Source organism: Adiantum capillus-veneris, chromosome 2, assembly GCF_014529385.1.
Source record: "Adiantum capillus-veneris isolate H3 chromosome 2, ASM1452938v2, whole genome shotgun sequence".
Classification (NCBI taxonomy): domain Eukaryota; kingdom Viridiplantae; phylum Streptophyta; class Polypodiopsida; order Polypodiales; family Pteridaceae; genus Adiantum; species Adiantum capillus-veneris.
Window position 1 is genome coordinate 115,131,193 of NC_140932.1, and position 144,179 is coordinate 115,275,371.

General features: G+C 42.7%; 1 protein-coding gene and 2 pseudogenes across 1 annotated transcript; all 3 read left to right on the forward strand.

Moving 5' to 3' along the window:
• The first annotated feature begins 22,050 nt into the window (after positions 1 to 22,050).
• Positions 22,051 to 88,980, forward strand: LOC147463428 (SUMO-conjugating enzyme SCE1). The gene is made up of 5 exons (XM_086488803.1): positions 22,051 to 22,208; positions 22,282 to 22,365; positions 88,292 to 88,444; positions 88,526 to 88,639; positions 88,729 to 88,980. Exons 1-5 carry the CDS (start codon positions 22,140 to 22,142, stop codon positions 88,789 to 88,791), a joined length of 483 nt encoding a protein of 160 aa, XP_086344929.1. The 5' UTR covers positions 22,051 to 22,139; the 3' UTR covers positions 88,792 to 88,980.
• Positions 88,981 to 112,873: 23,893 nt separating this feature from the next.
• Positions 112,874 to 114,366, forward strand: LOC147463429 (uncharacterized; annotated as a pseudogene).
• A 12,972-nt stretch (positions 114,367 to 127,338) lies between these two features.
• Positions 127,339 to 127,973, forward strand: LOC147463430 (uncharacterized; annotated as a pseudogene).
• Positions 127,974 to 144,179: the final 16,206 nt, after the last annotated feature.

Sequence of the window (144,179 nt, forward strand, 5' to 3'; positions counted from 1 at the left end):
TAAGCCAAAGGCCATAACACGGAATGCAAACACTCCAAATTTGGTTATAAAGGCTGTTTTAGCTTGGTCCTCTAGCGCAATTATGATTTGATTGTAGCCAAAGTACCCATCTAAAAAGCTATAAGCTTCCTTCCCTGCAACTCTTTCAAGCACATGTTCCGAATATGGCAAGGGGTAATGGTCCCTCCTAGTGGCGGCATTGACCTTCTTGAGATCTAGGCACACTCTGAGTTTCCCATTCTTTTTTGGCACAATCACTATTGGAGACACCCATTCTGAGTGCTCAATAGGGTATATGAATCCGCATTCTACAAGCTTTTCAATCTCTTCTTGAACGATCTTTGCATATTTAGGATTCATTGGGTAGGGTCATTGCTGAACTGGTTTAGCCATGCTATTCATGGGGATTGTGTGCTGCACCACGGAAGCTGGAACACCTTTCATATCATGATATGTCCAAGCAAATATATCCCTGAATTCCTTGAGAAGTTCTTTAAGTACACACTCCTCAGCCGCTGTCAGATCTTGGGCAATGAAGACAGGTTTAGACTCTTCTCCTGGGTCTGCTAACTCTATTTCCTTAACTATCGCTGGACCATCATAGACTCCATTGCTCCCATCGATAGGTTTTCTTTGGGCCTTTGTATACACAACCTTACGTTCCTCTGTGGTATAGGATTTGAAATGTTCAGGTGCAGGGTGTAAGTCTGTGGGGTCCTGTTGTTCTGTGGACTGTGATTTAACTTCTGATTCCTTTTGTTGTTGAGCTAACTCTCGATTTTGTCGTCTCCTTACGGTACGGCTCAACCTTGGCTTCTCTGTAGCCTCTAGTTGTGCGATGTCAATGGGTTGTGGACTACACCACATAACGCTTTGAAGGTATTCAACCCAGTTATCTACCAACTTTCGATGAGCATCACATGCCCCTATATAATTAAGCCATTCTGCGGTAGATTTCTTTTCATTTATTCTAGCACGCACATTTGCTCGATATTGTCGCCTCTTATATCTCTTACTCTTCTTGTTTAATTCTCGATTACGGTCAATTTCTAGTGAAGACTCACTAGACGAATCACTACTTGTGTCTTCTGCTCCCTTGGATAGACTATCATCTAGGTTACCACTGGGCCCTGAATGGTTTGTCCCCACACTTGCACTAAGATTTAACTCAGATTCTTCGTCCTCAGAGTCAATTTCAACTGATGATTCTGACCCCAAATCGTGTGGGCTATAGTCTTGTGAGGTGCTACTGGTTTCAATGCCAGTCAAACTTTCATCTTGTAGATCGTCAGAAGCTATATGCATTGCTTCTAGCATGTTCAAGGGTACAAGTGGTGGTATTTCATCCCCCTCAGGTGTTACCCAGGTCGTCCCCCTATTTTCCCAAGTGTCTATGGTTGCTACTAGGTGGACCCAATCCACATTGTCCGACTCAGTCATCCCAGGTAGTACATCCATATAAGGAGAATCTTCCCCAACGTCAGTGTCTGCTTTACACGTGTAACAATACTGCAATGGGGCCGAGTGAACTGTGGTGTCAGATCTATGATCAATTATAAACCTGTTTCCTAGAGGATGGGCTCGACCCGTCACAAGATCCACTCGAATGACAGAATCTTGGAACTGCAAGTAGACATGGTTTTTAGACCAGTCATGCACCATTTTTGCTTCTGTTGAAAGGTCAACCTTTCAACAACGCTTCCACAAAGATTCCATAAAGATTCCTCAAAGATTCTCTAAAGATTTCAAATAAAGATGTTGATGAAGTGATGAAGACGAAGATGGATGCTGTAATGTGAAGATACAAGCTCATGGACATCATTGAATATCCCGTTATTATTATTTTGAGCCATTACGGCCACTTTTGTAATATTTACGGGAACTTCATATTTTAAGTCAGCAATTGTATTGAGGCCACAGATGCTTGTTGGATGAGCAAAGCCAACTCATGGTGTTGTAATTAAGCTCTATAGAAGCCTAGGGACAAATAAGGTCATTTTGGTCGGACATTAGGTTTTCTAAGGCTTAGTATATAAGCCAAAACCTAAAGCTTTGAAAAGAGACTTCTAATAAATCTGATCTTTTGTGTCATTGGGAGACTGCGAGAGAGTGAGAGAGTGTGTGTGTGTGCTACATGAGCTACGGTGGTCGGAATCGCAAACGGATAGCAGTAGTGTGTTGCCCACGAGGAGAGCTACGTGTTGATGCTTACATCATGCGCGTTCGTCTATGTTTTGGCAGATTCACCCGCGAGCTACTTTTGGAGTTTCGGTGAGTAACTGTTGTCCGTTTTTGCATTTCAGCATATCCACGCGATCAGAGCGAGTAGAGCTACACATTAGGCACTTTAGTTTTTGGAAACGTCGACCTGCAAAAACCGGCCAGACAACCTACGCGTTTTCTGCACGGAGGGTATTGCGTAGGTTTTTTTGGTCACGGACCTTAGGGAGAGTGGACTATTGGTGTTGATAGGATATCCCTCAAGTTTCGTAACGTTTCGAGAACGCCTAATGGGCTTTTGGCTTGCGGTAGCATCATAGGAGACTCTCACATTCACAGAACCGATGGCATGTAGAGTTGAAGTAGTCATTAGTCGGTCGAGTAGAGGTTGACACCCTTTGCTTGCTTCCACGCGCCTGCGGGTCGAGCTTCATACTCAGTTGACATTATATGTTAGGTGAGTTCTCGCTATACTGACGTCCGTCGCGGCGTACCCGTCTAACATTGGCGCCATTGCCGGGGACAAGAGCCCTAAGTAGGTGACCGAGACTAGTCCTTGAGGATAGATGTCCCTCTGGCTTGCCAGATTACTATTTACATTTAGATAGGATCAGAGGGTGGTGGACTCTCTAGGTCTTAGGAGGAGTCTAGGGAGCGTGTGTCTGGCCTGGATCTTCCGTCTTAGGTAGTATTAGGTAGTAGTAGGTTGTGGTGTAGAGAGTAGGAGTTGGAGTGGTAGATGTGGTGGTAGGTTGACTTGAGAGTCCGTGTGAGGCTAGGAAGCAACCAAGACATCAAAATCACCATCTCACATTGATGAGTAGGAGTAGAGTAAGTAGGATATCTTGATTGTTGATCTAGAGTACTTTATGCATGTCTTATTTGCTATTAGGCTCATCAGAGAAGTGGAAAATGCTAAGTAGGAAAGACTGTAAGTTGTGTTTGGAAGCTGATTTTAAGTCCAAAAGTTTCTGTGATTATTGCTGAGAGCTCTACAGAACATAGGGAATACTAATGCCAGAAAAAAATTGCATTTTAAGACAGTAGACATCCTACGCGTAGGATGTCTCTAGGGCACTTTTGGCAGGGAATTTGGGAAAACTGAGGTTACCAATGGGTTCAGAGGGTAGTTTTACCCTAGTAACATATTGACTTGAGTGTTTTCCCTATTTTTGTTGACCAAAAGCCAAAAGGCGGAGTCAAAAAACGTAAAATTTCAGCAAAGGCTTAATTGAGTGATTTTTGCACGTTTTTGCAATTGTGAAGCATACTTGCACTTGCTGAGAGCATAAGGAAGCATCAGGGACACTTCAGTCTGAAAAAAATAAGCAGTAGACATCCTACGCGTAGGATGTCTACAGGGTGATCTGGGCACTTTTTTGAAAATCTGAGGTTACCAGTGTGTTTAGAAGGTAGGTTTTACCCTATTTTCACCTTGAAATTGGAAATTTGACCATATCTTTATAGGATAAGGCCAGATAGACTGAAATTGCCAGACATCCTACCCAATTTGTGCCAAAGCATTATTTTGAGACCAAAACCATAATATGGCTGCATGAACATGTCTTGAATGATATATTGAGTGACTGAAAGGGGCTTCACCTCATTTGGGTGACAAAATTGGGTTTTAAGCAGACTTTAGTATTTTTGACTGAAAAAGAAAGAACAGCTAAAATTTGGGACTTTTGAAATCCAAACCAAAATCTAAGCATACCACTGGGTTACTGACATCAAGGGGAAGTTGTGGGACAAGTCTGGGGTCAAACAGGCCAAAAAGACATCCTACGCGTAGGATGTCTTCAGTGTGATTTTGGACTCTAAACAAAATTCTGAGCATACCACAGTGATCAGCACCTTAAGAAGAGTCTGTGGTTCAAATTTGGGTTCATTCTGAGCAAAAAGACATCCTACGCGTAGGATGTCTACTGCATAATTCTGAAACCAAAATTCTACTATGACCATACCATGCTGTCATATAGCCTTAGATAAGCCTCCTAGGCAAATTTGGTCCAATTTGGAGTTGATTTGACTTGGGAATTCATCAGAACAGACATCAGCCTTTTGGAACAGATTCTTGATCATTTGACCAACCTATAGGTGTCAGAATCAAAAAGTAAAAATAGCTGTGAGTTTAGCACATCAAGGGGAAGCTACAATGCAAGTTTGAGCTGAAACATAGCAAAAAGACATCCTACGCGTAGAATGTCTCCAAGGTCATAAAGTGGTCAATATTCAACTGTAGCCATATAGGGAGGTTCTAAGTGTCTCAAGGATTCCAGAACTTTTTTCAAAAGTGAATTTGGACCTTGTTTGGCCTATTTACCAAGCAAAGACAGGAATTGTCAGACATCCTACTCTTGGAGTGCACTAGAAGCTTATGGAGCCCAAATCTTGACCTATTGTCATCCAAATTCAAATCTAAGCATACCATTGGGTTGTTGAGCCCTAGGAGAATCTTGGGATCAAATTTTGTTAAAATTTGAGCACTTAGACATCCTACGCATAGTATGTCTCTAGCTTGATTTAGGACTCCAAACCAACTTATGAGCACACCACTGTGATCAGCACATCAAGGAGAAGCTGGGGTGAAAATTTCAAGTCATTCTGAGCAAAAAGACATCCTACGCGTAGGATGTCTCAAGGCCATTTTTAGGTCCAAATGAAATTCTGAGCATACCATTGTGTTGTTGGACTTAAGGGGAGTCTCTGTACCAAATTTTGTTAAATTCTGAGCATATAGACATCCTACGCGTAGGATGTCTCTAGGCTAGTTTTAGGTTCCAGCTGTAATTTTGACCATACAGGAGTGTTCACAGTGTCACAGAGATCCCAAATCTTCTTTTCATTTTGACCATTCTAAACTGCAATTCACTGTTTTGGCCATAACTTTCACAAACGGTATCAGATCGGAAAAGTTTTTATATCAAAACGTAGCTTGAGAGCGACACTGCAGATCTTAGATCAAACCTTGAACTAAATGTATGCCTCGTTGGTCTGCTGAAAAAAAAACATCGTTTAAGGCCTCAAAATGCATCCGGAAGTCAGGGGTGTCTAAAACAGACAGTTCGAAAGAATTGTGAGAAAACGGTCACGGTTTTTGAAGACTACTAAGTTACCAGATTGAAATTATCTTTTTTGGGAAAAACCATTGGTCACCCGCTGTGCTCAAGGAACAAGTGTGGCCGTCAAAGGTACATCAAGGATTTTTGCATTCATTGTGAAAAAGTTTGCCAGCTAAATAGAATTTTGCAGATTGTGTGCTAAAGTGAACACGGGTTAGCTCGACTCAAGAATCGCTACAAAGGGAGCAGTCGTTGCAGTATAGTGGTAAGTTGCATAACTTATCACAGTGCTTTCACTAGATCGAGGCCTACTAAAAATCTCTAGGAAAAGCAAGCAGCCAGACAAGTCAGTATCAGCCTTGGCAAGCAAGGGATCTAAGAAGTTCAAGCAAAGCCCAATTCAGAAAACTCAGAGATTAAGGCATCCACAAAAGCTGAAGGACCTCAAGCGAAAAAGACCGACACAAGGGTGCTAATAATTTTTATTAGCATTGAGGCAAGCAATTAGAGCTATCACTGAACAGGTACAACAAGGGAGTCAAGACGAAAGCAATGGCATCTCAAAGGAATCAGACCAGTCAGGAAGAAGCTTCAAGTACATACACAAATATTACAAGAGAGAAAATTCGGATCTATCTGATTGGATACTACAAAGGACTGCCATGCTATGAGGATGTCAATCGGAATTTGTACATCAAGACAAAGAAAGATACAGAGGAAACTCGGACATCTCAATATGTGGAAGTTGAAACAGCGAAGAATGTACTACACCCACATCCAAATTTCATGGAAGACTGTCTGGGATCAATTTACATGAGGCACGGAAAATACATCGACAATGAGATAGAAATGTTGTACAAGGATCAACTTATAGAACTCTACGCATATCCTCCAAGTATTTTTCTGTACAAAGCACAAGATGGAAAACAGAAATTTGGTACCCTCTATGGAGATGAAGACGGTCGATACTACAGGGCTGTCACAAGTCATGAAGTTCCTATAGAAAACAATCATTACTTTATAGCAGAAGCGTTTGGCTCAAGAGGAGAAGACTACATGTCTAAAGGTGGTAATGTATACCATCTCGTCATGGGTTTACCTCTAACTACGCACTTGGAAGAGTTAACAACTACAGTTGTCACTGCACAAATGAGTGACACACCACATGACACACAACAAGGCACAACACAAGACACCACATGGAAATGTTAAGTATGGAGCCCGATTTACCCTTGTAATTTTCAGTGGTAAAAGCGCAAATTTGTAAGGCCCCCATTATGAGGAGAAGCCATCGTGCGTGAAGGAAAATCACTCACCGGAAACCAAAATTTTCACGAACAAGAATCAGGGGCAACTTTAAAGGCCTCGGGGGCGGAGGCCCCCGAGACTTTTTTTTTCGCCGGAATATTATGGCCGGACGGCGGCCGGAAAGTGGTCGGAAAACAACCGGTCGGTTGGCCGGTGGTCGGAAGTCAATGGCCGGTGGCCGGTGGTCGGAAGTCAATGGCCGGTGGCCGGTGGCCGAATTCAATGGCCGGTGGCAGAATTCAAAAGCGGACTTGTCTTCTCAAGGGCGGCCACACATGGGCGGATTGGAGGGTCCGATTTGGACTTATTCCCACAAGGGCGGCTACACATGGCTGTCTCTCATAAGAGAGGGCAGCCCTTTTGGCCTATAAAAGGAGGTCATTTCTACACACATTTCATAGTGTGAAGTTGATGCAACAAGGTGAGTGTGAGGTGGTGAGAGTGAAGCAAGGCGGGAGCTCCATTAAGGGTATAATCCCTTTGTAAATTACTTCTTGTTTTGAAGTACTAAAGCCATTGAGTGGCTGCTTTCCCGTGGACGTAGCCCACATTGGGTGAACCACGTATATCGTGTGTACTCTCTCTCTCTCTCTCTACTCTATAATCTCGTGTATGTAAATCTGTCTCTCTCCATTAAGTAATCTACTCAATTATCTATTTAGCTACGTCTTATTTCCTAACAGGAAAGACACGACACAAGTCTCGTGCACCGCACTAGCACAAGACAAAGCTCAAACACACCAAATTGCACAAACAGGGAATACGCCGGAAGTATCACATATGAAGATACCACAACTTCAAAAAGAACTAGCTCTGTCTCAAGAGCTACTTAACAAAGCACAAGAAGTCATATCATCAAGCATTGAACAGATGCTAACATCAGATATGGAACACTCTCGGATGGGGGGAGTTCAAACTCAACAAAGAGACCCTATATCTTCAAGAGTGGGATTAAGAAGTCCAGTTTTACAAGAAGCAGTGTCCTTTTCAGGAGTCCAAGTGGAATTTCAAGAAGCATTGGAAGATGCCGAGCCGGAGGAGAGACCACTGGAAATTCACAATGCCCAATGTAGAAGGTCAGGTCAAGATGTCATTGTGGTCGACAAATACGATAGGCACTATGAAATAGCCGATGTGAAAAATATGGATGAGTTTAGCAATTGTGGGAAACCTGTAAGTCACATACTTGGACCCCGTCCAAAAGCACCATCAAGGGAAACGGAAAACAAAGATTCGGTTCAATCTTCACCCTCGGTGCAGAACTCGCCAAAATCAACTCCAAAACATAGCCCTAAGGCTATGCACAAGCCCCACGTCAAAGACCATATACTGATGGAATAATTAGCATCACAACTACTAGAAAGCATGGATAGTGATTTGATCTTGTATGCAAGCAATAATGGAAGCTATTTTCAGCTTCTCAAGGACAAGACGATGAAGGATAAAGAGACAAAGCCAGTGGATACACCTAAGTCAGTCGTAATCTACAGGTTCATGCATGCAAAGAACAGGTCATATCTATATCTAGATACCACAGGAAACCGTTATCAGCAGTATTATGGAGAGCTACCTCGTCCAAAGGGTGCACATGTTGAGATAACAACATATTGTGACCAATGTGCCATTGGTCATTGAGTGAAGGACTACCCAGTAAAGCTCTACATGGAAAAGAAGAAGCAACAAGCCAAAAGCAAAGTTCAGACAGTGACAACAAGGGAACGGAAGAAAGAATCCCCAACAAGATCTCCGGAAAAGAAGCAGAGCTTGTCGTAGAGCACAAAAGATAGGCTCAAGACACAGTTACTTGAAGTCAAGGGTGTCAATGACATTATCATAGAGAATCAGGCTTTCAAAAAAGATCAATTGAATCAGCTGATTCAAGATCGTTTAAGAAACCTCAGTGAGGACAAGTCAGAGCATCCACAAGGTGATGAAGATGAAGCTCGTAGTTCAAGGTTCGAGAGCAAAAGAAGCCAAGATTCTGACGATAGTGAGCCAACGCAAGAAGAGGTGGCAGAGGTAACAAAAAATCTTAGTGCCAAATCACAAGTGGAAGACATGCAAATAGAGTCAATGGATGAAGCTGAAAGTCTACCAAATAAATTTTCTATTGTGGACTCTTCATTGGTGATTGAACAAATCAAAGAGTATGAGAAGCTAAAAGAAGATGTAACTGAAGACATACAATGCACAGAAGAACAAAAAATGATTGAGTCCAAGATTGACTACCAAGGACAAGCAATACAGGATATGAATGAATATTTTCGAGAAGAGACTCTACAAAAACCCATGGAACAATGGAAACCAAAGGCCACGACGACCATTGCATCAGAAGAAGAGAGTAAACCTCAACATCCTACTACACAAGCTTCAAAACATTTCCAAGAAGAAAAGTCACCATTGAATGACCTTCAAGTGCTAGAAGAAGTAAATAGTGACAGAGAGCTTCTAAAATCAAGAATCAAGGCGTCACAGTCAGAAACTAGCAATGAACACCAACAAGCATCTATAGCAGAAGATAGTAAGCACTTGGGACATGCTACAACCAGTCAAATGACAAAGAAGTTCAACATACAAGAGGATGACAAAGCCTTCAAGGCACAAAAGTCTAAGAAAAGTACCGAAAGCAACGAGGACATCAGTTACTTGGCAGCCAACAAGAAGATTGGGCTATGGTTACTTCTAGGTAAGCCATAACTGTATGAAATTCAGGTACAGGTTCCTATATCACATGGAATAGCCGTCACAAGTTTAGGGATTGCGAAAGCTACCCTTAAACTACGGTCAAAGGTAATCAAAGACAAATTCCTAGTGGTGGATTCCTCCAAAATGAATACACATTTGATTTTGTCCAAGCACTGGGCAAAAACATTGGCAAAAGAACCTGGATTTTCGACAATGGTCATCACGACTAGCTCTCAAGAAATCCAGCCTACTACTGCTCCAAGATTATCGGCTTCCGACAAAGACAAAGCCAAAATGAGCCCACAAATGTCCTACCAACAGAAGCAGCCCCTTAAATCAGAGTCTTCAATCCAGCCCCGAAAAGTTCAAGACAGAGCTTCGACATCAACCGACCACATACTTCCACATGAAAGACAGACTCCAAAGAAAATCTTTCAACCAAAATACCCTACACTGCGAGATCATCGTCGACAAAAATCTTCAAAGGTCTACATCAAAGCTGAAGAAATCAAGGTCAAGGACCCAATATGGGTAAATGAGCCTAGCCGATTGACAAAAGATAAACACATGGGATGGATAGCCTCCCACTACAGCTTAGCAGAGCAAGGCTATTATGAGGGTCAAAAGAAACTTTGGTTACCAAAACCACAGACCTCGGCTTATGTGGTGGATAAAGGTTTCAAAAAGCGTCCCCAAAAGCAACAAAGATCATATTTATATCGCCAAAGGGATGCAGGAAATTTCAAATCCAACTGGCCTTCATACCAACATAGGACTTCATCGATAAATAATCCCAAAAATGGCACTCTTGTACATCTCAATACGACATCAAAAAGATCATGGGAAGTGCCATCTACAATTCTTCAAGCACAAGGTTACTATCAAGGAAATCGGAGAATCTGGCTACCAAAAATGCCAGGTAAACATTCTTCAAGCAAACGACTTCAGCTTGAAAATAATCGCAATTTCACGGAAGGCAAAATCAAGGACAATGTCACAGTCAAGGCAAAGGATATCTGCAAAGACACGCTAATCACACGATGCAGATACAAATGGGTGCCAAAAGAACAACAAATAATGAAGAAGATTGAAGTCATCTCTAGCTCTCAAGAAATGTCAAGACATGATAGACAAAGTGTTACGGGGAATGGAGCGAGCCAATCTTCTCAACCAAGGGACCAACAACAACAAAGAGAAATTTTGACAACCAAGGTCACCCAGGTATGGCAAAAGAAACCAATATTGCCAGTATGGTCCTTTACAAATCCTCTCTTTGAGGATGGGAGTTTTGAATTTCAACACCTATTCTTCGTCGAAAGCTCCAGACAGTAAGTCAAGTCGCCATAAAAATCATGGCATAAGAGTCAAGAGTCGGGCAGCTGAGCCACGAGCAAGCGTCAGACCCAAGCTTCATGTCTTAATATTTTTTGTGGTCTATGAGTCTGGATATTTAGATTATAGCTCAAGCTGGAAGAGTTAAGCATATTGTAAAATTGAGTCGCTCATGCTGGATAGGTGAGCATAGAGTCGAAGTCTACTATTTTAAATGGTGGAGTGGCGGAGTAGTTGAGAAAACACTCACGCACAGGAGAGTGGACAAAACCTCGTCGACAAAAACCCTTCTTGGGAGTAACGGCAACTCTTGAAGTCAAATATATTTTTGCTTCTCTAGCTACGTTCACTCCTAGAAGCACCCATTCAAACTCCTCTCGCACCGCATATTGTTTCCCATGCATCTATATGTGCAAGCATATATAATGTCCCATCATTGGACATTTGCATTTGACACGATTTGTGTTCCACCCATGCACTTACACAACAAAATGACGATGACGAAGTGGTAACAGGTTTCATAAGCATTTGCTCAACAACAATGACTCTGACTTCAAGCTACTAACACTTATCCACTGTATATCCAGTAATAGTAGCCATACGACCATAAGTACTTTAACTCAACAAAACTCGGTTACTTCAAACATAAGTACATATAGCCTCACATTTAATGGTGACTAAAGGCATTTTTTTTCCCATTGGGTTTTTCCCTCTAGTCCTATCCAGGTATCCAAGACCTTCATTTTGTAATATACGCCACATTTTATTTTTACTATTTTATTTTTCTTATAAAAACACAAAAAAGCAGACCAATGACATCCCTAAACAACTACATGCTCATCATCTATAGGATCCAAGGGGAGCGGCCCAAAAACAATTCAAAAAAGCTTCAAGAGTACAGGTACACATGCAGGATGACACCCAAAGAACAAACAATACAGAGCTGCCAAGATAAAGACTTGCTGCAACAACAAACCTCACTCAACCTATTCACCCTACAACAACCAATCGGAGGTGGAGAGCTTTGGCTTCAACTACACTACATGTACAAGAAAAAGGTAACTCTACAACATACAAAGCATCTGGTAGAAGCAACTGCAATAACAAAAGATTCAACCAACACCAAAACATGAACCACTCGCCAAGGCCACTGTAGACATAGGGTCTTGTCGGGGACGACAAGACTTCGGAGGGGGAGAGTGTTGAAAGGTCAACCTTTCAACAACGCTTCCACAAAGATTCCATAAAGATTCCTCAAAGATTCTCTAAAGATTTCAAATAAAGATGTTGATGAAGTGATGAAGACGAAGATGGATGTTGTAATGTGAAGATACAAGCTCATGGACATCATCGAATATCCCATTATTATTATTTTGAGCCATTACGGCCACTTTTGTAATGTTTACGGGAACTTCATATTTTAAGTCAGCAATTGTATTGAGGCCACAGATGCTTGTTGGATGAGCAAAGCCAGCTCACGGTGTTGTAATTAAGCTCTATAGAAGCCTAGGGACAAATAAGGTCATTTTGGTCGGACATTAGGTTTTCTAAGGCTTAGTATATAAGCCAAAACCTAAAGCTTTGAAAAGAGACTTCTAATAAATCTGATCTTTTGTGTCGTTGGGAGATTGCGAGAGAGTGAGAGAGAGTGTGTGTGTGCTACAGGAGCTACGGTGGTCGGAATCGCAAACGGATAGCAGTAGTGTGTTGCCCACGAGGAGAGCTACGTGTTGATGCTTACATCATGCGCGTTCGTCTATGTTTTGGCAGATTCACCCGTGAGCTACTTTTGGAGTTTCGGTGAGTAACTGTTGTCCATTTTTGCATTTCAGCATCCACACGATCAGAGCGAGTAGAGCTACACATTAGGCACTTTAGTTTTCGGCACAGAGGGTATTGAGTAGGTTTTTTTGGTCACGGACCTTAGGGAGAGTGGCCTATTGGTGTTGATAGGATATCCCTCAAGTTTCGTAACGTTTCGAGAACGTCTAATGGGCTTTTGGCTTGCGGTAGCATCATAGAAGACTCTCACATTCACAGAACCGATGGCATGTAGAGTTGAAGTAGTCATTAGTCGGTCGAGTAGAGGTTGACACCCTTTGCTTGCTTCCACGCGCCTGCGGGTCGAGCTTCGTCCTCAGTTGACATTATATGTTAGGTGAGTTCTCGCTATGCAATCCTTAGCTTGATGACCATACCTTCCACAGGCATTGCAATTCCCATTGAATTTTACTCTAAAAGTAGGGCACTCACTGGTACTATGTGGTCCATAGCATACTGAGCACCATTGTTGCTCCCTTCTTGGATACATATGATTATTTTGCGGAGCACGATTGTCTCTAAGACTCTCTTGAATAGCCTTGGTGAGATCTGTTAAAGTCATCTCAGATATCTTTGGCTCCTTAGCAATAGGCTTTAGGGTCATTGGCTGATGACCTGATGCTTGGGAGATAATAGATTTAGGCTCAACAGACACTTTTTCTCCTTGAATCATTAAATTATCCTCCAATTGGATCGCATTGGTGGTGACTGCTTCCCAAGTGGTGATACCTCTAATGACTAGGCCATTGTAGATATCCTCATGTCGTAATCCCCTAATGAATCTATCAAGCAATTGATTATTATTGAAGCGCTCATTTGGATTACAACGAGAATTCAAATGCTTTAAGCGACTAATAAAGTCTCTCACCGACTCTCCTTCCTCTCGTTCGGCTTTTTGGAGCTGAGAGGCTACACCCCAAAGCACTCCCTCTCGTATAAATTCTTTTAAGAACAGTCTCCTAAGAGTAGGGTAAATTGTTTTTTCTTCCACCCTTAGGGTTCCATACCAATCCCCAGCCTTTCCACTTAAGGTTAGGCTTAAAGCATTGCTCTTATGTAGGTCATTGTGTTCTCCTAGAGAATCGCATATTTGTTCAAACAATACTGCTTTCTTGAATGGTGACATATTTGAGGAAGTTTATGTAACGCAGCCTCGCGATTTTGTCAAGAAAGGACAAGAGGACAAAGTGTGCAGATGTAAGAAGGCTGTGTATGGGTTGAAGCAATCTCCTCGTGCTTGGTATGAGAAAGCTGACGCTCATTTGGTCAAACAAGGCTTTCATAACAGTCCAACAGAAAGCACATTGTATGTAAAGCGTAAGGGTGACGTACTTCTCATTGTGGTTCTTTATGTAGATGATTTGCTGATCATTGGACCAAATGAGAGACATATTGCTGAGTTTTAAGGCTGATTTGAATGCTACTTTCAAAATGAAAGATTTGGGGCTATTGCATTATTACTTGGGTATACAATTTAAGCCGTGTGATGGTGGTATTGCCTTGTGTCAGAAAAGTTACATAGAGACATTGCTATGTAAGTTTGGACTTGAGGGTTGCAAACCTATTGCCACTCCCATGGAAACAGGTTTGAAATTGAGTCTTCATGATGCTGGTGATCCTGCAGATGTCACTCTTTACCAAATTGATGTTGGATGCCTCATTTATGTATGCAACACGAGGCCGGATATTCAGTTTGCAATCTCACAAGTCAACAGATTTATCCATAGCCCAGGGTCTAAGCATTGGCAGGCTGTTAAGAGGATTTTCGGCTACCTTAGTGGCACGTTACATCTTGACTTGTTTTATCCCAAGGGGGGATCATTGCCGCCAGACTTACATGCTTTTTCGGACTTAGACTAGGTTGGATGTTTTGACACAAGAGTGTCCACAAGTGGTTTTTGTTTCATGCTTGGCAGTTCATGTATATCATGGTTGAGCAAGAAGCAACCTACTGTGGCCACTTCTATTTGTGAGGCTGAGTACAGGGCAGTCTTCATAGCTATAGTTGAGTGTGTATGGCTCAGACGCCTTATGGCTGATTTGGGTGTTGGACATGACATTGCAAACACTATCTACACTAATAGTCAGAGCGCATTGGCAGTTGCAAGGAACCCAGTTTTTCATGCTCGCACAAAGCACATTGAGGTGCATTACCACTATGTCCGGGAGAGGCTCTCAGCAGGAGAGATCAACTTGGCTTATGTGCCAACACAGGACAACCTTGCAGATCTTCTCACAAGGCATTGTCTCGTGAGAAGCTTGAAGCTTTCCGCAAAGCTTTGGGCTTACTCCCCTTTGTGGACTGATCATGTCCTCAAGGCATAGCACTTCTCTTTACTCATGTGCCAGCTCTCGTTCACCGCATCACTCCAAGGGGGATTTGTTACCATATACATGTGGTAGTGATGTGTGTGAACACACTAGGACCGCCCATGCATTTTTTCCCTCTTTATGAGGTTTTTTCCCCCGTGCATTGTATATACGCCCATCACTCTAGGGCTATCTATCTTTCCATTGCACACTAAGGAATACTCTCTCTCTTGTGTGCCTTGAGCTTCCTTCGTCTTCTCCAAGCTGTTTGCATTTCTCTGCAACCCTGATTCCAACATTCCCATCTTCTCAAGATATTGTTCTACATCTCTCCACATCTGAGGTCTGACTTTTAGCAGCTCCGCTATCGTTAGCATACATCTCACAGGTGTTGACATAAAATCCTGCAATCCTTGAGAATCTATGGCCGACGTATAAGCTCTTCTCTGCAATGGTAGAAACATAACATTAGATCTTTCCTCGTAAGGTCCCAAATACGATGGAAATTCCTTAAATGTTTCTTCTCTATTATCCTTTGATCATTATGTTCCTTGGTCACCATACATGGATTATATCTCGAAGTCCATCATACTCTTGTCAAGGTCAACTTTTGCAATAGGTACTGATTCCAAAGTATGACTGCCATCTCTAGCCTCTCTAACTACTCCCAAAGTTCTTCAAGCCAATTACCATCAACTTATGGCACGGTAGGAGGTACATGGTAAACAAAATAATATGTTGTATTCTCTACCACTTGTTCTACCGCTCTTCCCACATATGTAGGCGCATTCTCTATTCTTTGAGGATCTTGTGTCCTTGGTTCACTCATTTCCTCACATCTCTCATTTAAGTTCTCTTTGGAAACTTTGTCATCAACCAAAATCTTAGCTTTTCTTATAGATTCTTGCTCAACAGTGTCGCTTAAACTCACTCTTTTGTTGTCCTTCGCTTCATTAGAGTCAACAAGTGGTTTGTGAATTAGCTCAACATTAGGATAATTCATCCATCTATGCTCTATCGTCTAGCGTTTGTCTAATCTCGCTTGATAAGCCTTTAAAATCGCTTCTAATGGCTTGAACTTTTTGTCCACTTTGGCTCTAGCCCACTTCGCTTTTGTACTATTTTGGGTATTTCTTCTAGTATCACACTAGATAAACATCCTTTTGGTTGTTGTAGTTAGTTACTCTTGAGCTTGCAACATCTCAGTTGTAATATCTTTTTTTAATAATATTGCACTCTAACTCTACCTCTTGTCAGATTTTCTAAGACTTTGTCAAAACAATAGATGTTGGTTAATTTCAGTCATTGTCACTACCATCATATCCATTCTATCTATTCATATGATGTCATGCTCTCTAGGAGTCCTTCGATCATTCTTGCTTCTCACTCTGTTGGACGGGATCCATGATGAGTTATGCTAATACTTTGTCAGAACAACTAATGTTGGTTAGTTCCAGCTTTGTGTCGGGTGTTTCTCATAGGAGAGGTGCACACTTGGCAAGGAACATAGAGCGCTACCAGAAAACATTTTTGTGGGCCGAAGTTGAGCTTTGTGCTTTTTAGTTTAAAACACGATGTAGGCAATCAACAAGACTTATTTGTGTAGTGCAATACCAGTTTATGTACCGATCACAAAAAGCACGAGTTAATCGTTATCATTGATCTGTTACCATATATATGTGGTAGTGATGTGTGTAAACACACTAGGACTGCCGGAGCATTTTTTCCCTCTTTAGGAGGTTTTTTCCCCGAGCATTGTATATGCGCCCATCACTCTATGGCTATCTATCTTTCCATTGCACACTAAGTAATACACTCTCTATTGTGTGCCTTGAACTTCCTTCATCTTCTCCAAGCTGTGTGCGTTTCTCTGCAACCCTAATTCCAACAATTGGTATCAGAGCAGGTTGCGTCCTCCCGGGCTTAGTTGCCAGCTGCTCCAGTACACGCCTGCTCACTTTCTCCGATTTCAGTAAGCTTTGGCGAGTGTTTGCAGGTCAACAAATACTTCAGGAGTTCTCATAGAGCTCGATCTGCTTAGATTTTCGATTCGGGCTCATTTCGGCCTCCGTTTCCACTACAAGTAGTACTGCACAAGCTATTTCGTCATTTTGTGCAGAATTTCTATCAGTGCCGTTTTTTGCATAACAGGTGTCTTACAGTCTTCTATAGTTTGTGCTATATAGCACGTGTTGTTCCCTGCTCCGTTTCTCCTATTTTCGGGCAGTTTTCACATCAGGTGCAACATTTACCATGGTTGACAACAACAACACAAATGGGTTCAAGATGTTTGCTGTTGAGGACGGGTTGGATGGGGACAATTACCCTATGTGGGCTTATATGATGCAACACGTTCTTGTGTCAAAGGGCGTCTGGAATATTGTGCAGGGCATTGATGTACGTCCTGGTTTTGAGGATGTAGGCGATGTTGAGGATGTTGCAGGTCTTGCTGCAAGGATTGCAGCAGTTAGAGTTGTTTTGCCTACGACAGAACAAGCTTGTTGGGATGTTAAGGATGCGCAGGCTCATGCATTGATTGCGTTGTCTGTGAAGCGCACCATTGTTCCTCACATCCATTCAGCAAAATCTGCAAAACAGGCTTGGGATATTCTAGCAGGTCTTTATGCAAGCCGCAATGAGGCTAAAATTGCTTTGCTGCGTAAAGAGCTGGAGTCGAAGATTATGCATGAGGAAGATGATATGGACACTTTCCTTGCTAGTGTCAAGGATATCAATGAGCAACTTATTTCTGTAGGTGAAGTTATTTCAGACAGTTCCCTTGTGCAGACTATTCTTGATGCCTTACTAGATTCCTACCAGACTTTTTCTAGCACTTGGAGACTGATGACCCAAGGAAATCTTGAAGTTGTCAAGTTTGATGCATTATGCACATTGCTGTTGCAAGAGTCACTTTCTAGAAAAAATAGGACTAGACAGCGTGCAGTTGAACAGGCTTTTATTGCTTCTCAAAGAAAGGGTGGTAACATCAATGCAGCCACTTCTTATGGTTCTTCTGCGAGTGGCAATGAGTCTTCTGTGAAAGGAGACTGTGTTGCTGATGTTGATGCAGAATGGGATTTTAGCGCAGAGTGCACTTACAATCCTGCTGTCCATGATGCATGCTTGTCAGTTTGCTGCAGATTCACATGTGTGGTATTTTGACAGTGGTGCTACAAAGCATATTACCTCACATCGTGAATTATTTACCTCTCTCGAGTTTGTCCCTCATGGGAATTTAGTCACTTGTGCCAACAACGCCTCTGATCCAGTTCAAGGAGTTGGAAAGATTGTGCTCACTGCTGCTAATGGCACCTCCTTCACACTTGTTGATGCACTTTATGTACCTGGGATCAAGAAGAATCTCTTGTCTGTATCCACACTTGCTAGACTTGGACTTGTAGTCAAATTGTGGATGACAGATGTACAGTTCATGATCTCAGTTTTGGTGATGAAATTGTTGCATCTGGGCTTTTGTGCCGTGGGCTATATAAGCTCACTTTGTATGACAAGTGTAGACAAAATTTTGCAAATGTTGTTGCAGATTCAAGGGCTATTTCAGATCAAAAACTTTGGCATGCACGTTTTGGTCATCTGAATTTTGCCAGTTTGCTGCGTTTGCAGAAATCTGATATGGTTGCTTCTTTGCCGCCTCTTGAAGCACCTGTCAAACATGTTTGTGAAGGCTGTATTTTGGGTAAGATGCAACGTTCTAAATTTCCAAAGGATGGTTCAGTTCGGGCCACATGCAGGTTGCATCTTGTGCATAATGATGTTTGTGGGCCCATGCAAACTCCGTCCTTGGGCAATTACCTATACTTCGACAAACACAACGCAGAAAATTGGATGATAAGGCTGTCAAATGTATTTTTGTTGGTTATAGTGCTGAAAGCAAAGGTTACAGGTTGTATCATCCGCAAACAAAACGTATTTTGGTTTCACGGGATGTAGTGTTTGTGGAAGATTCTGTTCAGCCCTTGGTGTCATGTACTAGAGACAGTAATGTAAGCTCACAGGACATTTATGACACTTTGTTGCCTCTTTTCAGTGGTGAAAATACGAATGTAATTTCCAATGAGGCAAATGTACACCCTATGGGGGTTTCTGAAAATGTTACAGATTAGCCTATTACTGATGCTGATGTACATGATGTACTTGATGAGGAAAGGGCTGAAAATGAGTAGGCTAGAGGTATGCCAAAATGGCTGGTGCACACTTTGCGTGACAGCAAATTGGATGCACCTTTTGTCTAGTCGTACTCGTTCAGGCTCTCGCCATGCATCTTATGCATCAGATTGTTATGCTTTGGCTGTGTCTAGCTTACATGATGTTGAGGAGCCTCTGTCTTTTGATGAAGCATAGAATTCAAAAAATTGGATGGCTGCCATGCAATCAGAATATGATGCACTTATAGAAAATGACACATGGACTTTATGTGATTTGCCTCCTGGCAAAAAGGCCATTGGTACGAAGTGGGTTTACAAGTTGAAATGCAAGCCGGATGGTGAGATCGATCGCCATAAGGCTCGACTTGTTGCAAAGGGTTATGCACAACAAAAAGGCATTGATTATGAAGAGACTTTTGCTCCTACTTGTCGTATGACTATTGTGCGTTTTCTATGTGCATTGGCAGCTCATTTTGGTTGGGATGTACATCAATCAGACATTGTTACTGCTTTCTTGAATGGTGACATATTTGAGGAAGTTTATGTAACGCAGCCTCGCGGTTTTGTCATAAAAGGACAAGAGGACAAAGTGTGCAAATGTAAGAAGGCTTTGTATGGGTTGAAGCAATCTCCTCGTGCTTGGTATGAGAAAGCTGACACTCATTTGGTTAAACGAGGCTTTTGAAACAGTCCAACAGAAAGCAAATTGTATGTAAAGCGTGAGGGTGATGTACTTCTCATTGTGGTTCTTTATGTTGATGATTTGCTGATCACTAGACCAAAATGAGAGACATATTGCTGAATTTAAGGCTGATTTGAATGCTACTTTCAAGATGAAAGATTTGGGGCTGTTGCATCATTACTTGGGTATACAGTTTAAGCAATGTGATGGTGGTATTGCCTTGTGTCAGAAAAGTTACATAGAAACATTGCTATGTAAGTTTGGACTTGAGGATTGCAAACCTATTGCCACTCCCATGGAAACACGTTTGAAGTTGAGTCCACATGATGCTGGCGATCCTGTTGATGTCACTCTTTACCAAACTGCTGTTGGCTGCCTCATGTATGTATGCAACACGAGGCCAGATATTCAGTTTGCAGTCTCACACGTCAGCAGATTTATGCATAGCCCAGGGTCTAAGCATTGGCAGGCTGTCAAGAGGATTTTCCGCTACCTTAGTGGCACTTTACATCTTGGCTTGTTTTATCCCAAGGGGGGATCATTGCCGCCAGACTTACATGCTTTTTTGGACTCAGATTGGGCTGGTTGTTTTGACACGCGAGTGTCCACAAGTGGTTTTTGTTTCATGCTTGGCAGTTCATGTATATCATGGTTGAGCAAGAAGCAACCTACTGTGGCCACTTCGAGTTGTGAGGCTGAGTACAGGGTAGTCTTCACAGCTACGGTTGAGTGTGTATGGCTCAGACGCCTTATGGCTGATTTGGGTGTTGGACAGGACACTGCCAACACTATCTACATTGACAAACAGAGCGCATTGGCAGTTGCGAGGAACCCAGTTTTTCATGCTCGCACGAAGCACATTGAGGTGCATTACCACCATGTCAGGGAGAGGCTCAACAGGAGAGATCAGCTTGGCTTATGTGCCAACACAGGACAACCTTGCAGATCTTTTCACAAAGGCATTGTCTCGTGAGAAGCTTGAAGCTTTGCGCAAAGATTTGGGCTTACTCCCCTTTGTGGACTGATCATGTCCTTAGGGCATGGCACTTCCCTTTACTCATGTGCCAGCTCTCGTTCACCGCATCACTCCAGGGGGGATTTGTTACCATATACATGTGGTAGTGATGGGTGTGAACACACTAGGACCGCCGGGGCATTTTTTCCCTCTTTAGGAGGTTTTTCCCCCGAGCATTGTATATACGCCCATCACTCTAGGGCTATCTATCTTTCCATTGCACACTAAGTAATACACTCTCTATTGTGTGCCTTGAGCTTCCTTCGTCTTCTCCAAGCTGTGTGCGTTTCTTTGCAACCCTAATTCCAACACGATCAATCAACAATCTCAATAATAAGTTTTTGGGAATATTACCAAAATACTCCTTTGATTTGTGGAAATTTCCAAAATACCCCTCAAATTCAAAAATCCTCAATATACTCCAATAATTTGTCAAAACTTCCCAAAATCCCCCATATTTTGTCAAAACTTCCCAAAATGCCCTTCAAATTTTGCAAAATTTCCAAAATACCCCCAATTGTAAGATTAAACTTCTCCAAAGACAATTTTTTTTGGAGCTCTTCATAAGAAGATTGATTGTCTATCATTGTAAGACACTAGGACTAAAATTTGAGCTGGTTATGTGAGCTTTAGGGATGAATTGCTTCATTATTTTTAGACATAATTGCCCTTTTTTGTTAATTAATTCATGAAAAATTTCATGTTAAGCAATTAAAAAACGTATCTCCATTGTCAAAAGGAACAAAATTTGAAAAGTCTAGAGCAATCCACCCAAGACAGACACAGGGGTATTTTGGGAATTTTTGAAATTTGAGGGGTATTTTGGGAATTTAAAAAATTTCAAGATTGCCGAGATTTCAACCACTATCAGGGAAACATGTTTAAGAGGTTTTTGAAAAAAGGGAAAATTACCAAAATACCCCTCTATGCCGAGATTTCAACCACTATCAGGGAAACATGTTTAAGAGGTTTTTGAAAAAAGGGAAAATTACCAAAATACCCCTCTAATTTGAGGAAATTCCCAAAATACCCCTCAAATTTCAAAAATTCCCAAAATACCCCTGGTTGTGGACTAAATTTCTTGAAAAATAATTTTTTCTGTAGGTCTTCACAAGAAGAGTGATTATCTATCGTACAAGATGCTAAAACTACAATTTGAGTTGGTTACGTAGGCTTTGGAGATGAATTGCTTCATTATTTTTAGACATAATTGCCTTTTTTTGCGATGGTAACTAGTTACAAATTACATGCTGAGCACTCAAAAATGGATCTCAATTGTCAAAAATGAATGAAGATTAGAAAATCTTGAACATTCCAACCAAACTAGATACAAGGGTATTTTGGGAATTTTTGAAATTTGAGGGGTATTTTGGGAATTTCCTCAAATTAGAGGGGTATTTTGGTAATTTTCCCTTTTTTCAAAAACCTCTTAAACACGTTTCCCTGATAGTGGTGGAAATCTCGGCAAAACAATTACAACTTCTAGCCTAATGCTCATATAGTCAGTGAAGTGAAGAGACATTTGACTAAACGCGCGCAGGATGTCTGGAGGAATCGCCCGTGGTCGCCTCGCAGAAGAGCGCAAGTCGTGGCGGAAAAATCATCCCCATGTAAGTGTACCTTCCTAGCAGAGCTTGGCCTTTCTGTTTTGCTTTCAGCTGAGCCAGTATTATATCGTGCTAGGGTTTTGTTGCAAGACCAGACTCCCAGGCAGACGGTTCCATGAATTTGATGCTTTGGCAGTGCAACATTCCTGGCAAAGCGGGTGTAAGTTCTCTCTCTCTCTCTCTCTCTCTCTCTCTCTCTCTCTCTCACACACACACACACACACACACACACACACACACACACACACACACACACACACTTTTTTTCTTTTGTAAACACACACTTTTTTTTTCTTGTAAATCAAACACACACACACACACACACACACAACTTTTTTTCTTTTGTAAACACACTTTTTTTTTTCTTGTAAATCAACCACACACACACACATTTTTTTTTTGGTAAATCAATTTGATTTATCTATCTGTGGGAAACCTCAAAGAGAGGAAAACCCACCAAAAAAGAAGTACAAGAAAAGGAACACAAGAGTGTTCGGCTGTACAAAGTGGCTAAAAGCATTCATAAGAAAGCTCATGTATCTTTGCCGTGATATCACCAACTTCCAAGGCAGACCTCAAAGACTCCCTAAGGGAAAGCTTGAAGAAAGGCAGGGGATCTGTATGAATGCGATGGAACTTATTGCCATTACGCTGTCGCCACAGGCTCGAGTACGCCCAAAACCTGACCCACATGAAGAAGACTGCAAAGCATTGCAACGCCGGTGAGAAGATCCCAAAAACCCAAAACTGCTTATGGAAGACCGTCGTGGGAAAACGTAGCCGCATACACACAGATACCCGACGAAGGAAATCTCGAGTAACACAGCAATCCCACAAGAGGTGACAAACATCCTCCTCGGCAGATAGACAACGGACACAGGACGAAGGGCGGATACGACGCATCCGAAGAAAGGTACTCACAGGGAGCACACCAAGTAAACACCGTCAAAGAAACAAACGCTCCTTCAACGACATGGCTTTTCCATAATGCAGATATAAGCCTTTGCCACCAAATATCTGATTTATGCATGTGCCAAATAGCATTGTAATGATCAGCAAGCCACGGATGAGGCAGAAGAAGAGCATATACCTGGCTGGCAGAAATATCTTGAAAAGGCATTTCCCAAAGTTTCCAGTCAGACATGCGATTACCATCAGCCAACGGCGAAACGGGCAAAAAACCAATTCTGGAAATCTCTCCAAAACTGGCGATAATGCATGCCCAATCCAAATCGGCGAGCGGCAAATGGAAACTCGAAAGTGAAACCAGCTGCATCCACCACATCCTCAACCACTCGAATGCCACGACAGGAGAGAAAATATGCCTGGCGGTCGACCAAAGTAAGAGAAAATGCCCGGCTCCAATGAAGGCTCTCCGTGCGAAGTGAATTTCCTTCCCTCCGAGCATTCCACGATAGATGAATCGTAACCTGTTTCCATGCAGAAAGCAAGGAGGAGGAAAGTGGGCAGCCAGGAATATGACCATCCATCTTACTAAATACTGCTTCCCGAATGGATGATTGCCAGTGACCAAATGAGGATGTAACCACATGCTGACTCAAGTGTGTAAACATAAGAGTCCAAGGCTGCGATTGTTGTGTAAGTGTAGGCAAAAGCATAGCCTTCCTAGCAAGGACATGCCTACGCAGGTCCAAAATATTCAAGCCACCAAAGCGCTTTGGTGTACAAAGTTTTGCCATTGACATCAGACGCATACTGTTTTTGTGAGCATGCGTTCGCCACAAATGAGACAAAATGGCCGACATGAGGGAATCAAGACAATGGCTTGGCCAATGCAACAATGGCAAAAAGAACTGAACATATGCCATGAGGATACTTTGAACAATCCGCAGGCGAACATGTAGTGGCCAAGTAGAAAACTTCCAGTAATGCAATTTAACATTCAAGCAATTCATAACCCAATCCACTTTCTGCGTGTGAGTAACGTTCCATCCAATTGGATAACCCAAATGCCTGGTGATTACATTCGGAAGAACAATCTCTCCTGGCCACAATAGAGCATGCCAATCACAAGAATGAAGCGGCAAAAGCTTTGATTTATGAAAATTGACTTTAAGACCAGCCGCACTCGCGAACAATTCTAAAGCTTCCATAATCACTTGAACATCGCTCTGTTGATTGCGGGGCATAAACAACGAGTCATCCGCATAAGCGTGCCCAACAAAGGTATGACCCGATGGTAGCTGCAAACCATGAAGACGCTGCGTAGAGGTCAAGTAATCAAGATACGTCAACAAAGGATGAGAGGCAATTGCATACAGCAAAGCACTAATGGGGCAACCTTGCCTAACCGAGCAACCAAGTGGCCATGATTCAGTCAATTCGCCTTCCAGGATCCCCAAAGACGTACTACCATCATACAAGAAATGAACGACATTTGCCAACTTAGGACCAAATCCTAGACATCTCATTGTGGTAGCAATGAAGTCCCATTGCATAGTGTCAAAGACCTTTTCAATATCAACTTGCATGACAAGCACATCTTGTTGCGTATACTTAGCATACTCCATGCCAATCATAACATTGGCCAAATTGTCCATGATTTGACGACGAGGAATGAAACCATACTGGGTCTGATGAAGTCGTGTAAACAAATGGTCCTTGATGCGGTGGACCAACATTTTAGCCAAAATCTTTTAAACCACCGGCATTAGAGTTATGGGCCGTCAATGAGAGAACTGCTCGCAAAGCGCTTGCTTGGGCAACAATTTAAGTAAACCCTCTTTCCATGAAACTGGGAGATCCTGTTTCTCCCATGCCACATTTAACATGAACAACAGTGGCTGTTTAAGATCATCCCAAAAGGTGAGGAAAAATTCCACAGTAAGTCCGTCCCAACCGAGAGATCTCCACCGGCCCAATGCAAGCAACGCACCATGCAATTCGGAAATAGAGAAAGGATCCTCAAGGCAGTGTGCCTCCTGCGAAGACATGATCGGACAAACATGAGAAAGCATCAAATCACGCGCTCGACAAACTGCCGAAGAAGGCTGCGATGGAGCAGCAAACACCTTACGATAATGTGAAACCATGCAATTCGGAAATAGAGAAAGGATCCTCAAGGCAGTGTGCCTCCTGCGAAGACATGATCGGACAAACATGAGAAAGCATCAAATCACGCGCTCGACAAACTGCCGAAGAAGGCTGCGATGGAGCAGCAAACACCTTACGATAATGTGAAACCATAACCTCAGCAAGTTCCTGCTTCGAAGGAGTCCAAGCACCCGAGGGAAGCATAACCGGCTTAATTGACTGTGAGACCCTTGAATGATGCAGATGCTTAAAAAATTTCTTCGAAGCACAACCTTTATCCATAAAAGCCTGTTAACGTGCACGCGTTTGCCATTTAGCAATTTTCCTCTTATCATTTTGCTGAATACACACTTTAGCTTCACATAACTCCAACATTTCAGAGTCAGACAGGGGTCGGAATCAGCCAACTGCTGTAATCGTTGACTAACCCGTTTTGCATCAACGACATTCCCCCCGAATAAACTGCATATGCTGCATACCATAGTCAGAAATCACACTTTGTACTCTCATGACAAGGCGATACCAGGTAGCGTCCAAATCAATATGCATTTGGGCTAGCAGCGGGGGAATAATATCAACAAACATGTGACGAAAAACTTCATGAGTAAGATAGGCATTATTAACATGCAACAAACGCTTCCTGTGAAGAGGCCGATCACAAAGAGACTGTCCAAAGTACAAAGACAGCAAAACAGGATAATGATCCGATAGCTGTAGAGCATAATCTATCCTCATGTCACATACAAATTCTTCATACTATTGCCCATTAAGCAAATACCAACGATCCAATGGTGCTCTATAAGAAGAATGAGCAACATGCTGAAAGGTAAAACCAGAGGCATCAGGATGCAAACAACGCCATATATCAATCATTTGCGCAGAGGCAACAAGAAGATGCCATTTGTGTTTCTCCGCAAGCAACATATGCGAGTTCCCCGTGGTGCTATCAAGCAAATCAGGGGTATTATTGAAATCTCCACAAAGAAATGCATTCGAGGTCCAGGGGTGAGACGAGATTTCGTGCCATAAAGCAGCTCTTTGCCCAGAGGACGTGTATGCATAAGTACCTCCAAATTCATGTACTCGACCATTCCGCAAACACTGTACAACCATCCATCGGCCATGCGGATCATTGTATAGCAGAACAGGCTGAAGCTCATGGCGAACCAACATCAATAAACCCGAGAAATCTTGCAAGCCAGCGTACGCAATCCAATATCCAGCAAAATAGGAACATTGACCAGCAAACTCGTGCTGATTATGCTCTTGCAATACAACTATGTCTGCCCTACATGTATGTACATAGTGCCAGGTCAGACGCCATTTGTCAATGTTGCATAACCCACACACATTGTATGAGATGCATTTAATAGGACTTTGCATTGGAAACATATGTACAAAAAGCAACGAACATCATAATCAAGTGGAGGTGCCCATAGACACGTCTCCATCCACCACATCCGTACGAGGACCCAACCTCTGAGTCAAAGCAGGAAACGTGTCCACAGTGTTCCCAGGCGATGTGGAAGTCTCACCAAGGAGTACATCTTTATAAGAGTGCATCGCTTTGTCCCATGCATCAATGAACGTGCGATTGTCATTACACGAAAGTTGATTAAACGATGCATTCTTGTTGGCATTAACAAAAGGAACGTAATTACGAGAAGAAATTGGTGTGCGAATCTTCAAAGCTTTTTTTGGCACCACCCATGTATTGACATCAGCAGGTCCAGTATTTTTGCTTTTAGCAACAATCCCATTCCCAGTATCATTGGATTGCTGTACCTTGCCTTTCCCTTTTTCCACAGTCGAAGCCACCTTAGCAATAGAGACCCCAGTCTGTTTGACTTCACTTGTGGGTTTTTCAGTAGGGATAGAGGTGGACGAAGGAATAACAGAGGGAGGGGGTTGCAAGACCGGCTCTGGACATTCGGATTGCATGTGACCAAATTTACCACATCGAAAACATGAATTCGCAAATTTTCCCCATTTAAGTTTAAAGGGGCGCTTGCCCACCCATGGATCTCCCGAGTCTACCATAATACCATCAGGGGTAACCTTGTCAGTGTCCCAGAGAATGCAAAACCTGTTGGTGTTCGCATCCAATTTTGGGGGACAAATAACCTTTCCAAGCTGCGCAGCCAACAACGGTAGGAAATGTCTCCACGTGCGGGGGAAATCAACAATTTCCACCCACACCGGGCATTTGTGACGAATAAGACTCTGGTAGTCTTTAGTGAGTGCCCACGGGAGAACATGAGTCATCTGCGTATTAAAAAAGAGGGGAGACATCTCAAGCAAAAGGTTTCGTGCTTCCATATCTGTGAGCAGAACTTGATAAAATCCACGCGCCCCAAAGTAAACCCCACAGACAGCTTGTCGCTTGAGGAGAAAATCTACTTATTGCCCGACATCTTGGGCAGTAGGCATTTTCCCCAGGAAAAACAGGATAACTGCATTCATAGCGTACTGCACAACTTGGTCCATGAGGTCCTGTACCGGAATGCGCACCTCAAGAGCAGGCGCCTGACCATTCCATGCTTGTTGAGCCTCCTCAAAGTCCTCATACAAGCATGCTTTGATCTCCGAAGCGGCCTCCGACGTGGGTTCCATTGCTTTCTGACGCTTATACACACAGAGAGTCGAACAGAAATTAACAAAGCCTCGTCAAACAAAGCAAATGTCTAGGAAACTCCGCAAATAACCGAGGAACCAACTCTCTGTACAGACTTCGCACAGTACTGCATCCAAAAACCACAACAGAGGTACATCAACTCAGCACTGCCTTATACACTTTGAGCGTGACACCATACCAGACCTCTGATCAACCTGAAAGCATTCCCTGCCACATGAACGCAACCTCAGAAGACCTGCACAGGAGTTGAAAGTGGCTGCGTAGGGCAGAACCACAGCGCTGAAGACTGACTGCTACCAGGAAGATGCGCAAATTCCAAGCCAGTCAAGGCGCTCAGTTAGCACAGGCAGGAGATTTCACGCAGGCAGGGCAGGTCGCGAAAATGTGCAGGTCCAAGTCGCGCAGGCAGAGGAGAAGACCCCAGCGTGCAGGCAGTCCACCTCTGACAGAAAGGGGCGCGCACAGGCTGGAAGACGCCCACAGCGCGGCGCTGATTTCACTCACGCACACACACGCGCGCACAGCCCTGCTGGTGCAGGCACAGTGAATGCAGCAGGTCACAGGAGAAGCTCACGACAGTCTTTTCTCTCACACACACACACACACACACACACACAATCACACTTTTTTTTTAGTGTAGAATTGCATCTGTAAATATATATACAATGATTCACACACCTCAAAACGCATGCCCAACTTGCCCAACAGTTTGTTTGCATGTTTGTGTATGTGTGTGGCTGGTAGTGTCTTGTTAGGGGTTTTTTCACCACCAGTTGTATATGATATTGTCTTTTTTGACGTCTTTTTTTTTGTTTCGAGAAAAAGATCCTTCTATTAGTTAATGAAAACTGCCCATAGGGCTACATCCACCTCTGCAGGAGAGGGCTACAACAAGCATGATGGGGAGACTCTCCCAATGAAAAAACAGCATATATACAATGAGGCTAAATCAAGAGATGGGAGGAGGGAAGATCCACAGGTGGACAGTAGTGCCATCTGAGCACCCCTTGGACAATGGTGTAGAAAGGCCCAGGGCGCCAGAGTCGAAGGAAAGCCTCGCGGCACTCCCGCATGCGGTGGGAGCTGCCCTGTAGTCCCTCAAGCTGTCCTCTGAGAGTATGGATCAGCTCTAGCCAAAAGTCACGAACAGTCTCTGCTTGTGGCACAGGGCAAGCCTCAAAGATGCGAAAACAGCGGGCCCGCCAGATGAACAAGAGAGCTAGGCCGCTGATGAGCTCCCAACACTCCTCTCTCTCACTGCACCACTCCTGTGGAGTAAGATCTGTAGCAGGCTGGAGTGTAGGTGGCCCCCCCCTGCATCACTATCATCCTGCTGGTGGAAGATAGCTCAAACTGAAGTGCCGGGCCCGTGAGGGTGGACCAAGCCGCTGCCCCCCAAGTGTACTGTCGAGCCGTGGAGAGGGCAGGCATCAGCCGAAGAACTCGTAGCCACACCTGCTGGGCCGAGGGACAGTCCCAAAGACAGTGACGTTGACTCTCCACCAACTGGTCACAGGCTGCACATGCGGCCGAGAGACCACTATGCACAAGCCAGGTCCCTACTGCTGTGGCTCTGTGTGCAACCAGCCACTGGAACAAAGTGACGCGCCTCGGCTGTCTGGAATCCCACAGCCTCTCTTTTTTGACGTCTTTTGCGTTTGGACGTGAGGTAATATGATAGGTGTTAAGCCCTTGAGAGAGAGAGAGAGAGAGAGAGAGAGAGAGAGAGAGAGAGAGAGAGAGAGCCCTTGAGTCATGGGCGGCTTGTATACCTACCTGTCTTGTTAGTGAGCAAATTACACAGTGCATGGGAGTAATTCAATGTTTAGAGACACAGAGCTGATGTTGTTTGCCCTTTATCATCTCCATGGATCACACCCCACCATTCCCTCGTGCCATGCAAGTATGGTCAGAACTATTCGGCCTGTGCCCAGTTCACAGGACTATTACTTCTCTATATAGACTATTACTTCTCTCAATATATTGTTGCTTGCGCTTTTGATCTTGGACACCTCCTTTGACTTATAACTCCTAATGTTGATGCTCTTCGGTTGTTTGCTTTGACCCCTCGGCTTGGGGCGAAGTGACCTCAGCGTTAGCAAGATGTATCATTTGTGGTTCTTAGTTGACTTCCATTGTATAAATGTGGTTCACCAGTTCACATTTTTGCAGTTGATATGGATTTGCACATTGTCACATGGAATGTCAATCGTTTGTATCACACCAATGCCAGTGGTCTGAGGCAAATCTGCGATTTGCGCACTCATGTAGAGAGTGATGTGGATGCACTTCTTGTGTAAGTGTTCTGTAGAGCTCCGTACTCTCATCTATCTGTCTTGGACTCGCTCCCACAAAATCTGGAACGAGTCTTGTCTTTGTCTTCCCTTTCTTTACACGCTCATCTGCCGCTTTGGAATTCTTTGGTTTGTCCTCATGCTGCTCCTTTGGTTCTTTGTCAGGGCACTTTGCAAGAATGTGCCCTTGCTCCCCACAACCACAACACTTGCCCTCCGTACAGTATTTTGCACGTTGTTCTACTGATAACTTTGGGCCTGTGGGTTTCTTCTTTTGCTGCTTGCCCTTCCTTTTGTTTCTATTAGAAGAATCTTCTCTTGTTGCGGTGAACATTGGCTTTGCAAGAATGTGCCCTTGCTCCCCACAACCACAACACTTGCCCTCCGTACAGTATTTTGCACGTTGTTCTACTGATAACTTTGGGCCTGTGGGTTTCTTCTTTTGCTGCTTGCCCTTCCTTTTGTTTCTATTAGAAGAATCTTCTCTTGTTGCGGTGAACATTGGCTTGTCCGGAGGATACGTTGAGAGTGCCGGCGTGCATTCCAAATCTTTTCTTGGCTATGCCCTCATAAGCCTTTTATTTAATGGAATTGGACTTCTGTTTTAGGCAATATTGCCGAATCTCTTTGTGTAGGCTGCAATAAAACTGTTCTATCTGCCACTTGAAGGTGATTTTCTTGAAAGAAGAGATTGGTAGAAAAGTATCCCAAAACCTCTGGCAGTAAGTGCCCAAGGTATCTTCTTTAGTCATCCTCTTCATATTCCTTTGTAAGCCATGCTGAAGTGAAGATGTGTTTGAATTTCAACCATTTTGTAGGTGCTTCCCTACGCAACAGTAGGGTAGTGTAAGGTGCAGCGAAAGTGAATGTTGAAGTTTGCTCAAGATGAGTGCTCCGAATTGTGCTCAAGGGTTCCTTTTACTTACAGAAGGGAGAGCCTTCCGTTCTTTTAGTGAGAGAGTGCAAATGATCACAAACAAAGTGGATAAACACTGCGAATGAAGGTGCTGAGACTGAGAGGTAGAGAGAGGAGAATACGACACCAGAATGTTGTCAAACCCTCCTCCAAGGGCCCCACTCTCTATGGTCTGCAATTGATTGCACAATCTTCGTACAATGGTCTAAATGCAATGGACTTGCCGACGATGATGACGACGACGAGACGGGCTGAAATCTGAACGCTTGGGGCTGAAATCTGCAAATCTTGTATCTGCTGAATTTTGACTCTATGTCGGTGACGATGGCGATGACGACGACGCGACGATGCGCTGAAAACGCAGATGCTGTAATCTGCGGATAGCGGATTGAATCTGCAAATGTTGGCTGATCTGACTGTGCAGCGAGGATCTGCTGTGGGAAAGTGAGATCTGCGAGGTTTGGTGTCACGAGGACGTGGCAATTGCTAACCTTAGTTGTTGGTTTCTTCCAATGATTTTTGTTTTATTTTTGAGGCCCTCTTTTTGAAGTTGCAAATGGTCGGACATTGTATGGCCAATGTGAATGGTAGTTTCATCCGCAGACGGGAAGTTGGTCGGCACTGGAATTCGTACAGTAAGAGGATGTCTAGGCTCAGAGCAAGATCATACAGGTCCCCCCCCGTCGCACTTAGCAAGTTGGTGGATACTAGGAAGTGAACTCAATAAAGGCATAAAGTCAAGGTGGGATCACCAACAGAAAGTATCCGACAGTTGGGTCATATTGCACCTTTGGATGCGGTCCCAATGAGGATAGATGGTCAGAAGACCAGCGGGAGCTCGACGGAAGCATCTCCTAAAAATTAGGGAACTGCTATTTTGGGCCGTGAAATGTGTTCGCGTCATTACCTTCGGTATGACCAAGGGAACATTTTAGTACTCTGCTGCAAAGTCAACTGATGCACAAGTTGAGAGATTTTTAAGCAGGAAGCCCAATGCGGGGAAATTGCATGTATGAGTGCCAAGTGGCACTTTGTGGTCAATTTACCAAGTCTGGGAGAACAGAACCCGTAACTGACTTTTGAGAGCAGTTTTGGAGGCTGTTAACTTGGATTTTCAGCCATTTCTCTCCATTTTTGAGCTTCCCATGACTTTGCCTAGGTCCAAGGAGCTCATTTTCAGCATTGGAAGGCATCAGATGCGTGTTTACAGGGCTGGTTTGCTGCGTTTTCAGCGATACGCAGGTTTTGGCAGCCATGGAAATCTTCTCCTTTTTGCATCTATTTGTTCACAGATGCATTACAGGTCAAGGGCAGAAGAGAGGGCACTCGATTTATGCTGGGAGGATGCTTCATTGAGAGCCTGTCACAGGTTAAGAGCTATGGAGTGCTTTCTTTCCCTCTATGTACAGTATGGTGACGGGAGTGATGCCCCGCACGCTACATACTGCCCTCTTTCTCCCCTACGTGCAGTTATGTGATGCCCCACAAGAGGGCTACTCATTTGACTGATGTACAGTTGTGTGGGTTTATGCTTTTGTGCTGAGGCAAGAGCCTCCTTGAGCAGGAACAGGGGTAGCTAACTGCTGCTCCAAAGCAGGCACTGGTGAGGGTCATAACCTCACCGTACAGGTGCAAAATCAGCGCTGTGTATGCGCTGTAATTTGACTGTTTTTCAGCCATACGGACGCCAGGATCATTGGGAATCGTGCCCCACTGGCAAAGGACAGTTAGGGGACTGTTTGGGGCTGAAAACAGGGCAAAAACCAGTAAATACAGCGTGCTGAATTTACTGTTTTTGGACAGGAATCAGAGGGTATACGCCAGTGCAAGCGAGTTCCAGCAGGGGAATTGGTTTCGCGCAAGTTTTGGGGCTGTTATGCTGCCGAAATTTGGCCAAATCAAATGGTATCTAGGTGGATACACGTGAAGGATTCCCAGGACCTTACCTTGTAATTTACCCTCCTAAAGAATAAAGAAATACCGAAAGGGGCGCCAATTTTGGGGCCTACAGGTTGTCGGCGTCTGCTCGGAGCATTCTAGCTTCCGAGCCGTGTGTGTGATGAAGTGTTAATTCTCGTTACAGGTCTCCTTTGCAAAGTGCTCTGTGTGTGTGTTTAAGTAAAGATTTTCGGGTGAAAGCCAACGCCTACCGCCCTACGGGCCGGTTTCATTTGGGGGCTGCGGTACGGAGTTCAAGTGCTGAAAATGCAAAACGTTGATGCTCTATGTTGATCTGTCGCTGGGAATCTGCAAAGCGCTAGCTTGGGCTGCAATCTGCAAGAACACTAGGCATGGTTTGTTGTTTGCAAAAACGCCAGAGCTGATCTGCATCTGCTGAAAACGCTAGGCTGTCTTGATGGCTGAAAAATGCTAGAAGTTCTTGCTGGGTCTTGCCGAGAAGGTGCACTGTCAGACACTAGGTCTCTGCTGCCTCTTCTGCGAGAATGTGCTAGCGCTAGCTTTTCTTATATATTGACTTACCAGAATTGCCCTACCCAGTTTCCCAACAAAGTCACTTAATAATAATAAGTGAAAAATGGCTAAAATAGGGAAAATGGGTTCTATGCACTATAAAATGCTCCTGATGGGTACTGACTGTAATATGATGATCATGCTATGTGCAACCAGAGGAAATGCAACTACTCTAAGTGCTTGGATATGCACTGCCTGCGAACGGACTCACAGAGGTGCCAGAACACTTCCTAAGCTGACCTGAACCCTGAACATGAAGTATCTTGTCCACATGCACATAGGGTTAGATGTGCACGTGACATCCCCTCCTTTTTAAAGTGAGGTACTGGTACCGAACTGTATGGCATCGAGGGAGATCGCCAACAACGTTTGGATGAATCCTGGGAAGGACTCTTCGCCGGCCCACTCTGATGCGTGGGTCATGCGATACTTGTCTTCATAAAGGTCTTCAACGCTTGCTTCTTTGGGCCGCGCCGAAAGGGACACAGTTATCTGAGGCTGCTTCAACGGTCTAACTGCGTGTATGGATATAAGTCCACCTTCTTCAAGAATCTTCGAGGAGGAAAATTCCTGAAACCACTTCCAACACAAAAACATGAACATACCCATTCCATGTAAAGTGACTGGAAAAAGACTATTCTTTCGAAAAAACTGTGCATGCAATGCAGATGAACAAAGTGACGGAGTGCCAAACTGTTCATCAAACACACGCAAACGGTGAGATCGAATCTTGACTTTCTGATCTAAATCTATCAACTGTGGCAAGTAACTATGAAAATGCCGATGCTTGATAGTCAATCTTTCTTGTGCTCTTTCTGAGACTGTGTCATGCAAACTTTTGTTCTTGCCGATAGAAGTCCGCATACATCCGTGCTCATCCATGAGTGAATCATGTTCATCGTACAATATGGCATGCCTATGAAAAGGGTACACATAAAGACGGTGACGAAAATACAAGAAACCGTCACGAATGAAACACTCGAATGTGAACACATAATACTTCTTGAGTGAGTTCCTCAGGTCTCGACTCGATGGCCAAGATCGGTTCTTTGTGATTGATCGAATCTGCAATGAGGTTAGCTTCACTAGAAAAATGTCACGTGACACATCCAACCCTTTGTGTCCGTGGACAAGCTACAGCACGACAAGGGTTCAGTCAGTCCAGTCAGTCTAGATTTAGAAGTGATCTGGCACTTTTGTGAGTTTGTTCACAGACCGTGCATGCCCAGTCACTTAGTGTAGATGCATATCCTCTGGTTGCACACAGCATGATCATAAGCATTCCCATCAGAATCCATCAGAACCCTTCAGGGGAATTTTCCAGTGCATTTAACCTATTTTCCCTATTTTTGACATTTTTCACTTATTATTTTTAAGCGACTTTTGTTGGAAAGTAGGTAGGGCAAATTGAGTAAGTTTGTATATAAGCAAACCTAGGCTAGCACTAATTGGTAGAAGAGGCAGCAGGAGCACCTTGCTCAACATGCAACTTCTCAGCAAGACCAGCCCCCGCGACTACTTTGGCGTTTTCTCCACAGAAGACCTAGCGTTTTTGCATTAGATCAGCCTTGGCGATTTGTGCACAGCAGATCAACCCCGACGTCGTCAAGACACAGCTGATCAGCCTAGCGTTTTGCATTTGCAGAACATCCGGCGACAACAGAACCATTTTCAGCCCTAGCGTTTTTGATTTGCAGATCAGCCCTAGCGTTTTGCAGATTCACTGCGACGGAACACCAAGAAGCATCAGCGTTTTCAGTTTTCAGCCCTTAGACACTGCAGATCAAGCCCCGAACCTCGCAGATCTCACCTTCCCGTAGTAGTTCCTCGCCGCACGGTGAGTTTCCGCAAGGTTTACAGTTTCAGCCCGGAAAACGCAGATTTCAGCATCTGTGTTTTCAGCGCATCGTCATTGCATCGTCGTCATCGCCGTCGTTCCCGATATAGCGTCAGAATTCAGCAGATAAAGATTTGCAGATTTCAGCCCTTAGCATTTTCAGATTTCAGCCCGTCTCGTTGTCGTCGTCCTCATCGTCGTCGACATCGTCGGCAAGTCCAAGCATTGTAGAGATTTGTGCAATCATAAGTAGACCGCTCTCGCCATAGAGAGTGGGGCCTTCGGAGGAGGGTTTTACAACATCTCTGGTGTCATATTCTCTTCTCTCTCTATCTCTCAGTCTCATACACTTGCACGCACAGTGTCCACTCACTTTATTCGTGATCATTGCACTCTCTCATTAAAGACGGAAGGCTCTCCCTTCCATAAGAACAAAAGGAACCTTGAGCACAGTTTGGAGCACTCATCTTGAGCAAAGTTCAAACATTCATTCCGCTGCACCTTACAAAAAAGCATCAACTAAACCATCATCCTTGTGAACAATCACATCTTCATCCTGCAAATCATCATGCTTGTGAATAATCACATCTATATTATGCAAACCATATGTGTCGTGCTTTGGAGAAGACAAGACTGAGAGAGTCTCCTTCTCCTGATTCTTTTCAAGCTTCGTCTGCACATTAGAAATGAGAGATGAAGAATGAACAACTTCCTCCCCACGAATGACAATGGGAGAGTCTACTTTTGGCATTGGAAATGAAAGTATTGGTTGTCCAATCAATGAGAGGGTTATGCTCACGAAAGCATGGAATGCCTAAAAGCATATCACATCTTGAAAGAGGAGATACTAGTAATTTTTTGCGGAAGGACACTTATTGAACCTTGAATAACACATCGAGATACTCTCATGTAATGAGAGTCCATACCGGGAGCGAAGCCCGACACCTCGAAAGGAGATGTCTTGCTAACCTCCAAGCGGGCTCTTTCGACAAGAGAGTGACTTATCACATCATGCATACTGCCTGGATCAAACAATATGACAAAACGTTGACCCTTCACATGACCATAACACTTAATGAGAGACTCATCAATGGGAGGATCATGAGAAACTTGGGACACACGAGCCTTCTCATTCATGGCATTGACAGAGGATGTGGGTTCTGTAGATTCGCTAGATTCAATCGTAGGACATGTTCTTTTTATGTGACCCTTAATGTGACAATGATAACATCGACTTTCCTTAGAATAAATGCTTTGTTCTTCTGAAGTGATGTATTCTCCTAAAATTTCCTTGTGCTGCTTTTTCATATGGAGTGAGCTTAGGTTTAGCAACAATGTTAGCCTTTACCCTTAGATTCATTGTGTGAGTTCTTTTCTGAGGGACTAAATGAAATTGGTTAGAAGAGTTACTATTTTTACTGTTCTTACTGTTCTGAGAAGTCTGAGAGGTACTTTGCGAAGTCTTGTTCTCCTTAGGCTTTCCCTTATTGTGCTTCATCTTGTGTGCGAGAGCAATCACTACCGCCTTGTTGAGATTCACGGGATCGAAGGCTTCGACATCAAACCTGATATAGTCATCCAACCCGAAAATGAAAGCCTCTTTGCGCTTCGCATCCGATTTGCATAGTTGGGTGCCAAGCTGCAAAACATGGTTAGAAAAAGACAATGACTGGAGTACCATTTTGCTTGAGATTGTGCCAATCTTCCTTTAATCGTGCTAGGTACTGAGGTGGCAAGAACCGCACCTTGAGCTTGTCTTGGAAGAAAGGGGCACGCTGTCTACGGCTTCCTCTAGGTGCGTGGCCAATTGCTTCTCTTGCCACGCTTGATACCAATTAATGGCATCACCGGCAAGATACATGGCTGCCGTCAATACTTTGCTATTCCCTGTCTTTTTAGTTATCGCAAAATAAGCATTAAATTGATGCAACCAAGATGAATAACATTAGCATCCATCTTACCGTCATACTTACTAAATGTCAACTTCTCCCTGACGGGGTTGTTGGAATTTGCTTCTCGACTACCTGATGATTCGCCCACGACGCACGTCCTTGAGTGGCTTGGACTTCAAGGTGAGAACAACTCTTGCATGCGTTGGTCTCTCTGCGCCTCACGTTCTAATTTCAAGGCCGCTCGTCTTTCTTTGTCCGCCATGCGCGCTTGCTCACGCTCACGCTCCATGGCTACCCTTATGTCTTCGACCGCCAAGCGTGCTTGCTCGCGCTCGCGATCAAAGATGGCGCGTTGCGTCTCTTGTTGTAGCATCATGTCCATCATCGATTTGACAAAAGCCTCCATAGGATTTGGTGCAAACCTTGGCGTAGATGGGGAAGGGGGAGGGTCGGAAAAACCTCTTGGTGGGGAAAATTCTTCACCACCACCTCCATGCTCATCACCTTCATGCAAAGTATCCATTCCGCTTCGGGTGATGACCGTACATTGATATCTTGGGTTCTGAAGTTCATGAGGATTTTGGGTTCTTGTGGTTCTTGGGTTCTTGAGGGTCGTGAGTTCTTGAGGTTCTAGAGGGTCTTCTTTAGCTTGCAGTGTGTGTTAGAGAAGGCTCTTCTCTTACCCGAGCTCGACTCTTCCGTGCGGGCGCACACCAAGGTTGCTTTTTGCCACCTCACGTCGATTGGCCAGCTGCTAAGTGCACGGTCCGCTCTCAATGAGTGAAAAGAGGCACAAGGGGGGGCTGGACAAGCCCTTCTTTCTTGGGTTTCCTGTTACTCTTCAAAAACATGATTAGGAATCGACACGACCAAGAGGACTTGGGTTACATGCGACCGCAACAAGCACAAAAAATTCTTGTGCTTCTTTCCTTGAGTGATACAGAACACTGCCAAAGCTCTGATACCAATGTAAGGTGCAGTGGAAGTGAATGTTGAACTTTGCTCAAGATGAGTGCTCTGAATTGTGCTCAAGGGTTCCTTTTACTTACGGAAGGGAGAGCCTTCCGTTCCTTTAGTGAGAGAGTGCAAATGATCACAAACAAAGTGGATAAACAGTGTGAATGAAGGTGTTGAGACTGAGAGGTAGAGAGAGAGAGAAGAGAATACGACACTAGAATGTTGTCAAACCCTCCTCCAAGGGCCCCACTCTCTATGGCGAGAGAGGTCTATGCTATTGATTGCACAATCCTCGTACAATGGTCTAAATGCAATGGACTTGCGGACGATGTCGATGACGACGAGACGAGCTGAAATCTGAAAACGCCAGGGGCTGAAATCTTCAAATCTTGTATCTGTTGAATTCTGACTTTATGTTGGTGACGACGGTGATGACGACGACGCGCTGAAAATGCAGATGCTGAAATCTGCGAATAGCGGACTGAATCTGCAAACGCTGGCTAATCTGACTGTGTGGCGAGGATCTACTGCGGGAAGGTGAGATTTGCGAGGTTTGGGGGCTGCGGTATGGAGTCTTAAGTACTGAAAATGCAAACGCTGATGCTCTATGCTGATCTGTCGTCGGGAATCTTCAAAACGCTAGCGTGGGCTTCAATCTGCAAAAAAGCTAGGCATGGTCTGCTGTTTGCAAAAACGCCAGGGCTGATATGCATGTGTTGAAAATGCTAGGCTGTCTTGATGGCTGAAAAACGATAGGAGTTCTGTAACAAACTTGGACACTCCCAAATTCACTTTTCGTAGCATTAATCACTAATGTGTGATCTCGTAATGCTTGAAAGACTTGAAGCAGATGATCTCTGTGTTCTGTCTCATTATTGGAGAAAACAATGATGTCGTCAAAGAAAGTGCCAACAAATAGCCTGTACTCTCGAAAAATCCTATCCATCATCCGGTTAAATGTCGCAGGAGCATTGGTTAAGCCAAAAGGCATCACCAAAAACTCAAATAACCCAAAAGTCGTCCGAAAAGCTGTCTTGTAGACATCTCCTGACGCTATCCTGATCTGATGATATCCACTCTTCAAGTCAATCCTGCTAAAGCACGAGGATCCCTGTAACCTGTCGAGTATATCATCGATCCTAGGAATCGGAAATCTGTTCTTGATGGTGATTTCGTTGAGAGTGCTATAATCGATGCACATTCTCCAAGATCCCTCTTTCTTCAAAACCAACAACACTAGAGAGCAATACGGTGAAGTACTAGGCTGGACAAGACCCTTTTCCAAGAGGTCTTTCACTGAGTTCATAATCTTTTCATTCTGTACTCGGCTCACACGATAAGGTGGCCGATTCGGTGGCGTGCTTCCAGATATCAGATCAATGGTATGATCTTCAGGCCCTCTCAAAAGCAATCGGCATGAGCGTGGAGAAAAAAATCGTGGCGTTCTTTTCTTCAGGTCAAAACATATTCAACTTTTATCCATCGTTCAGTTCTCCCAAAAGAATGAGTAAGAAAACTGAAGTTCTTCAAGTACAATCTCTAAGCCCTTCATTTATCAAAGTCGCTTTCTCGGCCCGGTAGTCAACCACGGCGTAGTTCTTGTGGTACCAAGGGATCCCGAGTAGAACGTCACTCGCGTGCCCTGAACACCCCTGTCTTTGCAAACGAAGTTTGCCAATGCTCGGTGTAATGGCAACATCCCATCCGGGTGCCAGTCGAACTACCTTCGCCTGTGGCGTCAGTCTGTCGGGCGTAGTTCCAAATCGAGCCGCCAATTCCAAGTGAAAAGAAGTTGGCCTTGGCTCCTTCAAAAGAGCTTCCTGATCCTTCACTTTGCCCCGAAAGCGGCAAAGTTTGTGTGCAGGTCCCACGCCATGTGGTACCAGTTCTGCTTTTCTATCTGCCTTTTCTGCCACATTCCTCAGCTGCTCTCGAACTCTCAGACCTGTCGTTGTCTTTATCATTTTGTTCTTTTTGCGCCTTATCAGGGCACTTTGCGGAAATATGTCCATGTTCCCCGCATCCAAAGCACTTCCCCTCTCTGATGAAGCGAGCTCTCTCCTCAGGAGTAAGCTTGGGTCGTGCATCCTTTTTTTTCTCTGGGTTGCTCTTTTTCATTCTACTTTCATTCCGAGAAGTCTGTTCGGCTCGTTGTGTCATGGCCTCATCTGTGGGGTAGGTCAGACTGCCAGAGTGAATGGCAAAGCCCCGCTTCGCATGACTCATCAACTCCTAAATAGAAGCTGACTTCTGTTCCAAGCAGTGATCTCGGATCTTTGTAGGTAGACCCAAGGTAAACCGCTCAATCTGTTCTCTGAACGAGATCTTCTTGAATGAAGAGGCGGGTGGAAAAGAGCTCCAGAATCTTTCACAATAAGAATTCACTATATCTTTCTTGGTCATCCGAAGATGGTTCCAAGCGGCTCGTACATCTCGTTCAAACTCTTGAGTCAACCAAGAAGAAATAAAAAGCCTCTTGAATTTCAGCCATGTAACTGGCACAGTCTTGCTTAATAGAAGCGTGGACCACCAAGTACGAGCATTCCCCTTAAAGTAAGAGGCAGCTCTCCGAATCTTGAAGTGCTCTGAATAGCGTCCTCCCGCGAAAGCGATGTCAAACTGCTGTATAAAAGACAAAGCCTTCGAAGCATCTGAGTATCCTGAAAAGTATCAAACTTGATCGAGTGGCCACCTTCCTTAAACTCTCGGACTTTCTTGCTTTTATCTTCGAGAAAGTCATACTGGTTGGCTTTGTAAAAATTCTTCTTGTTCGCATAAAACTTTCCGTCATTGGAATCTGAGCTGTCTGTAGACGAGTCCTCAGTAGAATTGTCAGTCTCTGGGCAAGATTTAGCCTTCTTTGCCTTTTTCTTGCCCGTTCCGAAGCTTTGTGTCTTGCTTCGCTTTTTGCTTTTTTCTGTCTTCTTCGCTCTAATCCGAGGAGCTAGAAGAACTGTCAGAAGAAGAAGAAGAAGAACTGGGTACTCCTTCAAATCGAACACGCTTCTTCCGTTTCTTTGCCTTGTCAAATGTCAACCGACGACCCAAATATCCCGTGAAGTCAGTGCCTTTCTTCTGCTTTTTGCCGTGCTTTTTGGCTTTCTTTTGCGTGTCAAAAAGCTGAGCAATCCGTGCATCAACCACGTTCTCTAGTTCCTTCTCCGTATATTTCTTGGAGGCAGAAGGTTTCTTGAGAGCGGGTTTCGGGAGTGGTGTTGTGGTTCTCTGCCACTCCATCTGTACCTCTTCCAAAGAGGTCTGGTTCATATATTTTGCCATCTTCGGGTCCTTGGCAAAATTGAGCATCATCTTTGTTGCATCGCTGATCAACTGGCGACGCTCTATCTCTCGCCGCTCCGCCTAAGTAGGCCAAGGCGGGCCATACTCTCTACCTGAATCTTCGTTGTGATCCCAGCTTGCATCTCCAGATGCAGAGGGAGTCGACTGATCATTGCCTAAAGCCATAGGTGCCGCGGAAAAAAATTTCGGAGATCAGATTTCCTGTAGAAGAGAAATCGGCCGTGCTCTGATACCACTGTAACAGACTTGGACACTCCAAGTCAAGAATCAACCGCGACAGCACCAAATAACCACTTCAAAACAATTCACAGATCACAATAGATTTGCACTGGCCCGGCGGAGTTTCGTGCCTAGAGATATTGGCCCCAAAGACTGGCGCCCCTTTCGGTATTTCTTTTTATATTAATCAATCATCAAAGTACAAGAGAGCGGTTAGGGTTTCACTCTCAGACTCTGCGTCCAGATGCTCTGAGAAGTGAGGCCCTCACCACTAATTTAAAGGTTACAAGGGATGCCCAAAAGCAGAGCCCCAAAAGCTTTTAAAATCAAAAGCATCAGTTCTCTCTCTCTCTTAGAGAGTCTTTTCTTTTTTTTTTATAAAAAAAAGCAAAAGCAAAATTCGCGTCGCTCATCATTTTCCATTTAAAATAAAAAAATAAAAAAATCCGCCTCCGCGATTTCCGGAATTTAGGGTTTTTGGCAAAAATTAGGGTTTGCAGGAATTTTAGGGTTTTTGGCAGAAATTAGGGTTTCTGCTGTCCGCCACGTCATCACTTTGTGACACACTTCTATGGGAAAAAGTGATTTAATCCCGTCGATGGAACCATGTAACCGGCCTGTTCAATCGAAAAAGGGCGGTAGACTTTACTTCAAACCTTGATTTAGCTTTCACCCATTATTAGTCGTCTATTATACCTGCGCTATAGTGACACAAGAGAGGGGAATGGGATACAGATGCTAGAATGCACCTGCATGAGAAGACCGACACCAGATTGGCCCCTAACTTAGGCGCCCCTTTCGGTATTTCTTTATTCTTCCAAAGAGGGAATAAACGCTGTGGATCCCTACAAGCTGCCCCGCACAAACTTGGCTGAATTTCAACTGTTCCGGCCCGATTTCGGCAGCATAACTGTACTAGGACCCTTCACAGTCAGTATTCCCACGCATTGACTGACTTTCCTGACGCATACGGGCACTTTGCAAGACCTGGCGAGAATCTGTAGCACGCTGAAGTCTCTGTTTTCAGCCCCGAAAATGCGCCAGATCGCCTGTACAGCGGTCCCCTTGCGTCCCCGAACCTCCTGGGGGTATTAGGGTCCGTTTAGGGCCAAAACCCTAAACCTGCAAAAATATACAGCAGGCTGTTATTTACTGTTTTGGGCTCCGTTTTGCGTGCCGGTTGCATCCGTAGCAAGTCCTCGAGCTCTCGCACCTGTAGGGCTACTTGCCCTTTGAATCGGACGAGATTTCTGGCGTGAAACCTCTCCGAATTCACCTGTACCTGCGGGGGGATTAGCCGCTAGCTAATCCAGTACCTGTGCAAGAGGCTCTTGCCTCGGCAATCGTGCACGAACCCACACAACTGTACATTGGTCAAATAAAGAGCCCACTAGAGGGCCATAACATACTGCCAAAAGGGAGAGAGAGGGCAATGCGTAGCGTGCAGGGCATCACTCCTGGCACCGCACTGTACATAGGAGGGAAAGCAAGCACTCCATAGCTCTTAACCTGTGACAAATTCTGAAAATCAGCCTCCTCTCTCATTTTAGGCGCCCCCTCTCTGGCAGGAGTAGCAGAATGCTCACAGAGTGCCACATGGCACATTTTCCGACTTTGGGCATTCCCGGCTAAAAATATCTCAACTGGTGCATCAGTTGACTTTGCAGCAGAGCAAGAAAATGTTCCCCTTGTCATTCCGGAGGTAATGACGCCAACACATTTTCAGGTCCCAAAATAGCAGTTCCCTAAATTTTAGGAGAGCTGCCATTGTATCTCTCTAGGTCATCCGACCCTCTTTGTACACTGTGGCCACATCCAGAACTGAAATGTAGCCCTGTAGCAAAGGATTCCACTTTGGCTAGTCAATGACCCCACTTTGGCTAACCATAGTCCTTGTCCAACCTTAGTGCTCTCTTGCCCTCAGGCCTGGACTCCCTCTGGACAGTTCCACACTAGCTATTCAAGGCAGGGCAGTTAGATTTCCCGAGGGGTGTTTCCAAAAAGTGAGTAAATAGATAATAAGAAAGAAATCAACAAAAAGGATAGATAGTAGTCACACGCTGGTGACACACAATGTCCATTCACTTGTTTGAGATCATTGCACTCTCTCATTAAGAACGGAAGGCTCTACCTTCCATAAGAACGAAAAGGAACCTTGAGCATAGTTCGGAGAACTCATCTTGAGTAAAGTTCAAACATTCACCTAACAGTATAGTCCCTAAAGCATAGATGTTGTCAAATTGCTGTAGGAACTGCAATGGTTTCTTGCGATCTTTCACCCCGGAAAAAGTGAAAAATTTGACTGTCGTGCCGCCATCTTAGAAATCTTTGGGTTGGTTAGGCGCATATCCGGGGTATGGATAATAAGGGTATCCATATGGGCTCCAACCATTATAGGCTGGTGGCAGTGGCGGTGGTGGAGGTGGGGGCAATGGCGGTTGCACTGGATGAGGGTCAGATGGCTGCACCATATTCTTGAAAACTCCCCCAATCAGAAAAGTTGGTTGAGAAATTTGCCGGTTGGAAGCTCTCGTGCTTTTTGATGCCGGAGGAGGAGGTACCACTTGGGGCATCAGAGGGGGTAACATGTAGTTCAAAAATTGTAGAAAACTTTGCAGCATCATAAGATTCTGCGGATGATGCCGCGAAAGAATGTCGTTGAGTTCCTTGAGCGAAAACTGCAAATATTCTGTTGAATCCATAAATTCCAAGTCTTCGGTTCTTTATGGCTTATGCCCTGTAAGACGCAGCGATGAAGACGGGAGCGTGCCCGATGCGCGATGAAGTAAGGGTGGGAGTGGCTCTGTCTCCTCTTTTGTAGGACCGGTATGCTTTCAGAAAAGCACACGCCTAATGCTCTGAGACCACTGTCACAAGACGGGCACCATGTGCCAATAGAAAAGAACAGACTGAACAGACCTATAGCACTTCAATAAATATAGAACTGAGAGAGAGAGAGACGACATGCGACACGGAATGGCAAAATTCCACCCCAGAGAGTATTGGCCCCAAACCTTGGCGTCCCTTTCAGTATCTCTTTATATTGCATCAACACAGTACAAGCCGTTACTCGAGACTCTGCTTTTTCGCTAGGAAGCATGCCAGAGAATGAGCCCTAACCTCATATTTAAAGGCCCTTGGCCTGAAAAGCAGTTACAGTGAAAAGCCTTCAAAACTCAAAAGATTCTGGTCCAAAAGCAATGCCAAAAAAATTGCTAGCGCGTTTTGCGGAATTTCGTACAATTGCCACGTCAGCAGTCAGTGCAAAACGCAGAGCGTCCATACAGTTGCCACGTCATCATTTTTTGTGTGAGTTTGTGTGTGGGTCCTGCTTTATGTTACTTCCTTTATGTCACTAGGGCCCCATCAGACGGGGTCCCCATAAGTTGGTAGGACTTCTTCTTCTGTTACTTGTTCTTCTTAGGGTTTATGCCCCGCGGCCGGCTTTTGCCTTCAGGGCTTTGATACGTCAACAGTTTGTGACAGTAGTAGTATTCATTTTTACGTGAGGACTTAAGAATTTGTTCCTTTAGAAGTTGTTGTGTGAAGTTTGATTTCTAGGATTAAGTTTTTAAGTTGTCTTGACCTTTTTTGTTTAAAGTTGAGTACTTGTTTTAAGCGAAGTAAGCTGCGTCAACTTCTTTTGCGCATGCCTTTTCTAAAACATTTCAATTAATAATGTTTTGTTTTATCTAGTTTTGTTTTGTAGCAAATTAAGTGATTTAGTTAGTTGGTTTGTTTATTTATTTGTTTTTTTTCTTTTCTTTTCTTGTGTCCCTTGCTTTTATAGTTTTATGAGTGATTTATTTCCTCTTATAATTCTTGAGTTCAGACTATTCTGAACTTATGAAGGTATATACTTGCGGCTTTTGGATTGTGTGCTTTAGCCCACAACGCAACTCGTATTAGCTTGCTATGGGCTATTCCCACTGCTACATTTCTCCTCTCCTTTCTTGAATTTTGGTATAAATACCAAAATTTCTAGTAGTGTCACAAACTGATGACGTGGCATGACCACACGGGTTGGGACCTCACGACGTGGCAGAATCGTACTGATACTACGGAATCCGATAGATTGCGTTGACTTGCTGACGTGGCAGCAGTACGGCCCTCCGCGTTTTGCGTTGACATGCCACGTGGCAGGCTGTACAGATTTCCGTGATTTCCGCTGGCTGCTTTTGGGCAAGTAGCTTTTGAGTTGTAACTTTTCATGTATTACTCTTGAGTTTGAATGGCCAAGGGCCTTTAAAGATGACCCCAAGGCCACTTCTTCCCTCAGTTTGCTAACGAGCATCTGAGCATAGAGGGCCCGTTGGAAATTGTAACTCTACTGATTCATTAATATAAAAATAAATCCTGAAAGGGGCGCTTAGATTTTGGGGCCAATAGCTCTGGGCATGGGACTACGTCGGGCCGTGTCGACTCTATTTTTAATTGTGATGTGTGTGCTTGTCTCAAAGCATACCGGTCCTCCAAAGTTTATTGGAAATTCTATTTAAGAATCTTCGTGTCTCAACCCTGGACTTATTAGCCACTGCCACCCTTACTTCCTCGCGCATCGGGCGCTCGTCCGTCTTCATTGCTCTGTCTTATAGGGCATAAGCCATAAAGAACCCCAGATTACACATCTCACGATTGTGACTATGTTGCAGTATTACATCTATTCCTAGTTGCAGATAGGCAAAGTGCCATGCCAAGGAGAGTCCCTACGCTTGGATGGTCACGACTCTTCGCTCAAGAGAGGTGCCTCTTCACCAAAAGCCACTCCTTTGACGACTGGTCACTCCCTTCGCTCTACGGTGGCGACTCTTCGTCCAATGGTTGCAGCTCTTCGCCGAAAGGATGTGTCTTTATGTCACAAAGTGATGACGTGGCTGCCTGCTATACACACACACCCTCTGTTGGAAACCCTAATTGCTGGAAACCCTAACCTAATTTCTTGAAACCCTAACCTTAAAACCAAAAACCCTAATTCTGTTGAATCCCTAACCCTAAATGGCTGCAGATGGGAAACCCTAACCCTAAATGACTGCAGAGATGACACGTGGCTGTACTGTACGGACAGTTCCGCATTTTGCGGCGCGAATCACGGAAAACTGTACAGGTTGACGTGACAGTTTTTGGTGTGGCAGTTTTTGGCAGATTTAAAAAAAAGCTTTTGGCAGCTTTTGCTGGCTTTATTCTATGCAGATAGAAAGAGAGAGATTGAGAACTCTTTTGCTTTATTTTACGAAAGCATAAGAGAGAGAAAGAAGGAGCCTCTGCTTTTATTTTTATGAGGGCTTTAATCTTCAAAAGCTTTTGGAATTTTAGGCTTTTGATTTTTCAGCTTTTGGGCTCTGCTTTTGGCATCCCTTGTACCTTTAAATTTGTGAGCAGGCCTCTCACAAAGAGCATCTGGACGCAGAGTCTGAGTGTGAGCGCCTGCGCGCACTCTTGTACTTTGAACTCAGATTAATACAAAAAGAAATACCGAAAGGGGCGCCTGTCTTGGGGGCCAATATCTCTAGGCACGGAACTCCGCCAGGCCAATGTGAATCAATTGTGAACTTTGAACTGTTTTGAAGTGGTTATTTGGTGCTGTCGTGGTAGATTCTTGACTTGGAGTGTCCAAGTTTATTACATGGTATCAGAGCACGGCCGATTTCTCTTCTACGGGAAATCCGACCCCAATTTTTTTTTCCCGCGGTACCTATGGTCTCACGCAAGGATCAGTGGACTCCCTCTGCATCCGGTGATGCAGCAAGGGATCACAACGAAGATTCCGGCAAGGAGTATGGCCCGCCTCGACCTACTCAGGCGGAGCGTCGAGAGATGGAGCGTCATCAATTGATTGGCAATGCAATAAAGATGATGCTCAATTTTGCGAAGGACCCAAAATTTGCAAAATAAATGAGCGAGACGTCTTTTCAGGAGGTGCACACGCAGTGGTAGAAAACCACAGAACCACCCTGAAAACCTGCTCTCAAGAAACCTCTTGCTCCCAAGAAGTATACAGAGAAGGAATTAGAAGAGGTGGTTGATGCACGAATTGCTCAGCTTTTTGACGCGCAAAACAAAGCTCAAAAGCTCGGCAAAAAGCAAAAGAAAGGCATTGACTTCCCGGGTTATTTGGGTCGTCAGTCGACATTTGGAAAGGCAAAGAAACAGAAGAAGCGTGTTTGATTTGAAGGAGTACCCAATTCTTCTTCTTCTTCTTCTGACAGTTCTTCTAGCTCATTTGACTCGAGTGAAGAAGACCGAAAAGGTAAAAAGCGAAGCAAGAAGCAACGCTTCGAAAAGGGCAAGAAAAAGGCAAAGAAGTCTAAATCTCGCCTTTTGAGAGACAGTCCTACCGAGGACTCGTCTACAGACAGTTCAGACTCTGACGACAACAACTTTTATGCAAAGAAGAAGAATTTTTATAAAGCCAACCAGTATGACTTTCTGGAAGACAAAAGCAAGAAAGTCTGAGAGTTTAAGGAAGGTGGACAATCAATTAAATTTGACACATTTTCAGGATATAGAGATGCTTCGAAGGCTTTGTCTTTTGTACAACAGTTTGACATCGCTTTCGCGGGAGGATGCTACTCAAAGCACTTTAAGATTCAGAGAGCTGCCTCTTACTTTAAGGGGAATGCTCGAACTTGGTGGTCCACGCTTCTTTTAGACAAGATTGCGCCAGTTAAATGGCTGAAATTTAAGATGATTTTTATTTCTTCTTGGCTGACTTGAGAGTATGAACGTGATATACGAACTGCTTGGAACCATCTTTGGATGACTAAGAAGGATACAGTGGACGCTTATTGCGAGAGATTCTGGAGCTCTTTTCTACCGACCTCTTCATTCAAGAAGATCTCGTCCAGGGAACAGATTGAGCGGTTTACCTTGGGTCTACCTACAGAGATCCGAGATCACTGCTTGGAACAGAAGTCAGCTTCGATTCAGGAGTTGATGAGTCATGCGAAACGGGGTTTTGCCATTCACTCCGGCAGTCTGACCTACCCCACCGATGAGATCATGACAGAAAGAGCTGAACAGACTTCAACAAATGAAAGTAGAAAGAGAAAGAGCAACCCAGAAAAGAAAGATGCACGACCCAAGCTTACTCCTCAGGAGAGAGCTCGCTTCATCAGGGAAGGGCAGTGCTTTGGATGCGGGGAATCTGGACATATCTCCACGAAGTGCCCTAAAAAGACACCGAATGAACAGGATGAAGAAATGCCAGAAAGTTCTAAAGCAGTTGAGAGACGTGCCAGTAAAAGCAGATAAAAAGTAGAACTGGTACCACATCACGTGGGGCTTGAATTGAATCAAATGAATGAAAGTACAAACTTTGCCGCTTTTGGGGGCAAAGTGAAAGATCAAGAAGCTCTTTTGAAGGAGCCACGACCAACTTCTTTTCACTTGGAATTGGCGGCTCGATTTGAAATTATGCCCACAGGCGGAGGTAGTTCGAGTGGCACCCGGACGGGATGTTGCCATTACACCGAGCATTGGCAAACTTTGTTTGCAATGACAGGGGTGTTAAGGGCACGAGGAGTTTTACGTAGTTGCCTTGGAAGGTTGTGACGTTCTACTCGAAATCCCTTGGTACCACAAGAACAACGCCGTGGTTGACTATTGGGCCGAGAAAGAGACTTTGACAAATGAAGGGCTCAGAGATTGTACTTGATGAATTTCGGTTTCTTTACTCACCTTTTGGGAGAGAACTGAACGATGGATGAAGGTCGAATATGTTTTGACCTGAATAAAAGAATGCTAAGATTTTCTCTACACATGCCGATTGCTTTTCAGAGGGCCTGCTAGGCGAGTTATCATCCGCTTGTCCCGAAGATCATTCTATCTGATACTTGGAAGCACACCACCAAACCGGCCACCTTACCGTGTGAGCCGAGCCCAGAACGAAGAGATTATGAACCAAGTGAAAGACCTCTTGGAAAAGGGTCTTGTCCAGTCTAGTACTTCACCGTATTGCTCTCTAGTGTTATTGGTTTTGAAGAAAAACGGATCTTGGAGAATGTGCATGGATTATAGAGCTCTCAACAAAATCACCATCAAGAACAGATTTTCGATTACTAGGATTGATGATATACTCAACAGATTACAGGGATCCTCGTGCTTTAGCAGGATTGATTTGAAGAGTGGATATCATCAGATCCGAATCGCGCCGGGAGACGTCTATAAGACAACATTTTGGACGACTTTTGGGTTATTTGAGTGTTTGGTGATGCCTTTTGGCTTAACCAATGCTCCTGCGACATTTAACCGGATGATGGACAGGATTTTTCGAGAGTACAGGCTATTTGTTGGCACTTTCTTTGACGATATCATTGTTTTCTCCAAGAATGAGGCAGAACATAGAGATCATCTACTTGAGGTCTTTCAGGCATTACGAGATCACAAGTTAGTGATTAATAGAAAGAAAAGTGAAATTTTCCTACCAAAGATACACTTTTTGGGACACATTGTGTCAGTAGGAGGAGTGCAAATGGATCCGGCCAAGATAGAGACTATCAGTGATTGGCTCGATTTGAAGAATGTCCATGAAGTTGGAAGCTTTTTGGGATTGTGTTCGTACTACAGGCGGTTCATTCGAAAGTTTGCAGAAGTTGCTTTCCATTTGCATATCTTGACACAGAAAGGAGTCCCTTTCTCGTGGGGACCCACAGAGGTGACTGCCTTTCAGACATTGAAAGAGAAATTGACTACGGGACCAATTTTGACTTTGTCAGACTTGCAGAAGTCATTTGAAGTATATTGTGATGCTTCTTGTCGTAGTTTGGGTGCGGTCTTAATGCAAGAAGGCCATGTCATTGCTTACGAGAGCCGATTGTTCTTAAGGCCGGAAATGACAGCACAAATTTATGAGAAAGAGCTTTTGGCGGTTATCCATGCTCTTACTCAGTGGTGGCATTACCTACTTCGAGCGGATTTTACTGTCTTTACAGACCATCAGAGTTTGCGCTACTTCTTGTCACAGAAGCAGCTATTGGAAAAGCAGATGCTGTGGGCGAACATCTTGTCACAGTTTCACTTTCAGATCGTCCATGTTCAAGGACAAAAGAATGTGGTGCAAATGCTTTGTCTCGGAAGCCGTTGGTTCTGTCTATTTCCGCGATACATCATAGGAGCTTCGAGTATATGGTCGACCAGTATGCCACGGATACGGATTTTGCAGACGTTTTCACACGGATACGGGATGGGGAGACAGTAGCGGGATATTCCATTCGGGATGGCTACTTGATGAGAAAAACCATGTTGTGCGTTACACAGCCGTTGAGAGAAAAGGTTATGACCGAATGCCACTGTCCACCTTTTATGGGTCACCGCGGCATTGCTACCACCATGAAAGGGGTAGAGAGAGACTTCTTTTGGCCGAGACTCAAAAAGGATGTGGAAGAGTTTGTGAGCAGTTGCTTGGTATGCCAGAAGGTCAAGTTTGACATGCATAAAGCACAGGGATTGTTACAACCTTTGCCCATACCCACCCGCCCATGGGAAAGTATTGCAATGGATTTCATTTTTGATCTCCCAAGAACGCAGAGTGGTCACGATGGTATCTGGACTGTTATTGACAGATTTTGCAAGCAGGCTCATTTCATTCCAGTGAAGAAAACAGTCAAGCCGGATTACTTAGCGAGACTGTATGTGGCCCAGATTTTCAGATTACATGGCATGCCTGAGACAATTGTCTCCGACAGGGACCCCAAATTTAGGAGTTTGTTTTGGAAGGCAATTTGAGAGAACATTGACATGCGGTTGTAGTTCTCGTCATCTTTCCACCTACAGACTGACGGGCAATCTGAGATTGCCAATTCAATGTTTTAGACTTATTGAAGTCTTATATCTCGGATCAGAAGACTCAATGAGAAAAGTATCTACCTTTGGTGGAATTTGCCTAACATGATACACTCTTTGACGAGGAAGGCGCCATTTGAGATTGTTGAAGGTGCTACTAAGGTTCCACCCTTCCTAAGCACGAAAGATAAGATTTTTGAAGCAGATGAGTATATGCGCGACTTAGACACGGCTTTTGCCAAGGTCCGCGAGGCTTTGCAGAAATCTCAACAATGACAGAAAAAGGCAGCGGATCGCCATCGTCGTGATTTAAAATTAAAGGAGGATGATTGGGTGCTCTTACGTTTTGAGAAGGCACGTCTGAGAAAGAAAAAGGGAAAGGAGAGGCTTTTTCCAAAGCTTAGTATGCGATACTACGGACCTTTCCAGATCTTTGAAAAGATCAACGATGTCTCCTTCCGACTGATACTGCCTGACACTTGGGAGGATTCACAATGCATTTCATGTGAGTCTCTTGAAACCTTTTAAAGGTGATGTGCTTGACGATGGGGAGCTCGATGAGCAACCCGAAGTGGAGGAAAACGAGGAGATCCTTGTTCCTGAACAGATTTTGGCACATAAGGACACAAAGAATAAAGGTAAAGTTCGAAGGCGGTTCTTGGTTAAATTCAAGAACTATCTTGCATTTGATGCGAAGTGGATGGAGGATGTCACGTGCACATGGCTCTGTGTGCCACAGGGACATACTTCATCGACTTCCAGAGCCAGTTTCCCCCTTCTTCCTAGATAGGGATGTCTAGAATCCTAGGAGGATTAGTACCAGCAATTTTGTGAGCCTGTTTGCAGGACCTGCATGTCTGGACAAATCCATTAGATTAGGTTTTCCAGTTTGGAACCCTCTTGCATAAATGGTTTGTATACGTGTTTTGACAGATGTTATTACACTACGGTGGGCATTTGGCATGACGAGCATGAGTTCTAGGTTAGAGGAATCCGACGTGCCAAACTGCGCGTCGATCGGATTCCTAGGTGGACAGATGTGCGACAATCTCACCAAGTTTGGACCAATTTTTAATAAATAATTTTATGATTTATTTGTTGGGAAAACTTGTGGACACTTGCCCTACCTAAGGCCTAATAATTACTTAAGGCCTATTCTTTCCCTGTAAAGGTACCCAAGGAGCTAGCGCTATTCTCATTCTCTCAGGGACTGCAATTCAGCCAGCGTTTTTGAAGAGGAGCAACCAGCGTTTTCAGAATTCAGCCCTTGGTGTTTTCAGCCCTGCACAACAGCGAGCGTTCAGAGTTTTCAGTCCATCACCGTCGCGGTGTCGGTGAGATCTAACCTTCACGACTGCGGTCCGATGCTTCGGCTGCCCATCGAGCCTCCTCTCGGCCATTCCCTCGCCGGCATCGAGTGCTCACATTGCTGCCCATCATCGCCGTCATCGAGAGCTGCATTTTCAGCCCTGCTCTACGCGAGGGATCTACTGCGTTTTTCGTCGCAGATCTGCGTTTTTTTCAGTCATCATTCGCCCCTTTATTCCTCTCACATCGAAAGCGCAAATCAGCCCCAAATCTACCCTTGGTGGCCATATGCAATCCCACATCGAGAAGGATCCAAAGGTGCATCAAATCAACCCCGGAGGTGCCTCTTCCCGAGGATAACCGCGGTGACTTGTCCTCGTCAAGTCATTAGAGTTTGCATTGAGGTATTGCATTGTGTATACATTCCATTTACGCAATCTAAAGCAAATACCACATCGGTAACGGTGTGGGGGGCCCTTGAGAGGGTTAGTTGGGACCCCATCGGGTGTCGCTCTCTTCTTCTCTCTCTTTCTCTCTCCCTCTACACATCTCTATTGCATTCTCTCAACCCCTCTCTTCAGGGGAACATAAAAGGAATATTCATTGAAGTACAAAGTATTCACTAACGCAAGGAAAGAAGGAAAGGATTTTGTGGAAGTGTAAAACAAGATCTTCACCATATTAATTCTGCTACACCTGACAGAGGAGGAGGATGAAACCGGCCCGTAGGGCGGTAGGCTTTGGCTTTCACCCGAAATTCTTTACTCTAGACACACACAGAGAGAGAACGTGCAACTGCGACGGGAATTAACACTTATGCACACACACGGCTCGGAAGCTAGAATGCTCCGAGTAGACGCTGACAACCTGTAGGCCCCAAAATTGGCGCCCCTTTCGGTATTTCTTTATTCTTTAGGAGGGTAAATTTACAAAGTATTTTGGGAATCCTTTGTCTATATCCAACTAGATACCACTTGATTTGGCCAAATTTCGGCAGCATAATAGCCCCAAAACTTGCGCGAAACCAATTCCCCTGCTGGAACTCACTTCTACTGGTATAAACCCTCTGATTCCTGCCCAAAAACAGTAAATTCAGTACACTGTATTTAATGATTTTTGCCTTGTTTTCAGCCCCAAACAGTCCCCTAACTGTCCTCTGCTAGTGGGGCACTATTCCCAATGGTTCTGGCGTCCATACGGCTGAAAAACAGTCAATTTTCTGCGCATACACAGCGCTGAATTTGCACTTGTACGGTGAGGTTATGACCCTTACCAGTGCCTGCTTTGGAGTAGTAGTTAGCGACCCCTGTTCCTGCTCAAGAAGGCTCTTGCCTCAGCACAAAAGCATGAAACCACACAGCTGTACATCAGTCAAATGAAGAGCCCTCTTGTGGGCCATCACAGAAGTAGGGGAGAGAGAGAGCAGTGTGTAGCGTGCAGGGCATCACTCCTAGCACCACACTGTACATGGGAGGGAAAGAAAGCACTCCATAGATCTTAACCTGTGAGACAGGTTGTCAATGAAGCATCCCCCCTGCATAAATCAAGCGTCCCCTCTGCTGCCCTTGACCTGTAATGCATCTGTGAACAAATAGATGCAAAAAGGGGAAGATTTCCATGGCTGCCAAAACTTGCGTATCGTTGAAAATGCAGCAAAACAGCCCTGCAAACATGCTGATGCCTTTCAATGCTGAAAATGAGCTCCTTGGTCCTAGGCAAAGTCATGGGAAGCTCAAAAATGGAGAGAAATGACTGAAAATCACAATTATCAGCCTCCAAAACTGTTCCAAAAATTCAGTTACGAGTTCTGTTCTCCCAAACTTGGTAAATTGGCCAAAAAGTGCCACTTGGCACTCATACATGCAATTTTTCCACATTGGGCTTTCTGCTTAAAAATCTCTCAACTCGTGCATCAGTTGACTTTGCAGCAGAGTAATAAAATGTTCCCTTGGTCATACCGAAGGTAATGACGCGAACACATTTCACGGCCCAAAATAGCAGTTCCCTAATTTTTAGGAGATGTTTCCGTTGGGCTCCCACTGGTCATCTGACCATCTATCCTCATTAGGACCACATCCAAAAGTGCAATGTGGCCCAACTGTCGGATACTTTCTGTTGGTGATATTACCTTGACTTTGTGCCTTTATTGAGTTCACTTCCTAGTATCCACCAACTTGCTGAGTGCGACGGGGGGACCTACATGATCTTGAACTGAGCGTAGACATCCTTTTACTTTACGAGTTTCAATGCCGAACAACTTCCCGTCTGCGGGTGAAACTACCGTTCACATTGGCCATACAATGTCCGACCATTTGCAACTTCAAAAAGAGGGTCTCAAAAATTAAACAAAAATCATTGGAAAGAAACCAACAACTAAGGTTAGCAGTTGCCACGTCCTCGTGACAGAGGACTTAGTAGATACTCCTCAGATTGTGAAACTTTACCTTGAAGCTTTTGGTTTAGCATAGTCTATTCCAAATGGAACCCAGAATTTAGCTTGGCCGGAGATCTGGTGCAGTGGGTTTGCACAAGAGGGGAGTTACTCCGCTCCTTTGTCAACGGATGCCTCGATTTTTGAATACTAGAGTCACTGATGTCTCTTTGAGCTTTAGGGATACTGAGAGCTGACAATATTCTGTTGGATGATATGAAATGGAATTCCGATTATGAAACTGATTTGTTCTTGACTTGTTTTTAGGTGCAGGAACTGATAGACGAAATGTCTGCAGCATTTTGATCTAATTGATCTCGAATAGACATGGTTGTAATAGGGGTTAGTCAATCGGACATCTATGAGGTCCCGACTGGATCTAGATGCGAGTGCTAGCTACATTGCCGATAGATCATGCTCTAAGATTCGAATGAATGTTTAATGTCATGTGTCCTGTGATGTCGAGTGATGTCCTGTGATGTGACTGTCGATTGGTACATGTGCTAGATGTGTGTTCCTAGTGCGTTGGTACTAACAATCAGTGTCTGTTTAGACAGTTTTTGGCCTTTGTCTGTTTTGCAGGCGTAATAGAGGGCGATTACAATGCTTTCAAGAGGGGGGTATGTCACAAAGTGATGAGGTGGCTGCCCGCTATACACACACACACACCCTCTGTTGGAAACCCTAACTCTAATTTGTTGAAACCCTAACCCTAAAACGAGAAACCCTAATTCTATTGAATCCCTAACCCTAAATGGCTGTAGATGGGAAACCCTAACCCTAAATGACTGCAGAGATGACACGTGGTTGTACTGTACGGACAGGTCCTCGTTTTGCGGCACGAATCACGGAAAACCGTACAGGCTGATGTGGTAGTTTTTGGCAGATTTAAAAAAAAAGCTTTTGGCAGCTTTTGCTTGCTTTATTCTACGCAAATAGAAAGAGAGAGATTGAGAACTCTTTTGCTTTATTTTACAAAAGCATAAGAGAGAGAAAGAAAGAGCCTCTGCTTTTATTTTTATGAGGGCTTTAATCTTCAAAAGCTTTTGGAATTTTAGGCTTTTGATTTTTCAGCTTTTGGGCTCTGCTATTGGCATCCCTTGTACCTTTAAATTTGTGAGCAAGCCTCTCACAACTTAGAGCATCTGGACGCAGAGTCCGAGTGTGAGCGCCTGCCCGCACTCTTGTACTTTGAACTCAGATTAATACAAAAAGAAATACCGAAAGGGGCGTCAGTCTTTGGGGCCAATATCTCTAGGCACGGAACTCCGCTGGGCCGGTGTGAATCAATTGTGAACTGTGAACTGTTTTGAAGTGGTTATTTGGTGCTGTCGTAGTAGATTCTTGACTTGGAGTGTCCAAGTTTACACTTTACGTCTAAAGTCGCGTCTCTTCACCATGAGACGTGTCTTTTCATTTATGTCTCTTCGTCTCCTATATAAGGAGCCTATTGAACTCAGTTTTGAAGCATTCATTCAATCAATCAAACACACATTCAGTCTCTTGAGTCTCAATTTGATCTTAAGTATGAAGTTTAGTCTTAATTATAGGATTAGCACCACTTATCCTCACAAGACCCGAAGGTTGTGAGCCTCTCATCCTCGCCGCCGTTGCACTCTACCCCCTCTCCCGCTGTTGTATGGAAGCAACTGAACGGTGGCGCGCGCAGCACACACAAACAAGCATGAGGTAACATGAATCTTTGCATTTCAATTACATAGGTAACAGAAAGAGACACGAATGTATGTGTGTGGCGTACCCGGTGCATTTCGGAAACCCATCTGTTGCTGCCTCTGCGGGTGACACCCTTTTGAACCGGCACTCGCACCCCTTCAAGCGAAAGCGCACAAGACGATAGGCTGTTACCACTTTCCCAAGTGCTGGCACCCCTTCTCCCTTGCTCGCACTCTTTCCCCAATCGTTGGGCTCAGAAGACGAAGCGTTGGGCTGAAACGCTGGCTGAGAGACGCTTGGCTGATTTCAGCGCTGGATGATTTTTTAAAATTCTCACGCTGGTTGAAGTGTTACGATGCAGAGTTTTTTACGTTGGCAGCCCTTATAAGTTGAAACCTTAACTTAATGAAATACCAAGCAGCCGGCCAAAGTGGGGTGCCCTGCCCCAAATTGTTTTTTTAAAAAAAACCTCATATGAACTTACCCTTGCAATTCAACTTCTGTACAAACACAAAACATGCCAGACAGCCAGAGATTCCAGAGATTCAACGCTGTCTCTCTCCTGTTTGCTCTCGCGCTGGCAAGTTTCTTGCATGTGTGCCATGGCCGCGACGCCTTACATGTTCCGATCCCTTTTCTCTCGTACATAGACGAGATTCCCGAAGAAATTTTGCCAGAACGCGAAGTGACGTCATATCCGATACTCCAGAACCCGATATTATTACCCGACCCCAAAGCTGGAACTCGCTTTAAACATAATTTCTGCTCCCGGAGTACCCGTCCTAGCACCTGCTCCTGCACATGTTCGAGAGTTCCCTTTGAGGCGTAACCATGGCAAATTCTCAGGACAGAGGTGGTCAATCTGACGACGTCCTTACTCTTATCAAGGAGCAGATGGCCACACTTTCCACAAGCCTCGCATCACTACACACTCGTTTGGATTAGATGCAGACGCAACAGTAAGTGCGTATTGCTGCCACGTCAACAAGTCAGCGCAATCTGTGGGATTCCGTACAGTTCTGCCACGTCATCAGGTCCCGGTCCGGGTGGTCATACAACATCATCAGTCTGTGACATACCTCCCTCTTGAAAGAATTGTAATCGCCCTTGATTACGCCTGCAAAATTGAACATAAGCCATAAACCCGTTCAATAGACACTGAATCTCAGTACCGACGCACTAGACGACACAAATCTAGCACTTGCACAAAGACAACAGTCACTGCACATTCACATCACATTCAAATCATATCACATAGAATCCATCTAGATCTAGGACCATGATTCTTGGCAACGTATTTAGCAATCGCATCTAGATCCACACTGGACCTCATTGATGTCGGATTAACTAATTCTCATTGCAATCACGTCCATAGATTTCTCAAGACCAAAACGTTTTAGTCATTTCGTCAATCATTCCGTCTCTCAATCCTGCACTCAAACAAAATCACATGTGTGAGTAATCAAAAATCAGATTTATTTCCCGGAATTCCAGTTCATCAATCACACAATGTGTTGATATTGAACAGAGTGTCTCAATCATTCAATCTAGTCATTTTATCGCTATGTAGCCATCTCATCCCTCGGGAACTCTTGATGTGCTCACCACAGTGTCCAATCATATCATTCGTCATCAGTCATCATCATCATTCATGATTCTTAACCCGCATCGTGATCAAATTCATTTTGGAGCTGTCACACTGCTCCCGATTGCATTCATATGCATATTCGTCATCATCTCATTCTTGATTTCACCTGTTATCTGTTCACAAATAGCCAGATCTTTCAAATACATTAATTTCATACATAGATCAGAGTCATCTTTGGGAATTCCTATTTCAAAATTATTCATGAAGTCTTAAAGCAAAATACAGTCAGCACATCAGTTTCTTTTTCAATTTTCTATCCAATATCTATTTTGGAGCGAGTATCTCCTCACCTAGTTCTATTTCACTATGTCTGTCGTTCTCATTCTTGTGCCTTTTGGGGCACCGTGCAGATATATGTCCTTGTTCCCTATAGTCAAAGCACTGTCCCGTCTTGAGGTATTCGTCTTTCTGTTCCTCTGTCAATCGGGGACGTGCATCTTTCTTTCCTCTTCTTTTGTCATCACTTGTCAAAGGTTGAACTGTTGGAAAAGTCAAGTTACCGGAATGCATGGAAAACCCTTGCTTAGCATGTCCCATCAATTGCTGTATGGACTCAGATTTTTGTAACAAGCGGTAACCTCGTAACTCTTTGAGCAGTCCACAGCAAAATCGCTCGATTGCTGCTTAAATATGATCTTTTTTAAGGATGAGGCAAGTAGAAAAACATCCCAAAATCTCTCGCAATAAGTATCCGGAGTATCTGCCTTGGTCATGGTCATCCGAAGATGATTCTAGGCGATAATCTCGTCACGTTCGTACTCTTGAGTGAGCCACGAGGAAATAAAAAGTCTTTTGAGTTTTATATTAGACTTACACCACTCTGTTGCTTCACAGGTGTAAGGCGCAGTGGAATGAATGTTGTATTTTCTCAAGATTAGTGATCTTTATTGCTCAAGGTTCCTTTTAGTTCTTAGGGAAAGAGAGAGCTTTCCGTCTTGTAGAGTGCTGTGGTCACGAACAAAGTGAGTGGATGTTGTGCGTGAAAGTGAATGAGACTGAGAGAAGGAGAGAGAAGAGATATGACACCGAGAGGTTGTAAAACTCTCCTCCGAAGGCCCCACTCTCGTCGGCGAGAGTGGTCTACTTTGATTGCACTAAGGCGTACAATGCGAATGCAATGGACTGATGCAATGGGACGATGCCGATGCCGACGACGGTGATGACTACGGCGACTTGATGGCTGAAATCTGAGATCCTTTATCTGCCGACTTTAGGGACTGTTTGGTGGCTGAAATTCTCTGTTTTGGCTGTGTTTTTATGACTGAAAATGAGGAAGCATCTGCAACCAACTTGGGGGGAATCTGCTACGGAGTCTAAGGCTGAAAATCTGCGTTTCTTCAAGGGGTTGAACTGCGGATAAAAAACGCTGAGATGCTGAAAACAAAACGCTGAAAATCTGCTGTTGGCTGGCGGTTTTTGTGAGAAAAACGCTGGCTGATTTGGTAAGCAAAACGCTAGGCCTTGTTCTGAAACGCCGGGTACTATCGCCACAAAGGGGAACTTGCAAGGTGATGGGAGATCTGTGAAAACGCTGAAGAAGGGGGAGGTATGGCGATGGGGGTCATGAGGGGGGGGGGGGGGGGGGGTACCGCTGAGAAATTGCCTGTTGAGCGGGAAGCTCCTGCTGCCTCTTCTGCCAGAAAGTGTGAACTTTGGTTTGCTTATATATTAACTTAGCAAAATTGCCCTACCTACTTTTGTTGGAAAGTCACTTAAAAATAATAAGTGAAAATCCCAATAAATAGGAAAATAGGCTAAATGCACTGGAAAAATGCACTGGAAAATTCCCCTAACTGATGCTAATGGATTCTGATGGGAATTCCGATGATCATGTTGTGTGCAACCGGAGGATATGCATCTATGCTAAGTGATTGGGCATGCACCGTCTACGAATAGACTCACAAAAGTGCCAGATCACTGCTAATCTAGACTTGATTGAACTGACTAAACCCTGCTGTGGTGTAGCTTGTCCACGGACACATAGGGTTGGGATATGTCACGTGACATCCCTTCCTTTTCAAAGTGAGGTACTGGTACCGAACTGTATGGCGTCGAGGGAGATCGCCAACAACATCCAGAATCCTGGAAGGGACTCTTCGCCGGCCCACTCTGTTGTGTGGGTCGAGCGGTACTTGAACTTCAGAAAGGTCTGCAACGCTTGCTTCTTTGGGCCGCGCCGAAAGCGACACAAAGTCTTCTGAATCTCCTTTCTTGCTTCAACTTCGTCTAGAGTCCTGCTTCTTTCGTCTTCAAGAATCTCCATGGCTGAAAATTCCTGAAACCATCTCCAACACAAAACCATGAACATACCCATTCCATGTAAAGTGAAGGAAAAAAATAGTCTTCTCTAAAGACTGTGTATGCAATGTAGATGAACATAGAGATGGAGTGACAACCCGTTTATCAAACACATGCAAACAATGCGTTCGAATATTTTCTGTTTGATCGAAATCAATCAACTGTGGCAAATCACAATGGAAATGCCCATGCTTGGTACTCATACAATCATGTGCTCGTTCAGAAACTGTGTCATGCCAAGGAAGAGACATGGAATGTGACTTCCTAACATACAAACTTTTCAACTTTTCATGCACAATCCGCATACATTCGTGCTAATCCATGAGAGAAACGTGCTCAACATACACTATGTCATGCCTAGGAAAAGGGATCACATAACGATGCTGACTAAAATACAGGAAACCTTCGCGAATGAAACACTCGAACAATACGTGCGTATCAATCATGCGAACACATAATACTTCATGTGATGGTTCTTTGGACCAAGGCTCGAGAGCCAAGATCGGTTCGTCCTGAATGATCGAATCGTCGTGTGGGGGTTCTTTGGACCTCGAATCGAAAGCCAAGATCGGATCTTCGTGATTGATCGAATCTACAACGAGGTTAGCTTCGCTAGGAAAAGCATCCACTAACACATCATCCTTGTGAACAATCACATCATCTTCATGCAATTCATCATGTTTGTCTTTTTCATGCAAATCATCATACAAATCATTATCATTCAAATCCTCATGCTTCTCATAATCATGCAAATCCTGTGTGTCATGCTGTGGAGAAAAAGAGACTGAGAGAGTCTCCTTATCTCGAATCCTTTCAACCTTATCCTGCATATTAGCAATGAGAGATGGAGAAGGAGAAGTATCCACTCCATGAAAGACAGTAGGAGAATCACTGTCGGCATTGAGAGTTAGTGTTAGCCGCAAATTTTATGACAGCATCAGTCTCACGAAATCGCTTAATGCCTAAAATCATATCACATCCTGAGAGAGGAGAAACAACAAATCTTCTAGTGAAGGCAGTCTGTTGGATTGCAAACAACACATCAAGGCATTCCTTGGTGATAAGAGCGTCCATACCAGGACGAAAGCCAGAGACCTCGATAGGAGATCTCGGACTAACTTCGAGGCGGACTCTCTCAACAAGAGAGGAGCTGATTACATCATGCATACTACCTGGGTTAAACAATATGACAAAACGGTGCTCCGACGAACGACCATAACATTTAATGAGAGAATCATCAATGGGAGGGTCCTGAGAAACTTTGGGCTCAATCGTGTTATCATTCATTGCATTGACAGATGTAGTGGGTGCTGTGGGTTCTTTAGATTCATTCGATTCAAGCTTAGGACATGTTCGTTTTATGTGACCCTTAATGTGACAATGAAAACAACGACCTTCCTTAGAATAAGTGCTTTGTTCTTCCGAAGTGATATATCCTCCTACAATGCCTTGTGCTACCTTTTCATCTGGAGTAAGCTTAGGTTTAGCAGTTGTGTTAGCCTTACCCTTAGATTCATTGGAAGAATTCTTTGATGAGATACTGTTGGAAGATTGGTGAGAAGAGTTATCATGCTTACCATTCTTACCGTTCTTACCGTTCTGAGGAGTCTGCGAGGTACTTGTGGAAGTCTTGTTCTCCTTAGGCTTTCCCTTGTTGTGCTTCATCTCCTGTGTGAGAGCAATCGCTACCGCCTTGTTGAGATCGATTGGATCGAGTACCTCGACATCGTACTTGATATACTCGTCCAATCCAAAGAGAAAAGCCTCTTTGCGCTCTTCATCCAACATGCGTAATTGGGTACCTAGCTGCAAAACACGATTAGAAAAAGACATAACCGGCATACCATTTTGCTTGAGAGCGCGCCAATCGTCCTTCAATCGTGCGAGGTACTGAGGTGGCATAAACCGCGCCTTGAGCTTGTCTTGGAGATTAATCCAACTAAAAGAGAGGGGCGTGAAATTGTCGGTTGCCTCTAGGTGCGCGGCTAGCTGTGCCTCTTGCCAAGCGTGGTACCAATTAATTGCATCACCGGCAAGGTACATAGCTGCTGTCAAAACTTTGCTATTGCTTGTCTTCTTAGTCGTCGCAAAATAAGCATTAAATTGATGCAACCAAGAATGATTAACTGTAGCATCCATCTTACCGTCATACTTACTGAAAATCAACTTTTCTTTAACTGGGTTGTTGGAATCCGCATTGTGGCTTGCACCACGAGAGGAACTCCCATGATCTTTGGGTGGTCAGGAACTACCACGAGGCGAGAACTTAGGCAAGCAATTCTTGAGTGCGAAGCTCTCGTCGAGCTTCACGCTCGGCCTCCAATGCTGCATGTCTTGCTGCCGCTTCTTCCTTCTTGAGTTCTTTTCTTTCTTGTCTTGCGTCGCGCTTGCGTTCTAAAGCAAGGCGCTTGTCTTCCTGTCTATCCATCATGGCCATCATTTGCTTCATCATTGCCTCCATAGGGTCTGGCGTAGATGGCGAAGGGGGAGGGTTGGAAAAATCTCCCGGTGGGAAAAATCCTTCGTCGCCTCTCTCATGCTCATCACCTGAATGCGAAGTATCCATGCCGCTTCGGGTGACGACCATGCACTATGATCTTGGGGTCTTAAGCTCGCGAGGAACTTGGGTTCTTGAGGGTCTTGAGGTCCTTGATTCGTGAGAATCTAGGGTTCTTGAGGTTCTTGAGTCTTGAGGGTCTTGGGTTCTTGGGTTTCTTGAGGTTTTCTTTCGCTTGCAAATCGCGTTGGAGAAGGATCTTCTCTTCACCCGAGTTCTACCCTTTTCTGCGGGCGCACCCCTTGGCGGCCTTGCGCTCACACCAAGGTTGCTTTTTCCCACCTCACGTCGATTGGCCGGCCGCTAAGTGCACGGTCCGCTCTCAATGAGTGAAAAGAGACACAAGGGGAGGTTGGACAAGCCCTTCTTTCTTGGGATTTCTGTCACTCTTCAACAAAACACGATTAGGAATCGTCACGCCCAAGTAAACTTGGGTTCGTGCGATCACAAGAAGCAACAAAAGAAATTCTTGTGGTTCTTGTGGTTCTTCCCTTGAGTAACGCAGAACACTTCCAAAGCTCTGATACTAATGTAAGGTGCAGCGGAATGAATGTTGTATTTTCTCAAGATTAGTGATCTTTGTTGCTCAAGGTTCCTTTTAGTTCTTAGGGAAAGAGAGAGCTTTCCGTCTTGTAGAGTGCTTGGTCACGAACAAAGTGAGTGGATGTTGTGCGTGCAAGTGAATGAGACTGAGAGAAGGAGAGAGAAGAGATACGACAGCGAGAGGTTGTAAAACCCTCCTCCGAAGGCCCCACTCTCGTCGGCGAGAGTGGTCTACTTTGATTGCACTAAGGTGTACAATGTGAATGCAATGGACTGATGCAATGGGACTATGCCGATGACGACGACGGTGATGATGACGGCGACTTGATGGCTGAAATCTGAGATCCTTTATCTGCTGACTTTAGGACTGTTTGGTGGCTGAAATTCTCTGTTTTGGCTGCGTTTTTATGGCTGAAAATGGGGAAGCATCTGCAACCAACTTGGGGGGAATCTGCTACGGAGTCTGAGGCTGAAAATCTGCGTTTCTTCAAGGGGCTGAACTGCAGATCAAAAACGCTGAGATGCTGAAAACAAAACGCTGAAAATCTGCTGTTGGCTGGCGTTTTTTGTGAGAAAAACGCTGGCTGATTTGGTGGCGTTTTTGGTAAGCAAAACGCTAGGCCTTGTTCTGAAACGCCGGGTACTATCGCCACAAAGGGGAACTTGCAAGGTGATGGGAGATCTGTGAAAACGCTGAAGAAGGGGGAGGTATGGCGATGGGGGTCATGAGGGGGGGGGTATTGCTGAGAAGTTGCCTGTTGAGCGGGAAGCTCTTGCTGCTTCTTCTGCCAAAAAGTGTGAACTTTGGTTTGCTTATATATTAACTTAGCAAAATTGCCCTACCTACTTTTGTTGGAAAGTCACTTAAAAATAATAAGTGAAAATCCCAATAAATAGGAAAATAGGCTAAATGCACTGGAAAATTCCCCTAATTGATGCTAATGGATTCTGATGGGAATTGCGATGATCATGCTGTGTGCAACCGGAGGATATGCATCTATGCTAAGTGATTGGGCATGCACGGTCTACGAATAGACTCACAAAAGTGCCAGATCACTGCTAATCTAGACTTGACTAAACTGACTGAACCTTGCTATGGTGTAGCTTGTCCACGGACACATAGGGTTGGGATGTGTCACGTGACAACAGGTCTAGGACATACTTGTATGGCTAGTATGTCTCCGGGATGGCCACCCATAGTCTAGGTTGTACTTGGTCCGCCCGCCCGAGTTTGGGGCCGGCCGCCCACTTTGTCCGGGCACCCTCGTATATTTCCATATATCATTTTTCTGTTGGGTCGTGGGGATTTTTATCAGGCCTTGCCCTACCTCCCCTTGGGCACCTATTTATGGGGCCAGGGGGGTACCCACTTCCACATCTCACATCTCACAGAGATTACACATCTGATTGTATTGGGTCTTCTGCTCATGATAGTCATGGGGGGCTGATCGCCACCTCTTCACCATCTCTGGCGTTTGTGTCTACGGTCTCTCTCTCTCTCTCCTCTCTCACGCTTCCGCACACGCGCACTCTCATATGGTATCAATCGCCACTTGAGTCCGAGGCGCATCATCCGCATCAGATTTTCCTCCCAAGGGCTGGATCAGCCAGCGTTTCATGCACATTCTGCCAGTGTTTTGCAAACAACCAGCCGCACGATGAGATCTGCGTTTTTCATCGCGGAGGATGCCCCTCCACCAGCGTTTTTGCATCAGGCTGCTAGCGCTTCACTTCTGGGATCATTTCATCGACGGAAACCTCCTCTGCTCCATCTGCGTTTTTCAGCCAGATCTGCGTTTTTGGGTTTTCAGCCCATTTTCGGCGGTTTTATTGGTCACTTTGTGTCGTTGACACCTTCCACAAGTTGCTGGGCACCTAGGTACACATCAAGCCTTTGTTTTTTCAGTAAACAGAAGGTTTTTGGTGCCAAAAAGTGCAGAAACAGTGGGCTGCATATTGACCTGCGTTTTTGCAGCAGGAGGGCAGCGCTCAGTTTCTGGACCCCGGATCTTGCCACCACCTACCCGGCCTTGGCATCCGGTGCCTTGCCTGTGAAGTTCCTCTTCAGATTTACAGATTTCAGCCATCACCCCTTGCTGTTTTCTCTGTTTTCAGCCCATCTGGGGTAGTGACAGAGATTCACAACCCTTTCCTACACCCTCTGCTCCGGACCAAGCAAGGAGCGTACGAGGACGCTGAAAATCGCTGGACAACAGCGTGTTCATCACCTCGCAGTTGCGTTTTTGGGTGGACATCAACCACATGGCTTGTGTTTATCACAGAGGATGAATTTACCTCCTGCCAGGAGTCAGGACACCATCCGGTGGTGGTCCATGCGGTCTCTCTGTGACTGCTGCAGTACACGGTATCTTCAATATCGGCTTGATCATCTTCAGACTACGGGCGTATGATCCTTGGGAGATCCATTCATTCCAGCCATCATTCGGCGGTTGCACACTCTAGAGGGGGTGGTGACTTGTGGTTTGCTATGGACACACCTATGTACTCATCAGAGGAGTTCACACGAGATATGGCCATGCTCATGGCATATGGGATCACAATTTTCCCAGAGAAGACACCACCATCTTGGGTGGACAGACACTTATCACTTGACCTCGACACTTCAGATCGCTTGCTTACACAGGAGCATCTACATGGACTTAGGGAGAGGATCTTGGATCTCTTCTTGGACAGGATCATTGCTTAGATCTACAGACTGGAGTGGGACTTCAGTGCTTTGGACTCTCTTGGAGAGTTTACCCGCTAGATGCGGGAGATTAGACATCCTGCAACTACATCCGAAGTCACCCGGAGCTTGGATGGATAGTAGTGCAGTTGCTCTTCTACACTCTTGATCATTTGGATTGCTACCTTCAGAGTTGCTTACACTCACCCTCGGTAACCTCACAACAGACTTATCCTTCGACCTGGGGAGTAGGCCACTCCCAGCTCATTCACATTGAGAGGCACACCGAGATGCGGTTTGGTGGCTTGTTGACACGGATTTTGTTTTGGTTGACACCGAATGATTGGAGGCAGGAGATACAGGCAAGACAACGCAGACATCTTGGTCTGGCCACTTCACTTCACAACGCAGACTTCTCAGTCTGGCTTCCCTTCTTCATACATGATGATTACGGTGCAGACATCTTGGTCTGACCACGCCTCCTTTTAGAGGCCTTTCACAACGCAGACTGTTGAGTCTGGCTTTCCCCTCATCTTGGATTACCCTACCTATTGACAGGACACCATCCGGTGGTGGTCCGTGCGATCTCCTTGTGACTGCTGCAGCTTATGGTAGCTTCTACAGTGCGGACTGTTTAGTCTGGCTTTCCTTGATTCGGAGGAGTTTATGACGCAGATTACTACATCTAGCCTTCCTGGAGTTTTCACACAGCCTAGCCACCTGGCCACACTGGGTTGCAGGTTCATGCATTGACAGGCTTCCGATCATTCTCATGACGGCTCCTTGGCTTCTTCATTTTCTCCAGACAGTTTGACTACAGACATCACAGATCCCATTGGGCAAGACACTTGCAGATCTATTGGCGTTTCTTTTACGACAAGGAGTTGTTTTCACACTCAATTTGGGACCTTCACGCAGTATCTTCACACTGTATTGACCGAGTACAATAGTTTGCTACACTACTCGTGACGGCACTTCACCATGGAGATTTCTTGGCAGTTGGGACATCCCCAAACTGTTGCTACACTCACGGAGTATTGTCATTCATTGGATATCGCAGCAGACATCTTCATCATTTTCCTCACATCTTCGGCTTCACGCGGTTTGTTCAGCATCAAGTGCTGAGAGGGGGTGTTAGACTTACACCACTTTGCTGCTTCACAGGTCTAGGACATACTTGTATGGCTATTATGTCTTTGGCTTGACTGGCCACCCATAGTCTAGGTTGTATCTGGTCCACCTGCCCGAGTTTGGGACCGGTCCCCCACTTTGTCCTAGCGCCCTCATACATTTCCATATATCATTTTTCTATTGGGTCGTGGGGATTTTTATCAGGCCTTGCCCTACCTCCCCTTGGGCACCTATTTATGGGGCCAGAGGGGTACCCACTTCCATATCTCACATCTCAGAAAGATCACACATCTCATTGTATTGGGTCTTCTGCTCATGGTAGTCATGGGCGGCTGATCGCCCCCTCTTCACCATCTATGGCGTTTGTGTCTACTGTCTCTCTCTCTCTCTCTCTCTCTCTCTCTCTCTCTCTCTCTCTCTCACGCTTCCGCACACACTCGCACTCACATTTTAGCCACTTTGTTGGTGCTTCTTTTCGTAACAGAAGAGTGTACCACCATGTTCGTGCTTTTCCTTTCAAATAGGAGGTTGCCCTTCTAATCTTGGAGTGCTCTAGGCCTTGTGCTCATCTCGTGAACTTGAAAAGGTATCAAATTTTATCACATGTCCCCCTCCTTAAATTCTTTGGTCTTCTTGCTCTTATCTTCGAGAAAGTCGTATTGATTGGCTCTATAAACGTGCTTCCTCTTAGAATAAAACATTTGGTCATCAGAGTCCAAACCCTCGGAAGAGGATGAATCCTTCTCAGAACTGTCAAAAAATTTCCGAGATCTGCGATGGGATCTGCTTTTCTTGGCCTTCTTGTTCTTTCCATGTGTCACAAACGGAAGCGCATAACAATATAGAATACATTTGGATAAATAGGATTTATCACTTATTACTGAAGCCAGAGGATATAGAGAGAGAGATAGAGAGTGAGAAGATCGACACAGTAATGGGGACCAGAGGATGGGCTGGTCTCCCCCTGTAATAGTATCTTTATTACTGAGGAGAAGCAATTGAATTGAACGTATTACCACGTTCGTTCTAGAATAAGACTTGATGGTTCCCAGAAGCCTCAGCTTTCGATTCCTAGGGCAAAACCCTATTCCAAGGAACTTCCGTTCCTTATTCCAAATCCTTGAGAACCAAGGTTCTCGCCTCTGGATCTCACCTTCCAGACTCAGGGCATGACATCCCTACAACTCTCTTTTCCAACTTTGTTTCCAGAGTCCTCTTCCCGCATAACAACTCTGCTTTCTCGACATGAAGTTCTTACTTGGGAAATCCAACTTCCGGATCACAAACTTGAGAGACTACCTCTCTCCGATCCGTGGATCTACTTCCCAAACTCGGGTACGAAACCCTTGGGTTGATCTGGCTCTAGTTCCTCAGAGCGCTTTTCTCCTGCAGAGGCTCATGCCTTCCTCTGCTCCTACTCCCTCACGAAGAGGAAGTACACGTGCAATCAAATGCTCAGAGATCATAACATGAAAATCGTTACCTTCAAAGTCTCGACGCTCAAAACGCAACTCGGTTCTCAAAAAAGCAATTCCCTAGAAGAGATCTCTACATAGAAAATCCTCTCTTCCAATCCTACACACAAAAGAGGTGCGTTCTCGGGTTCCTTCTCGTAAATCAGCCCCGTCTACGACGTTTATGGGCTGAAAACAGAGAAAAACAGCAGCTTGTCACGATGGAAACACGCTCCGTAGGCACTTCTTCGCGAGGGAACTCGCGCACTGGGTCTTGATGACATCGGGTACACTTGAGACAGTCCCGGGCATCACCGGCAAATGTCTTCTTTGTGGGTGAACTCTGCAACAGCATCTCCTTCTTGCAAAAACTGATCCTCTCCTTTGAGTGAGGGCATGTGATGCTTTTATAGCTCCTAGCCACGGGCACGAAGAGCTACTCGCATAGAGATCGCGACCCTTTTTTTTTTTCCAAATTTTTTTTTCCTTTTTTTTTTTTTTGCTGTTCTGCCAGAAAAAGAGAGAGAGAAAACACTGGCTGATTTGTTGCCTTATTTATCAGATGGCTGCCCACTTATTGAATGGGCGGCCGATGTATTTTAAAAATAGTTTGAATCTGCCAAAAAACTCAATAAAACCTCATAAGTTAAAAACAATGCTTTCACAGCACCTCCTAGGCGTCCCTGGATGCAATCACATGCACAGTTGCAATGCAGACATAGACTTCCTCACTGGAAAGCATCTGCTTTCCCGAAAAGCAATCCCGCTTTCTCAGAAAGCATCTGTTTCTCCTCAAAGTTTCCTCTGAACCCATCTTCATTCAAGCGCTTGCTTTTCCTTGTGTACAATTCCAACACAGTTCGGAATTTCCTCCTGACTATGGATATTCCCTTTTCGATGCACTCATCACCCACCTTGTGATGCATAAGGAATACCCATCACCTAGTCCTTTCCTACCGAACTTACGGTACAATCTCCTTCACGATGCTCTATGTTACCCATCCTATGACGCATCAGAGATGTCCGTTCCCGGATGGTCGGATACTTATTTCCGATGCTCCCTGTCACCCATCCGATGTGACGCATCAGAAGTACCCGTTCAAGGTGGCCTTACAGATATTCCCGTTCTCAGTGCTCCCGTCATTACTTTGAATGACGCACTAGGAATACTCTGTACTCGGATGTCTCCAGTGAGAAAAACCCTCTCACTTAAAATTCCAATAATTTATTTAGAATTATTTTTCCTGTTGTTCTAAGCGAGAAAACCCTCACTTATAAATCCAATAATTCATTTAGAATTATTTTTCTATCAGATAAAGCCAATTTAGCAACATCCCTCTCACTTATAAACAGTTGTCCTCAACTGTAGAGGTCCAACTTAATTGCCGGGGAGAAACCGGAAAAAAATTCCAAATCTTACTTAATGGTGAGTTGAGCTGGTCCTTTCTTAGTAGAGAACTTAAAAAGTAAATTAAACAAAAAATTTCATAATTCAATACTTACCTTACCAGTTCATGTCCTTCCTCTAGTACCTCGAGGATATCCTTCTCCATTCATTAAACTTACGAGCCATGAAAGAACTCGTCGTTCGTGTCTTTCCGAGAATCTGTTAACTCAATTCTATCTTCTCAATCCCGAGAAGAATCATCCTCAAAATGAATTTAGGTCTATGTCCTTGCGCATAACCTTGCGCTATTAGTCCTTAGGATATTAAACCTCTTCTGTCCTCTCGCATAGGCCATGTCGAGAGCATTAAGCTCATGTGAATCTTCCTGTGGCAGACAAAGTGTGCCGTCTTACCACAGTAAGTTCTTATTCCGGAGCCTTTGCTTTGGGTAGGCCAATTGGTCTGATCCAAAGTTTCCTTATCTGAGACTATGTTAACTTGATTCCGTCTTCTCAAATTCAAGAAGAATAATCTTCCTAGAAATCAATCTAGGTATTTGTTCATCTTTCCTTCCTCAGAGAGGATCAAGAATGGAGCTACCTTGGCGAGCGTGAACCACTACTTGCTTTGACTCGCTCATGTTTCTATTGGGCAAACCAATCCCAATCTTCTTGAATGCCTTCCTCAAAGTGTAGAGGAAAAAAAATTTGCCAGAATATTCAGCCTTGAATTGTTATTGTAAGTTCCTTGCTGAGCTTTGGTATACCACCAAGTACTTGCAATTCCCCTTGAGGTGTTTGGTCACATGCCTCACCTTCGACGCTTCTCAGAAATTGCCGTTTGCAAAGGCAACTTCAAACTGTCAAATGAAAGTGGTAGCTTTCAGAACATCTTCCCTTTTGTCAAAAGTATGAAACTTGACCGGAGTGTTCTAAGGTCTAAAGACCTTCTTCATATCCTTCCTGACATGACGGGATTTCTTGGCTATGGTTCTGGATTGATGTTCATGGATATCTTCTGGGTTCTGAACGATCTTGAGAATTCCGCTCCTTGGATTCTTTAGGCTCTTGAGCATCATGCTCTTGTCGCCTTCTCAAAGAATCCCAAGTCTTGTGTCGACTTCTTGCATAGAGAGAAAAATTTTCCCAACTCTGCGAGCTTTTTCCTGCAGGACTTGGTGTTCTGCCTGCTTACTTCTCTCTTGGCTTCTCATGGCTTCTTCCCGTATCTTCCCAGAGTCGTCCTCCTTTACAGAGAAAGAGAGGAAACCATGCTCTGATACCACTGTCACAAACGGGAGCGCATACCAATATAAAATACGTTCGGATAAATAGGATTTATCACTTATTACTGAAGCCGGAGGATATAGAGAGAAATAGATAGAGAGAGAGATAGAGAGTGAGAAGATCGACATAGTACTGGGCCCAGAAGATGGGCTGGTCCCCCCCCCCCCCCCCCCCCCAAAAAAAAAAAAAAAAAACGGCCGTGATCTCTACGCGAGCAGCTATTCGTGCCCGTGGCTAGGAGCTATAAAAGCATCACATGCCCTCACTCAAAGGGGAGGATCAGTTTTTGCAGGAAGGAGATGCTGCTGCAGAGTTCACCCGCAAAGAAGACTTTGCCGGTGATGCCCATGACTATCCCAAGTGTACCCGATGTCGCCAAGACCCAGTGCGCGAGTTCCCTCGCGAAGAAGTGCCTACGGAGCGTGTTTCCATCGCGACAAGCTGCTGTTTTTCTCTGTTTTCAGCCCATAAACGTCGTAGAACGGGGCTGATTTACGAGAAGGAACCCGAGAATACACCTCTTTTGTGTGTAGGATTGGAAGAGAGGATTTTCTACGTAGAGATCTCTTCAGGGGAATTGCTTTTCGAGAACCGAGTTGCGTTTCGAGCGTCGAGACTTTGAAGGTAACGATTTTCATGTTGTGATCTCCGAGTGTTTGATTGCAAGTGTACTTCCTCTTCGTGAGGAAGTAGGAGCAGAGGAAGGCGTGAGCCTCTGCAGGAGAAGAGCGCTCTGAGGAACTAGAGCCAGATCAGCCCAAGGGTTTCGTACCCGAGTTTGGGAAGTAGATCCACGGATCGGAGAGATGTAGTCTCTCAAGTTGTGATCCAGAAGTTGGGATTCTCAAGTAAGGACTTCGTGTCCGGGAAAGCAGAGTTATTCTGCGGAAAGAGGACTCTGGAAACAGAGTTGTAAAAGAGAGTTGTAGGGATGTCATGCCTTGCGTCTGGAAGGTGAGATCCAGAGGCGAGAATCTTAATTCTCGAGGATTTGGAATAAGGAACGGAAGTTCCTTGGAATAGGGTTTTGCCCTAGGAATAGGAAGCTGGGAACCATCAAGTCTTATTCTAGAACGAACGTGGTAATACGTTTGATTCAAGTGCTTGTATAGACTTCTCCTGAGTAATAAAGATACTATTACGGGGGGGACCAGTCAATCTTCTGGTCCCCAGTATTGTGTCGATCTTCTCACTCTTTCTCACTCTCTACCTCTCTCTCTATCTATTTCTCTCTATATTCTCTGGCTTCAGTAATAAGTGATAAATCCTATTTATCCGACCACTGTCACAAACGGGAGCGCATAACAATATAGAATACATTCGGATAAATAGGATTTATCACGTATTACTGAAGCCAGAGGATATAGAGAGAAATAGATAGAGAGAGAGATAGAGAGTGAGAAGATCGACACAGTACTGGGGACCAGAAGATGGGCTGGTCCCCCCCCCGTAATAGTATCTTTATTACTGAGGAGAAGTCTATACAAGCAATTGAATCGAACGTATTACCACGTTCGTTCTAGAATAAGACTTGATGGTTCCCGGAAGCCAGCTTCCGATTCCTAGGGCAAAACCCTATTCCAAGGAACTTCCGTTCCTTATTCCAAATCTTTGAGAACCAAGGTTCTCGCCTCTGGATCTCACCTGCCAGACTCAGGGCATGACATCCCTACAACTCTCTTTTCCAACTTTGTTTCTAGAGTCCTCTTCCCGCAGAACAACTCTGCTTTCTCGGACACGAAGTTCTTACTTGGGAAATCCAACTTCCGGATCACAAACTTGAGAGACTACCTCTCTCCTATCCGTGGATCTACTTCCCAGACTCGGGTACGAAACCCTTGGGCTGATCTGGCTCTAGTTCCTTAGAGCGCTTTTCTCCTGCAGAGGCTCATGCCTTCCTCTGCTCCTACTCACTCACGAAGAGGAAGTACACCTGCAATCAAATAGTCAGAGATCATAACATGAAAATTGTTACCTTCAAAGTCTCCACGCTCGAAACGTAACTCGGTTTTGAAAAAAGCAATTCCCTGGAAGAGATCTCTAAATAGAAATTCCTCTCTTCCAATCCTACACACAAAAGAGGTGTGTTCTCGGGTTCCTTCTCGTAAATCACCCTGTCTACGACGTTTATGGGCTGAAAACAGAGAAAAACAGCAGCTTGTCGCGATGGAAACACGCTCCGTAGGCACTTCTTCGCGAGGGATCTCGCGCACTCGGTCTTGGCGACATCGGGTACACTCGGGACAGTCTTGGGCATCACCGGCAAATGTCTTCTTTGTGGGTGAACTCCTCAGCAGCATCTCCTTCTTGCAAAAACTGATCCTCCCCTTTGAGTGAGGGCATGTGATGCTTTTATAGCTCCTAGCCACGGGCACGAATAGCTGCTCGCGTAGAGATCACGGCCGTTTTTTTTTTTTTATAATAATTTTTTTTAAATTTTTTTATTTTGCTGTTCTTCCAGAAAAAGAGAGAGAGAAAACGCTGGCTGATCTGTTGCCTTATTTATCAGATGGCTGCCCACTTATTAAATGGGCGGCCGGCGTATTTTAAAAATAGTCTGAATCTTCCCAAAAACTCAATAAAACCGTATAAGTTAAAAACAATGCTTTCACAACACTTCCCAGGTGTCCCTGGATGCAATCACATGCACAGTTGCAATGCAGACATAGACTTCCTCACGGGAAAGTATCTGCTTTCCGGAAAAGCAATCCCGCTTTCTTAGAAAGCATCTGTTTTTTCTCAAAGTTTCCTCTGAATCCATCTTCATTCAAGTGCTTGCTTTTCCTTGTGCACAATTCCAACACAGTTCGGAATTTCCTCCTGGCTATGTATATTCCCTTTCTGATGCCTCATCACCCACCTTGTGACGCATCAGGAATACCCATCACCTAGTCCTTTCCTACCGAACTTACGGTACAATCTCCTTTACGATGCTCTATGTCACCCATCCTATGACGCATCAGAGATGTCCGTTCCCGGATGGTCGGATACTTCTTTCCGATGCTCCCTATCACCCATCCGATGTGACGCATCAGAAGTACCCGTTCCTGGTGGCCTTACAGATATTCCTGTTCTCAGTGCTCCCGTCATTACTTTGAATGACGCACTAAGAATACTCTACTCGGATGTCTCCAGTGAGAAAAACCCTCTCACTTAAAATTCCAATAATTCATTTAGAATTATTTTTCCTGTTGTTCTAAGCAAGAAAACCCTTACTTATAAATCCAATAATTCATTTAGAATTATTTTTCTATCAGATAAAGCCAATTTAGCAATACCATGTCTTTGGTTCTTCTGGCGTTTCCTGCCGTTTTTGTCCTCATCACTGGAATCAAAAGTGGAAGAGTTGTCGGAACTCTCAAAAGAGCATGAGGACGAACTGGACACTCCCTTGAAGCGTACACGCTTCTTGGCTTTTCGTGCATTTGCAAAGGAAGATTGTTGACCCAAATAACCATGGTAGTTTGTTCCCTTGCTGCGTCTCTTTGGAGGCTTCGTGGTCTTCAATGTTTGGTTAACTCGTCGCTCGATCACATCATCAAGTTCATCTTCAGTGTACATTTGCGGAGGGGTGGTTTCTTCACAACGTACTTTAATGGTGAATCGATGGATGTACACCATCAAGAATGCACCTCATCAATCATGTGCCAAGTCAAAAATTTCGCGTACTAGGGATCCTTCGAATACTGTAGCATTTGCTTAGCACAAGCAGCAACCTGCTGTTGACGCTGTATCTCCATTCGTTCATACTCCGTAGGCTGTGGAGGCCCGTACTCTTGTTTCGATTGCCGAGTTGAATTTCCCGTACTTTCACCCGATTCGGAATGGTCAATTGGGTTCGTATGATTCTTGCGGGATTCGTCACTTGAATCCATGTGTTGTGAGCTAATCCTATAATTAAGACTTAAACTTCATACTTAAGATCAAACTAAGACTCAAGAGACTGAATGTGTGTTTGATTGATTAAATGAATGCTTCAAAAATGAGTACAATAGGGCCTAGGCTCCTTATACAGGAGACGAAGAGACATAAATGAAAAGACACGTCTCATGGTGAAGAGACGTGACTTTAGACGTAAAGTCACATCCTTTCGGCGAAGAGCTGCAAGCATTGGACGAAGAGTTGCAACTGTAGAGCGAAGAGGTGTGACCAGTCGTCGAAGGAGTGTGGCTTTTGGCGAAGAGGCACGTCTCTTGAGCGAAGGGTCGTGACCATCCAAGCGTAGGGGTTCTCCTTGGCATGGCACTTTGCGTATCTGCAACTAGGAGTAGATGTAATACTGCAACATAGTCACAATCGTCATTCCCTCCCATTTAAAATGACAGCCTCGGTTAAAGGAATGACTTCTGATGTTGATAGAATTCTGGAAAAGCATTGAATCTTCGAAAATCTTCAATATTTGAGTTATCTGAAGCCTTTGTCTTGAACCTTTGCTTCTTGCGAAACCTTTTTGCTTTGACTGCTGAATCCCATGTCATTGCATTATTCAAAGACTTTTTAGAGGAATCTGGCATAATCGGGTTGACTGCAACAAGGGATTGATCTTCAAAATCCTTCATGTGATATAAGACCTCTGGTTCAAGATCTTCTAATAACTGTAAAATATTTGGTGAAGATGCAATCTTCTCAAGGCATTCTTCAGATGGGGTAATTTCAACTTTGTGAATCACTGGAGAGGATTTTGGATTGAGACTGTAATCATCTTCCAATAACGAATCCCAAAATTCTTCAGAATCGTCTTCAGAAACTGCCATTTCATGACTTGCAATTGGCATATCATCATCCAACAAAGAATCAAAGAAAGCATAATCATCTTCTGATTCAGAATCTACAGCTATGTCCTTATCTTTTTCTCGTAACGAAGTATTACATGGAAAAACTTCTTCATCAATAATAATTTCTGCATCTGCATCGGAGATCATATTCGTTTCATAATCCACTGTATCATGCTGTTTGACTTGTACATGTGAGGCTTGAATCACTAGTTCCACATGATAAAGCCCGTGCAAAATCAGTTCACATCCATCTTTGAACAAATTGATAGTATGTCCTCGAAAGCTAATTGTTGGATCATATTGGAATAACCAATGCTGACTAAGAATCGTGTCATAATGATAAAGGCATTACTTCGAAATCCAGTTCATCTGCATAATCTTGAATATTGAATTGCAACTGTCGAAATGTCTTATCACAAGTTAAAATTGATCCATCTGCTAATTCCACATCATATAAGTGAGATGTCTTCTGAGTTGGTAAACCAAGCTGTTGAACGACCTGAGAGCTGACGAAATTTTTCGAGCATCCGCTATCCACCAAAACGTTGATGGATCGACCATTGAGAGTTCTAAGAAGGCTCAAAACTTGCTTTGAAAGAGGCTCCAAAATTGATGAAACACACTGAGCATGCTTCATAAGAATAGTCGTATCCACCGAGACATGAATTGTATTGATCATTGATTTTCCTTTATCTTGCGCAAAAGCTGGTTGTTCAACATTCGATGATGTTTCCGTGTTGGAATTTCTTTTCAAATTAGATGGATTTGGTTTCTTTGGACAGTGATACCATCTATGGTCACCACCACAAATTGTACATAAACCATCCTTCTTTGAAGTCGAAGATGCATTTGATGAAGAGCCTTGTTGAGTATTTGAACGCCGATCATGAGAAAAATCACATCCTTTACCACGATCAAGTGGAGCATTTGAAAAAGATTTGCTTTGAGATTGTCGATCTACAGAATAGAACCTTGGAGTTGAATAAGGTGTTGTGGCTTGCTGTCTGAAGTGAGATTGGTGTTGCTAACTTTGGCTATAGCGTTCTCTGCGATCGCACTGTGAAAAGCGAGCCTTATTTGAAGATCTGTCACCAGGGAGAAAATTCCGTGTAGGACGCCGAATATCGCCAAGACGCTCCACATAGGCTATTGCAGTATCCAAAGTGGTAGGGTTGTACTTGTGCACATCGTCCTTCAGGTTGGGTTCGAGTCCATCAATAAAGCTGTGAAGTTTATCAGAGGGACTAAGGGTCTCTATCTCCAAAGTTAGCCTTTGAAACTCTGTGATGTACGCAGCCAAGGAACCTGTTTGGCTCAGACGGTGAAGAGAGGACCGGGCATGAAAATTCGCATTATCAAGTTCGAACGCCTTGCGAATAGCACGTCGGAATTTATCCCAAGAAGGTGTGTGTTTACCTTTAGCAACCGGTCGTTGCCACCAAAGAAATGCCGTGTCCTTGAGTAGAGAACTAGCAAGTGCAACTTTTTTGCTCTTGACCAAATCTATGTTTGATAAGTAAACCTCCATTTTGAGCAGCCACTGGTTTAGCATGCGCTTGTCGCGGCGACCATTATAAGGCTTGTGCAGTTTAACATCCAGTTTCTTCTTTTGTGCAGCATTAAAATTTTTATAAAGTAATCGAAGTTCGTGATTTCTACCTCATCAGTTGGATCTGGTTCGTTCGGTTCGTCCATTGAAGCTTCAGACAAAGATGTTGAATCAGCATGTGTAGTCTGAGAAGTTGTAGGACGATTCCGAGGTAGCAGTAATGGACCTGCACGTTTTGTGCTGACATGCCACGTGGTAGGCTGTATGGATTTCCATGATTTCCGCTGGTTGCTTTTGGGCTAGTAGCTTTTGAGTTGTAACTTTTCATGTATTGCTTGTTTGAATGGCCAAGGGCCTTTAAATATGACCCCAAGGCCACTTCTCCCCTCAATTTGCCGACGAGCATTTGAGCAGAGAGGGCCCACGAGGGAAATTGTAACTCTGCTAATTCATTAATATAAAAATAAATACCGAAAGGGGCGCCATATTTTGGGGCCAATACCTCTGGGCACAAAATTATTCAGGCCGTGTCGACTCTATTTTAAATTGTGATAAAATTGTGAAATATTTTAAGTGATTCTCTCGTGTGTCGTTCCCAATTTCCGACTTGGGGTGTCCAAGTCTGTAAGAAGTAGCGCTCTGTTTTTACTGAGTATCTGTCCATCTGACTTTTTTCTTGCCAAGTGCCTTCCTTTTAGGAGGTCTGTGAAAGCACTTTGAAGGGTTCAGGAGCACTTGGAGCTGCGTTGTCCTTTTGAATCAACCCGAATAGAGCCTCTTGCTCGAGCTGCTCTTTTCATGCTGTCTTCATTTCCACTTCATAGGGCGTTAGTGGATTTCGTGTCTTGGTATCAGGGTCGTACATGTGCGTTTGCCTCTTGTTAGCCTGGCCCTTACTAGCTTATGGTAGTATGATGCAGTGTACATCCACCTTTGAGGCAATGGCTGATTGCATTTGATGCGTGCCTTGATTAAAATCTCAACCATTTCTCTGAACTGGGGTTCAGAGCTTGCCTTATTAGCTATTTCTTTTTCGGGGATTTTGGAGGCTTCGACCGTTAGCTGAAGAAGCTGGTTTGTGATTTTAATGAGCCTTCTGATTTGTACTTTCCATTGCCCCATTAAGAGTTAAAACTTTTTTAAGTCGGCAATAAGCTCAGTAGCCACCGTCTTCTTCAGCGTCTCCTGCAACACTTGATTCCATGCGAGCCACTCCGTGGAAGCTTCCTCATACTAGACCTGAGCCAGTCTTCTATGTGAATATATCGTTGCTGATCTGCTAGTTTAGTGTGAGGCGGATATAGTTCTGGGAAGAAGCGAGGTAACTCTGCTTCTTTGGCTGGAATGGCATAGAGAAGTGCCGGGGAATCTGGTACAAACTCAGAAAATTCATGATCATTTGGTTCTCTTGTTGCATCATCTTTTTGGAGATCCAAACCAGATGAAATAAACGTTTCAAATGCACATCTTGCTCATTGAGAGTCATCCTGGTCTACTGTATTTGTTGTGTCCTCTCCTTTGTCACCTTATCCCAAATTGTTTGCACCGTTGCTATGTACTGGAGCCAGATCTGCCCAGTAGAGAAACTGCCAGACGTACCAGGCTTTAAACAAATTTCAGGATTTAGCTTTGGTAGTCTGGTGCACTACGATGGTATACAAAAACTGCTTTATGTTAATACTGGCTTCTGGGTTCTGAATCTTAGCAAGTAACATAGCAAACAACTTCTCTGACAGATAAGTTGGTCTACCGCACTCTCTCATTCCCTCTTTTCAGGGAAAAGTAGAAGGAACCAACATTCAAGCTAAAAGGAATCACTAACGCAAGGAAATAAAATAAGGGATTTGTGGAAGTGTAAAACCTTGATCTTCACCATTTCAATTCCGTTGCACGTTACATGCAGAAAGGCGAATCGGATGATGATCAACTCCGCAGTGAAGAATACCATCGACCATGGGCAGCCACCAAACTCGTTCAAGCCGCGAGAAAAACCTCCTCTGAATCAGCCCCGATCTATAGGCACCGCTCCTTGCATGTAGAATCTGCAAGTGCAAAACACACATCACAGAGGGAGAGGGCGATGAGGGAGAGAGAGAACAGATTCACAAGCAGAAAGAGAAAAACATTGCCTGAAGCAAAACGTTAGAGAGGGGTTGCATTATAAATTTGCAACGTTAGAGAAAGAAATTGCTAAAAGAGGAGAAGGAGTGTGTTAAACGTTTGTTACTTGCTAAAATCTGCAAACACACAATGTGCACAAAAAGAGGGGGGGGGGGGGGGGGGGGGGGGAGACTGGTCCCTATGTAGGGACCCTTTAATACTACCCGACCCACATATAAAGAAGTCAAGATTTGTGTGGAGCATGGATCAAGTGTGAGATTAGGATACGTGGTTCAGGTGATTTGAAAACCTGATCTTTGTACATCTTCCGAGTGCTTTAGCAGTGATGAATTAGTCCGGCTTGGGAACTCTGGGCTCATTAGGAGCTTTATTCTTGGTTGTGTGTCTTCAACACTAAGCTGCTGGAGGTCATGCCTGAAGTACTACAACTTGCATTGAGTTTAAGCACAAAAGAATGATGTATTACATTCTAGTACATTCTTTCTTATGGTGTCAGGTGCAACGGGAAAGGTTTAAGGATTTCTAGTACTTTTGCACGAACACAAGGTTACTTTATTCAATTGAGAGAACTGAACACAATGAGAGAGAGAGAGAGAGAGAGAGAGAGAGAGAGAGAGAGAGAGAGAGAGAGAGAGAGAGAGAGAGAGAGAGAGAGAGAGAGAATAGAGACAACACCGCAGGTTCCAACCACCCTCAAGGGCCTCCTTGCTCTGTTGCTAGAGCAAGTACTTGCTTTGATTACTTGCACAAATGTTGATACAATGGCCAAATGTTGGATAGTGAATGCTTCATTCCGATGGGGCCTCCTTGCTCTATTGCTAGAGCAAGTACTTGCTTTGATTACTTGCACAAATGTTGATACAATGGCCAAATGTTGGATAGTGAATGCTTCATTCCGATGCACAAATGCCAAGGCTGATCTGGTGCAAAATGTTGGGCTGAATTGATGCAAAACACTGGGCTGAACTGGTGCAAAAACGCTAGGTTGAATCTGATGTTGAGGACGTAGGTGCTGAAAACGGGATTCTTTTATAGGTTTTTTAGCCATTTGCCCTACCTACTTTTAATAAATGTGAGGTGTCACAAACTTGTGACGTGGCGTGCCACAACACACACTGCCCGACAGAAGCTGGCTGCAGGAAATGCTGACGTAGCTGGCTGTACCCGAAAAATGCAGAGAGTATGTCATGTGGCAGGTTGTACGGAGGTCAGCGCGATTTGCGGCGCATTTCACGGACAGATGACGTGGCAGCAGTTTTGCGACAGCTGGTTGGCTACGTTGAAGACCTGCTTTTGGGCTTGCGTTGTTTTATTAAAGCCTAAGAAAGAGAAAAAACTCCTTTGCTTTATTTTGGGGCTCTCTTGTGAGAGAAAGCTTTTGCTTTATTTCAAAAGCTTTTGACTTTCAGCTTTTGGGGGCTCTGCTTTTGGCATCCCTTGTACTCTTTAAATAAATGGGTAGGCCACTCACAACTCAGAGCATTTGGACGCAGAGTCTGAGTGTGAGCGCCTGCCCACACTCCTGTACTTTGAACACAGATTAATACAAAAAGAAATACCGAAAGGGGCAAGTCTTTGGGGCCAATATCTCTAGGCATGGAACTCTGCCGGGCCAGTGTCGAATCAATTGTGAACTGTGAACTGTTTGAAGTGATTATTTGTGGTGTCGTGGTAGATTCTTGACTAAGAGTGTTCAACTTGGTATAGTGGTATCAGAGCGCGGCCGATTTCTCTCCTATAGGACACCTATGGCTTTAGGCAAAGATCAGTCGACTCCCTCTGCATCCGGAGATGCGTGAATTAATCACAACGAAGATTCAGGCAAGGAGTATGGCCCGCCTTGGCCTACTTAGACGGAGCGTCAAGAGATGGAGCGCGACAATTGATCGGCGATGCAACAAAGATGATGCTTAATTTTGCGAAGGACCCGAAATTGGCAAAATATATGAGCCAAACTACTTCCGATGAGGTGCACATGCAATGACAGAAGACCACGAAACCACCTCGAAAACCCGCTCTCAAGAAACCTCCTACTCCGAAGAAGTATACAAAGAAAGAATTAGAAGAGGTGGTTGATGTACGAATTGCTCAGATTTTTGACGCGCAGAATAAAGCTAAAAAGCTCGGCAAAAAGTAGAAGAAAGGCACTGAATTCCCGGGTTATTTGGGTTGTCAGTCTACTTTTGAAAAGGCAAGAAAACAGAAGAAGCGTGTTTGATTCGAAGGAGTACCCAGTTCTTCTTCTTCTTCTGACAGTTCTTCTAGCTCATATGATTTGAGCGAAGAAGATAGAAAAGGCAAAAAGCAAAGCAAAAAGCAACGCTTTGGAAAGGGTAAGAAAAAGGCAAAGAAGTCTAAATCTCGCCCCGTGATTGACAATTCTACAGAGGACTCGTCTACAGAGAGTTCGGACTCTGATGACAGCAGCTTTTATGCAAAGAAGAAGAATTTTTACAAAGCCAACCAGTATGACTTTCTGGAAGACAAAAGCAAGAAAGTCCGAGAGTTTAAGGAAGGTGGACAATCAATTAAACTTGACATGTTTTCTGGTTATAGAGATGCTTCGAAGGCTTTGTCTTTGGTACAACAGTTGACATCGCTTTTGCGGGAGGGCATTACGCAGAGCACTCTAAGATTCGGAGAGCTGCCTCTTACTTTAAGGGGAATGCTCGAACTTGGTGGTCCACGCCTCTATCAAACAAGACTGCGCCAGTTAAATGGCTGAAATTTAAGATGCTTTTTATTTCTTGGCTGACTCGAGAGTATGAACGTGACAAACGAACTGCTTGGAACCATCTTCGGATGACCAAGAAGGATACAATGGACGCTTATTGCGAGAGATTTTGGAGCTCCTTTCTACCCGCCTCTTCATTTAAGAAGATCTCGTTCAAGGAACAGATTGAGCGGTTTACCTCGGGTCTTCCTACAGAGATCCGAGATCATTGCTTAGAACAAAAGTCAACTTCCATTTAGGAGTTGATGAGTCATGCGAAACGGGGTTTTGCCATTCACTCTGGCAGTTTGACCTACCCCATAAATGAGATCATGACGCAAAGAGCCGAACAAACTTCGACAAATGAAAGTAGAAAGAGGAAGAGCAACCCAGAAAAGAAAGATGCACGTCCCAAGCTTACTCCTCAGGAGAGAGCTCGCTACATCAGGGAAGGGAAGTGCTTTGGATGCGGGGAAACTGGACATATCTCCGCGAAGTGCCCTAAAAAGGCACAGAAAGAACAGATCGACAAGGACAACGAGAGACCTGAGAGTTCAAGAGCAGCTGAGGAACGTGGAAGAAAAGGCAAGATGAAAACATAACTGGTTCCAGATTGTGTGGGCACGAATCCCAGCACGTTGGACGAGAGTACAGAACTTTGCCGACCAAGAAGCCCTGATCTTCTTTGATGGAGGAGCCAAGGCCACTTCGGGTGGCTCGAGATCACTCCCGATCGGATGGGACCACTTGCGGAGGCAATTCTAGCGGCACCAGGTAGGGATGTAGCCATTACACCTGTCATTGGCAAACTTCGGCTGCATTGTCAAGGGTATTTGGGGCATGAAGACTTTTACATAATGCCTTTGGAAGGTTCTGATGTTCTCTTGGGAATTCCCTGGTACCACAAGAACAACGCCGTGGTCGACTATCGGGCGAGGAAAGCGACACTACCACAGAGAATGGCAAAACCATTGTACTTGACATTAAACTGAAGGGCGAGTCTGTCCCTATTGTATCGGCTTCGGCCATTTCTAAGTTAATGAAATCCAGTCTGTTTGTTTACTCGATCTTTATGAAAGAGTTGAGCGATGAGGATAGGACAAATATGTCTGAACTTGATAAAGAACGCTAAGATTTTCTCCACACTCATGCCGATTGCTTTTCAGAGGGCCTGCGAGGCGAGTTATCATCCGCTCATGAAGATCATTCTATCTGATACTTGGAAGCACACCACCGAACCGGCCACCTTACCGTGTGAGCCGACCCCTGAACGAAGAGATTATGAACCAAGTGAAAGACCTCTTGGAAAAGGGTCTTGTCTAGCCTAGTACGTCACCGTATTGCTCTCCAGTGTCTTATATCTTGGATAAGAAGACTCAATGGGAAAAGTATCTACCTTAGGTGGAATTTGCCTACAACAACACAATACACTCTTCGACGGGGAAGGCGCCATTTGAGATTATTGAAGGTGCTACGAAGGTTCCACCCTTCCTAAGCACGGAAGATAAGATTTTTGAAGCTGATGAGTACACGCGCGACTTATACACGGCTTTTGCCAAGGTCCGCGAGGCTTTGCAGAAATTTCAGGAAAGACAGAAAAAGGCAGCGGATCGCCATCGTAGCAATTTGAAATTGAAGGAGGATGATTGTTAGGTGCAGCGGAATGAATGTTTGCGCTTTGCTGAAGATGAGTGCTCCGAACTGTGCTCAAGGTTCCTTTTGTCCTTAGGAAGGTAGAGCCTTCCATTCTTAATGAGAGAATGCTATGATCACAAACAAAGTGAATGGACACTGTGCGTTCAAGTGTATGAGACTGAGAGATAGAGAGAGAAGAGAGATACGACACCAGAGACGTCGTAAAACCCTCCTCCGAAGGCCCCACTCTCGTTGGCGAGAGTGGTACAATGGTAATGCATGGGACTGAAGCAAGTCTAGGTTATGTCGACGATGACGACGAAGTTGACCTAAGGGCTGAAATCTGTAATCTTTCTATTGCTGTCCAAAAACGCTATGGGCTGAAATCTGCAAATGTTCTATCTGCTGAATTTTGACTCTATGTCGGTGTCGGTGACGACAACGCGCTGAAAACGCAGATGCTGAAATCTGCGTTTTCCGGGCTGAAACTGTAAACCTGGCGGAAACTGACCGTGTGGCGAGGAACTGCTGCGGGAAGGTGAGATCTGCCACGTTCGGGACTTGATCTGCGATGTCTAACTGCTGAAAACTGAAAACGCTGATCCTAGGGCTGATTCTGTCGCGATAGATCTGCAAAACGCCGAGGTTGTTGGTAGATGCAAAAACGCTAGGGCTGAAAATGGAGTTTCTGTCTCGTCGGGATTTCTGCAGATGCAAAAATGCTAGGCTGATCTGCTGTGGTCTGGCTCTGCAAATGCAAAACGCTGGCGGTGTCTTGTCCAAAAACGCTAGCCAAATTGCTGTGGAGCAAAAACACTAGAAGCCTTTGGGGTCCTGCTGAGAAGGTGCCTATTGAGCGGTGCTCCTGCTCCCTCTTCTGCCATTTAGTGCTAACTTGGGTTTGGTTATATATTAACTTAGCAAAATTGCCCTACCTACTTTTGTTGGGAAGTCACTTAAATTAATAAGTGAAAAATACCAAAAATAGGGAAAATAGGCTAAATGCACCGGAAAATTCCCCTAACTGAATCTGATGGATTCTGAAGGGAATACTGATGATCATGCTGTGTGCAACCAGAGGATATGCATCTATGCTAAGTGACTGGGCATGCACGGTCTACGAATAGACTCACAAAAGTGCCAGATCACTTCTAATCTAGAGTGACTGGATTAACTTAACCCTGGTCATGCTGTAGCTTGTCCACGGACACGTAGGGCTGGATGTGTCACGTGACAATGATTGGGTGCTCTTACGTTTGAGAAGGCACGCCTGAGAAAGAAGAAGGGAAAGGAGAGGCTTTTTCCAAAGCTTAGTATGCGATACTACGGACCTTTCCAGATCTCTGAAAAGATCAATGATGTCTCCTTCCGACTGAAACTGCCTGACACTTGGAGGATTCACAATGCATTTCATGTGAGTCTCTTGAAACCTTTTAAAGGTGATGTGCCTGAAGATGGGGAGCTCGATGAGCAACCTGAAGTGGAAGAAAACGAGGAGATCCTTGTTCCTGAACAGATTTTGGCACATAAGGACAGAAAGATGAAAGGTAAAGTACGAAGGCGGTTCTTGATTAAATTCAAGAACTATCCTGCATTGGATGCGAAGTGGATGGAGGAGGAGGACCTAGCAGATACTCCTTAGATTGTGAACCTTTACCTTGAAGCTTTTAGTTTAGCATAGTCTACTCCAATTGAACCCGAATTCAGCTTGGCCGGAGATCTGGTGCAGTGGGCTGCACAAGAGGGGAGTTACTCCACTCCTTTGTCAACAAATGCCTTGATTTTTGAATACTAGAGTCACTGATGTCTCTTTGAGCTTCAGGGATACTGAGAGCTGACAGTATTCTGCTATATGACTTTATGAAATGGAATTCTTGAATATGAAACTGATTTGTTCTTGACTTGTTTTTAAGTGCAAGAACTGATAGACGAAATGACTGCAGCATTTGGTCTGAATGATCTCAAATAGATATGGTTGCAATAGGGGTTAGTCAATCCGGCATCTATGAGGGTCCTGAGTGGATCTAGATGCGATTTCTAACTGCATTGCCAATAAATCATGGTCTAATATCCGAATGAATGTTGAATGTCTTGTGATGTCTAGTGATGTCCTGTGGTGTCTTGTGATGTGACTGTCGATTGGGACATGTGCTTGATGTGTGTTCCTAGTGCGTTGGTACTAACAGTCAGTGTCTGCTAAGACAATTTATGGCCTCTGTCTGTTTTGCAGGCGTAATTGAGGGCGATTACAATACTTTCAAGAGGGGGGTATGTCACAAACTGGTGACGTGGCGTGCCACAACACACACTGCCGGACAAAAGTTGTCCTCAGGAAACCCTAAATGCTGACGTAGCTGGTTGTACCCGAAAAATGCAGAGAGTATGCCACGTGGCAGGTTGTACGGAGGTCAGCGCAGCGCGATTTGCGGCGCATTTCACGGACAGATGACGTGGCAGCAGTTTTGCGGCAGTTGGCTGGCTACGCTGAAGACCTGCTTTTTGGGCTTGCTTTATTTTATTAAAGCCTAAGAAAGAGAAAGAACTCCTTTGCTTTATTTTGGGGGCTCTCTTGTGAGAGAGAGCTTTTGCTTTATTTTAAAAGCTTTTGATTTTCAGCTTTTGGGCGCTCTGCTTTTGGCATCCCTTGTACTCTTTAAATAAGTGGGTAGGCCACTCACAACTCAGAGCATCTGGACGCAGAGTCTGAGTGTGAGCGCCTGCCCGCACTCTTGTACTTTGAACACAGATTAATACAAAAAGAAATACCGAAAGGGACCCCAGTCTTTGGGGTCAATATCTCCAAGCACGGAACTCCGCGGGGCCAGTGTCGAATCAATTGTGAACTGTGAACTGTTTGAATTGATTATTTGTGGTGTCGTGGTAGATTCTCGACTTGGAGTGTCCAAGTCTGTTACATGATGTCAATTCACTTATTGATAAATGACTTAAGTGATTGTTTATATGCCTATACCCTTACTGTGCAAGTGAGGTTATGCAACTATGACCTGCCTGATCATGCATGTCCTTCTAGAGGTTTACAAAGTTGCCAAGCTAGATCCTAAGCTAACTAAGATTGATGCTAAACTGTAGTAGTAGCTTGTCCACGTGGCTCAAGTGCAATGCGCACGTGATATATGGTGGTGCTGTAGAACACGTTTTAAATCTCCTCATTTCGAGTCATCAAAGCATTTCTTCTTAAACTTGAGCGTTTGGTAAACCCTAGGATTTTTATAAGAGGCATAATTGCTATTATACATGTAATTTTGTGGAATCCAATGTGTAAAATGCTTAAAAAATATTAATGCGTGAGTCTTTAAGTAAGTGTTTTACCACTCTTAACAGTCGTGATTCAAATGGATAACGCGAAGCAATTTTCGCATTAGATTGTCACAACTATATTGGAATGAGACCATGTTAAGGTGGGCTGCTGAGATATAGCCATGCTATTTTCCAATTATTTTGTTTAGAATTCAAGCTATTAGGTTGTAACATGAATGTATAGGTTGTGAGTAGTGTTTGTGATTGCTGATGCAGACTGATTGGGAGGGAGGTTTCTTCCCGCTTGCAATCCATTTCAGTGAGGACTATCCCAGCAAACCACCGAAGTGCAAGTTTCCGCAAGGATTTTTCCATCCGAATGTATATCCTTCAGGAACAGTTTGTCTGTCGATTTTGAATGAGGACTCTGTAAGCTTTCATATTGTAACCCAAATGCTGGTATGGTTGTGTTGGAGAAGAGGATGATGAATTTTCTCTGCTGAATGTCAGGGGTGGAGACCTGCTATAACAGTGAAGCAGATACTTGTGGGTATTCAGGATCTTTTAGATGCACCGAATCCTGCAGATCCAGCACAAACTGAAGCTTATCAGCTTTTTATACAAGTAGGTAGAAAAGCATGCCAAATGCTAGGTATACTTGTGAAGATTTTTCATAATAAGCGTGTAATGCGTTGTCTACGGTATGATTTCAGGATCCTGTCGAGTACAAAAGGAGGGTACGACAGCAGTCAAAACAATATCCCCCTCCTGTTTGAGAGGCGTGTATTTCTAGTTGGTGGTGACACTACAATATTGAGACTTAAGTGTTCTTTGTATATTGTTGGCACACATAAATAGGCCATTGTATTCTTGAACTTAAATCCCCAATGATAGGGAGCTGTTTTCTAAACAAGTGACGCTTCTTTTTTCTAAAGCTGGATCATTGTGAGGTCCATTTCTTCTTCTGACAAGCATCCACTGGCCAATGGGTAAGTTTTGTGGGTGAAAATTGTGACCAATTTTGAGTCTGGATATTGAGCCATATCATATCAAAAGTGAGCTAACTTCACATATCATTATCAATTTTGAGCTATGATTGATAATGATATGTGAAGTTAGCTTACTTTTGTGCATCAAGGGTTGAATATTCAGCATGTGAACTGGCATGACCACCCTTTTGTTTGTATTTTGATAGTTTGAAGTGAATTATGGCAGATGAGGCAAGACATGTTAGAGATATTGGATGAAGCAAGTTATTGTTGTGTAGCGCGCGCGCTTTTCTGCTTTTCTGGCCATGTCTGTTTTTGACTTGACCTTTCTAGTAGAGTCCTTGATGAGTCAATGGTAAGTGAGAGTTTTATTCTCCTGTGTATGCAAGAGTGGTGTCAATCCTAATTGAATCGATAAGGACTAGACAAGTTTCTTGAGTAGGTGCAAGTTCCCGGTTCCATAATAGTAGAGACACTTAGCAACCTAGAAAGTCGTTTCCTACACACAAACCCTCACATGGTTTGAACAATATCAAGGAACAAAAGTGTAAACAAATCATACATCTCCAGTCTTAGGTGAAACAAAATCACATATCAATACCTATATTCAACCTTACAAGGCAGTAGGGTCCCCAATTTGAAAAAAAAGAAAATCTTTCAAAACATCTCAAATGAATAAGCGAAGTGAGTTTAGGAAATTAAATGTCCCATGACATTGAAAAGCTGAAAGGTTTCTCATATCCATACAAAGAGGTGATTCCAGTGTGAGTTCATATATTTCTTTGTTTTCCTTTCCTCTAGCGATTTCTTCTCTGAGTTTCTTTGCACCATGCACTTTGTATATGTAGGAAGTGATTTTAAATTTTTCTCAGGCCATTAGGTCTCCCCAACCTCAGAAAAATAAAAATTCTTTCAAAAGACACTCCAGTGCATCCTCCTCCTGGGGTGGGTCAGTCGAGGAAGAGGTTCCTAGCTGGTTGATACGAGTTCTCTCTATCGTTCCCAACACGTGGTGCATCAATTAGGTGGCCATGGTGATGCCTATGCATGGCTCTTGCCTGATGGTATGCGGCCTTGCTGGACCATGTTTCATGGCTAATATTTGGAAGGGATAAGCACCTCCCCATGCGGGCCCTTTGGTGTGTCGCAAACAAAAACAAGTGATAAAGGCGCTCGTAGAAAATGTAGGCACGAAACAAAAGAAGGGAGGAGGGATTAAGACCTAGCGCTATGAGAACGATGGCAAAAAAAAAAAAGCAAATCAACATGGAGAAGCTTTGAAAGGAAAACAAGAACGTGATATATTGCGTACGCATTGGACGGTTCTTTAGCATGTGTGATGGATCATATGTAAAAATTTTTACATCAGTTTATCTATTGAATTAACATTCTTTTATAAAATGCATCTTGAATTGCGGTCTTAGGTACCATTCCTTTGGATCATGAACAGGGGTAACTTGTGGAACAGGGGATGAGAAGGGTAAGTTGAGCTTGCTTGCCTGTCCCTAGTGTTCACCGGCTATTTGGGTGGAGCGAAAGCAAGTTACATGGTTATGTTGCCAAGAGCATAGCCACCTTTCTTCATGTTGTTTATTGATGTGTGGGTAATTTAAGCTTGCTTACTTTTCACCATTGTTAGGGAGGAGTGAAAGTAGGTTACATGGTTCTGTTGCGGAGAGGATCACCACCTTTTTGAAGGAGGTAAACTGTGACATGTTGCCAATTTTATCAAGAGGGTGAGCATTTGATAGTCCAAGGTTAAGTGCAAGTTTAAACATCAAATTGTGTTTCAAGTCAACTAAGTTCATTTATAAGTGCAAGAAAGTGGATTCTTCAGGACGGCCATGTGCATCAGGTAAACCAATGCAAGCAAGATGTGGGAAAAGAGTTGATGTATGTTTAGTGAAGGATTAGATGCACAAAATGTATGTTTGCATAGATGGAATACTTTCATATTCTTGATGTATCAATTGTGAATTCTTAGTAATGGTTATGAGGGTATTGTGGATCTTTGAGAATGGCAATGAGTGTAATTCTCTTGCCACTAACGTGAGTCTTTGAGTAGGGCCATGGACATAAGACTCTTGAGGATGATCATTTGCATGAGTATTCTAGAGCTGCTATGGGCCAATGTCATAAGTCTTTCCAAGTAGTTGTATATTCTTAGGGATAGCTATAACATGATCTTTGAAAAGCAGCATGTATAGTTTAAAAACATGTTATTTTCAAGAATTTTAGTACATAAAAATTTTCCTTATAAGAGCCTACTTGTAGTGCAGCGTTTGATGAAGGTCACATGAGATAGAAAAATATTTCCAAACACTCTTGAATAGCTCCTCTTCAAACACAAGAAAGAGTGGTAGACCCTCAAATACATATTTTAGTAGTCGAGTCTCGTTTAGAGGCAACATGGTTGTGGAGGGGTGGAGAGGAGCCCGAGCTATTTGTTGCTTTTGGATTGTATAGGATGGATAAAGCTCTAGGCTATTTTGGGCCATGTATGAATGATTGCCAAGGAGTCAAATTTTTAGTAGGGATTGATGGTTGAGGGAGAAGGATTTTTCCATTTCCAACTCTTGGCAAGGTGGCAAAAATATTTCCCCATAGTTAACAAAAGAAGAAAGATGAGGCGCACGACATTGGTTGGCCCCAAACTTGGCGTCCCTTGGAATATTTATTTATAATTTCTTCAAACATATTCAAGGTCACAAAGCATTCATATAATCAAAACTATGTACCATTCTCTTCCTTAGGTTTTAGAATCTTCCTCTTGTCTTCCAGTTGTCAGAGAATTGCTTGCTCACATGCCATACAAGGAAAAAAACTGGCATATAGATTTGTCCAATACATGTCCACAATACATGTCCAACTTGACACCTAGTATTCACTTGTAAATTTACTGAATTTCACCTTAGAATTTCATGCCCACTTCATTCGTCATTTTTTGATATGTGGGTAGCTAGGCTTGCTTGCTTGTCCAAAGTGTTTACCTCCCTTGGCTGGACCAAAGGGCCGGTTACAGAGGGCTCACAAAGCATTAATAGTGCTAGAGCATGGATTGCATAAAAATGCCATGCACATAGTATCTTCATACACATATACTACTAGACCTTCATGTTGAGGATTAGGGGTTGCTTTCTTTTGTAGCATGTCATTGCAAGCTCTCTATACATTGTTATAGGCATAATGTGACCTCACTCAATTGCAACCCTTGCATTTTGAGCCACCTTGTATCACGGGAAATCAGAATGAGTATGGATGCCATACTGACTACTTCCAACCCATGAACTTGCATAATGAGCACCTTGCCAAGCTCTTGGCTGAACACCATCATGTCAAATCAATGATGTGGAAATCATAAGGGGAATTTGTAGAGTCAAAAAACCACTAAAAAAGGGCAGCTGATTAGGTATGGACTGTGGCTTCAACAAGCCACTCAAGGAGTAGTCAAGGGCATGGTAATTAAGGTGATGACACCTTTATTTAATGCTCATTGGGCCATTTGAGAAGCATATTGGTAAAATTCTTACGCATAGCCATCCAAGTTACAACCTTGGCCAACGTCTCTAATCTGCATGGATTTTATTGAATACTGAGCAATGTCTTTCTACCCCCTTGGAAACTTAACTTCGCCAATCTTAATGTCAGGAATCATGTATCCTTTTAAAGCATGCTATGGAGTTGGTGCAAATATAGTTATAATGAAGATGCCAAATGTGGTAATCCTGGAAAGTACATAAATGGAACATACATGTAAACCATAAAGTATGAGGACCCTAGTCTATATCTCAGTTGGGATGGGCATCGGGCTACATCATGTGGAGTCTTTTTGTCACTGTTGTGCCAGGGGAGTACTTAATGGTACACACCTAACTCCAACATTCAATGTCATGGAACAAGTACGATAAGCTAAAGTGGCATCTGCTTGAAACTCACCATTAGGGCCCGGAAAAGTTTTTTATACTTATATAAAATTTATCTTGGTGAGCAGATCTTGCAATATAAAAATTTGAAGAGAGACTGTTGGGGTGGGGGGGGGGGGGGTTGTAAACAAAAAAGGAAAAGTAGACACACATATACACCAAACACGTTTGACTATTTTGCTCACCAGTGGTGTATGCTATACAAGAGGAGGGAGGTATAAATAGGAGTTTGCTCAAGGTGGTAGAGTTCTCAATACACAAGGTACAAAAAATTGAATGTGAGGAGGCCCATTTAAGAGGGGTTATTCTCCTAATCAATGAAGTACTCTTCAAAAAAGAGGGAATAGAGAGAGGTTTTAGTGTGGAATTAAGAGGATACAAAAAACTAGGATTGGACCAAAAAAGGGAGGGTCAAAGGACTACCAAGAGTGGACCAAAAAATGAACCCAAAAAAAGTGAAGGGTAAACCGTGGTTGTGCTCATGTGGATGAAGTTGGTGGTAAGTTTAGGGTTGAGCTGTAATGGTGAGGTGAGGAGAGGAGAGAGGGTGTTTTGTGAGAGAACAATAGCAAGATTAGGAGCATTCAAATAGCAAAGGACTGGTTTGTGAGAGCTCAGTATTAGTTTTTAGAAGCTTAGAGAGAGGTTTGTTAATGAAATGAGATAGGCCAAGCTTGCGGGTAAAGGTGCAAAAAGGCATTTTGACTATGGTTGAAGTGGTTTCATTTAAGGTCCTTTTGCAGGAGAGAAGGTGTAGAGGGATAAGAGATGTAAATAAAGCAAGCTTAAGAGAATAGGAAAGGGTACCCTTTTGCCCTTAGCCTAGAGAAGAAAAGGCTGTGAATGGATATGAAGCCTGAAAGAGAGCTTTCTCTAATTACATATCTTCTAAGCTCAGAGAGAACAAAATCAAAATTTTTGGTGTGTAGGGTGCCAAGATTGCCATGGGATGTAGTTGTAGGAGTTCAAACAATGGGTATCTGATATGCCATGAGTAACAAAGGAGAGGCCTTTAAGGAAGTGTATGTCCAAAATAGAGACCTCTAGAGAAGAGATAGAGGGAGAGATCTCAATAAAATCTTGGAGAGGGTGCCCATAAACTTGGAGGAGCTTAATTAAACTAAAAGAGGGGCCATCCCACACACCAAAGGCATCATCCACAAACATTTTATAGTAGAGAAGGGAGGGAGAAGAGACAGGTCAATGCATTCCTCAAGAAAGCAAAGAAAAAGGCATGCCATATACTACCACAAAATTAGACCCCATGTAACCTGATGCCAAAACATACCATTGAAGGAGAGGTAGTGATGGTTGATAATAAGAGAAGCCAAGGATAAAATGAAGTTGATTTTAAGAGGCGTACGAAACCTTGGATAGAAATTTGAAGGACATAAAGCCCTTCTTGGATAGGAATGCGTAGGTAGAGGGATTCCACATCGGAGGTGAAAAGAATAACATTGGGGGGGGAAGGGGTGGAGGCTAGGTCCAAGAGAAGAGAATGGGAGTCTTTGAGGTGTTGGGTTTTATAAAATCACGAGGTAAAGTTGCACCTGAAGCCATTTGAAAGAATTCTCCAAGATATACACATAAAAAATTGGATTTTATTCTCCCTGAGCTTTGAAGATACATAATTAGAAAAAGCTCTCTTTCATGCTTCATATCCATTCACAACCTTTTCTTCTCTATGCTAAGGGAAAAAGGGTACCCTTTCCTATTCTTTTAAGCTTGCTTTCTTTACATCTCTTATGCCTCTAGACCTTCTCTCTTCCAAAAGGACCTTAAAAAAAATCCACTCCAACCATTTTCAACATGCCTTTTTGCAAGCTTGGCCTGTCTCATTTCATTCACAAACCTCTCTCTAAGCTTCTAACAATAATCTCAAGCTCTCCCATCTTCCTAAACAAGTTCTTTGCTGGTTGAATGCTCCTAGTCTTGCTAATCTTATCTCAAAATACACCCTCTCTCCTCACCTCATCATTGCAACTCAACCTTAAATATTAGGAAAAATATGAACTTTGCATGGACCTTGTAAGCGTTCCTAATTTTAAGGATTGAAGGCTAATTTTATGTAGACTTTAGGGGATAAGTACATTCAATAGGCTACTTTTGAGTAGGATTCTCTAGCTTGTTTTAAGGGCCATGTAGGATGTGGTCCACCTAAAGGTCCCTTTCTCTCTCTAGCTCTTTGAAAGTGAAGGAAAAAAGATGTTGTGGCATTAACTATCCTCTTCCATCCCTTTCCCATGCCACACCATCAAAAACATACATAATGCTAAGCTAAAAAATACTTTTTTCCAAAAAATCTATTTTCACCTATTTTCTACTTAAAAGTTCCGCTCAACCTATATACGTATAAAAAAAAGCATTTTTTGATCCTTTTTTTTTTTACTTACACTCACTAGAAGGCTAATTTTTTGATCCTTTTTTTTTGACTTACACTTACTAGAATGCTAATTTTTGAATTTTTCTTTTCCCTCCAAAAGAATAACTTTCTCCCTACCTCTAGGGATGGACACACATTGCATATGTGGTAAAAAATAAGCACTCTACTTTTTCAAGATTTTTCCACAAACATAGCTTTCTTCTTCAACCGCCATGGATCAATTCAAGAACCATTCACCAAATTGTAAGAGATCATATTATACATTTGGATTGAGGGGGGGAGTATATATCTAAAGAGTTCAGTGTATTTCTAGCTAGTTGTGGGTCTATCAGAGTGTCCATCAGAGTTTACCAACTTGTAAGAGACTAAAATATATAGATAAGCTTGTAGATCTCTCTCTCTCTCTCTCTCTCTCTCTCTCTCTCTAAGAAGCAATCAAGTACTAACACAAAGAAATTCTTACTTAACACAAAAAAGTTCTCCTTGATAAGTAATCAAGCAACACAATTATACTAACATGTTGTTAATTTTTTATGGCACAAGTGCATGGTGGGAATATTACTTAGATATCACTTAGAGATTTTCCTCTACTTTGTCATACCTTTTCATGTAACAAATAGCCAAAGCAAGAAGCAATTTACACTTAAAATGTTACAAATCTAATTTAAGTTATCGACAAACTCAAAATATAGTAGCGATAGGGTGCTCTTGCATAGCAAAAAAACAATAGACTCCAAATTGCTTCTTATTAAAATTTCCACAATTCCTTTTTAATTGTAAGTAAAAAAAAAGACCTTATCTTTTTGATACAATGAATTTTTCATTCTCCCATTGTTTTTACTCATTTTTTGATCCATTCCAGATATATTTCCTTCAACAGATGTGGAAAGACAGCCTGTGGAGAGTCTAAGTGGGACATTCAAAGCAATGCATAAAGGGATTGCAGATGCTATGTGTGCTGACAAACCACCTTATTTTTACAAAACAATGGATTTGTTTGTCTATTTTGCAGAATACAAAGTTCCATCACGAGAAGGTGCATATGGAGAACTACATCAATTACCTATTTCCACCGTAAGTTCACTTGAATGGGAAGCTCCTGATGCATGTACTATATAAAGCTTCAAATCCAAGATCAGAGAAGACATCCTTAAAGCTATGTCTCCGGATAGGATATCAAGAAGGATTAAAGTTCAATGGTTCTTGCCTATACATGTCTGTGGCATGTTTCAAAACAATGGACTTGCAGAGGACAAAGACGATGTGGATTAATAGAAGACTTTCTATGAATGAACTGTATAATGTACTTGGAGATGGATGGAATACCAAAAAAACTTTCCATATTGGCAATAATATTAGTTGTAGAGTAAGCCCAAATTCTATGTCTATCTCATATCAACTATGTTGTCAATCATTAGTTCTGGGCTATGAATATAGGAGATGGAGAAGCAAATTAGGTAGTTGGGCTCCTCTCGACTCTGAGGAAAATTGTCCAGAGTTTGAACTAAAGGTCATAGTCCATCCACACACTGAGCATAGAAGTCTTATAGTAACAACAAATTACAGACTATAGGATGCTAGAGAATCTCTTGAGTTTCTTGATGAAACATCTTTTGAGTATAGATTCAAAGCGGATGGAATTGTGGTGAGCACAAGGATGGAGAATTCAACCTCTTGCATCACATGCCTTCCCCCCAAAAGAGTTGTATTTGAGCCCCTTGCAAGGACTTGAAAAAACAAGTTCAATGTTGTAATCATTGCATTTTGCAAATATATTTGTCTTTTCTACCTTGTTGTGATCATTATTTATGTTGTTTTAAACTAACATGACACCATGATACACATTTAAGAATTGAATAGTTGGTATTAAGTATTTGAAGTACAAAATTATGAACCGCCAAAGGGTATATGTTCATATGGACAAAATGAACAAAAGTGTACATAACTTTTGTGGAGTAATCAATCATGAAACTCCACTTTTTTGTTTCTTGAGAGGATTCGAGATCCTTAGAGACCCTTTTTCTTTTGTGTTCAGGAGGGGGTGAAGTCAGTTCCGAGGGGGTGGTGGTGACTTGGGCTCCTCAAGGCTTGGCAGGGGTTGGTGCTTTGGGCTCCTGAGGAGTGGCTGGCTTGGGTGACTTGGCAACCTTCTTTGGCGACATAAATGATAGTTTGAAAGGTGAGCTAGGTGCCTTACAATTCTTAGTTGAACAATGCTTTTGAACCTTGAATTTCAATGGTGAGTGGAATGACTAGCCCTTTGTATCTGCTTTTCTTTTGGCAGGGCTCTTCTTCTTGGTGGGGCTCTTCCTTTTGGCAGGGCTCTTCTTCTTTGTAGGCTTCTTTGAAGGATTCTTCTTTGCATGGCTCTTCTTCTTCTGATCCCTGTTCTTTGCATCCAAACCCTTGGCGGATCTAACTTTCTTTGGTGGCAAAGGAGACTCTATTTCATCTATAGTTGGTGCCATAAGAGAGTCTGGATCTTTTGGGTTTATTGATCTTTCCAAAACCATAGAAACAACCTTCTCTCTCACCAACGTGACCCAAGACTCTGGATATTCATGCAACTGTAGAAAATAAAAACATGTGCACATACATAAGTTAAGAAGTCAAAACAAATCAATGGAGCATGAGATGCACACTTACAATGAGTGCAGTCATCCTGCACCTTGACTCAAGATATCTCCATGCATTGGCAAGCACTCACCATCCACAAGATGTTGAGTCTGTTTGGAAAGGCACTTTTTGATTGTAGAACTTAAAACCTTCTATATTGTAATCCTTATTTCTGGTATCTCAGGTGACCAACGATAAGTTTGGCAGCACTGCAAGAAGACATCAATCAAAATGCTACTAGTAGAAAATAGTGGGCCATCAAGCATAGATCATACTTCATACTTACAATTTACTTCTTCCGTGGATACTTAACAATGAATTCATAAATATAATATCTTTCTCCAAAAGATTGAAGATAATAAGGCTCCAATGCCCTCTACAAAAAAATAACAATTAGCTAGGAATACCAAAGAATATTATAAATTGTTAGGAGTTAAGATCTACCCTTCAACATAGGGGTATATTATGTAATTGCAGGTTAGCATGTCAAAATCTTCAAAAAAACTTGAAAGTCTTCCCTGCTTGTTAAATAGACACTGTGTCACTAGAGGATCAAGTATGGACGTTTGCATAGCTATAGCCTCTGGAAGATCTCTCATAAGACACCTGAAGTCAAAGAACACATTTCCCAATGAGACCCTTGTAGGCGCACATGCACTAATAATTAGCAAAGGGGCAACACATACCTGAGATAGATAAAGAGCACAGTATCACCAAGCTCAATGTTTGGCGTTTACAAGCATACTTGTGTCTTGAGGGAATATGTCACAGTACACCCCATCATCCTCACACATGGAGACATCCACAACCATTTGGCTTGTACCTTTTGCATAAAGGAGAGAGTTGGATGCTCTTAATTTTTTTTCTTGTTTTGTAAGGATAGCATCCGCTGACATCATGTCTTGCTCCCTCTCAACATCCTTGCCTGCTTTGATATCCTGGGCCTTTCTTGTCTCATACTGATGTGTAACATATTCAATGAAAATCCCTGACTTCTTTTGCTGTCTGGAAGGGGGGAGAATTTGGAAGGCCCTAAGATCCTCACTAGGAATAGGCTCAAGAGCCTTATCAAACTTGTACCTCAGCCTTGACACAAGCACAAAATCTTTGCTCATGAGTGTGACCCTGTGAGCAAATGCAGCTGCAATGTAGCTGTCATTCATAAAGTCTATTAGGAAATCCCTAGTAGCCTCTTGAAGACACATCAAGGCTTGAGATTGCCACCTTACTGAAACAAAGGTTTTGATATTCATCATGCTCACAAGTCTATCTGATATCTCTTTGACAACTCTCATGGAGGGTAGCTTTGGAATAAGAAGACAAGCAGACTTCTGTGCTTTCCTTATCTTCCTTAGAGATTCAACTTGACAATTCAATATCTTCCTAGCAGTAGGCCTCTGGCGAGGTTGTGTAGGTGGTTTCCCTTCTTTCTTCCCAACCTCTAGATTGATTGATTCTTCTTGGTTTTCATCATCATCTTTCTCTGAATCTTTTGGAGCTTGGTAAAATTTCCTTGCAGTTTGCTTTGTCCTTGCCATTTGATAGTCGGAAAGTACTTTGTCCTTTGCCACAAAATTTGCCAAAACAAGGCGGGAAGTTCAAGAGACTCTCCTCAGATATCCTGAACAATGCCATAAGAGGTCCCCCCACAGTCTGTAACAACACAATATCGCGCCGTGCGGAAAAGTGAAAAGAAATACTGTAGGACGCGATAAGAGGTACTCCCAAATTCTGGAAGTGCTCACTATCGCGTCGTGAGGGAAGTTGAAAAAAATTGCGGCAATTGGAGAGAAAATCCCACAGAACGCGATAGTAGGTATTTGCAAAGGTTGAAACTACCCGCTATCGCATCGCTCGGGAAAATTAGATGAAATAACGCAAAAGGGGGTGTTCTCAAAACTTTTAACTCCTCAATATTGCGTTGTGTGAGTCGATGAGAAAAATGCAACAGAAAGATGAAAGAAGCGATGGTGGAGGATGCTGGAGGTACGAAATGACGCGAACGTGTTGTTTGGGGGAGGTGGAAAATGAACACGTGACATGAGCTTTTTATACATCCGACCATCCCTACAGTGTCCATTGGAATTATGCCATGTGGCACGTGTCAATAACGATCACTTTTGACTCCTTATATAAGCTTGATCTTGTCCTTTTTCGTGTTTTATTTCTCGTTTGTGCCGCATGATGCGAGAATCCTTAAGCCTAACCTCTTCAAAGCTCTCTAGTTCTCTCACTTCAACTCTATTTCACAGCTCTCTCTCCTTATCTATCACGCTGGTCTTACATGACGCGAGGGTGGGTGTTTGCATAGTTTGCATCATTGCACTATCGCTTCGTTTGGGTTTTATTGCCATGTTCTTAACCAACTGCACGACGCGATAGCCGTAGCCAAAAGAGTGTGCCTCGTGCCTCCATCGCTCCATTTGGGTTTTGCTTCTAGGACCTAAGCCTATGCACAAAGCGATAGGAGTATTTAGCAGGATCTTGCTCGTGCCTCTATCACTCCGTTTTGGTCTTGCTTCCTTGCCTTAAACTTTTTCTCAACCAAATCATGAGTGAAGGTCGTGAAGAGATTTTAGAGGAGAGCCTAAGTGAGAAGATCTTGGTTGCTGTCATGGATGGTGGTGACATGGAAGTGTACACCAAGGCATATGAAATATTCAATCCTTTGTTTCATCTTGTAGTTATGCTAGTTAGACAAATAAAAGGACTTTTTGTCAGAGGAATTCAAAGAGTTTAAAGAGGCAGTTGAGGGTAAGTGTTTGGTGTTGGATGGCAAGACTTATTGCCATCTAATTGAATTTACTACCAACTCAATTGAGAAAGGCAAAGTAACAAGGAGGTTAGGAATATTTTCTAAGAAGACTTCATTTATTTGTCCATCGACCATTTTTTGTCAATTACATTCAAAGCCTTGCAACCTTGTTCCAAAAGAAGTTGCCTTTCTTTTCTTTTTGTTCCTTAAAGTTGATATGCAAGGCAAAGGTGATGAAGTGCAAGATAAAGACAAAGAGGGAACAAATACAAATGTTTCCACAGTCTTGCAGCTTGAGAAAAGTGAAAATATAGAATAGGAGGAAATTGATGTTGCAATTGAGGAGCATGAGAGTTCAAATATTGATGTGGCTCAATTTAGAGCTAGTATTGTCATTGATGAGTCCATAGAGGAGGTAGAGGTGTCTGAGGCCTCCCTTAATGTTCCAAATCTTCCCTACTTCTATATCAATGGAAAAGAGTATATCCCTCTCCATCATATTCAATGTCTGCTTAATATGAGGGAGGACTACTGTATTGCAACCATTTCTGAAGCTTCTGAGGTGGCCAAAGATTTCATTGACACAGAAGAAGAGTCAAAAGAGGAGTTTTTGACACTTGATCTTCAAACATCCGATAAATTATTTCTCCCCGCTCCTAATGCACTTGCTCTATGCATGAAAAGAGTGGAAGAGGAGAAACCTACGCTCAAAGATGAGGATTTTGAGAAGAGATTTGTTGAGCTTGGCATCCAATATTTTGGTAGATACTTTAAGCTAAAGGAAGTTGAAAAGGACGTTGGCATAAGAGAGATGATTGGATCATGCAATATCCTTCAAGAAAAAGTTATTGCTTGCCAAGGATGAGTTGCAAAAGGTAGATTTAGTTTCACCTCGATCTCCCTTCCTAAAATCTTCCTTTTTTCAAGTTTGTTTTGATTACTCACTATTTCTTGTTTTGCAGATTGAACTCCTTGACAAAGACAATTTTCTTGGGAGAGCTAAAGGCTCAAGAGGGAAAGCAATAGAGGGCACTTCAAGAAGGGATGCCTCCTCTCTCAAAGAAGATACAATTCCCACATGGAATGTACTACCTTGGCAAGAGGGACTTAGCAGGGAAAGTCTCCTTGCATTGCACATAAGGCAACTAGAGAGAAGACCTGGAGACATTGAGGCTGCAAAAGAACGATTCAAAAATGCAAGGTTGAAAAACAAGGACTACTTGGATAAGCGACATCGGCTCATGAGTAAAACAATTGACAAAAGTGACTGGGTTTTAATGTATTATAATAACCTTGATAACCGACACACAGTCATGCGTAAGTTCTTAAAAAGATGGTTTGGACCGTATGTTGTAAATCATATGCATGAAAATGCTACTTATAACTTGTCTAAACTTGATGGGATAGAGGCAAAGGTTCCCATTGCAGGGAAAAGAATCAAGGTGTTTAAGAGAAGAGAAGAGATTGGCCTAGAAGCTGCTAAGGAAGAAGAAAACACAAATGACAATCAAAGTGAAGATGAAGCTGCCAGTGAAGAAGAAAGCAAGGAAGATATACAAGAGGACTGATCTTGCAAAGATCAAATGTGGCACATACCGGAGGATATGCAAGTTTTTAGAGGGTGGATGTCATGATGTGACATGTACATAGTGGGAACGAGTGCTAAGAAATTAATGCTTGACTTTGAGATGCATGAGAATATTTTCCATAATGTACATATGCATTTCTAAGTACTACCACATCCTAATATTTATCTTAAGGGTAACCATATATTTTTACTTTCTTGCTAGTGGGAAAAAAGTGTTGGTGCTTTTATTCTACCCTCTCATTATTATCTCATACTCTAGATAGATCCTATAGCTAATGTAATTCTTAATATAAATACCTTTTATATGTTTTTCATAATTTTCTCATATTTCTACTAGTAGGATTTTATTTTTATATACCTAAAAGAAGAGGAATCTACTATAGGAGAAGTGGACAAGGCTTCAAGGGCCATCTCTATAATTCAAAGACAACTTAAGACAAAGAAGGCACTTGTCCTCACCATTGAATAATGGGGATATGGAACGTTATAGTTGCCGAGGTGGAAGTGCTAGAAAAAAATGGAATTATTCAATGGGCAAGTGGGTGATGACTCAAGGAAATGGGGCCTAATAATCCATGTGGGGGTGTGGACTACATGCAAAAGGAAGGGCTATGGGATCTAAGAGAAGACACATAAGTTCTCTCCCTATGACCAATAAGTATGACCCAAAGGGCTTGAATGGGGTCACTCATGGCTCTTAAACACTCACACACACTCAAAATCAGTACTACTAACTTTTTCTAACTTTGTTAACACCATCACTAGCTTTTTCTACCCTTGTACAATATCACTAGCAATTATCACCTACTTGGATCCTAGCTAAGGTAACCACCTACATGGCTAGGGGTATCTTTTAGGCCTAGTCATCATTTGGGCATCATGCAAAAAACCAAGGTGGTGGGGAGAAGGCTTTATCATCACTGCACCATCATCTTTGAAAAGATTAATTGGAATTAGCACTTAATCCCACCCTAGTCAAGATTCACCTTCATCTTTAAAAAGAGCCTTCTTCTTTCTTGAAATTCATTCAAGAGGGAGTGAGAGGATTCGTTTGCCATATTAGCCTTTAGCACCTAAGGATCGACTTCCCCGACAGCATTGCCGTGATGGACGTCTGCATCATATCTTTTTGGTACTAACATAATGTCAATATGCAAGGAAGTGACACGGGATGCGGCACGGAGACTTAATGAGATCATCACTCTCACTAAAGTGAACCTAAAGGACTATCCATACATCTGCAATAGCAAATCAACCACTTCCTAGTTCGAAAATCAGTCTATGTCCAATCTCACCACTCTAGGTCATCACGCCTTTTCAACATCCAAACAAATTCGGAATGCAACATAACTTAAGGAGAGGTGTTACAATACCTAAGGGTACATTCGTACCAAATTTTGTAGTGATCTGGGAAGGTACATAAATCACGATACATCACCAAAATGTACAGAAAACTGAAACATAACTACACGGAAAGGTCCCCTTCAAGCTTAGAAACACTCTTCCAAGGTCAAAACATCAAAAAATAACCATTTAAGACCTCAAACCAATGCGTTTAGCTCACAGTTAAACAAAAAATCCTTTCCAAAGATTTTGACACCCATTCCGTTTACACTTAGACAATAAAGCAGCTAGATGTAAGTTTAGTGCTTAGTAGATGTTATGTAACTCATGGTCTATATTTTTTACTTTGATCACTTCTTTAAAATCTAAGTGGAGGCGGAAGCAAAAAATTCCACCAAAATGCCTGTCTTTTCTCACTGCAAAAGTCTTCTAATGGCCCCCCTTTTGTTGAATTTGCTTAAGACTCCAAAGGTGAGCCCCTCTTTGCATGAGAGCATAACTTGATAGATTCTTAAGGATTTTAAAACATGCATAGATTAGAATTATTCACATATATGATATGTGGATATGATATGAAAAAATAGTTTAGTCCATACATAATTCATGGAATCTAAAATAGTGTCATCTGTATATAAATATAAAACATAAAAATAATATATATAAAAATATTGGAGAATCAAACGAGGGGCCCTCATTTGTTTTCAATAATGTAGTTTTATTTACAAGAAGTAAGGGATCATGCACGTAGAAAATACTAATTTAGTAAAAAGGAATGGTTGGGTGAAAGGCATTTTTGTGATTTTTTCTTGGAGTGGATTCACACTAAAATTTAGAGAGGCTTGGATGAAAAGATTTATTTTATAAAGTAAAGAGTATGCACAATGGCAAGAAAAATTGCGGTAATGGAGAGTCAATGTACATAACATACTTAGGCAAATAACGTATACCTAAGTATAAATATTTAACTACTAAAATAATAATGATAACACTCTATATTTAGGCTCTCCATACAATGAAATATTTGCACATAAATGGATCACAATATATTTTTATTTTCAATTTTTTTTCATTTTTTTGCTCAACTAGCCCTAGCTAGCTGAGGAATTCTAAGGAGATTTGGGGAAAGTCCCCTAACTCACACACACTTATGTATAATAAAAAGGTGAGGATAGCAAAAGTGTTTAGGTTATTTTGGTAGGGTGAGGTAGCTCACTTTGGTAAATATGGATAGGCAAAAAAACGGTTATCAGTAGGTCTCTTGAGACGACCCCGAGCATGGATAAATGAAATGGCTGTAGAAATCCTTCACACTGCAATGTGGCACGGGTGGTGTGAAACCCCAAGGAGAGTTTTGGAGCACCGTGTAGAGGAGTTCAAGAAGCCTTGGCTTACAAACAAGGAAACTTGTCTTATGCAATAAAATTCAGCCTATGGTATTGCTTCAAAAAGCTCCTAACTGCTGGTATCTCACATAGCGGGAGCATGCAAGAAGCAGATGACTTGCCAGAGGGTTAGGGTTGCTTGTTGTAGAAAATTATACTGGTAGTGCTAGTCCCAAACCTAGAGTAAGTGTGAGACGCATCTAGTTTAGACAATTGACCATATTTTAGCACGAAGAGAAGAGCTGGTGCACTTGCAAGACAATGTTAATAGGCACCTAGGTACTGCTATTGGACAAGAAATCATGTACTATGGTGCACTAACTAGCTCTGCGAGCTGTGGAAGTGGAAGGACCGCAAGATGGTTATGTGCTTCACAAAAAAAATAATGGTGCATGCACCTGAGGAAGAGAAGAAAGCATAGCTTTAACCGTGTACTATGGTGCACTAACCAGCTCTGTGAGCTATGGAAGGGGATGGACCGCAAGATGGTTATGTGATTCATAAAAAAAAATGTTACACTCACCTGAGGAAGAGAAGAAAGCATAGCTTTAAGGTAAGCAAGAGAAGCACGAGGGAAGCTAAGCGAGGATATGATAACTCAAAGCTGAAGAGGGGTTGTGTTTTTGCATGAGCTTGGAAGAGAAGATCCCACAGAGATGGGAAAGAAGTTGATGTGGGGTGTCAAAGAAGCTGTGAAGTTTTGGTACGGGGTGGCACCATCAATAGAAAACCTAGTGCACACTTTGGAAAGAGGCAAAAAAGAAACGTTAAGGGTTGATGTTTATTTTATGCAAGCGAAAAGAAGGGTGCAAAAAAGGAAGGGGAAATCAATAGTAGAGGCATAGGGGGTAAACTAGAAAGGATATCAAGAATGGCAAGTGATACATCTAATATTGTTGAGTGAATAACTCACATCAAGCATATCATGTCCTTGTATAACTACCCTTACCTTGCTATCAAGTACCACATGCCTCCCAAGCACGCCTTGTTATTTCTAATGAGTCCCAACCTCTTCAATTGAAGATTTTACATCATGCTGACGATGATACTATGTAAAATGCGTAACACTATAAGAATTTGTTATTTCAAATCCTATCTTGTCTTTATTGTGAAGGTCATTTCTATGTTTGACACTTTATTTGATTTGTAACAAGGTATGTGCACGCATGTGTTTCTCTTTTCAAGTACAAAATGCTTGCTTGCTTCAACTTTTAACAATAAACCCTTGGTAGTCAACTTAGAGACATTATAATCATCAACACTATCTTTGATAGTTTAAACACCATAACATCTCCACTAACTTCATTAGTACTCAATAGTGGGTGCACATTTGATAAGGGATTGCCCTATACTACAAGAAAAAGAAGTAAGTCGAAAAAGAAGTTAGTCTTACTACTGCTCCTAAGGAAGTTTCTCCAATAATAATGTGACTATGCAAGATCTTGACCATGTTCCCTCTTATTCCCTAGATTAGCAAAGATGAAGATACTCTTTATGTTGAAGGGATTGAGGATCTACGTCCCCCTAACCAGCTTGATCCCCTCTTTAAAGATGATTTGAATCAAGAAGGTCTAATTAATTGTGATAATATGACCACTTCTCCTCTCAAAACAGTTGTTGAGCATGGACATGCCTCTGAGGATATGTATCCCATATTGGAAATATCAAGAGGGAAAAAGAAAGCAATCAAGACCCAAATAGGGCTTTGGTTTCTTTTACCAAACCTTCTAAGAGTTCAAAAAAGTGAATTTTAACAAATCAAGTGTTTGCTCTCTAAACATTGTATTTTGGGTCTACCTACTACTCGGTCTATTCATACTTGTTAGATAGAATCTTTTTCGGTTCCAAAAATAACCCCCCTCTCCTCGTCTAAATGCCTGCATTTCCCTCGCCTGCCCCCATGGCTCTCCTGCGTGACAAATAGGCCATGCAAGACAGAAGCATGGCAATCCCATGCAGCACTAGTTGCACCAGATCGCATCCGCACGGCAGCATGGCACATGCTCACAGATGCTCCGACGAAACAAATGCTCATGCTAAGAGGGTGGTAGGACCAACTCGTCGGCGGAGCAAATTCCCAGTCAATAAAGCTGCTACTGAACTTACACTCATGCGTTAAGAGAAAGAAGGAGAGAGAGCGGCCTTGTCTTAGTCTTTGTCGATGCTGTCTAGATCATGGCTCTGTGAAGGCCTCGCCCCTCGCCATAGCTACTGGATGCACAAGTCGGCACACTTGAACCTAGAAGGAGAGCACTGCGAGAAGTTGAGCTCGGCGAGGGCAGGCATCGAGAGAGAGCAAGACTGAGTCCTGCTTCTCCCTGACAAATGACACCTTGCATCAGGAATTTGTATCAAGAATTTGTTATTTGATTTCCCCCGCTCTTTACAAGAGGGAAATCACCTACTCTGAAATCTAAAGGAAATCTCACAGTATATGATTTGACATTACACTAATTCTGGAGCAGATGTCATCCTATTTTTCGCTCCACTTTCTTTTATTAACTAGAATCTTACAAGATTCCTCTTGCTTCTCTATATGCATCATCCTAAACTTACTTGAGCCTACGCACGTAGGATGTGTCATGACGTGCACCAGATTGCAGGGTCGACCATCTCGCCCCGCTTCATGCCCTTCACCTCACCTTGCTCCTGCACGCATCGTGCTCATTGCTTCTGCTCTGGTTTTCGAACCCTCACACCGTTACGCTATCTTACCCCTTGTACCTGGCACCTCCCACCCATACTGCACTTGCATCGTCCTCTTACTTGAAAAGCATCATTCACAATTTCGTTGATGAACTTCTGTGCGGCTATGGATATCAACCTCGTTGCTATTGATTTGCATGGTTTTGTTTCTTCTTCTGTTGCAGAAACAACTAAATCAATCATAAATATGTCCTCTCGATCCATCCCATTGTGCCGCCCACACACCCCCACATTACGTGTTGGCCTGGCTTGGAGCTGTGCACGACACATATCTTGGACACACACACACACACACACAGACACACACACACAGAGAGAGAGAGAGAGAGAGAGAGAGAGAGAGAGAGAGAGATCTTGAAAACACTGATAGAGGCCTCTATCCCACGAGGAGCAAAGAGAGAGAGAGAGAGAGAGAGAGAGAGAGAAGAAGAAGAGAGTTTTAACGTCGCAGGGAACTATTCCAAAAGACCTTAAATATCTATCCGACCAAGAGAGATATCTCCAAATACTACATGTGGAAAGCAAGATTTTTTTTTTGTTTTTTTGCCTTCCCTTTTTCTCTTGAGCCCCAAGCTAAGGGATCTCTTTAGATTCTATCTAATGCAAATGTTGGTACTCCGTATTTTTTTTTGGAAAGGCAGGCATTGTTATTGGTATTCATGGAAAACTTTTAAATTCGGTACAAGATGTGTGGGTAGATACCTATGACTGATGGCGGACAAAAGAAAATTGCCAACCTATTGGCTCACTTTTGTATTTATAAATGCTTCTTGTTTTTTCTCCTTGAGGAGGAGGACTTGGCTCTTTATTGCTATTCTTAAGGGGCCTATGATCTCTGGTGATTTCAATATGATTACGGCTCCTTCTGATAGATATGACCAAATGGGAAAAGTTATCTCTGGTAAATGAAAAGTATGCATGAAAAGAACTGCTTGAATCCCATAACCTACAAGATGTCACCATTAACACATGTTTTGCTTGGTCTAACAATCGGAAAGGGATTAGACGGACTCTGTATTTCTACTGACATAAAAGGGAATTTTCTTGATTTTGAGGGTAGATAGACCCTTCGCTTTTACTCTTAGATCACATGCATGTTATTTGCTCCCTTAAAAAGGATGATTCTGTCTTAGAGAAGGATGGCCACATCTAGACATGTTCCTACTCTATCTTGCACTTTATGTAGAGATGGCTAGATCAAATTGATCTTGATGAGTATTCTACACATGCCATTACTAGTGACTATACAATTGTTCACTATGAGAACATGGAGCCGGTTTTCACAATCTAAACTATTCTATCTTTTGGTATTGGCTTGTAGCTAGACATGCTACTTTTCTTCATATATGTATCTGAGTATACCTCATGTTTGTGCTACTATCTAGAGTACATATAATCATGTGGATAGTCCTATTTATTTTGGAGTTTTATATTTTATTCTTGGTGTATACTTTGGGGATGGGTATTTTTGTGATTAATTTAAATGTTGGATTGGAGGTAATAGGCTACTAGAGACATTAGATTGGAGATTGGTGCACACTTTACTTGTCTTTTGTGTAAAGTATACAAAGATACTCTATACAAAGAAATCATGAATATATCGTCCAACTATTGGTCATTGGGTCTTTCCCACTTCCATTACACAGAATCTCCCCAAGATGCTTCAGCATCTCCAATTAGCATCTCCAATCAACCCACGATTTAAAACCATTGCTAATGGACATGATTTGACCTCAGCACGTAGGAGAACAAAGACTCAAGCTTAACCACTAGGCTATCAACTGTGCTGCTCTATGGTTTCCCCTCAAGCATTAAAAAAAAACAATCTCTCTCCCCCCCAACAAACCTAGCCCCCCTACCCTAGCCCAGTACCCTTTCTCCTTTACCTTTCTTTTCCCCACCCTTTCCTTTTCCTTCCCCCCCCCCCCCCCCCCCCCCCCCAAACACCCCACCCCACCCCCCAAACTAATTAATTAATAGGTTTGTGAAAACAATGTTTTGGCTCCCTACTCGTCCAACTATTGGTCATTGGGGTGTATATACCTGGGTCTACTGCGCATTCGTTAATTAATTTTTGCCCAAGATTCCTTGGACTTCTTAAGTTTAAGCATTGCAGCGCTGCACACGTTGTCCTTGTCCTGCTCCGCAAGCAACCTCCCCACTGCCCTGACAGTGTCGCTTGGATTGCATGCATTAGCTCTCAGTGCTACTCAACCATGCGCCGAGCATCCCTTTTCTGCACGCCTTTCAGACAATGGCAGAACTCGCGTTCCGAAGTGCTTCTCCTGCCCCGCACCGGCTCTACTGGTCCACGTCCACCTCCCCCAACCTTTCGCAACCAACAAACCTTCCCGCACACTCTGTGTCTCTCTCCCTCCCTGATTCCCAGATTATCACTATGCAAGGTATCGCGTTGCAGTATCCGTATGCAGACCCGAACTCATCAAAGGCCAGCTCTCAGCCTTGCCATGGACAACTGGAAGCACGCAACAGATAAAGCGGCACGATGCTGTGTTTTCTTCTCCAACAGCAGGCAACAAAAAATCTTCGACTCTCTCTCTCTCTCTCTCTTCGTACTTCTCTTCACGCATGGCAGCGCTATCTCTCTCTCTTTCTCCACGTACAGTCCAGCCCTTTTTCTCGTCAAACGTAAGTAGCATCTTTAGAGATACTCGTTAAGTCGAGCTGCTTGCAAAATTGCGGCAACATACTGGGTCTATTCTCGAAGTCATTAATTAATTAATCCAAAAGATTCCTTCCCTTTCCCCAATTTCGAAGGCAAAGTCTCCCCTTGCTGCTGTTCCCACGCATAGCGGCTTCTTCTGCATCTTCTCGATGGACCCCTCTCATGCAACGCAGCCCAACATGGCGTAGAACCTCTGCGCAGCTACCACTCCCATCCAAGCCGTGACTGGCTTAAGTGCTCATCGAAGACAAGCTCCCCCCTTGCTCTTCCATGCCCGTAGGCTTGCGTCCACCACCCCTACCCCTACCCCATTCCCCCCTGGCTGCGATCGACCACCCTTTGCATAGACTCAATTTGAGGCGGTTCTGCATCCCCCAAGTCTGACCTCTCAGCAATGTGCGCATCCCACAGCACACGCCTCCAAGGCGCCATCACCTCTTGTGCAACTGCCTCAGTTGCGCGTCCCCTTGCAGACGAACGGAGAGAGAGAGAGAGAGAGAGAGAGAGAGAGAGAGAGAGAGAGAGAGACACCATGTCCTCTTGTGCGATTGCCTCAATTGCACATCACTTGCAGACGAACGAACTACTCGTCTTCTTCCCCTCGCCCAAAGATTATCGCCCCTCTTTCTGTCCATGCGCCATGCCTTAGTTTTTTGCAAATATCCTAGTCTTTTAACTTAACTTGGAGGCAAAACTTAACTTTTTGTTTTTCCCTTGGCCAGGTACAAAGCATCTCTCTAGATTCTATATAAAAGAAATTAAAAGGTCGTTTTCGGCACTATTTCTGTTGCACAATCCACAAGCTATGGTGTAGAAAATTGTATTGAAGAAAGAGAAGCTTTTCTAAGAAAAGGCTAAAAAGCCCTGGATACAAAAAACAATGAATGGGCCGGACAAGGGGCCAACAAACCTACTTCTTAGGATTATGTTTCTTTGCCTCTCCTTTCTAGATATTGTTTGGTATTGGTTTGCACGTCCACACTTGGATGATAAAAAGGTTATACTATTTGTCTTTTTTTATTAGCTCGCGCATGCACGTAGACACACACACACCCCCAAGAAGAAGAGAGTTTTAACGTCGCAGGAAATCACAAGAGACCTTAAAGATCTATCCAACGAGGAGAGTTGAACTCAAGACTTCTTATTCAAGAAGGAAATAGCATAAAGAATCTACCACACTTGGGTCATAGAAAGGTTATACCATTTTCCTATTTTTATTAGAACACGTACGTGCGCACACACACACACACATCCGAGAAGAAGAGAGTTTGAATGACGTAAGAAACTATCCCAAGAGACCTTAAAGATCTATCCCACGAGGTGAGTTGAACTAACTCAAGACGTGTTATCCAAGAGGGAAATGGCATAGCCAATCTACTACACTTAGGTGATAGAAAGGTTATACCATTTTCCTCTTTTTATTAGCACGTGCATACACACACACACACACATCCACGAGAAGAAGAGAATTTTAACGTCGTAGAAAACTATCCCAAGAGACGATCTATCAGACGAGGAGAGTTGAACTCAAAACCATTTTTTATTAGCACACCTACACAAACACCCGAGAAGAAGAGAGTTTTAAGTCGTAGGAAACTATCCCAAGAGACCTTATTGGACGAGGAGAGTTGAAGTGAAGACCTATTATTCAAGAGGGAAATGACATAAGCAATCTAGTACACTTGGGTGATAAAAAGGTGATACTATTTTTCTCTTTTTATTAGTACACACACCACACCACCACCCCCCTCTCTCACACTCACACACACACACACACACACACACACCCCCAAAAAAAAAAGAAAAAAGAAGATAGTTTTAACGTTGTAAGAAACTATCGCAAAAGACCTTAAAGATCTATCTAATGAGGAGAGCTGAACTTTAGACCTCTTATTCAAGAGGGAAATGGCATAAACAATCTACGGCACTTGAGTGATATAAAAGTCATATCATTTTTGGCCTGCTGAAGAAAAGGCCTTAGTGTTGGGCGTCCTTTGACGAATGGCGTCCACGTGGACGGCCAATAGGTTTTTAGCTTTGTGTGAAGGCGGGGGTTGCAGAATGACATGACCTCGATGTGATAGAGGAGGAAAACGAGGGCAGGCCTCTTCTACCGTCGCGCACACTCACAGATTGTGACACACATAGGCTCTCTCTCTCTCTCTCTCTCTCTCTCTCTCTCTCTCTCTCTCTCTCTCTCTCTCACCCAGAAACCGGACGGCCCGCACCTTCTTGCATCAGTCTGGTCTACAGCTTGCCCCTTTCACCCATTATAACTTGGTCGTCAAATCCTCCTAATTCGAAGACTTCAGAATCGTAGCGTCGATGCAGCTTCTCTAGCTTTGCTTGATTAGTGTCGATTTAAACCGTTCAAGTACCAAGGTCAAGGTTGCTACAAGCTATGTAGCAGGCAATGTTGTTTCTTGAGCACCTTTCGCACGTCGACCTGCAGATATCACAGTACATCTAGGGGGTGTTGATTATTAATGGGGACTTCTGTCAACAACTGGCTTTCCTTCTCGTTGTCTCCTTACTTGGCTATAGAGGAAAGATCCCCTACGGAGGAAGCTGCATCTGTCGCTCATCATAATGCTATGCATGGCACAGGAGGTGTGTACAGAGGCGCTCACCTCAACCTTTATCAAAGCAGCGATCATGATGATCATCAACACCAACCGCCAACTCAGTTGCATGCGGAAAGTTTGAGCTCTCCTTTGAGTTCTGCCTGCTACAGTAGCGGCTGCACATCCGCTTCCTTATGCTTTGCTTATTTACCTGCAGAAAATCACGAATCCTTCACCTCTCAGATGCTTGATATTGCTTGCATCAGGCCACATTCAGCAGGCACCAGCAGTCATGAAGCTGTCATAGAAGTTTTTCCCAACTCGTCCTCTTCATCTGGTAAGCATTCATGGTCGTTTAGCAATTTCTTCTCCTCATTTATCTGCGTCAGTGTAAGTAGTGACTCCCTGAAGTAAGTGTAATTAGTCACTCCTTGATCACGCTTCTTTGAGCCTTAATTATTCATGTCTCTTAAATGAAGACATCGAACATCCACAGCCCCTACCAACAATCTGCATGGAGTTTTCTTGCTTCCGAAAATCGATTATTACCTTTGCGCGTTGCTTCGCGAAGCTCCTTCACTCTCACCATGTTTTCTCTTATGGCCTTTTGTAGTTATCTCTCGCATACACAAATCTGTCCTTATGCCGGCTAAGCTAGTTTACCTCTTGGCTGTCCTGCACCTAAGGTTAGAGGCAACTCGTGAATTAAAGGGACTTAGCAAGTATTTGTACATGCAGAATGGCCTCACTTTAAAGCTTTGGAGCAGTTTGCACCTGTGCAGCCGCACTACCTGATGAACACAGGTTTGGTAAATATGGTAGGAGGCAACGGCGATGCAGGCTGCGATTTAGAAGATCGTTACGATCCTCGTCAACACTATTTCCAGGCAGAGGCAACAAGTCATCCGAGTAATATATTGGCTCTACAGAACTTTGGTGTGCGAGTGAAGACAGAAGATGGGCCTAAGTTGGAAGACTTCCTAGGATCTGGAGGGCCAAATTATAACCATGCAGGAAATGAAAGCATGTACTATCATCACCCTCATGACCATTCCACGCTGGAGGTTGGGATCAACATCAACTCCATGCCCTTCCCCACATCATCATCTTCATCACCGTCATACAAGCAGATACCCCCCTCCATCCATGTTGTGGGAGCTTCTGGACCACTCTATAACCTCAATGCAGACAATCTACCCCAGACAAGAGCAGTTCCACTCCTTGATCATTACGATGTACAGTCAAGCAAGTTTCTTCACTTGCATGGCCATCAGCCCAATCCCACGGCTAACTTTCTTCATTTCCCACCATCGCTGCATCCTCAAGCTCCTTTCGTGGTTGACAATTTGTTGACGACAAGCACTGTTGCAACGAGACATGGCTCCATGGTTATGGAGAGTTGAGGAGTGCATTAACGCGGTGGAGAAGGCGTGCGAGTTTACGTTGCTGTCACCTGACGCTTCCGCCAGCTCGCGTGTGGTTGCAGCTCATCTCTCTTTCAAAATCTGACAAGAAGCCCTCTTCTCGGCATTGCCCAGCTCTGCCTGCCACAGTGCAAGCTCTCTCTTCGCTACACACACGCGCGCGCGCATATCCACATGCCCTTTCTCTCCAACATGCACCCGTCTAGAGGTAAGCACAATTTCATCAGATCAGGCAAGCATATTGGCATTTTATCCCCACGCAAATCCTACATTCTTGTTGAGTTAAATCTTTTCAAGCTTTAGACTACCTCTCTATCCAAAACTTGTACCTTATTTGTATGTCTTTCAGCTGCTCAGCTTAGCTCAATCTTCTTCTTGATCCTTGTAGACCAAGATCATCATCATCATACAAAGCCAATTCTGTATTGTGTGCTTTTCAATTCAGCTGTATGACAAATTATGGATCCTTAATTTCAACTCAAACCAATTGAAACAGAAATTCTAGTGGCCACGGGGGGCTTCTTGCGGCTTAATCTATGCTAATTTGAACATTCTGGAGAGATATATTGGGAGCTCTTGTTAAGAAGGGCACTTGATTTAAAGATGATGGAGATGGACACAAATGGAGATGACGAGGTGCGATCAGAGGAAAGAGCAATGTCTGGGCAAGGAGGTGGTGCAAGTGAGGAAGGGGTGCTGTGCTCAGGGGGTGCGAGCGATGAGGGCTTTGATGACGAGCTGTCTATGCTGCCGCGCCACACCAAGGTCATCGTGATAGGCAATAATCGAACAAAATCTGTTCTAGTTGGCCTGCAAGGAGTTGTGAAGAAGGCGGTTTGCCTTGGAGGCTGGCATTGACTGGTACAATGCCATGACATTATATCTCATTGCATTATCTTGGGAAGATCTGCTTCTGCTTATCTGCTTTGCTGTGTTGCATTGTCTTGACAGAAAAACAAACATCCCCCATACCACCTCTGTCAATCTTTGAAGGCCTCTCTCTCACACCTGAATTCCACATTTTAATTTTCATGTTTAGGGTTAGATTTTATTATGCCTTTGAAGTAAGCATTCTCTCAGCTGCATTCATCTTTAAACAAAAAATTACTAATCATCTCTGCAGGCCAACGTGACTCCTCACCAAACGAAAGAGTTGGTGCTCTTGGGCACCAAACTTGGTCAAGTACACATATATATGTTTAGTGGTGTATCAACTATAAATAGATAAGGTACCCATTACCAAATCCCTGAGCAATCAATATATCTTATGCTAATTTACATGAGTGGTCAGTCGAAGCTAAACTTCTTGCTAACATTGGACTGAACCCTTCCATACATGACTCTAGTTTATGGAGTGGTAACCCTCTATAGAATCCTATGTAACCCTCTATGGAGTAGTACCCCTCTATAGAATCCGCTTACTCGCCAACTCTATCTCTGTGTTCGCATGTAAATACCACACATTGCAGGCTTAGGAACCCTGGAGGTAATAAATCGATTCACACACTCTCTCTCTCTCTCTCTCTCTCTCTCTCTCTCTCTGTGACACACACACACACACACACACACACACACACACACACACACACACACACACACACACACACACACACACACACACACACACACACACACACACACACACACACACACACACACACACACACACACATGCTACCACTTTTGACTATGGTTCTCTTGCTACAAGTGAACTATGATCTCCTACTATTCTTTTGGCATCACTCATGGTGTTGCAATCAAGTATGAACACTTTCTATACATCCCACAGGGGGCACACACACATGGCTACGGCCTGCACAGTGTAGTAACACATAGACATGCATGTGAAGAACACAACTCTCTTTAGAAATGGGTAGCTTGCACATACTAGTGGTAGCTAGCCTCTTTAATTTCCTTCACATGCGACCATAAAGAGAAGTCGCGATTTTTGTCGAGTATCGAATGCCATTAAATACTCATTCCTCAATTGCTTTCCTTCTCGCTCTCTATTGCTCTCACATACACATACACATGCATCCTCTCTTGTGCTGGAGATGTCATAGGTGAGCGTGTGCTATCCCACACATACTCACACACACACACACACACACACACACACACACACACACACACACACACACACACACACACACACACACACACACACACACACACACACACACACCCTCGCCAGTTGTGCCCACATGATTCTAGAACGCAACCCCCCCCCCCCCCTCTCTCATGCGCATTCATACTGACTTCCTTATTCATGGTTCTGGATGTAACAACAAAGCTACACACAGAATCGTTCAGCATGATGGTAATCCATTTGAGTTTTTAATCTTCTAATGCATTTTATGTACATGATATGTTGGGCTTGTAACAAAAAGCAAAGCTAAGTCTATAGCATATATGAAAATATATACATTATAGACATTGAGGACCGGTAGAAGATACTCAAAACATCTACCTAACAGCATGGCTTTGGTAGACGAGAAGTGGGATCCTTTAGCACTGATAATTACCTATGCTGTGAATTGTGGTAATAATTTGGTGAATGAACGCTTGTAAGAAGGATGGCTACTACCTAGTTCCGATTTCTCAAAAGAATTGCATGCTTAAATTGATAATACAAATTGATGGTAGACGATCATAAAGTCTTCATGCTGGATTTTACTCGTGTTTTGTTGCTAACAACCTCCTCTGAGGGTCTCGCAATAGTTGGCAGCCTTGGAATTTTTGTAACTGTTGGAATACAAAAAAATTGCTACATAAATTTTGAAATGTTGAGACGCATGTACGAAAAAAAAAGATGGAATGTATGATTCAACGGCCCATTGCATGACATACAGGTTTGCTTATACGTAGAAAGTAATTGGTTTGCATGAGGATAACCTGTAAATTAACAGACATGCACTTTGATAGAATATGATTGGTTATCATTGTTCGAGTTTTGATGGTCCATCTCCATCTTGAAGACACACACTTGAGTTTTGTGAGCAGCATGTGGGTGGAGGTTGGATCTTGAGCCACATGTTGAGTTTCTCACATAATGACATGCTTGTTATGATGATTTTACAGATGGAATTCTACGTCCGCCTCATAGTAAGGTTTGGTATACATTAGCAAAGATATCTCTAGTAGTCTGCCTCATAGTAAGGTTTGGTATACATTAGCAAAGATATCTCTAGTAGTCTTGAATTTTATGACTGCTATCCTATTCACATTTCTTAAAGTTACTTCATACTCTTTTATGATAAAATAAAGGGAATTAATTGAGTACTTTTTAGCAAGAGGTTATGGCTTGAGTTGGACAAAGCAAGGGATAATTGGTTTTGACTCTTCCCTTACTTTATAAAAAATTAGCTAGTTTTCTCTTCATAAGGATAGCCTTAATCCTCAAGTGAGGGTCTCTTTGAAGATGGCCATCATTGGATTTTTTTAAAATTTTATTCGAGATACAAACAAAATGTTCTCCAATTTTTTCCAAACAGAAGTATATGTGATTACTAATAAAGGTACTTGACCCCTGCTTAATGGGAAGTTTCTTTTTACTTTGATACGGATAACGATAGAAAAAGGTAGTTTACACAAATCTTCCCATGTAACGCCAGTGGTATTGGTGCATATGATTACTTTTGTAAACGTTATTTACTTGATTTATGCTTGGTTGTGAGTTTCTTTGTTATTTTTGACAACGATAACAAGGGGAAGGGGTCATTGACACTTGTCTTCCCACGTAATGCCATTTTTGATGGGTTTGTGTTTCTTGGATGGTGGCAGGTAAGAGGTTCCTTCCTTGGGATTACCATGGGAACTGCAGTAATAGTTGGAGATCATCTAGTGTTTGGTTTTGTTTTTGGTACTTGTAAACACTTCTTTGATAAGTATATATATGCAATACATCCAGTCTAAATGTTGTTATTTGTACAATCTTGTTTTTGTCATTTTTGTTTACTATAAAGACGTATTTTATATATTTATGTAACCCTTGTCTGGTCTCTAGTCCCATTGTATGGTTCAATAGTTTGCTAAATCAAACTCTTGTTAGATAATCAATCATAAACACACACAAACACTCCTGTTTCTAGCTAGCCTTTGGTGAGGCTACAACATACAATGGGCCTAGAACAATCCTTTATTTGTTGACTTGACCTACCTAATCCAAGAGGATGGGTTGGGGCCAATGGCTCCTAATCCGGTCAAGCATATAAAAGCTTATAGTATTATGTTCTAATTCAACACCTCGTTGTCCGATTCAGTTAGATAGAGCAATGGGTAAGAGGAATTTTCTCCCTATCATTGGCACTGATCTTTGCTCTAATAAATAGTGTGAGTGATCATATATAGTTTGCATATTACAATATCGATTATGTTGTTACCATAATTTGACCCTCTTTGTAGTAGATACGCCTATAAGCCCTATGGGCACCACTTTACCAAAAGGTGCCCTTTGAAAACATATTTGTGTATTTCTTTTGAGCACAAGATAATAATTTTTGATCTAAACTTGCATTTGATTTTACTTGGTTGAGGTAGGGTTCCATATGGTGGCCCCTACCACCCACCATGTGGAGCCTCTCCTAGGGCCACACACACACACACACACACACACACACACACACACCCACACATTTAAACATGATACTTTGTTTTTACCCTTAGTAGATGAGAGCTTTCAGTCTCATTCCAAATTCTTGGTTGGAAACCCTATCATGTATTTTCATTATGAGTACTCTTGACAAGGATTTGCAGTCCATAACCATTTTCGTTCTTGTTCCATGGACCTGGACTCGGACTCATTATGCCTGTTAAAATTGATCCACCCATTCCAAACAAAAGAGTTGGTGCTCTTGAGCACCAAACTTGGTCAAGTACACATATATATGTTTAGTGATGTATCAACTATAAATGGATAAGGTACCCATTACCAAATCCCTGAGCAATCAATATAGCTTATGCTAATTTACATGAGTGGTTGGTCAAAGTAACCATCTTGCTTTACAAGACTCTAGTTTATGGAGTGGTAACCCTCTATAGAATCCTATGTAACCCTCCATGGAGTAGTAATCCTCTATAGAATCCACTTACTCGCCAACTCTGTCTTTGTGTTCGCATGTTAATTCTACACATTGCAGGCTTAGGCACCCCGGAGGTAATAAATCCACACACACACACACACACACACACACATGCTACCACTTTTGACTATGGTTCTCTTGCTACAAGTGAACTATGATCTCCTACTATTCTTTTGGCATCACTCATGGTGTTGCAATCAAGTATGAACAATTTCTATACATCCCACAGGGGGCACACACATATGGCTACGGCCTGCACAGTGTAGTAACACATGGACATGCATGTGAAGAATACAACTCTCTTTAGAAATAGGTAACTTGCACATACTAGTGGTGGCTAGCCTCTTTAATTTCCTTCACATGCGACCATAAAGAGAAGTCACGATTTTTGTTGAGTATTGAATGCCATTAAATACTCGTTCCTCAGTTGCTTTCCTTCTCGCTCTCTATTGCTCTCACATACGCATACACATGCATCCTCTCTTGTGCTGGAGATGTCATAGGTGAGCGTGTGCTATCCCACACATACACAAACACACACACACACACACACACACACACACACACACCCTCGCCATTTCTGCCCGCATGAGTCTAGAACGCAACACACACTCTCTCTCTCTCTCTCTCTCATCATTTAGCATTGATAATTACCTATGCTATGAATTGTGGTAATAATTTGGTGAATGAACGCTTGTAAGAAGGATGTCTACTACTTGGTTCGGATTTCTTAAAATAATTGCATGCTTAAATTGATAATATAGATTGATGGTAGATGACCATAAAGTCTTCATGCTAGATTTTACTCGTGCTTTGTTGTCGACAACCTCCTGTGAGGGTCTCGCAAGAGATGGCAGCCTATGGATTTTTTGTAACTGTCGAAATACAAACAAATTGCTGCTTAAATTTTTGAAATGTTGAGACACATGTACGATAAAGAAAAAAAAAAGATTGAATGTATGATTCAAAGGCCCATTGCATGACATATAGGTTTGCTTATACATAGAAAGTAATTAGTTTGCATGAGGATAACTTGTAAATTAACACACATGCACTTTGATAGAATATGAATGGTTATCATTGTCTACGTTTTGATGGTCCATCTCCATCTTGAAGACACACACTTGAGTTTTGTGAGCAGCATGTGGGTGGAGGTTGGATCTTGAGCCGCATGTTGGTTTTCTCACATAATGACATGCTTGTTATGATGATTTTACAGATAGACTTCTACGTCCGCCTCATAGTAAGGTTTGGTATACATAAGCAAACATATCTCTAGTAGTCTTGAATTTTATGACTGTTATCCTGTTCACATTTCTTAAAGTTACTTCATACTCTTTTATGATAATATAAAGGGAATTAATTGTAAGAGTACTTTTTAGAAAGAGGTTATGGTTGAGTTGGACAAAGCAAGGGATAATTGGTTTTGACTGTTCCTTTACTTTATAAAAGTTTAGCTAGTTTTCTCTTCATAAGGATAGCCTTAATCCTCAAGTGAGGTCTCTTCAGAGATGGCCATCGTTGGATTTTTTTGAGATTTTATTTGAATTACAAACAAAATGCTGTCCAATTTTTTTCAAACAGAAGTATATATGATCACTAACAAAGGTACTTGACCCCTACTTAGCGGGGAGTTTCTTTTTATTTTGATACGGATAACAATAGAAAAAAGGTTGTTTACACATATCCTCCCATGTAACGCTAGTGGTTTTGGTGCATATGATTACTTTTGTAAACGTTATTTACTTGATCATTTCTTTGTTGTGAGTTTCTTTGTAATTTTTGACACCGATAACAAGGGGAAGGGGTCATTGACACTTGTCTTCCCAAGTACTGCCAGTTCTGATAGGCTTGTGTTTCTTGGATGGTGGCATATAAGAGGTTCCTTCCTTGGGACTACCATGGGAACTGCAGTAATAGTTGAAGATCATCCAGTGTGTTTGGTTTTGTTTTTTGTACTTGTAACACTTCTTTGATAAGTATATATATTCAATACATCCAATCTAAATGTTGTCATTTCTTGTCTCTGTCATTTTTGTTTACTATAAAGACGTATTTTTATGTATTTATGTAACCCTTGTCTGGTCTCTAGTCCCATTGTATTGTTCAATAGTTTGTTAAATCAAACTATTGTTAGATAATCACACACACACACGCACACACTCAAAGAAGAGAATTCTAATGTCATAGAAAACTATCGCAAGAGACCTTAAAATCTATCCAATGAGGAGACTTGACCGCAAAACCTATTATTCAAGAGGAAAATTGCATAACCATTGACCAATCTACCACACTTGGGTGCGTTAAAACTCGCTTCTTCTTGGGTGATAGAAAGCTTATACCATTTTCCTCTTTTTATTAGCACCCACACACACACACCCGCACACCCAAGAAGAAGAGAGTTTTAATGCCGTACGAAACTATCCCAAGAGACCTTAAAGATCTATCCAATGAGGAAAGTTGAACCCAAGACCTATTATTCAAGAGATAAATGGAATAACCAATCTATCACACTTGGGTTATAGAAGGGATATACCATTTTTCTCTTTTTATTCTCTCTCTCTCTCTCTCTCTCTCTCTCACACACACACACACACACACACACACACACACACACACACAGCACACGCACACGCACGCGCGCACATGCACGCGCGTGTGGACACACACACACACACACACACACACACACACACACACACACACACACACACACACACACACACACACCTGAGAAGAAGAGAGTTTAAACATCGTTGGAAACTATCCCAAGAGACCTTACGAGGAGATTTGGACTCAAAACCTGTTATTTGAGAGCGAAATGGCATAGCCAATCTACCACACTTGGTGATATAAAGGTTACACACACACACACACACACACACACACACACACACACACACACACACACACACACACACACACCCACCTGAGAAGAAGAGAGTTTTAACGTTGTAGGAAACCATCCCAAGAGACCTTAAAGATATGTCCGACGAGGAGAGTTGAACTCAAGACCTATTATTCAAGAGGGAAATGGCATAGCCAATTTACCACACTTGGGTGGTAAAAAGGTTATACCATTTTCCTCTCTTATTAGCACACGCACGTACACACACACACACACACACACACACACACAGGTATTACTACTTTGACTAAGTAAAAAGTAGGCCCAAGCATGACCCGCACTTTCCTTTGGCACCTCATGGGATCTTTTACCAACTTTGCTTGCACCTTAAGCTTTTTCAAGGCTATCATAGAACTATACCCTTCACAGGGAACTTGGACTGTGTGATACCACCCCTAATGGGGCACCTGACTTACATCCTCGTTTTTTGTGACACCTACTTAAATAATTTAAAGATGGGGTTATGTGCTCTGTAAATGCATAACGCTAGGTTTCTTTGTTTCCCCTCTCTACCTCGCAACTATATTGCGCTATCTCTCTCTCTCTCTCTGCACGTGTGCACTCTCTGATGATTCCCCCCTCTCTCCCACCCTTTCCCCTATGTGAGTTACCATGGTGGTTGCCATTTCTAGCCATGGGCCTTGAGAATCAAGCATTGAATGAGTAGATCATGAAGGGATCCGCCCTACTGGCCTTACTCATTACATCCTCCAGTGGTGATCACTATTTAAATGAGGTGAGGTTGGCTCCATGCCCCTCACTTAGCCTTGTCTTTGCATATTGTGTGTGGGAAATTTTAACACCTGTTTACTTTTTGACTATGGATTTGGTGGAAAAAGATGGTGCTTCTTAGGTCTGTACACTACCGAGACTATTTTTCTAGTTTTACAACTACCTCTATTTATGTTTCCTTGCTCTGAGGCAGTGTGTGAATGTTTTGAGGATCTGGATATATTGAGCAGTTTAATAAAAACAAAACAACATTAAATAATTTGGATATTGTTTGGGCATTTAGCTTGGGATTCCTAGCCTCGTGGATGCGTGTTATGGTTAGCAGAAGTTTTTTAAGGGTTGTCTTTTTTGTGGATTGGTTATTGATATTGTTCATCTGCATATGGGGTCTTGGTTTTTGCATACAGTTACTTGCCTCGTCCTTTTTTTTATGGATACAAAAAATATGGGGTTGTTTGATCGTAGCCCTTGCTAGTTGTTTCTGGCTCAATAAGGTGGGTACTGACTCGACATAGCCGTATGCATACTATGAAAACCTATAACCGTTTATTGTAGGTGATTGGAAGGCATTTTTAATAGTCATTGCTGCACAATTCTGTACATACACTGCACCCATTATGGTTGTTTGCAGACAAATAATGTTGTGGTATAGCTTTGGGTTTTTTTGACAAGTGACCAAGGGTAGTAAAGCTGGCTTTACACAAGTGATCTTTATGTACTATGGATTGGCTTTACACAAGTGATCTTTATGTACTATGGATTGGGTTTCTAGAAACCCATGCATAAACAACGTTTTGGCTCCAAATAATGCCGTTTCGGAGGACCAAAATGGGAGTATTAGGTACTTGTTACTGTCGTGAGTCTGGTGGGACTCTGTCTTGATACTATGCAGCCTAAAGTTTGTTTCTTTGGAGAAGTAAGAGGGGTGGTATGATTTACCCTTGACACCCGTAAGTAGGGTAATGGTGTATTAAGTAGGTTTGCCCCAAAGTACGGTTATTATTTGAAGCCGCTTGTGGGGATTGTTGTTTGCATACTTTGGTGTAACCTCTGGTTCAATTTGGTACCGGGTGCATACCAGCCATCCCTGGGAAGAAGAGATTTTTAATGTCGTAGGAAACTATCCCAGGAGACCTTAAAAATATATCCGATGAGGAGAGTTGAACTAAAGACCTATTATTCAAGAGGGAAATGGCATAACCAATGTACCACACTTGGGCGATAGAAAAGTTATACCATTTTTCTCTTTTTATTAGCGCTCTCTCTCTCTCTCTCTCTCTCTCACACACACACACACACACACACACACACACACACACACACACACACACACACACACACACACACACACACACACACACACACACACACACACACACACACACACACACACACGAGAAGAAGAGAGTTTTAGTGGGTCAATGCGTGCTAAGGTGGTACACTTTTTGTGGTTAAAACCAAAGTGGGAATGCTTGTGCTTTTTAGCACTTGCAAACTTTATAAATTTTAAATGTGGAGAATATTGCAGGGTTTGAGGCACAATGATGAAGATGAGAGGGAATGTGGCCCGACTATCATGCCACCAGTGCCACAAGCCAATGAGAGAGAGAGAGAGAGAGAGAGAGAGAGATTGTACAAGCTTAAAGAAGACATCTCTCACAAGAACAAAAGCACCATGGATGCTGAGAAGCACACTGCCTAAAGAATTAGGCATTGAGGTGCATAGAACCACAAGACCTTGAAAAATAGGGGAGACAAGGTTTAGGGTTGAGTACACCACTATCATGGGAAAGAAGAGCATTACGCCAACAAGTATGTGGATCATACTATGACTTTGTGGTGCAAGCTCATGGGTTGCATGTGAGGTATTTTGTGTGTGAAGTAGGTGGTTGTTGGCATGCCCCAAAATCAAATATCCATGCCAAGTGAAGTTTTGTTACAGTAAGGAGGAGTTCCATCAAGAACATGGCCTTAGCCTCGTGGGTGAGAGTCCACGACATAAGAGCAACATTGATGTGCTCAAAGGCATGTGGCTCACCATGTTCAAATAGCCCCAAAGAGGAAGTCCAAAGGTACACTGTAAAACATTGAAACCATACTGTTTAGGGAATTCATGCTACAACACCATAAGGAATACTAGGAGCCTCCCATAAATTACACTGTCTCTATTGACTATGCCCATGATTTTGTTCTAGAAAATTGCGATGCCGGTAGCATAACTTAGAAGAGCTTAGAAAAGAAGAAAGACTAGGAAAGAAAACCTATTGCTTGGGCCGTGCTTGTTGAAGAAGTTGTGGCCAAAGTCATAAAAAAAGGCATTCTTGCCCAGAAAGTTGACATGTGGAGAGAGGCCAATGGGGCCACACGAGTTGTGACATCACGTCTACTCATTGTGAAGCTTGAAGGGAAGCATGAGGTAGAAGAAATGGCCACCGTAAGTGTGGATTTGCAGGACCATATCTTGGAAGCAAAGAAAATGGCTAGCACCTTCAGTGAGAGGTTTCAGGAGAAGAAAGAGTAGCTGCACAGAATGGATGTAGACTTGGAGGAAACAAAGGTAGAAATGCACAAACAGAAAGGTTTCTCAGATGGCATAGTTGTATTTCAAAAGAAGCTGTGCCAATTGGTAGAAATAGAGGTAGCGAGTGAAATTGCAAACACGAAGGAAAGCATAAGTCTTAGCGTTGACATTAAAGCTGTGAAGGAAGTTTTATAGCTTCTAGGAGCTTCATAGTTGCTTGACTATGAGAAGCATGTGAAAAATTGCAAGTTCACTTGCATGTTCTTGCAAACACTTTTTTCATATTCAAGGGGATCTAAGTACTTCCATGTATTGGGTTTCTTATGTGCAGATAGAGAGGGATAGGGTGCAAGAATTGCTTGAGCATGATATCCGTAGGCTAGAGTTTTGCAAAGAAATACTTAACATGCTGGGGCAAAATCATGTATACACAACTCATCCATTTCCCCTGTCTGACAGTCATAGATCAAGTTGTCTCATCATCAAAGACGTTTTTGCATCCTGTGGCTTGGGATTTCCTCACAATGACGTAGTGGGTGTTTGTATGCTCCAATGCAAACCCCACTACCATCTCATATGCTTTGCACATCTATGTGAAAGTAGAGATATGTTCATGTACACTGATTACAATCAAGTAATTGTCGTTGCTACATGATGAATGTTCCCAACCTTAATTTCCAAGAAGTATCTATCAATTGGTATGTTCATTTGAAATCTGGCTTGCTTTAAAAGGTAGTAGAATGCACCTAGACATTTGTGGGGGAAGCACCTAGTGACATAGAAATCACCTTTAAATTGGTAGAAACCACCCACGGAGTGGTAGAAATTATTATGGCATTGGTGGAAGGCACCTTGGAACTACTAGAAATGATCCTTGGGATGAAAAACCATAAGCTTGGGATAAGTAGAAAGCACAAACAGACCTGCTAGAAACCAAAATTTCCGAGTGGTATGAAGCAGTGAAGGAAAGGGTAAAAACCATTGACCTAGTAGAAACTAGTCTAGGAACCATACCAAGACATTGTTTCTACCACTACAATGGTAGGAATCAATAAAAACGATTTTGGACATGGTAGAAACCTAATTGCTGGAAGATACCATTATGAACTACTTAAAAGAAAATAGAAAGTGGTAGAAACCAGGTAGATATTACCTTAATACTTGTAGAAACCTCAAGGAAACTGGCCAGTAAGAAAGTAGGTGGGTTTGAAGATTCCATGGATTGGTAGAACCCATCTTGGCACTGATAGAATCCACCCATGGATTGTGATAGAAACCATCTTGGCAATGGTGGAAGCCACCTTGGACATGCAAGAAAAACATTGACTTGGTAGAAACCTATAGAAATTGGTAAAAAGTAGTTGGGTTTTAAGATTTCTCAATGAGTATTTCAGTCTTTGGTGTGGTGGAAACCACCAATACAACGATTGAAACCACCAATACATGGTGGAAACCACCAATATAGTGGTGGAAACCTATCAAAAGGGGTAAAACGTAGCTGGGTTTTAAGATTTCTTGGTGGGTATTTTAGTCTTGGGTGGTGGAACCCACCAATATAGTGGCTGGAACCACCAATACAATGGTGGAAACCCATGGAAACTCTTGTTTGGATGCTCTTGTTGATGCAAGTATTGCATGTATCTTGTGCAAGTAGTCTTAAAGGCTCACAAGCTAGGTCATCACTAACGACTGTTGGCACACAACATTGTAAGAGGTTGCATGACATCCATAGCATGCCCAAAGTGCAAGGTGTGAGCCCCACTAGCACCCAAACAAGCAGTTCCCCAGTGCAAGGTTTGAGCACCAGTGAAACATCAAGCCTGCCAAGAAGCGATGGCTTCGATAAGAGAAACACATAGATTGATGTGAAAGATTTGGATGTTTTTGTTGATGGAATTGACAAGTCAATACAACAAACATCATTTGAGAAGGACCAAGAGTCTCCCATTGATGTGACTCTCTAGAGATTTTCGTCTTCCAAGAAGAAGTACACTAATTGACCACATCATGATGGTACTACCAGTACTCCACCCTTCCTAAACCCTAGAACTTTACAAATTGTATTATGTACTCACTGCTATCTTTTTGTCCATGCAGAGTCAAAAAATAAGAGACATTGCTTGGAAGCAAGAGATGCAAACACAATCATTGAAGAAGGAAATCCCAATGAAAGGAAGAGACTAGATGTGGAGATGGTTGAGAAGACATCACTAGAGGTTGGTGAGAAAGATTTGGATGCTATCATCAATGGGATTGAGAAGTCAATACAAAAACATCATGTGCAAAGGTCCAAGAATCTCCCATTGATGTGACTCTCTAGAGATTCTTGTCTTCCAAGAAGAAGCACACTAATTGAGTGCAACATAGTAATACTACTAGTACTCCACCCTTCCTACACCCTAGAGCTGTACAAATTGCAGTATGTACTTACTGCTGTCTTTTTGTCCATGAACTGCTAAAAAAAGAGACAATGCTTGGAAACACGACACTAAAAAATAGTCATTGAAGGAGATCTCAAAGAAAGGGAGAGGCCAGATGTGCAGATGGCTAGGAAGTCATCACCGTACCACAAAAAAGGCAAATCCAAATCACAAGAGCCCTGTGCACGCAAAAGTCTTTCCTCATGAGCATGAAATGCTTGTAGAAATCTTAGTACTAAAATTTCTTTGGGAAAGTCATTTCTGTTGATTGGTATCCTCTACGTACATCCCTCTGGGCAAGTCATTTTTGCTGAGTGGTATCCTCTACTAGACCCAATATGGGTGCGAAAGGTGAAGGAATATGATAAGCGGGCCATCATAATTGATTTGAATGACCTATAGATTACCAATGTAGAGAGTTTCTTTGATGAAAAGCCTCCAGCATATTTAGGGGAAATGGTAAAGCACACATGCAGTTAGAGAAGTGTATTATCGCAAAGACAACCACAGGTTCTTGGATTGGTTCATCATATTTTTCAATGTGTTTTTATGGAGCAGCTCTATGACACCTAATGCGGAAGGAATTTTAGACAGTGTCTTCAAATCATAGTGGCCTTTGCTATCAAGTGTTATGTCACAACAAAATTGCACACATGCGTCTTGGGGTTGATGCACAATAAGAATATGTTCTTCAAAGACTTGAAGGTATTTTGGAGAAAAAACCCACAGTTTAGGCCCGGAAACACTCTTATCATTGATGATAATAGATACAAAGTGTGCCAAAACGATGAAGGAACTTGGCTTCTTGCTCCCAAGTTGGAACGCAAGATTGAAAAGCAGCGATAGGATTTCTTGGCAGACACTTTGGCTGATTGGATGTTTCCATGGTTGCAATACGAGGACTATAAAGCGTATACAGCTGACTACGTGTTTGATAGTGGCAAGGGTGCATTTTTTAATGTAGTCATAAGACAACTCACATCTGACCAAAGAAGAAATGATGAAGTCGAGTGGAGAGAAGTGAACCCGTAGTGACAAATGGAGACCGACCTTGAAGCTGAGAGGCATGAGAAGGAATGGCTAGAGGGGGAAATATTGGAGAGGGAAATTTTAGAGCATCTCAAGAGGGAGGAGGAAGCAGAGGTTTTGAAGAAAGAGTAACCAAAGATAAGTTAAAAATACATGAAACGAAGCAAACAATGAGAACCCCAACAAAAGTAAAAAACCTTTTGTAAACTCAACTTTCAAACCCCAACAAAAAACCTGTTGTAAACTCAACTAATTAATTAATTTAATAATGGGAATCACCCTTTTGATATAGAAAATTTTACATCATGGTTGTGAAGTTTTTGAGGGAAAACTTGTGTGTAGCTTACAAGCACGTTTGTTGTTTTCTTCCTTTTGTAGGTGTTTTTGCATAGAAATCACCTTTTTATTGGAAGAAACCACCCATGGAGTGGTAGCAGCCATTCTCCCATTCGTTTAAGCCACCATGGACCTGCTAGAAATTATCCTTGGGATAAAATCATAAGCTTGGGATAAGTAGAAAGCACCAGAGACTTGCTAGAAACCATAATTTCCGAGTGGTATAAAGCAATGAAGGAAAGGGTAAAAATCATTGACCTGGTAGAAACTAGTCTAGGAACCATACAAGACATCGTTTCTACCACTGCAATGTTAGGAACCAATAAAAACCATTTTGGACATGGTAGAAACCTAATTGATGGAGAAACTCTTATGAAATGCTTGAAAGCAATGGAAAGAGTAAAAACCATTGACTTGGTAGAAACTATTCTAGGAACCATACCATGTCATTTTGGACATGGTAGAAACCTAATTGCTACAAGTGTCATGGTAGGAACAAGTAGAAACCATTTTGAACATGGTAGAAACAAGTAGTAACCATTTTGGACTAATAAAAACCTATGGAAAGTGTGCCAGAATGATGAAGGAACTTGGCTTCTTGCTCCCAAGTAAGCTACAGATAAGAGGAGAGAGAAGAAGGGGAAGGGTCTCGGAGAAGAAAAAACATATATGTTTGAGAAATAGTGAGATGGTTTGAGAAGAGAAGAGGCAAAGATCAAATTTAGTACATTCTTATGAAGGGATTTGGATACATTGTCCATATTTTTCAACCCTCATCCTCCTCATCAACCACTCTATTATGTAGCTCAAGATCTATCGACATGCTATTATATACCACCTCACAAACTTCTAATGACATTCTATATAGACTATTGCAACTCTCCACCTCTTCCATGGGAATTTTGATGGCTCTCATAAGATGTGAGAACAAAAGTGCAGGTGGATTTTGTTGGAGGAGGGTGTACGTTCTTCCATCAACAACTCCATAGAACATCCTTGTTACAAAATAGTACCCCCTATCAATAGTATTTTCCCATCCATGTTTCATGTGCCTTTTGGCCCTCTTCTTTGACTTAATGCACTTGAGAATGTAAAACTCTTCACCTTCATCATTTTTTGCTTTTGCATTGACTGCAAATTTGTCTCCAACTATGAGATCATCACTCAAAGAATCATGATGGCTGCGTATAAGGGCTCATCAGCATCCTCTTCATTATCACTACCTAATGCATCAATGGGACAAGAATGTGATACAGATAACTTCCAGCATAAGCCTTGTTTGTGCATCTTCTCCAAGCCCCTTGCAAGCACCAAGTTCAGAAGCATGCCAACCACCTAAACCTAAGCTCCGGGCATTCCAAGAATCGTATTAGTTAACACTATGAATGGAGAAAGATTGAGGAATAGCTTCACAATCCCACCTAATATTACTGTCTACTTTCCCTTCTTTGATCTCCTAGAAAACCTTGCCTTCTCTATTTGAACCTGAGTACTTGAGCTTTCAAATCGTCTTTTGGAGTCTTGGTTGCCGAGATATTGCCAGTCAAAGTTTCACCGGGGGCCAATTTTGTACCAATTTGGTTGCCTCGATTGAAGGACACAAGAAGTGGCACGTCAAACGGGAGCCGGAATGGCAAGCTGCTGAGGTTTGGAGTTAGGTAGCATTTGTGGTAAAGTGATGCCAAATTATTTTCTTTGATTTTGAGGCGCATTGTTTGAGGGCACACCAAAGCTAAAGCACGATGGGGTTCATACAACTTGAAGCCTACAAGGAGATCTTTTGGACGGAATCCCCGGTTTGAGAGTTCGATCATCGGGTAGCAAATGGCCATGTAGTGAATGTGGGGCAAAAAACAATTGTTTTTGAAGTTTTACAATCTTTTGGGTGGACTTTGAAGGCTTGAGACCAACTGATGAGCTGCCACCACGATGTGGCATTGCGCAATAACCCACATGGGCAATGGGAAGTGGCAAGTTCGGGGTATATATCCCAGAGGGGAGCGCCATTAAGATGCATCAAGGAGAGAGATCTCTCTAGCTATGGAGAGTTGCCTACGAGCGTGCACAATGCTGCCAATGGAGGTTGGATGAAGGTTTTAGTAGGGAGGGCAAAGGGCGGTGCTATTGTCGACGGCAATGGCCATTGGTCAAACAAAATGCTTATGTTGCACTTGTTTGTAGACTGGATCCCGTGCCCATATCTTTTGAAGGTATATGAGGGGAGCATCGACGACACCATTGGTGCCCCAATTGAGGGTTGAATCTTGCGTGACTTGAAGGCCAAGCAAAGCCCAAGGATAGAGTTTTCTCATGTAGACAGGAGTCCAAAAATAACAAGGCTTAACAAAAATAGAAGGGACCATGCCCACGCCCTAAAAGGGACAATCTTTTTACCATTTTGGGGAGAGGAGCTCGTTTTTTCCAAGAAGAAGGAGAGTTCTCGACATGGTAAAGGGAGAGAAGCTCAACAAGGAGCCTCAGCATGAGTTTTTGGCAAAGGAAAGGAAACTTGACAGGAGTCCTCTCGGCGATGGAGAAGCAAGCAGAAGAGAGTTCAGTTGCACGAAGCGGTGAAGAAGAAGGGAGAGCAGTGTAATCAAGCTTAGCATAATCAAACCCCACTCTTTTCAAGCATTGTCGACACTCCATCCCTCATTTCTTTCCTATCTCTATGTCCAAGTGTGCATCTGTGTTTGCCTATGTTGGTGTGGCATTGTGGTGCCCCAACAGCGTGCCAGTGTGGTGGAAAGAGGGAGAGAGATAGTGTAGTGGCGTGGATGTGCTGTGTGTATTCGAAACTGGGATTGTGTGGTGTGACTTTGAGTTATTCAAGCCATGTTGGTGTGTGTTTGCAAGGTGTGGTCCATTTCTGGTTGGGAAATTTATGTGAGTTTTGAAGGTGAACTCTAATGGACCGGGGTGCAGTAAGTATCCTGGTCTATAGAGAGGCATTGAGTTTGTGTTTCCATTTCTCCCTTATCCAATGGTTATAAATTTTTTTATTAATGACATTACTTTGCTGAGTGTTTGTAGATTTGATTTCCTTATGGGTTATGTTTTTTGAAGCGTGGATTAAATGTTTTTTTTTTGCTTGATATCTTGAAATTAGTGTAAATAATATTTTTGAAAAAAGGGGGGATTGTCTAACTTAAATGCTACATTTATTGGTTATGATTGGCATCTATGGATTGATAGGGATTCACTACACCTAGTTCAATTGATTAAAAATGGCATGAGATTGATTGAGAAATATGTTTAGCTCCTTCTCATGATATGGTTTTAGAAAAGAAACTCCGTACTGTTACTGGCTTGACGTCTAAGATGATCACACTCCACTAATGTTTATGTAGAAATGCACTATTTCTTTTTTTGAAAGGCCTGTAGGACATCTGCCTTGTGGTTAAATGTCATGGAACACCTAATTAATCTATAGGGCTAACTACACTAGTTGTGCATGTAGTTGAAATATATGAGTCTCTCTTAAAATTGAGCCGATTATGGTTATTATTTTTTTGGAACTGCTTTTGGTATACTCTAGTATTTTTGGTTAAAACAAAGAGGGGCAGCTTGATTGATCGGTTTAAAATCCAAAAAATACTCTTAGTTTAAGTTTCTATAATTAGTCTGTAAAGAGATAAAGCATCAACTTTGGTAATAATTAAGCACTCAAGATGTCGGGCTAACTGATCTGGTTTATAAACATACACTTTATTATTCACAAAAACACGAAAACTCTATGGGACCTAAAACAGGGGTGAAACACTTGGATCAGAAGAAGGGGTGGCGGCCTTCTGTGATCAAAACTTCAAAACTTAGTCTAAGTAAATAAATATAAATATTCTTTAAAAATTAGTATTATTAAGAACCTTACTTAGAACCTATAAATCTCACTTGGATTTAAGAGGAGTGATGACCTTTTTGATTTGAAGTAAAAATAATAATTTAAAAAGAACTAAAAGGGCCACTCCTTACACTTAGTTTATTAGCAAGAAGCTTTATATATTTGCAATAAGACAAGTAAAGAAATTTCATAATCCATGGCTTTTTTTACATTCACAAACATTTGGATAGTAGTTTAAGTAAAAAAGGTTGTAAGTTGAACATGGATAACAATTGATAGGGATTGTCGACACCTATAATACGTATTCAAAGCTAACAAATCTATTGTCTTGTTTACATGGATGCAAGTGATGAATCTATCTTTTCTTATGATCTTTATTTGCTTAGTTTTTGTCCCCGTCATTGATGTATCTAACCCTTTTCACATTTTAGACAATCATTCTAGATTACAACTGAGTGAGGACTCTATCTTTTCTTACGATCTTTATTTGCTTAGCTGTTGTCCTCGTTATTGATGTACCTCACCCTTTCCACATTAATATAGAAAATCATTCCAGATTACACCATGCACAAAAACACTAGAATGATACCTCATTCTCATATTTATGTACAAAATATAAATCAAAGAGTGAGTCTTTTTTGTGTTATTCTTTGGCCCTTGTCTAAAGCTAGCTGTCTTTTGAGCAATTACGTTCTTTTGTGTATAAGTATTACTTCAAAAAAAGTCACACACACACACACACACACACACACACACACACATGTCACTTTCATATGTGGCTTACTATTTGAAAATGGATACCTGCTAATATTGAATACTACATGGATAGTAGGTATAAGTTAAAAGGTTTTTAAGTAGGACATGGATAACAACTGATAGGTTCATTGACACCTGTAATATGGATTCAAGGCTAACCAATCTGTTGTCTTGTTATATGGATGCAAGTGAGGACTCTATCTTTACTTAGGATCTTTTTGGTTTAGCTGTTGTCCATCATTGTCGAACCTGACTTCTTTCACTTTAGTATAAGTTGTTCTTGACTATCTTATATACAAAACACTAGAATGATACCTCATTCTCACTACGATGTAAAAAACAAATCAAAGACTGAGTTGTTTTTGTGCTAATCATTGTTCTTTATCTAAAGTCAGCTATTTTTTGAAATGTTATGTTCTTTTGTGTATGAGTATAAGTCTAAAAATAGTCTCTCTCTCTCTCTCTCTCTCTCACTCACTCACACACACACACACACACACACACACACACACACACACACACACACACACACACACACACACACACACACACACATGCAGACCCACCCACACTCACACGCAAGAAGACGAGATTTTTAACGTCGTAGGAAACTATCTCAAGAGACTTTAAAGATCTATCCAATAAGGAGAGTTGAACTCAAGACCTATTATTCAAGAGGGAAATGGCATAACCTAGGAACATAGGTATCCACTCCACCTAGCATTCTATTATACTTTCATTTTTTAAAAACATTATTTGTAGCAGCATTTTATGGGTAAGAACATTATTTGTAACATCCAGTATGTCGCCACAATATTTTCTTCATTTCTTTTCGTAGGAATCTACTCAGATGCTTTGGTGGGTTTGAAGTCGAAAAAGGGAGAGCGACACATGGAGAGAGAGAGAGAGGGAGAAGAAGAAGAAGAGAGTTTTAACGTCATAGGAAACTATCCCAAGAGAGAGACAGAGATATATATTTTTGCAATGTGATGAGGCGGCAAAGAGTGTGCTGGCGGCTTCGTTCAGGACGATGGCAGTCAACCTATTTCAGTTGCGATCATGTTCTGTGTCTCATTTTCTAGAACAAACTGCAGGACGACAATGAGGTTGCATATCGGTGCAGTGGACGGGAGAGAGTAACCTTGTTCAGTGGTGAGCAGAAAGGGACTCATGATGCAAGCGATGCAGTCGAGGGAATTGCATACCTGCAAGTGCACATCAACGTTTTTTTAGGGAGATTGTGCAGCAGAGGAAGCATAAACTAAGCAACGCACAAGTAGCATTCCTTCCCTCTCTACTGTGTAATCTGAGGTTGTGTTCTTGAATCGATGCGATGATGACCATGTCGCCTAGAAGCTTGCAGCTCCGTGCTCCCCAAGCCTTGCAACCCAAGGGAATGGTGCGGGCAAGATTGCGCAACAATCAAAGGGAGGAGTGTGCAAAGACAAGGACCAAGAAGTTGATGGTGCGCACAGCCGATGATTGCGATGGCCCTAATTCGGATTCCTTCAAAATCTCTCCAAGTACTCATGAGGGGGGAAAGTGGGGAGTCAACAGGTGCAATGAACGCTGAAAACACACACACACATAGAGAGAGAGAGAGAGAGAGAGAGAGAGAGAGAGAGAGAGAGAGAGAGAGAGAGAGAGGGAGAGATTTGTCTGTGCAGGAAGAGGGTGACGGTGGTGAGGACTGCTTGCTTGAGAGAGAGAGAGAGAGAGAGAGAGAGAGATTTCTCTGCGCAGGAAGAGGGTGAAGGTGGTGAGGGCTGCTTGCTTTTTAGAGATGAAGGAGTTATGAAGTTGACCAAGCGGGTGAGGCGGGTGGATCAAGCAAGCGGGTGAGAAGTAGGGTTGGATTGTCGCGCCATGGCGAGCAAGCCAAGACGGCGGCTTCGCTTTTTCCTTAGAATTGAAGATTCCAAAGGAATCTTCTTGGCTAATTAATGGCTTTCTTTGAAAATACAGTTTCAATTTTTTTTTTGTTTTCTTGTTTTTGTTTAATTATATATATTACGAATTTTTATGATCAAGGAGATGGATACTTAGATATTGCTTTGAGTTTTGACACTCCAACACATTTCAAATTTGACAATTCAATACAAACTATGAGTGGTTGTCCGCTTGCAATCCAGAGTGGGAGTTGTGTTAGGTAGTGGTCATGCGATGCATAGTTATCGGCTAGCTTTTGAAATAATTGTGCCTCATGAAAGGTCACACATGCATCATTTATTTGTCTTGTATGCAACTATGCAAGGGCTTTTGTAACCATACTGATTTTGGGGTTAGTGATTTTTGGGGTTGCATCGCTAACATCATGTGACCACATCCTTATACATGTATCACATGCCTCATTCCACTCACATATGTTGTATTTAATGCCTGGTTGTACCCTAATTATTTCCATTTTCTACGGCCAATTGTGTATTTGTGGCTTTTACTTGCCATCCACTTGGTGTGCTCCAATCCGATTCTTAGAAACTTTAGTCCCTTCAACGAACTTTGCTTCTAACCGATGAGAGCAAGGAAAAAATCAAAATATTTTAGCTTTTTTGTGTCTAAATGTGATTGTTTTTACTAAATGCTAAACTAGGTAAAATGTTCTTGGTTTTCTCATAGAGAACCTTGAGATCTAGCCAAGATTTTGGAATTGTAGCCGATGAAAACATCATGAAAAGTGGTGTGAATCCACAAAGTAGCATTCCATTGAAGTCATGAATATAATGTCTTCTTATAGAGCACCACTCAATATATGAAATTCTTTACATGATCCTATCATTGCAATGGTGCAAGTATCAATATCACATGCCATTTTCCTACTAGCTAGGAAGAGAATCTTAATCACAAAAGTTGAGAACCAAATTCTAGTTTCAGCCAAACAAATAATGCATGTCTTTAATATTCTATGTTACTTTGTTGCACGCTCAAAATGACACTTTTGTTTTTTGAAAACCAAGAAAACCTTCCAAGGGTTACACAACCCCTTCAAATTACCTTCTCGTTCGAAATTTAAAGAGAAATTTCAAAGTTTATAGGCCTGAATAGAGGAAACCTAGGTTTTTCTCAAGCATTGCTATCCTGTTATTAGCACATAAGAAAATTTTCGACTACCAAAATAAAGGAATGACATGCCTATATTCACAAGAAGTTTTGGACAAATTCTCACAATAATTCCCACATTGTGAGTTACCTCAACATCATGAGCTTCTGTGAGAGAGGCACTGCATACCTAGCCAGGTACGATTGGGGGCAGGGGACCACCGGCCCCACCACTGGTCCCCTGCCCCCAATCGTACCTAGCTAGGTATGTGGTGCCTCTCTCACAGAAGCTCATGATGTTATTCATTGTATGAAAAAGACTCCATTTTCCTACATGAGAAAATTTCTAAATCTTCTTGTGATTGTCCAATGGCCTTAGAGTAAAGGCTGATTTTTGTTGGGCACTCTAAATGTTATATTTATGTTTTATGTAATGTAGGGTGTTTTTTTGAAGGGCACCCCGCATTTTTGCTATAAAATAGACAAGGTTTGGGACAACAAGCAACTTTGCTTATAGTTTCCATTGAAGACAAAATGGCTCTTGGGAAAAAGTAAGCACTCTAGAGTCTAAATGATGGTGGTTAAAGAATGTCTGATGGGGAAAGTAAGCAAATTAATGATGGCGGTTTCCATTGAATTTAGATTCCATATAGAAAGCTTCGGTTGCGTAAGCCTGTACTCTAGGCTTTATGTATTATGCCTTCAATTACCAAGGGAACTTTTTGTATGAATGTAGGTTATATTCATCATCCCAAGGAAACTTTTGCCGGCTTGATGAACTCTTCCCCTTTAAATGTTTCAACTTTCCTTTGCTACATCCAAGTTGCTCCTAGGTTGTTCAGACTGTGTGTGTGTGTGTGTGTGAGAGAGAGAGAGAGAGAGAGAGAGAGAGAGAGAGAGAGACCCTTTGGCCATTCTAGCATACACCAATAAAGAAAATTTCAAAGGTACTATGCTTTTTCTTTTCCCATAACTTTTGTTTTCCAAACTCACAATTTGTGAGTAAAAATTGTATTAAAACCAAAAAATTTACATAGCAAGCCATGGCATCAACATAAACCAGAGTTCTTAACCCAATTCCAAAAACTTAATGTGATGTCTCAATGTGTTCTCAATCCAATTCCAATTTTATTTTTTTTTGGAAAAACTCACAATTGTGAGTGATTATATTATAATGTCACCAAAAGATATACAGATCTGCTCAAGCTCATGCCCAAGTCTTGAGGGGCAACTGGTCACAAGGGAGCCTTGCTAGATGTACCTAGCAGTTACTTCCAAAAGCCCTTCACACAGTAGAGCTCGAGCGGATGGAAAGGGTCGCTCTAAGCCAATCGTTTGAGTTTTGCCTCTTACCTAACACATGTATCATCTCCTTACTTTCCAGTACAATCTCAGAGAAGCTAGCCACAGAGAGGTCACCGTCGTCTGTTCCTGACCTTCCAAATATTGCAAAAGAAATAGTATCTGACATTTTGAGTACATATTAGGAGTGCAAAACTTAGAAACCATAACCATAACCTCTGTGCCATACCATAATTGCAAAATTATAACCATAACCTGATTGGCATACCACAACCATAATTGTAAACAAAATGCACAACCATAAACATAAGCGTGAAACTGTACATATATACAATGAATGAGTACAACTATATCAAGAAGACCACAACTACAAAAAAAACATATATGGAGGATGTCACTCTCATGCAATGCCTCCCATTTGACAACATCTCCCTCCTCCTGCCAGCTGGGTCAAAAGGGCCACAAGTCCATGCTTGTACCCAAACTTCTCCTCTTGGTGTATCAGATGGCGCTTTACGATAACTTCTTGTAAAATTATGGTTTAATCATTAGATAAATCTTCAAATAATATATACATTTTTGAAAATTTAAAGCATACTTATAATACTTACAAACTCATGCCTAAGTGTGTCATAGCCTCCACTCCCAAGATGTGATGCTCTAGCAAACTCCAAACGTGCTCTGGCTACATCTCTCTACTGCTGAAATCTCTCACGATTATCTTGTGTCTCTCGTGCAATCTCCACCCACCATTCCTGTCAACCATGTTGGATTTGGACTGCCGTCCTTGTACTTGTCTCTCATCTCTGACCGATGGTGTGACATTGTGGCCCTCGCCACGCTCAAAATCCAATCATTCAAGACTAGATCGTACCCCTCTGTCAACATGTACTCTCTCTGAATGGCATCGACAATGTAAATTTTTCTTTCATCATCTTGATTATCCCAAATCTTTATCATAGAGTGGCCAAAATGAAATGTACAGAGCTGCCAAATCCTCTATTGCATGGCCTTTTCGACCCTATCCGCCACAACAGCCCCATCCCTGCTCTTGTACACCTTGCTAGGGTCATGCTCGTGTGATCCCCAAGGTGTACATGGTGTGCGAATCGGTGAACTATCTAATAAAAGAGTGGTGGATGCTCTCTCAGTGGTGTGGATACATTGGTAGAACCGTTACCACAACAACCACCACCTCCAGAATGATGCGTACTTTGTCTCAAAGATGAACCACATGTCGGTGTAGGAGGCACACTCGAATGAGGTGTAGGGCCAGTTGGTGTAGGGGGCACACTAGTCCTAGGCGTAGGGGCAATCGTAATAGGTCTAGAGGAACTAGATGCCCAAAGGTTCTGTGCGTAACTAGTCTTGTCTGGTGTGAAATGTGTCAAAAAGGAGCCCATCTGCTCAGTTAACATTCTGGCCGAAGTGACAAAAAAACTAAAACTAGGAGAGTATGTATCATTGTCATCGGTCATGGCTATAGATACACAAATAACATAGATACAATACGTTAGTTTACAAAAGAAACATTTAAGCAATGCAAATAACAAAAAAATGAAGCTGCAACACAACTCAATGAATCTATCCAGTATTGTAGACTAATAAAAAGAGTTTTTTAAAAGAGGTCCTAGTCAATCTCTCATCTTCTATAAGAGCTGATGCACTAAAAATGTCTATTTCAATCTGTACTTCTGCATCTTGGTCATCAAACTCCACTTCTTTGTCTCTCTCCGTATCAACTTCAATATTTGAAAGCTCATTTCTAGGTTTAGGCGTCTCCTCACCACTGACATCCAGCTCAAAATCCAAAATTACATCATCCGTCGGCCCTGCACTTTGTTCATGAAGCTCTTCCACCTTAACTTCCAATCCTTTACACACTTGCATGCTCCATGGAGCAACTTGAACAACATAGAGCTAACGCGGTTTAGACATATTTTTTTTTAATCATTTTCTCTCCATACTGGATCTAGTGTGAACACAACTTGTTCACAATGCTGCGGAAGCACGACTGTATCCCACGTATCTATCCACGCCTGCCTAGAGTTCATTTGAATCAATCCACTCTTATCTTTGCGCACAGTTACATTAGGGTTGCTGGTAATTACTTTGAACCACTTGACATTAAAGATAAAAATATCAAACTTTTTAAAGCTAATCTTCAAGATGTCTTGGATGTAGCCAAAATATTCAAGCTGTCTAGTCTCTGTGTTCTAATCCCTGACACTACTCCTATTTTCTTGGATGAAACTTTCCCTAACACCACTGTCAAAGATGACCCTTTGTTCGTCTATCCGTTGCACTCTAAAGTGCCTCCCATGCGACCACAAAGCTCCATGTTTGTGATACTGCAGCTACAAAATTGAAAACAAGCTTAAAGTTACTAAAGTAATGTGATCATGTGGAGCTTGAAAAGGAAGTTGTGAAAATTTACCAATCCCTTGACATCTCCTCTTCCTCTTCTCAGCAATCAACACTCCATTCCGCTTTGCCTCTGAGATTGTCACATCACCGCCCATTTGCAAAGTTTGGCAATTTTTGAAGATGATCTGGGCATCTTTGGATCAATTGAGCCCAAAAATTCACTGATGAGAACAAGAGACTCTTGTACAAGCCATCCTTTGGCCATGCTACTCTTAGCATCAAGCTAACCCGGATATTATTTTTCGGAGCTCTCTCTATAAAAACATTTATTATCTTGATGAATCGGAAATATTGTAACTCCTATTTTTCAGATAAACTTTGTAATTGATGAGCTGGGGCTACAAGCTTCTAGATATTGTATCAACCTGTCTTTACTTAGAGGTCTCAGATTATTAGTTTTGACCACCAAAAACCTTGGCTAAGGTATAAAAGCCAATTTTTGTAAGTTATTATTAAGTTTTGGATAATGAAATACACAGCGTAAGCTAACGGTGCTCACTTCTCTCCTTCTTGCGCTTCCTACTCCCTCTTCGATTGTCACATTGCAGTTGCATCTGTTGCATTGCAACCACACGTAAGAGCTCTAAGCATTGACATAAGCATTTCACAGTATTTCTAGCTTTTGGCGTCATTGACCCGTGGCCTAATTTCATCATAAGTAGGAATTTACACTTCAAAATTAAAAACTAAGTATAGCCGAGATATTGGGGCATCATTACTAAGCATTTAGATGCATTCTGGGTCGAAAACAACTAGGTCAAAAATCTATTGCTGTTAATAATCACGATTTTTACACGACCTAAAGTGAGATTTGAGACCATAAGCATGTGTGCTTAGGTCTTATAAACATGTCCTAGGATTTTTGCTATGTTTGGATGTCATTTGATGCTGTAACGGATGTGATTTGTTTGTCGATGAGCGATTGGCTTTTGGTGATTTCAGTCACTTGAGTGTAGCTTTAGTTAGATGTGAGTTGTTTGTTGTTTTCCCAGAGATTGACAACCTCTTGTAGCCTCTATGCACTAGTCGAGTCAGCTTTGTCCCATGGATTGACAATTTATTCGTGGTTCTCGCTACATCTGCAATAAGATAGGAGTGAGGTTAGACACCCGTCCCACATTTGGCGTCATTGCCGGGGATTGAAGAGACCTAAACTACGGAAAAACACGAGCATCTTGGGAAGTTATCCTTTAACTTTCTCTAGGATCTCCTACAGTAAAAACTTTCTTTTTAAAACCACATAATTTAAGATTGTCGTCTTTTGCTGTGTAGAGGTAGCTTGGAAGTAATCGTACTTGCTGAGTGCCTTTAGGATTGTAGGATTGTAGAATTAGATTAGGATTTTGAGAATGATTGGTGGACGAGACAAGTCTTAAGATCAAGACTCAAAAAACCATTAAAAACAAGAAAATGAGTGTTTGTGGACACTTTCCACAACACCGTTGCAATAGAACCTAGGAGTAGGGTAAGTAGAATCCGAAGTCGAATTCAGAACATTGCTCTCTTTGAAAGAATCAATTGTGAGTTGTTATGTGAAGTTCTAAAATTTCAGGTCTACACCTAGAAATAGCACGAAAAGATTACCAACCACTCAATCTGACTGGAGAGTATGCTTAAAAGTTGTATGAACCAGTGGGTAAGCTCAAGGACACATTGAGGTAAAAATTTCAAGAGTTTGCAAAAACTCAAATTATTTACTTTTTCTTGACATTTTAGGCCAAATTAAGTTTTGACTTGACTCAGAGGCTTAAAATAGATCATGAAAAGAATGTCCAATGAAAAAGTTTAAAAAAGTGTTCATTTTAGGCCTAAAGTAAATAATCGTGATTATTTACTTCAACTGAAAACTTACCAAAGTTGATATCAGAGACTCTATGCATGTGTACAAACAACTTTTGTAAAGGACCATAGAAATTGGATCACCAAATTGACCAAAAACTGGGTAAAAACTAAAGTCTGTACTGACTTTTGAGAACTTGAGTATAAATTGGGAATTTTTTTGTGCAAACTCAATGAAAGTTGATTCATAGGCTTGTATCGATGTGATAAACAAGTGTACATGCTCAGTTGTCAAAAAAGATGCAAAAACTTGCCAGAAGTAAATAATCGTGATTATTTACATCTGCCTCATTTTTTAACTTTTTTGACCAAGTTAGCATACCACTAGCTTTATCATGTTATAATGAGCCCACAAACCAAATTTGCTAAGACTTGGATCATTCGATTGAAAATTGTGGCCAAATTTGCAAAGTCAGTCAACAGATACAAAACTGTTGACCATTTGAACAAAAGATGTCCAAACTTGATGAAACTTGGCTAGGACCTTAAGTCGAGATACTTAACAGATCTGTGTCAAGAATGGGACAAAAACTTGCAAAAAAATAGATGGAGTAAATAATCGCGATTATTTACATCTGCTACAAAAATTGGTAATCTTGCACATTTGAGTATACCACAAGGTCAAGCATATCAAGTAGACCACACAAATCAATTTTGGTGAAATTTGGATCATAAAAGTGAGGCTTAAGCCAGATTCTTGAAAACTGAGTCTGTAGACACGAAATAGTTGATAACTTGAACAAATTTTGTCCAAACTTAGTAAAACTTGTCCAGGGACCTTAACACTAGAATGGTAACCTAACAGGACATAAAAGTGTCCTTTCAGGGTTTTGGGAAAAAAATTCCAAAACCATAGTAGATCTCATTTTGAAAAATCCTTTCATGAGATTACAATTCAATAACTACTACATATGGAAAAAATGAGAAACTTGTAATTTTTCTCATCCCTTGGTCACTACAAGCCTCCAAAGTTGATGGACCAGTGCATTTTGCCCAAAACAACAATTTCTTACGGTTGATTGCATATAAATAAGACTGGGGATTTTTGTAGGACATGAGATAAAATGCCCCGTTAACTTCAATTGGTTGGTGAACAAAACATATGGTTGCTTTCACCTCACTAATTTTTTTTTTGGTAAAAAAAAAATAGGTACAAAAAAGTTTCATTTTTGCCATTCTGCGGACCTATCATCAAAGTTTCTATAGTCACGCTCAATACAGATACTATATACATGTTTTATTAGTTTCCTTTGGGCCTTTGGATTCAAAAGGATTCATGGAGCATGTCAAAAGGATAATGGATCTCTTACAATTGGAACCTTGAGGGCAATGATAAAGTGCTAAATACAGCAAACATGAAAAAATTGGGTTTAGCATTATGACCTCTAGAAACCCATTAAAACTACTCAATATCTAGCCAAGTTTGTAGTCTATGATTAGATATGGTTACTACCTACAAAATACACACAATTGGCCTAAGAAACTAGCAATATTGAGAAAGTCATACTTGCTACTCTAAAATGTATCGTACTCTTCAGCAATAAAAAAACTCAACCATCATCATATACTATGCTAT

Coding starts and splice junctions, on each gene's coding strand:
- LOC147463428 (XM_086488803.1), top strand. CDS start 22,140: ATGTCTGGAGGAATCGCCCGTGGTCGCCTCGCAGAAGAGCGCAAGTCG. Junction 22,209..22,281: donor GGCGGAAAAATCATCCCCAT/GTAAGTGTACCT, acceptor ATATCGTGCTAG/GGTTTTGTTGCAAGACCAGA. Junction 88,640..88,728: donor CTTATCAGCTTTTTATACAA/GTAGGTAGAAAA, acceptor GTATGATTTCAG/GATCCTGTCGAGTACAAAAG.